The sequence below is a fragment of the Mercenaria mercenaria genome, chromosome 6, assembly GCF_021730395.1.
Source record: "Mercenaria mercenaria strain notata chromosome 6, MADL_Memer_1, whole genome shotgun sequence".
Lineage (NCBI taxonomy): Eukaryota > Metazoa > Mollusca > Bivalvia > Venerida > Veneridae > Mercenaria > Mercenaria mercenaria.
In genome coordinates, this window is record NC_069366.1 from 21116296 (window position 1) to 21241462 (window position 125167).

The window sequence follows — 125167 nt, forward strand, 5'->3', positions numbered from 1 at the left end:
ACAGCAGAATATTCATACAGAACATTCTGGCACTTGGATTTGATTGTAGGGATAATGCATGTTTTTTCATGTTATAACGTCTGCAGAATCCCAATGGATTCTGAAGATGTTATAACACGAAATTAAAATGCGTTCACGCTGTTCTAGCATATAACGCGAAAAAACAAATAAATGAATACATAATCCCTCAACATCATTAAATTTCCATGAAATGCGCGGGAATATCCAAGTTGTTTTTTCACGCAGACGTCATTTTCATTTGAATTATCCGTTTTGTGGCCGTAATATGTTTACGTTCTGCAACGGAACGCGCATATATAAAAAGGTGTTTTAACAGCACGTGAGCGCAAGAATCTCTCTGTTAACACACGTTTTCTCTCCTGTTAAAACACCCCCAAAAAGTGACAAGAACAGCAGTTTTATGCTAGAATGGGGCTTATCACCATTTTTCAACAGTATTTCAATTATGTAATGACATTTAGTTAACCTTACCAATGTTCCTGGATTCTGTACCAGTACCAACTTCTTCTCCACACGTAATGTATTACTTCACTGCACATATCCAAAGTGGAGAGCATGATTTCAGACACGCTGTTTCCTGTAAAATAATCACCCCTGGCCTGGAGATCAAACAATCTTTCTATACAGAGTCTTGGTCTCAAACTTTTGTCCTAAATGGACAGGCCTTTTCCTTGCGTAGTTTCTTTTGTAACATAGCATTTTCATCTCTCCATTTTTCCAACTTTTCCTTATTTCTTCTGCCCATGAATGTAAGATAAAATTTTCACTAGCTTCCTTGAATTTCTATTTGAGCCACGCCATGAGAAAACCAACATAGTGGGTTTGCGTCCAGCATGGATCCAGACCAGCCTGCCCATCCGCGCAGTCTGGTCAGAATCCATGCTGTTTGCTAACAGTTTCTCCAATTCCAATAGGCTTTAAAAGCGAACAGCATGGATCCTGCCCAGACTGCATGGATGTGCAGGCTGGTCTGGATCCATGCTGGTCCCAAACCCACTATGTTGGTTTTCTCATGGCAAGGCTCAATTTTTAAGCAATTTTGACTGAGGTCCCTTTCCCTAAAGTAAATAAGCAAATAACTCTCTTACCAGAAACAGCAGTATTTTTGACAAGGTATAACAGAAGACTGTACAAAACTCGAAATCCTTCCACAATCGGAGGACTAAAAAATAATACATGTATTGTTTAATACTGCGTATTTTAAAAAAAAAAAAAAAACTTTCGCCAGGAAGCCTCTTTAATCAAGAGGAAAAATATCTTGTTTTTTTATAACTAATCTGTGAACACAAATTTATTGAGCAAAATATACTATTTTGTTAATTCACTGGCAAATAAAACTTTCATTTATCTGTATTGAGGCAACTGCCATATATTTTTGCAGAAAACAAACAACACAACAAATAAACATAAGAAATTTACATGGCTACTGATTTCTTACGGGGACTTTCAAATTTCTTTTAATAGTGAAAGAAAACTTTTAAGTACAGCTCCATACATTATTTCAGCAACTGGAGAAGTGCCTTGGCTGGTCTCTTAATACTCCACAAGAAATAATGATGGCTTCTGTGTATGAAAAGGACAAGACTGTATGAGAACTCTTTTTTTAAAATTAAGTCTGCTATATTATGAACAATAATTCATGCAATTATTTTTTGTAATTATCTGAAAAAAAAAATTAAATAATGTAAAACAAAAATCTGATTTGGAATCAAACCTGGGTTGCCTTGATGTAAAAACTTTCCTACAATCTTGACTAATACACCACTGCAGAATTTTTACTTTAAAACTGTTTATATAAACTTTTATTATTAATACAGTTTATTATCTACCTGTGGCAAATGCTTTTCAAGAAAAATTTTGAAGGAAAAAAGTAGTATAAACAATACTTCTCATATCTTTCCATAACATTAATTGAGCCATGCTGTCCGCTAACGGTTAGCAAACAGCATGGTCCCAGACCAGCCTGCGCATCTGCGCAGTCTGGTCAGGATCCATGCTGTTTGCTTTCAAAGCCTATTGCTGTTAGAGAAACCGTTAGCGAACAGCATGGATCCTGACCAGACTGCGCGGAAGTGCAGGCTGGTCTGGATCCATGCTGGTCGCAAAGCCACTATATTGGTTTTCTCATGGCGCAGTTCTTATATTTTGCCAGTAACTAAGTTTCAAAGCCTTCTTAAGAAACATCAAAATAACTTGCTAATATCTTTTTTCTTTGTTTTCGTACCATCTAGAGGTCAGTCCCTTGAAGACCTGTGTGAATCTCAAGCCTACAGAGGTAAGTGGCATCTAAATTAAAGTCAGCTGCCATAAGCATGCACAAAACTGATAAATCAAACAACATTTCCAGGCATGTAAAACCTTACTGTGAAATCATTAATATTCATGAGGACTAATTTCTGTGGTTGCATCAATCCATAAATTTTAAATCTAACTGGAGATGCAAAGTTCCCATAGAACAGAAATTTTGCACAAAACAACAAAAGTCTATGACCGTGAAATTAATGATTATCACAATTTTGCTAAATGCTTCAAAGGATTCTGGTTTTTTTTTTACATACATGTATCTAGTACTAATATCTAGAGTGTGTACTGAAAATGCCATCTATGTTGGGTATCCAACCATCCAGACATCCATCTAGACTGATAGAAAAAACAACAACATTAAAATCGATCAACTTCCCAGAAGACCAGATATTCATTGATTGTCAAAAGATTAAACCATCAATAATGATTGAGAACACTGATTAAGTGTTTAACAATTCTCTCATATTCATTTATACTAGTTCTACCTTTGCTAACGTATTTTATACAAAAATACATTTAATAGATAATTTTTGATTGAAAAAGTTCAATGAAATTTCCTCGTGTGTAATTCATGTTTCTGACAAAAAATTCCTAATTTCCAACACAATTTAATGAACGCACTTAGTCTGCCAAAATGTCTGAAAATTTAGTGTGTCTTCACAGTGAGTATTATAACTTTAAAACGTGATGAAAATTTCAGAGGAAGTTTTCGTAAAGAGGATCGTCCCTGTCTTCTTCATTCTCAAGACTGTCCGAAGTGCTTGTGTCACTTTCTCTGTCTGCCAGCTCACGTCTCTCTGGTGGCTTCCCACTCCCTCTGAATCCCTTTGCTCCCCTTTGCTTTTCTGAAAATACACCTTCACATTCTAAACATTCTGGTACATATTATCATAAATTAATTACTTGTAGAGAGCTTTGACCATCATGTGTTACAGTGACCTTGGATCTAGTGACCGAGTCATACATGCATCTCATCATAGTATCATGTTTAACATTTGAGCCGCGCCACAAGAAAACCAACATAGTGGGTTTGTAACCAGCATGGATCCAGACCAGCCTGCGCATCCATGCAGTCTGGTCAGGATCCATGCTGTTCACTAACAGTTTCTTTAATTGCAATAGACTTTGAAAGCGAACAGCATGGATTCTGACCAGACTGCGTAGATGCGCAGGTTGGTCTGGATCCATGCTGGTCACAAACCCACTAAGTTGGTTTTGTCATGGCACGGCTCATTTGTGTGGTGATTTGAAAATCCATTGAAAAGTTTTGAAGATATACCTTCTGACAAATGGAATGACTGACAGAAGTGCCTGACTCCGGTACTTCATATCTTGTGGCATAACTACAAGTCTTACTTACTGCATTTATGTATATACAACTTACTTTTCAGTACAAATGGTTGTTCATCATCACAGACTTCAGAATCAGATGAGCTGTCCACCCAGTTCTCAAAGTCAACAAACAGGTTTGATGGCTGAAATTTCACACAACAGTGAAGTAATAATACATCCACATAGGTTTATAATAATTTACAATCAAGACCACCTGTGAATAGAGACCACCTGGCTCTAAGGACCACATGTTTTGTTTCATTTTAACATTTACAGTGTATTTTAACCTGTGAATAAGGACCACCTCCCAATAAAGACCACATTTTGGCTCTCCCAAGGGTGGTCTTTATAGACAGGTTTGCATATAAGTAACCACAAATTCTTTTTTTTTGTCAGACAAGCTTTGTAATAAACAAGACAGCCGTGTATCAACCATCTGATCCAGTTATAAACTAGTATCTACCCTGGCACAGAACTGATTTCATTACAACAAATATTCTGATCAAATTTTATGTAAATCTGGTAGATCATTCACCAAGTTTTTCATTGATGTGACCTAGTTTTTGATCAAAGTGACCCAGTTAAAAATTTGCCCTACATATTAAACTTACATTCTGACTAAATCTCAATGAAAATCAGGTAGAGAAAGTGATCCCTTGAGTTATAACCAGGTTTCTATATGATTTGACCTAGTGACCCAGTTTTTTACCTCTGGTAACCTAGTTTTGACTTTGATCCAGATTTAGTAGACAAAAAAGAAAATAAGGCTTCTACAGTTTCAACGATGTCTTTCTATGACCTACTGACCTAGATGAAGACCTCAGGCAGCCAGCTTTTAGTCTTGACCTGGATTTCATTGAGACATACATTCTGACCAAGTTCTAAGAAGATAAACTATAAAATATGGCATCTGCAGTTTTAACAAGGTATTTCTATAATAGCAATTTACTTTAACTTTGTCATGCAACAACCTACTCCACTTTCCCTCTTTGGATTTCTTCATGGAAACAGCAACAACATTTGTACTAATTTCTACTGTACTCTTCTCCACAATTATACCATCAAAAAGCTTATACTTGAAGGCATAACATAAGCCATCCACTGTTGCTCTGAAAGTAGTAAGAAGACATACGACCTTGTTCCATTCCTTATTTCCTAAAAGAAAGCAGTCTATTTTAAGCTTACTGGGAATTATTGGCGAGACAAAATCCGTAACAGAATAAATGTTGGTGATCTAGCTTTGCCGATCTTATTGCACACTGTGTATTAATTTCTATTTCACTGAAAACAGGATGAAAATTGTTGGTGCACTTGGTTCTTTATACTATATTTTTCAATTCAAATAACATCATTTAACAAGAATTTCATAGAGTTATGCTGCAAATGATAAAACGAAATGGAATTTTATGTTGTGTGCCTCCTCGTACCACACCTGGAAGTGGGACAATTTTCACTTGCATTCTGGCTTATCAAAAGATATAAACTGTCTCATACTTGGAAAAATATATTCTGTATTAAATTTTCCCAAAAACAAATAAATATCCACTATATAGCACTTAAATACAAGTTAAAAGATCATAATGTCTCTTGAATCTACCTCAGCAATCTTTTATGCAAATATCTAATGACATTTTCTTTACCATTGTAAGATACATACGAAAAATTACACTATTTCTTATTCAGTTGTTTTGTCTATCTGTATCAATATTGAATAAAATTTACCTAAATTTCACCGAGTTATTTGTAAAGCTAACAATCTCCTGTGGGGATGCAGTCACATTACTAACTGTCACCTTCAGTACAACACGGAATGTATTCTGTGACCATTTCACTTCTGGTGGAATACTGTGACAATATATAAATGTATATTACATTTTTAGTTAAATTTTTCAATTTTAACATCAAACATATGATAAGTAAATGTAACTAGTAAAGACTAGTCTTCAACAAATAGAAAACAAACCTTGGCATAAATGGCACATGAAGGTTATATTAAGGCATTACTGTGTCATGACTGTATGAAAAACATGAAAATGTGTCTTTTAACAAGAGCACTGCCATGCAGGTGCAGATGCTCGTCTAATTTTTTTTGTCTCTGTATAATAGAAATATTGTCCTACCCATGATTTTCTAAGTCCAAAAGGGGCCATAATTTTTGCAAAAAGCAATGAAGAGTTATGGTACTTGATGTGCAGAGTAAGCTTTTAATGGCAAATAAGTGCACCAAGAATTAAAGCAATAGCTTTGACCTTTAAGGAGAAAAGCTGACCTAAACACAAAACTTAACCAAGGAATCTGATATTTTCTAATTCAAAAAGAGGCCATAATGCTTGCAAAAAGCGGGATGGAGTTATGTTTCTTGCTGTACAGAGTCAGCTACTGATGGTGAACAAGTGTTGCAAGTTTTAAAGCAATAGCTTTGATAGTTTAGGAGAAAAGCTGACCTAAACATAAAACTTAACCAAGAAATCTGATTTTCTAAGTCCAAAAGGAGCCATAATTCTTGCAAAAAGCAGGATGGAGTTATGTGTCTTGCTGTACAGAGTCAGCTACTGATGGTGAATAAGTATTGTAAGTTTTAAAGCAATAGCTTTGATAGTTTAGGAGTAAAGTTGACCTAAACATAAAACTTAACCAAGAAATCTGATATTTTCTAAGTTCAAAAGGGGCCATAATTCTTGCAAAAAGCAGGATGGAGTTATGTTTCTTGCTGTACAGAGTCAGCTATTGATGATGCACAAGTCTTGTAAGTTTTAAAGCAATAGCTTTGATAGTTTAGGAGAAAAGCTGACATAAACATAAAACTTGACCAGGCAATGCCGACGCCGATCAAGTGATAACAATAACTCATTTTTTTCTTCAAAAAATCAGATGAGCTAAAAATGATCTTATTAAAAAAAAAAAAGAACATAAAGTAATCTCTATAGAACTGGGATGACGACCTATGTTTGTTGTACAGAGTACAAATACTTACAGGTCTATCAAAAGAAATAGGTAAGCGCGTCAGTTACTTACCTATCTAAGGCAGCAAACAAGTTACCGGTAAGTAGGTCAAAACTTACCTATCAGAGGAAATAGGTAAGTGGGTCAGTTACTTACCTATCTAAGGCAGCAAACAAGATACTGGAAAGCAGGTCAAACCTTACCTATCAGAGGAAATAGGTAAGCGGGTCAGTTATTTACCTATCTAAGGCGGCAAACAAGGTAAGCAGGTCAAACCTTACCTATCAGAGGAAATAGGTAAGCGGGTCAGTTACTTACCTATCTAAGGCGGCAAACAAGGTAAGCAGGTCAAACCTTACCTATCAGAGGAAATAGGTAATCGGGTCAGTTATTTACCTATCTAAGGCGGCAAACAAGGTAAGCAGGTCAAACATAGGTAAGAGGGTCAGTTACTTACCTATCTAAGGCGGCAAATAAGGTAAGCAGGTCAAACCTTACCTATCAGAGGAAATAGGTAAGCGGGTCAGTTACTTACCTATCTAAGGCAGCAAACAAGGTAAGCAGGTCAAACCTTACCTATCAGAGGAAATAGGTAAGCAGGTCAGTTACTTACCTATCTAAGGCGGCAAACAAGGTAAGCAGGTCAAACCTTACCTATCAGAGGAAATAGGTAAGCGGGTCAGTTACTTACCTATCAGAGGCAGCACTGAGGTTATCAGGTCGGAATGCTGTACCAGTGAGTGGTTCTGAAGGCACTTTGATAACAAGTGATGTTAGAAGGTCCTTACACAACTGTTTTGTGGCTGATTGTAAGTCAAGTTGTAATATCCTACAATAAAATATTACGCCAAATTCAACTGAATAAATATTTCATGAATACATTAAAAGTGTATGATGTCCTCATGCTTAATTTCACTCAGGAGGATATAGTAGTTACCCCTTAAAAATAAAAACGATTTATATGGCTTCTGTGAAATATTAGTTGAAATACCATTTTGATCAAGAACACAAAATTTCCTGCCCATGCAATTAAAAGATTTCACAGTAGCAAAAAAAAATGACACCAGGTTCCCTCTAGGCATTATCTAAGACATGGCATGCACCAGAACCACAGAACTTCCACAAGCCAGCCAGATAACTCCTTCATATGCTTATCAAATTTAGACTCAAGTAGACAGTGAAGAGAGACAAGTGTTTCAATGTCATAAAGTTCATACATTCAGCCCACTGAGGTCCTTGTCCAGTACATCAATGTTTATTAATTATTATGATATATACACTGGTATTACAATCATGTATTTGTGGTAACTTTTACCTGGTGAGTATAGGTACCATCTGTTGTTCTAACAGGAACGTTTTGTGTTTTCGTCTCGTTGATGAGAAATAATCACACTGCTGTACAGAGTACTGGATACACTGTGAAGAAGAATGATAAAATATATAATTTTGAAGTTTTAACTGATCCTAATTACAAATGAGTGAAAAAACTGACAACAGAGCATAAACTTAAACAGTCCTATTCAATGGCATATTAATATGAGTTTCTGTTCTTACGATAAGCACCATACTTAATATCATGCCACACCAAATTTCAGTTTCCTAAGATATGACTGTTTTATGAAAGGTGGAAGTACATTAAGTCACTGAAAACATTTCTTGCCAGAACTTTTTTTTGGCATCAGAATGTACTGCCCCATTAACAGGAAAAGGTACCAAGTGTTGATAATTAAAGAAGGTTATAGTACCTTCTTGCATAAATGGGATGATATAATATGATTTTGATTTTGTTTTTGTATCACACTGACGCAATTATAGGTCATAAGGCGACTTTCCTGAATTTATGGTGGATGAAGACCCCAGGTGCCCCTCTGTGCATTATTTCATCATAGGTGGGAACCCGGGTAGAACCACCCAGCTCCTGTAAGCCAGCTGGATGGCTTCCTCACATGAAGAATTCAATGCCGCGAGTGAGGCTCGAACCCACATCAGTGAGGGGCAAGTGATTCAAAGTCAGTAACCTTAACAACTCGGCCACGGAGGCCTCTGGTATAATATGAATGGGCAAGCACTATTTGTGTTACCTTATCACAGTTGGTTTTACAGAGATTCTTCACTATAGCTTCTATAAGAGATTCCTTCTTCAAGTCTTCATGTCCACTGTCAATGTAATATATACAGTTTTAACAGTAATACTGAACAAACTATTACTATTTGAAACACCTTTTCTGTAACAAAGTTTTTCCTTCATTTTATATCTTTATATTTCCAAAATATCTTAATGAGTTCTGGATTTATCATCAAGAAACAATTTTAATGTGGTGTTTCAGCCATTTTTGACACCATTTTTTTTTTTTTAATTATATTCAAATTTGTTTGTCAGTAGATTGTTATGAAACTTTCAGTATCAACTTAGTTAGCATAAAAACATTTTCATGTAAAAAACTTCACAAAATTAAAAATAACAAATTACCCACTTTCACAAAGAGAAAAACACATTTTCGATCAAAAACTGACATGTTTAAAGGTATCTTAAAAAAGATCCTACTACCATCCTTGGAGAACTCTGCAATGATTTATCATTTATACCTTGATCTCGCAAAACAAAGTAAAACAGTCATGAAACTAGAGCTATCATTGAAGGTGATGAATGTACCCCCCGTACACACTGACACAGTACATTGCAATTTGATGCACACAAGATTGCATAATTATGTGGACTGTATGTATATAGACTCCATGTATATAGTATAGTAACAAAAAACAAAGTCCCATAACTGTGCAGAATTTTTTTCTGAAAGAACCTAACATGTACCATGCACAACTAGGGTTACTACTGATCACTTGCGTGAAGTTTCATTAAATTGTGTGCATGGGTTCAGGAGATTAAGTGTGCACAAGACTGCATATGCAGACTCTATCTATATAGTATAGTAACAAAAAACAAAGTCCCATAACTCTGCAAAAAAAAATCTGAAAGAACCTAACATGCACCATGCACAACTACTTTTGTTATTGATCACTTGTGTGAAGTTTCATTAAATTGTGTCAAGGGGATGAGGAGAGTTGGTGCGCACAAGATTGTGTCTACAGACAGACAGACAGACAGACGGACAGACAACCTGAAACCGTATACCCCCCTTTTTGTCAGTATTTAAGGCAATCTTTTCGAGATTAATACATAATTACATGAAAAAAACTTATTCCTACATTACTATAAAACTTCTATATGACATTCTCACATTAATTAACAGTGAAAAACAGCTCATTCAAGCATCAGTATCTCAAGTACCCAATTTCTCTCAGGCACTGACTGTGGTCCACTGCCATTTTACTGTTATTTCTTGTCTGGATTGCTCAAAATCCTGGATCACTCGAGCATTTTGCTCCCCTCTATGAGACCTCAAGCCATCAATTTTTTACTTTAACGTAATACAATCTTCATCAAGCTTTCAGGCCACTTTACATCTCATGAATAGACCCAATTCAAAGGATTTTCTTACAGATTTTATTGATTAACCTTAAAGAGAGTCCCTTCATTCCAAAGTATCAGCAGTTTAAAAAAGTCAAGATAATTATCAAGAGCTGAAAAAAAGCAATTTTCTAAGAATGGAAGTGTTATACCTGTCATGTTCTGCCAGCTCTGCAATCAATGTAAGAACACCTTCAGCTACATTGTGTTCAGCTGTATGTAACAAGCACTTCACAAGTTTCTGACATATTGACTTGTCCGTAAGGTATGTGCATACTCTGAAATATAATATAAACAAAAATTGTGTTCAGCTGTCTGTAACATTTTTTTTTTTTTTGTTGGGTTTAAATCACATCAATACAATTATAGGTGATATGTCAACTTTCAAGCTTTTGATGGTGGAAGAAGATATCAGGTGCCCCTCATGGCATAATTTAACCACCAGCAGGCACCTGGGTAGAACCACCCACCTTCTGTAAGCCAGCTGGATGGCTTCCTCACATGAAGAATTCTATGCTCCAAGTGAGCCTCAAACTCACATTGGTCAGTGACAAGTGATTCAAAGTCGGCGACCTTAACCACTCAGCCGCTGAAACCGCTTGTCTGTAAAAAACATTTCATAACTTTCTGACATATTGACTTCTTCATAAGGTATGCGTTTACCTTGAAATATAAGCAAAAACCATGTTCAGTTGTGTGTAATAAACATTTCGCAAGTTTCTGACATATCGACTTGTTCATAAGGTAAATGTATACCCTGAAACAAAAACTGGTATTCAGCTCTATAGGACTTTTCATAAGTTTCTAATATACTGAATGCATATCCAGAAAACACAATAGAACATTCAACCCACCCGTTACTTTATCATTATCATAAAGTAAAAACACTTTAAGGCTACAATACCAAATTTTGAAAAATGCAGTTAATTTTCATTATCACAGTACAAAACTAGATGTCTGTCCATAGAACAGGTGCCCCCACTCCTGTCACTGTACATGGTTTTATGACTCAAGGTTTGGCTCTTTTTACACGTATTTTTGACTAAGTCAAGGGCCATAACTCTGGTCTGACTGTGTGAGATCCAAATTAAAACACCTGGTGCACTGCTTCCCATGCTGAATAAGAATCCTGTGAGATTTGATGACTCTATCTAGGTCAAATACTTTTTGAAATATGAACAACACAAATTGGGACGGATGGACGGATGTAAGGAAGGACAGACGGATGGATCAACGGCCAGACAAGTGCAACTCTAAGTGGCCCCCCTCCCCAAATTTTGGTAGGCACAAAAAGTGGTTAAAAATGATGGAACTGTGAAGCTTTGTGACAAGTTTTGTAGGTATATTATGATGACAAGTAATAATTACCCTTCTGAGCCTTTACATAGTGCTGCAAATGCTCTACACACAGCTCCCTGTACCTGCAATAATAATAATATATAATATACTAAATGGTTCATGTGTTGCATCAGTATGTACAAAACCGCATTCAGTAAGTTCTGTGTTAGGGACATTTTTCTTGTTTAATTTTAGTTGCTGTTTTAGGGTTTTTTGTAGGGATGGGAACGAATATTCGAATATTCGAAAATCGGTCGAATATTCGAATATGAAAATCAAATTCGAATATTCGTAAATTATTGTTTTTTGTTTTTTTTTCAAAATAAGTATCACTGATTTTGGGCAATATGAGCATGCTAATTCTACAGAATAAAACCATGTCATGTTTGTTTATCGCGTATCAAAAGATGTCCAATTAACAAGAAAATAGCAATGCATAATTGGTAGGGGGCCATCGTTACGGATTAACAGTTTGCAACAGGCGTCAATGTGTCAGATGCATGTCAAAAGATGTCCAATTAACAAGAAAATTGCAATGCATAATTACCTGGGGTCATCGCTACGGATTAACAGTTTGTATTAGGCGTAAATGTGATATCTTTTTATCTTTTGTTCATTTTTATTGGCGCCCGTTTTATGTAACAAGTTGTAGATTTTTTTTTTTCGAAAACAATACCAAATTTGTAGATATGGTCGATCTTTTCACAATATTTTGTAAGACGTTTCAGACCATCCGCAGAATCGGTTTTCATCCGCCATCGGCCGTATTCGAATTAAATTTTGAAGTACTTTATAGTAAAATCAAGAAATAACATATGATTGATGCATAAGTTCATGTTGAAGGAGGTTTAAGTCTGCCTTACTTGCTTTTTACACGATGATTTTTACACGCTGATTGAAAATTTTCAAAATGGCGGCGGTAATAAAACAGCGCGTCACGTGTTTAAATGGGACAACCTGCTATTTCTAGATAAAATTGCGATGGTCTAAATTATAATCGTTTTGATTTTTTGTATCATTTTGAAGCTAAAACACAGAATTAGTTAAATCTGTTCATGATTATACTGATAGAATCGTGAAATAAAACGCTAGGATCGGCGGGTTTTGCTAGGTAGGATGTACGATGATCCACGCTTTAAACACATGAATACGTTGTGTATATGCCAATCACTTAATACGATTTTAAAGCTTCCATAAAAACAAACCGAATATTCGAATATATTCGAATATGGCAAACCGAATATTTGAATATTGATTTCAGTATTCGTTCCCATCCCTAGTTTTTTGCAATGGAGCCCATCAATGACTAACCATACAACCTTAGGTTGACTCCTTTTGAAGGGGTAAAAATTTTGCAAAAGAAGACCCAATGATGGAGTAGAATCACACCAAATTGTTTTCAACCTTTTCCTCTGAGATTATGACACTGCTAATGTTGTTAGCCCTGATACGATATTCAACATCCAAATTCAACAGGCTCCAGCCAGCAGATAGACATTCCCTTCAATACCGAGTTTTTATTTCCTTTGTTGGATCTAATGTCATGCAAACTCAATAACAGGTCTTGTTGTGACCTTCTAGATTTTCAAGGTGGAGGAAGACCTCAAGTGCCCATCCAGAAATTATTTCAGGCACTGGCCAGCACTTGGGTAGAACCACAGACCTTCCACAAGCCAGCTGGTGGGTTTCCTTAACCCTTAGCCTGCAGGCAGCAAGTGATTCTGCCTTTGCAACCAGTGCAGACCAACATCAGCCTGCACATCTGTGCAGTCTGATCATGGTCTGCACTGTTCACCATTCAGTCAGTATCTTTTTTTGTTAAGTACCCCTTTTAACAGTTAATGGTACTGTCCAAATTGAAAGATGGACTAGTTCATTACAGAAATTTAGCAGGTTAAGGGTTAAATGAAAGAATACTACACTCCACGCAAGCTTCTGAATCCACATTGGTGAGGTGTCAATACTGCATTATGTCACCCCCAGCAATTAAGTTCATTTGTTATCAGTGTGTAACCTAGCAGCAAATGGGATTTAACAAAATCAGCAACAGATACATACCAGATCTATCTCTGTATTTGATATCAGCTCAAACAATACTTGTATATTCCCCTTCAGTTGAAAATATGTCTTTATTCTGAAAAAAAGAAGCACAACATTTCTCTAATCATGTTGAGAAAAACAGTCTGGTATATATCATAGTTTTAGCAAATTTCACAGCAACATTAATTTGTGGATTTCATGTTTAAACCATAAAATGAATGGGCTTTTGTTAGTTGCAACAAGATTAATCCCTTATGAATATTAAAGATAACATAGTATCATACAGCACTTCTAGAGGGTAGCAATTCTAGGTAAATAGCCCCTTTTAAACAGAGGCCAGTAGCAATTCTAGGAAAATAGCCCCTTTTAAATAGAGGCCAGTAGCAATTCTAGGAAAATAGCCCCTTTTAAACAGAGGCCAGTAGCAATTCTAGGTAAACAGCCCCTTTTAAACAGAGGCCAGTAGCAATTCTAGGTAAACAGCCCCTTTTAAACAAAGGCCAGTAGCAATTCTAGGTAAACAGCCCCTTTTAAACAAAGGCCAGTAGCAATTCTAGGTAAACAGCCCTTTTTAAACAAAGGTCAGTAGCAATTCTAGGTAAATAGCCCCTTTTAAACAAAGGCCAGTAGCAATTCTAGGTAAATAGCCCCTTTTAAACAAAGGCCAGTAGCAATTCTAGGTAAATAGCCCCTTTTAAACAAAGGTCAGTAGCAATTCTAGGTAAATAGCCCCTTTTAAACAAAGGCCAGTAGCAATTCTAGGTAAATAGCCCCTTTAAAACAAAGTCCAGAAGCAATTCTAGGTAAATAACTCTTTTTAAACACAAGAGATCACAGAGTGATCTTGGCACCCACCATTGAGCCATTTTTGAATGTTCCAAATTTCAAGACTAGCTGAAAATCCTAAAAGTAGGTAACAACTAGGGTACCAATACATCATTCTGACACAGTTTGGTCAAAATCACTCCTCCCCCCCCCCCATCCCCCTCCCCCACCAGTAGTTTCTGAGGAAATGCGATAACGAGAAATTGTTAATGGACGGAAGGACCACGGACGCAGAGTGATTTGAATAGCCCACCATCTGATGATGGTGGGCTAAAAAGCCAATGTAAATTCTTTTTTCCCCTAGCATACTTACTATTTGATATGGTATTTATGTTGAAGTCTTGTTGTTAACATATTAATATTTATAAATGTTCTCAATGTCAGTTCCTAAACTTTGTATCAGTAATAGAAGTTGCAGGAAACACATATAATATAACAGAAAGTTGTCTTTTTCAACAATTTTTTAGTCATATAAACAATACAGAAAGAAACAAGAGCACATCGAACACAAAATGCCCCCCTTGATGCATTCAGTAATTGCACAAGGAACAGAAATTATTTGCTCACTGTAAACAAAAATTCTACTGTTCTGGTTCAATGTGACATTGACCTTTGACCTATTGACCTCAAAATCAACACAGGTCATCTGCTGGTCATGATCAACCTCCCTATTAAGTTTAGTGATCCTAGGTCCAAGCGTTCTCAAGGTATCGTCCGAAAAGGGTTTAACTATTCCGGGTCAATGTGACCTTGACCTTTAGCTGACAGACTTCAAAATCTATAGAGGCCATCTACAGGTCATGACAAACCTCCCTGTCATGTCTCATGATCCTAGGCCCAAGCGTTCTCAAGTTATTGTCTGGAAACAGTTTAAATGTTCCGGGTCATTGTAACCTTGACCTTTGACCTACTGACCTCAAAATCAATAGGGGTCATCTGCTGGTCATGACCAACCTCCCTATCAACTTTCATGATCCTAGGCCCAATCATTCTTGAGTTATCATCCGGAACTGTTCAACTGTTCAGGGTCACTGTGACCTTGACCTTTGACATACAGATCTCAAAGTCAATAGGGGTCATCTGCAGGTGATGACCAACCTTCCTATCAACTTTCATGATCCTAGGCCCAAGCGTTCTTGAGTTATCATCCGGAACCGCTTAACTGTTCAGGGTCACTGTGACCTTGACCTTTGACATACAGATCTCAAAGTCAATAGGGGTCATCTGCAGGTGATGACCAACCTTCCTATCAACTTTCATGATCCTAGGGCCAAGCGTTCTTGAGTTATCATCCGGAAATGGATTGGTCTACATAGAGACCGACCAACAGACAGACAGACCGACATCTGCAAAACAATATACCCCTCCTTCTTCGAAGGGGCATAATTATCAGAAAGTAATGTACAGAAAATAATTAATTAACAGAAAGTAATTATCAGAAAGTAAGTAACAGAAAGTTATTAGCAGAAAGTAATTAACAGAAAAAAAATTAATTAACTGAAAGTAACTAGAAAATGCTTTTGTAAAAAAGTGCATGTCTCCCCCAATGCAAAGTCCTATAGGCAAGAAGTCAATAGGGGTCAGGAGCGGAAGTCAAAGAGACACTGATGGTTGGCTGCAATAGGGATCATCTACTTGGCATGTCCAGTCATCCCGCTAAATTTCAACACTCTTGGCCTAGTGGTTCTCAAGTCACTGTTCAGGCTCCTGTGACCTTGACCTTTGATCAAGTGACCTCAAAATAAATAGGGGTCATCTACTCTGCATGTCCAATCATCCTATTAAGTTTCAACACTCTAGGTCAAGTGGTTCTCAAGTTATTGCCAAAAAATGATTTTACATGAACAGGCCACTGTGACCTTGAACTTTAATAGACTGACCCCAAAATCAATAGGGTTCATCTACTCTGCATGTTCAATCATCCTATGAAGTTTCAACATTCTGGGTCAAGTGGTTCTGAAGTTATTGATCAGAACTGGTTATCAATGTTCAGACCCCTGTGACCTTGACCTTTAACGGAGTGACCCCATGAACAATAGGGGTCATTTACTCTGCATGAACAATCATCCTATGAAGTTCCAACATTCTGGGTCAAGAGGTTCTCAAGTTATTGATTGGAAACGGTTTTCCATGTTCAGGCCCCTGTGACCTTGACCTTTAAAAGAGTGACCCCAAAAAAAAATAGGGATCATCTACTCTGCATGATCAATCATCCTATGAAGTTTCATCATTCTGGGTCAAGTGGTTCTAAAGTTACTGACCTGAAATGGTTTTCAATGTTCGGGCCCCTGTGACCTTGACCTTTAACTGAGTGACCCAAAAATCAATAGGGGTCATCTACTCTTCATGACCAATCATCCTATGCAGTTTCAACATTCTGGGTCAAGTGGTTCTCTAGTTATTGATCGGAAATGGTTTTCAATGTTCAGGCCCCTGTGACCTTGACCTTTGACAGAGTGATCCCAAAATCAATAGGGGTCATCTACTCTTCATGTCCAATCATCCTATGAAGTTTCAACATTCTGGGTCAAGTGGTTCTCTAGTTATTGATCGGAAATGGTTTTAAATGTTCAGGCCCCTGTGTCCTTGACCTTTGACAGAGTGACCCCGAAATTAATAGGGGTCATCTACTCTTCATGATCAATCATCCTATGAAGTTTCAACATTCTGGGTCAAGTGGTTCTCTAGTTATTGATTGGAAATGGTTTTCAATATTCAGGCCCCTGTGACCTTGACCTTTGACGGAGTGACCCCAAAAACAATAGGGGTCGTCTACTCCAGCAGCCCTACAACCCTATGAAGTTTGAAGGTTCTAGGTCAAATGGTTCTCCAGTTATTGCTCGGAAATGAAGTGTGACGTACGGACGGACGGGCGGACGGACAGGGCAAAAACAATATGTCTCCCCCAGGGGCGGGAGACATAATTATCAGAAAGTAAGTAACAGAAAGTTATTAGCAGAAAGTAATTAACAGAGAAAAATTAATTAACAGAAAGTAATTATCAGAAAGTAATTACTTAACAGAAAGTAATTAACAGAAAGTAATTAGCAGAAAGTAATTAAAACAATACCTGGAAGATATGTCTGATATTTTGGCAATAAAGTCTGCTGCTTGTTGCTGTAATACTGGATTAGAGTTCTGTGAAAGGAAATTACATCGTAACAATTTTTAAACAACTTTTGAATTATCTGTAACTATAAGAACACAAGCAATACTTTTTAATATGTCTTTTTTACTTTGATATTTGACAAGAGACATACCGGTATATGGGTTGTTAACTATTTGCACTTCCTGTAATCACAAGACAAATTGTTTATTTTAGTAAATACTACTCTCCTTATGGACATTTAATCAATTTAACCTTTAGCCTGCTGGTGGCAAGTGATTCTGCCTTTGCGACCAGTGCAGACCTATCCGTGTAGGCTGATCATGGTCTGCACTGTTCGCTATTCAGTCAGTAAATTTTCAGTGAACAACCTTTCGAATAATAAATGGTACTGCCCAAATTGAATGATGGACCAGCCCATTTTAGAAATTTAGCAGGGTAAAGGTTAAAGTGAACACACTGACTTAAGTGTAATTAAGAATCATTTTAGGGGAAAACTGTTCCTGTTTTGTAATGGCATGCAAGTAGGTTTACTTCAGCTACTTTTTACGGAAGTAAGTCCTGTATTGTAATGTAACATCTAATGTTTACCATTTCTAGACATCTGATCACACCTGGAACACACATTTCATCTATCAGTTCATCACACATCCTGAAAGTAAATAACCACAGTTAAGTAATTTCCACCTGGATATGAAATACATGGTTGTATTTCAAGAATGTGTGAAGGCCACAACAGTTACTGTGACTTACAACTTATATCTATAGTTTTGATCACTGAAATAACAAAATCAACAAACTAGTGGCTTCGCAAGCAAAATAAAGTCGCATTACAACACAGTCATGTTTTCCTTGCACTAGACTGGTAAAATGTACAGTGTTGTTACCTCTGCAAAATTTCACCTTTCGGGTCAACAGATTTTCTGATAAATTGGACTGCAACAGTTGTGTACAGCTTCATCCAATCAGTTGCAAAATTAATCTTATTTTATTTTGTTGGGTTTAACATTGCACCGACACAATTATTGGTCATATGGTGATTTTCCAGCTTTGATGGTGGAAGAAGACCCCAGATGCCCCTCTGTGCATTATTTCATCACGAGCGGGCACCTGGGTAGAACCACCGACCTTTCGTAAGCCAGCTGGATGGCTTCCTCACATGAAGAATTCAACGCCCCGAGTGAGGCTCTAACCAACATCGATGAGGGGCAAGTGACTTGAAATCAGCAACCTTAACCACTCCACCACGGAGGCCCCCTGCAAAATTAAGAACATATCCCTCGGAGGTATTAAAACCTCTTATAATATCAGACTAAGTTTTATATGCTTTTTTTTTCTCTCAGTAATTAATGCATCCAGATATATCAGAAATCATGGTACTAAATACATGAAAGTAGTCATGATATAACACTGCCATACATCTACATATAGATATGTGAACAACTCTATATAACTTACATTTCGCCTACTTGAGCAATGCACAATATACAGTAGAGGATGTCCTCATGAACACTGTCCCATTTGATACGACCAAGTAATTTCACCAAACAGGCAACACATGGTAATGTTGAAGACTCGACTGAACTGGGGAAAAAAAATATATTGGTGTAATATCATTTTTCACGAGTATTTCAGTTAATCAACAGCTGAGAGATCATTTCATCCATGACAAATTCCTAGGTTTCATAGTCTGTCCTCCACAAGTAACTATCAACTTCTCCACATGCATCAGAGTTAGAGAAGGAATGACTTTAAATGTAGTGTTTTGTCAAATCTTGAGAGAAAATATTCTGTGGACCATACCAACGACCTTTGTCTAGTATCGCACTTTAATTCTCTCTCTAATGGGCTCTTAGATTATTAAAATATACTTTCGAAACTTGTCTCTGAATGCATTCTTGACATTAATCTATATTTAAATATTTGCTCTGAAACAGACTGGTCTCCAAACTTATGTCTTTTAAATATAGAGATTTTTAACAGGAATTTTTCTATATGATATTATTATCACGACATTATGTTTGATATAATTAACTTTGCATTCTGATGTAGTGGGAGAAGAAAATGTTGATCAGAATTTCTAGAATATGATAATATAAAGAAGATATGATTGTAGATTGTGTTACTTCCAACAGAAGAAATCATGGAAAGCATCATTTAAATAAAGATTGCTTTCAGTAAAAGACATATTATGTCTCCTCATACCACTTCATCTGAATCCATATACAATAACTGGCCATAGCTCACAGTCATATGTGGCAAATAGAAATGTTAAACGATACAATGTTTGAGGTACAAATTTACTTTTAGGAAAACAGACAGGGAGATAACCAAAATCATGGAAGAAATTGTACACAGCAATAGCAATTGACAAGGAATAAATTTCAGCCTATAGATCACTGTGACTTTCATCTTCACCTTGATCTATTACCACAAGAATTTTAAAGGTAATCAATTGAACACAGGCAATCATTTTATAGACTGTTTAAAGACTGTAGGTCCTTGTGTGCTCAAGTTTCTGACCAGGTAAATTTTCAGTCTTAAGGTCGGTGTGTCTTTGCTGAGCTGACCCTTTCAACAAAAAGGGACCATCAATTAACCATAGCCTGTCAAGAAGTGTGTAAGATAATAGTTTTCAATTTCCAGGTAAGTGTACATTGATCTTTAATATATTGATCCATACTAACTATAGGCAATCATCAAATAAAAGTCTGGTAGCCATATGACCAAACATTCTCCATCTAAAAACTGGAAACCATTTGCAGTCTAAAGGTCTATGTTACCTTGACATTTGACATACTGACTCCCACAGCAATATAGGTAAATGACTGACATCAGACTGATGGCCAAGACAAAATCAATATATCATCTGGGGAGACATCCCTTTATCAAAGTGCACACCACTACCTCTTACCTATTAACTGATTTAGAAATTATTTCACATATTTCCTCACATAATTTCATTGCTTTATCTTCATCCTGCAAAGTAAACAATCCATGTTGACAGTTGCTTTTGTTCTATTTGGTTTTATGCCATAACAACATAATTTAAGTTGTTTTATGACATTGCAGACTTGAATAGTGGAAAGGGACCCCAGGTACCACTCAAAAGACATAGTTTTCACTGTCAGTAGGCAGACATTCCATAAGCCAGCTGGAAAGTTTCTTCACAAGGTAAATTTTACATCCAAAAAATGGGTTTAAAACCAACAACAGGCGTGACTGGGAAATGTTATTGTTGGTTTGAATACTGTCACAATTATAGGTCATACTGCAATTTTCCAGCTTTTAATGGTGGCGAAAAACCCCAGGTGCCTTTCCTGGCATTATTTTATTGTTGGTGGGGACCTAGGCAGAACCACCATGTTTCTGTAAACCAGCTGGATGGATTTCTCATATGAAGCATTTTACACCAAAAGCAAGGCTCAAACCCAAATTGGGATAGGGCAAGTAATCTGAAGTCTGTGGTCTTAACCACACAGCCACAGAAGCCTCTACAGGAAAGTTTTTTGAGTCTGTGATCTTGACCACACTGCTGCAATCACTTTACATGACTGCCCTCTCCATAACCTCCCTCCAAGTTGAAAAGGAGACTACAAAGATCTAACTAAGAAAAAGGAGCAAGTACTGAAATTTTGCTGTATAATTTCTATTCGATATAAACCATTTCTGCACATGCTAGTACCCCAGCAAACATGTAATGCAGCAAAATATATGACATAATTTCAAGGGCTGAGTCCGAAACTATTTTATCTTGTTCTTTATTTAAATACAGTTACAATGTTTCGCACTCAGCACAATAAACAGAAAAGCTTACCAGCAAATTAAACTTAAAAAATTTATCTGATTACAGGTGTAATATCCAGTAATAAGAGGGTCATGATGACCCTGGATCGCTCACCTGAGTAATATAAGTCACCTGTTACAAATGGCAAACTGATGCTGAAATATTAAGAATGTAGGTCAGTAGGTCACATTCATGTATAACTGAAAGTCAGTTTTAAGATCAGTGTGCAAAACTGTACATGTCATCCAATTTTCAAGGCTGTATCTTAAAAAACAGGAAAGTAGGTCAGTAGGTCAAGGTCACAGTCAAGTGATCCCTAATCACTTGGGATCATCAGGTAATTATAAATAAACAGTCTTGGAAATATGATCTGATAATTTTTGAAGTACTATTTCCTATATAACTCATAATTATAACAAGTGACCCCCAGGGCGGGGCCTCTTTTCACCCAAGGAGCATAATCTGAACAAACTTGTTTGAGATCCACCAGCCAATGCTACATACCAAATATAAAAGGCCAAGGCCTTGAACTTTCAGACAAGAAGATCTTTTTTTCCCTATACAAGTCTATGTTAAACTTGGTACCCCCAGGGCATGGCCTCTTTTCCCCCTAGGGACATAATTTAAACATTTTTTGCAGAGAAAGACTAGGAAAGGCAATATACTTAATATCAAAAGCCTAGGCCTTGCAATTTCAGGCAAGAAGATTTTTAAAGTTTTTTCCTATATAAATCTATGTAAAACCTGAGACCCCACGGGGCAGGGCCTCTTTTCATGCCACGGGGTAAAGTTTGAACAATTTTGGTAGAGGACCACAAGGCAATGCTACACACAAAATATCAAAGGCCTAGGTCTTGTGGTTTTAGATCAGAAGATTTTTAAATTTTTTTACTATATAAGTCTATGTAAAACTTGTGACCCCCGGGGCGGGCCTCTTTTCACCCCAGGGGCACAATTTGAACACTCTTGATAGAGGATCATAAGATGATGTCACATGCCAAATATCAAGCCTCTAGGCCTTGCGGTTTTGAACAAGAAGACTTTTAAATATTTCCTTTCTGTTGCCATGGCAACCAGAGTTCGATATGGAATTAAATTCTTTAAACAATTTTTAAAGGGGAAGACCCAAGGATCATTCCTGCGAAGTTTGGTGTAATTCTGCCTGGCGATTTTCAAGAAGAAGATTTTTTTTAGAAAATGTTGACGACACACAACGGACGACTGACGACGGACATCGAGCGGTCACAAAAGCTCACCATGAGCCTTTGGCTCAGGTGAGCTAAAAAGTAAAATCTGTAAAACTGAGATATTATTGTCAATCAAAAGTAATACTAAAATGATTGTCAGGTTAAGGCAGCTAGGTAGAAATTACTTAAATAAACAGGTGTGTAAAGACTGCACCATATAAACAAATGCACGTAAAGTTTGTAAAGTATGTAAAATATGTAGAAAAGTTACCTACTGGGTTAGTCGCGTAGCAAAATTTTTTGGAAAAACAGTAGGAATTTAGTTCTATTCTTAATACATAAATCTAATAAACACAGCTTTTTTGAAAATGTTGACATTCTGATATCACTGGTAGTTGTATGCTCTTTCAATCTGACTAAAGTACTTGATCTTCTAAACGAAGATCTGAGAACGACCCATTCACATTCGTCTTCTGTATATTTTGGATTTCCATTATTGCTATTTTTATGTTATCCAATCAGGCGACTTGTTCGATTGTCAAAGAGTAAGAAAAATATGCAGTTATTCCAGGACTCGAACCCGGGACCCCTCGCTTACAAAGCAAGTGGCCTACCGACTGAGCTAACCGGCTATCTGATACATTACGACATAAGAATTGTAAATATCAAGTCAATGCTAGAGGTAGATTTGCAAGATGTTGTAAGCTAGGCTCTGATTGGCTAGTGAAAGGGCCGTCAGAACGAGGCAATGAATAGGTCGTTTTCAGATCCCATGCGTAGCGTAATAGGAGATGTACTTTAGTCAGATTGATGCTCTTTTTAAAGAAGTGGCCTCATGTTACAAAAACATTATAAACCTCAGGTAAGTATGATAAAGAAACTTCATTTTGTTATTCATACAAAAATTGCATGTTGAAAATTACTGGTAAAAGTTAAGTCAAGTAACTATTCAGTCAGTCTCACAATTTAATCTTGAAGATGTAATAAAATTTGCTTCCAAAATTTCAATCTCAAACTCAGCTGAGACCAACCTATGTTTTTGTAAATATGGGGCCAATACAGTTATGAAATGCAAATCAAAACTTGACTTACTGTTTCCCAGTAAAGTGAGGAACACAAGTCTGGTACTTTATCCACCGGAGAACGATACATCTTCAGTTTTAATCTGGACGGTTTGGGAAACAATGGCTAAAAGAGAAACAGCAATGAAAATTTGCATTTTGTTATCAAATATTCTCGAATTTCAGAAAATTCTGACATCTGCATATAAGAGCAGCAGGTCTATCCAAACTAAAGATATTGAGCTGAAACTATTATCTGTTTTTCCGTTAAAATAACCTTGTCCTCTATAAGATGCACATAAAAACCATTTTCCTTCTTTTAGTAACAGTGACCCCAAACACAATCCAAAGCCAGATTTTCATACCAGCTTGCTATACACCAAGTTTGGCAACAGAATGTGAATCCTAACTAAAGTGATAAATGGAAAACCATGTTTTTGATGATAACAGCGATTTCTTTTCTATTTTTAAGTGAATATTTTTCCTTTCATTCCCATGCTACCCGTAAATATGCAAGTACTAATATAGCAATGATAACAACCCAAATATCTAACAGTGCAAAAATATGTACTTCTTAGCTCATTAAATACACATAATAGCTACAACGCCGTATAAGCGTCTCTATAACGTCCAGGTCACGTAAACGCTTGAATTACGTCAATAAAGTCACGTTGCTTGACGTCAACGTCATAACAACGCCGCAACGGTCAAAACACAATGTATACTTGCATCAGCTGTGACAAAACATACAAACACGGGCTCCTACCACAGGCACAAAAGAACAGCATATTTTAACATTCGATTCGAATGCCCCAAGTGCCAGCATCTTTATATAAGGAACAAAGACCTGAATAAACATGTTCCTAACTGTGAAACTGGCCAGATCAAACTCATAATCAAATATACACCTGAAGAACAATCTCAACCAGAGATGATCACAGGAGATGCATTCGACATCATTGATGAACTCCTGCAAGACATCAGGAACAATATTAATGTAGCAAATACATTCATAAATCCAGAAGATGGACTAGACTTACCAGATGTAAATATCCGTAAGCAATTTGAAACGCCAGAAGAAAAAGTAGACACACCCTATAATATTCTAGCAGTACTCTGTTATGCAAACATAAAACGTAGCATATACTACTGCAAATTACAAAACAAGAGCTGTCCGTAAGACAGCCAAGCTCGACTATTCGAAATATTGTCACAGAAGCAGGAAATTATTACCCAAAATGTTAAATATCAAAAGAGTTTTAAGTTCGAAAGGGGACATAATTTGACCAAAATGCATATCAGAGTTATGGGACTTGATGCTATCAACTAGTTTTATAACCCCGAAGAAACATGTTAAGTTTCAATTCAATATCTGCATTAGTTTTGGGGATAGTAACTTGCATGTAAAACTTTAACCAGAATTTTCTAAGTCCAAAAGGTGGCATAATTTGCTCAAAATACATGTTAAGAGTTATGGAACTTGACCCAGTGAGGTTGGTAATTGACCTAGAAAAAGAATAAATAGTTTCAAAGCTATATGCCTTTTGGTAAAAGCTGTATGTACTTGCACGCAAAACTTTAACCAGGATTTTCTAAGTCCAAAAGGTGGCATAATTTGCCCAAAATACATGTCAGAGTTATGGGACTTGATTCTATCAAGTAGTTTTATAACCCCTAAGACACATGTGAAGTTTCAATTTAATATCTGTAGTAGTTTTGGAGATAGTAACTTGCATGTAAAACTTTAACCAGGATTTTCTAAGTCCAAAAGGGGGCATAATTTGCCCAAAATACATGTCAGAGTTATGGGACTTGACCCAGTGAGATAGGTAATTGATCTAGAAAAAGAAAAAATAAGTTTCAATTCTATATGCCTTTTAGTAATAGCTGTATGTACTTGCAGCAAAACTTTTAACCAGAATTTTCTAAGTCCAAATTGGAGCATAATTTGCCCAAAATAGATGTCAGAGTTATGGGACTTGACCCAGTGAGGTTGGTAATTGATCTAGAAAAAGAAAAAATAAGTTTCAAATCTATATGCCTTTTAGTAATAGTTGTATGTACTTGCATGCAAAACTTTAACCAGAATTTTCTAAGTCCAAAAGGAGGCATAATTTGGCCAAAATGAAGGTCAGAGTTATGGGACTTGGTGCTATCAACTAGTTTTATAACCCCGAAGACACATGTGAAGTTTCAATTCAATATCTGCATTAGTTTTGGAGATAGTAACTTGCATGTAAAACTTTAACCAGAATTTTCTAAGTCCAAAAGGGGGCATAATTTGCTCAAAATACATGTTAGAGTTATGGAACTTGACCCAGTGAGGTTGGTAATTGACCTAGAAAAAGAATAAATAAGTTTCAAAGCTATATGCCTTTAAATGATAGCTGTATGTACTTGCATGCAAAAACTTAACCAAGGTGTGACGCCGATGCCGACGCCGACGCCAGGGTGAGTAGAATAGCTAGACTATTCTTTGAATAGTTGAGCTGATAAAAGCTAAGCAAAGATATGTGTTCTTTTTGCATTAAATACTCTATGTTTTAATCTCCTATTCACTCTTGAGTCAATGGCCGAAACATGAACCATAATATTTCCATTTTACAAGAAAACAAATCCTCCACTGGCACCCATCTAATAATAGATCAACAGGCACCAAACTGGCACCAATCTAATAATAGATCCACCGGCACCAGTCTAATAATAGACACACTGGCACCAATCCAATAATAGAGCAAACCGGCACCAAGAGTTTCCAATCTAGCCAATCAAAAGCCAAGAACCGGCTTCAAACCAGCTCCGGCACCAGCACCGGCAATAGAGTATATAAGCGACACGCAGGAACATGCTGCACATATGCAAACCAAACTTGCCCTATCCATACGGTCAAGTCCTCTGAAGAGTTCACAACTGCTGAACGAAACCTGTCAGTGATTATGTCAAATCAACAACAGAGCACTTCCTCCAAGGCTCATACTCAGCCAAATCACACTTTTTTCTATTTTTAGTAACTGTGATCTTGACTTTGACCCTATGACTTTTTTAAATACAAAAAAAAAATTTAGGCCTGGGATTTAAACCTCTACCCATCTTTTGCCTTCCAGAATTTCTACATTACAAAGAAGTACAGTAGATCAACGCTTTACAGTGGAATTTTCAAAGTATACACATTAATAAGGTTATTCTGACCTTGAACTAGCCCCACTGACCTCATATACAATCCCAACCCTGCTTTTTCATTAAGCTGTCAATAGGCAAGGTTTAATTTCATCAATCCAAACTCAAGTTATTGAGCAGAAATGGTTCTTTTCTATTTTTAGTCAAACTGACCTTGACGTTGATTCCACTGAACCCAAATGACATCCCAGCCTTGGTCTTACAATACGCAACCTATAGGCCTAGTTTCATTTCAATATCTCTACCTATACTAAAGTTATTGAACAAAAACAATCGTTCTGAAGCCTCCTGCCTGCTAAGACAATGACATACCCCATTTCAAAAACCAGATTTTTCTTTCAAAATTATGAAAGTATTCTTGGAAGTTTTTATAAAGTTATAAGCCCTATGAGCTTCACAAGATGGCCATATATCACACAAGCTCTACCTTGTGAACCAATTCCTATTTTAATCACAGCAAATTTAACATTATGAAAATATACGATTTTACAATAACGCATGGCTTTTTTATCAGAGAGCCATACAAGTTTGAATCTTTCAAAATTATTCTGGCATATTTTCTCTGATTAGCGCCCAGTCTGAGTACACATGTTATATAACCTTAGATAACTACTACTAGAGACAATGGTTTTACATTCTATGCATTACCTCCATTTCACTGCCCTCAGTCGGTACAGCAAGCTGTTGCCAAGACAACTCCTCAGCTATGTTCAAGTCACATGACCTTGATGTGGTTCTCAGCTCCACAACAAACTTGTGTCTTCCTGCAAACTTGGCTGGTTCCTTGCCCTTCACAACAGCATTCAGTACACGGAGGTCAAAATTAACATAATGAGTGAGGTCCCATAACACATCACCAATAGTTTCACTCCATTCTTCTTCTGAAATACAGATTGTTTACTATAAATCTTTAAACAAGTGGGCCATGATGGCCCTATATTGCTCACCTGGTTAAATGGTTGCTATGAAGATTTGCATTTAAGCTTGACCCCGGGGTCATGATTTGAACAAACTTGGTAGAGATCATAGATTTCTATAGGAAAATCTTCAAAAAATTTCTAAAAATAAACCAGAAGGCCTAGAAGGCCATGGGGTTACTTGATTGTTCAAGATTTGAACAAATTTTGTAGAGGTCCACTAGGCAATGCTACTTGTCAATATCTAAGCTCTAGGCCTTCTGGTTTATTTTTAGAAAATTTTGAAGATTTTTCCATGTACAATCAAGTAACCCCATGGGGCGGGGTCAATTTAACCCCGGGGGTCATGATTTGAATAAATTTTGTAGAAGTCTACTAGGCAATGCTACAGGTCAAATATCTTAGATCTAGGCCTTCTGGTTTATTTTTAGAAAATTTTTGAAGATTTTCCTATGTAAAATCAAGTGACCCCCTGGGTCATGATTTGAATAAATTTTGTAGAGGTCCACTAGGCAATGCTACATGTCAAATATCTAAGGTCTAGGCCTTCTGGTTTATTTTTAGAAATTTTTTGAAGATTTTCCTATAGAAATCTATGTAAAATCAAGTAACCCCTGGGGCGGGGCCAATTTGATGCCGGGGGTCATGATTTGAATAAATTTTGTAGAGGTCCTCTAGGCAATGCTACATGTCAAATATCTAAGCTCTAGGCCTTCTGTTTTTTTTTTTTAGAAATTTTTTGAAGATTTTCTGATGTACAATTAAGTTACCACCGGGCTGGGGTCAATTTTACCCTGGGGGTCATGATCTGAAAAAAGTTTGTAGAAGTCTACTAGGCAATGTTAAATATCAAATATCTAAGATCTAGGCCTTCTGGTTCATTTTAGCATATTTATGAAGATTTCCCTATGTACAATCAAGTAACCCCTGGGGCTGGGTCAATCTGACCCTTGGGAGGGGGGGGGGTGGGGGTGGGGGGTTCAAGATTTGAACAAATTTTGTAGAGGTCCACTAGGCAATGCTACATGTCAATATCTAAGCTCTAGGCCTTTTGGTTTATTTTTAGAAAATTTTGAAGATTTTTCCATGTACAATCAAGTAACCCCATGGGGCGGGGTCAATTTAACCCCGGGGGTCATGATTTGAATAAATTTTGTAGAAGTCTACTAGGCAATGCTACAGGTCAAATATCTTAGATCTAGGCCTTCTGGTTTATTTTTAGAAAATTTTTGAAGATTTTCCTATGTAAAATCAAGTGACCCCCGGGGTCATGATTTGAATAAATTTTGTAGAGGTCCACTAGGCAATGCTACATGTCAAATATCTAAGGTCTAGGCCTTCTGGTTTATTTTTAGAAATTTTTTGAAGATTTTCCTATAGAAATCTATGTAAAATCAAGTGACCCCTGGGGCGGGGTCAATTTTGACCCCAGGGTCATGATTTGAACAACTTTAGTAGAGGTCCTCTAGGCAATGCTACATGTCAAATATCTAAGCTCTAGGGCTTCTGGTTTTAGAGAAGAAGATTTTTTAAGATTTTCCTATGTAAAATCATATGACCCCTCAGGCGGGGGTCATGATTTGAACAAACTTAGTAGAGGTAGAGGTCACTAGGCAATGCTTCACACCAAATATCTAAGCTCTAGAGCTTCTGGTTTTTGAGAAGAAATTTTTTCCTTTCGGTTGCCATGGCAACCAGAGTTCTGCATGGAATTCAGTTCTTTGAACAATGTTTGTAGAGCTTCACCCAAGGAACATTCCTGTGAAGTTTGGATGAAATTGGTCTAGCGGTTCATGAGGAGATGTTGTTTAAAGTAAAAGTTTACAGATTCCAGACGGTTAGCGATCACAATAGCTCACCCTGAGCCTTTGGCTCAGGTGAGCTTAAAAGGTCATTTGGTCTGTAGGTTTAGGTTTAAGTCTCAAATCCAGGTCTTAAAACATACTGACAATGCAATGTAAATAATAAAAGAATTGTAAAAGAACTAGAAGTCTCAAGACAAGAAAAATGAAAAATGTTTTTTATCTCCAAGTGTGGCTTGACTTTTCAACTGGGGGTCTTGGCATCTTTTTATTTTGCAAGTTTCAGCAAAATTATTTGAATATTCATGAATAAAAATTTATAGAACAGACAAGAAAAATTACCTTAAGACTTTTACTCTTCTATTGAGACCTTGACCTCTGAGGTAGGGAACTGGGTTTTACATGAAACTTGAACTCATTTGTGCCAAGTTATTTCAAAATCTAACCACTATCATACATACCTATAGGCCTGATACCATATAATTTACACTCTATAGCCTGGAGAGGTAGTTCATGAAATCTGTCAACAGGTATTTCCCGAACTTTGTCTTTAGGAACATGGTCACTGTCTCCATAATCTGCGAAGAAAACCTTGAACTGACTGGCACCAACCTCAAGAATCTGACCACGATACCATCTAAAATATAAATATTTCACAAGTCATTTCTCACTTCACTCAAAACATTCAGACATAGGGACAGTTGGTATCTTTTAAATTATCACCCACATCCAAACACAATCTGCAATTTTATGTACTGTGAAATAAATTCAATTTGCCTGACATACAGTTCTATGGTTCAGTAAAAATATTGTCTTCTTGCGGACCCACATTCACAACTTTACAAGTTGAAATAAAACATACTTTTCTTTGTTTGTAAGGTTTGAACTCCATGATCAGACACAACCATGAAACCCACAAAATGATTTACTGTTAACCCTTACCCTGCTAAATTTCTAAAATGAACTGTTCCATCATTCAATTTGGGCAATACTATTTACTATTCGAAGGGATGATTACTGAAAATTTACTGACTGAATAGAGTGCAGACCATGATTAGCCTGCACAGATGTGCAGGCTGATCTTGGTCTGCACTGGTAGCAAAGGCAGAATCACTTGCCGCCAGTAGGCTAATGGTTAAATATCAAGATTCCCCAGTATTGTAATAAAAAATGTTAAACTCCACCTATTTCATGTGTTCTTAGTATCAAGAAACTTGCCTTAATTTCTTGTGTTTCACAGAATTTCAAGCTAATGACTTTTACTAAAAACTACTAAACTTCTTCAGTATCTTTTCATGTAGAGCTGACTCTTTATGTATATGATAAAATAGTCTGTATCTCTGATCGAAGTTAGCGTACTGTGCAAGGCAGTATTTTCCATGAGTTTGTCTCTAGCACATATCAACATATAAACACCTCTGGTCAGCGTTAGAGTACTGTCCAAGGCAATATTTGCCAAAAATAAGTTCCTGGCCTGTATCAACATACACATACCTCTGATCAAAGTTGGTGTACTGTGCTAGGCAATATTTGCCACAAGTTAGTTCCTGACCTATATCAACATATATATCATTCCGGTCCACAAAAATATTTATTTCTGTCATCAAGTCCTCCAACCTAAAATAATAACAAGAGCTGTCCTTCAATGCAATTAAAAGTTATAGGGCAGAAACAAACTTTTACTGACCTTAAACAGTGACCTTGACCTTTAACTGACAAGCCTAGATCATGTGTTGACACATTGTCTCATTATGGGGAATGTTTGTGTATACCACTAAGCTAATTCATCAATGCATGTAACACATGGAACAGAAACAATTTTTACTTGACCTTCAATAGTGACCTTGACCTTTGACCTACAAGCACAAATCATGTCTGTGCACACTCTACATATTGCCCTCTATTCACATACTAAGTTTTATTAACCTAGCTTGAATGCTTTTTGAGTAATTGCAGGATCTAGATTTGCAGACGGACAGACAGACGGAGGGCATTCCTATAGTGCCCTCCAGACTAAAAACACTAAGAAGTTAAAAATGTCAAAAAACTAGAAGATGCTTTTGTAAAAAAGCGCATGTCTCCCCCACTGCATAGTCGTATATGCAAGAAGTCAATAGGGGAGAAGAGCGAAAGTCAAAGAGACACTGACGGTTGGCTGCAATTGGGATCACCTATTTGGCATGTCCAATCATCCCATTAAGTTTCAACATTCTGGGCCTAGTGGTTCTCAAGTTATGAATTGGATACGGTTTTCCATGCTCGGGCTGCTGTGACCTTGACCTTTGATCAAGTGACCCCAAAATCATTTGGGGTCATTTACTCTGCATGTCTAATTATCCTATTAAGTTTCAACATTCTGGGTCAAGTGGTTCTCAAGTTATTGATCGGAAATGATTTTCCATGTTCAGGCCCCTGTGACCTTGACCTTAAATAGAGTGACCCCAAAATCAATAGGGGTCATCTACTCTGCATGACCAATCATCCTTGGAAGTTTCAACATTCTGGGTCAAGTGTTTCTCAAGTTACTGACCGGAAATGGTTTTCCTTGTTTGGGCCCCCGTGACCTTGATCTTTAACGCAGTGACCCCAAAATCAATAGGGGTAATCTACTCTGCATGACCAATCATCCTATGAAGTTCCAACATTCTGGGTCAAGTGGTTCTCAAGTTATTGATCGGAAATGATTTTCCATGTTCAGGCCCCTGTGACCTTGACCTTTGACGGAGTGACCCCAAAAACAATAGGGGTCGTCTACTCCATAAGTCCTGCCATCCTATGAAGTTTGAAGGTTCTATGTCAAATGGTTCTCCAGTTATTGATCAGAAATGAAGTGTGACGTACGGACGGACAGACAGACAGATGGACAGGGCAAAAATAATGTCTCCCCCAGAGGTGGGGGGGGGGAGAGACATAATGAAGAATTCATGCATGTGTTAATACAGAAAATAAAGGCATTTATTCATTATCAAGAACACATTTTCTTTAAATGTTTTGTATAAATATGTTCCTAACATGAACGTTTTTGCCATGGCAACATGTATTCTATAACAAGATGTAATTTGGGAAAGTCATTTTTGTTGGGAATAGAGTCACCCTGACATAATTAAAGGCCATATGGTGACTTTTCTAGCTTGCGACGGTGGAGAAGACTCTCCAGGTGCCTCCAGGCATTATTTCATCACTGGCGGGCACCTAGGTAGAACCACTGACCTTCCATAATTATGCTGGAAGATTTTCTCACATGAAGAATTCTACACACTAAGCAAATTTTCAAACCAACATCAGCAAGGGGCATGTAATTTGAAGTCAGCGATCTTCAGCACTTGGTTTTCTTGGGGAAGGTATGGGTATATTTTAAATGAAACTATTCTGAGTAATTTGCTGAACATTTCATCTTATCTTTTACAATATGATTTTACGACTTCATTACAATCTATTATATAAACGAACATTTGCATGCAGTCTAATTTCTCCTGGAAGTGTATGAAAGTGCATGACATAGTGTTTGTAAATAATGTCAATCACATTACAAGCACATACCAGAAGCATGGCGGAAGTAAAGTGTTTAAGTTTTGAAATTTCAAAGAAATATTCTTTCTTGATTTCCATGTTGTTTTTTTAAATTTTGTTCTACCGACGCTTTTCCGAGTCTCCAGCCCATAAATTATATACAAATTTAACTTCCACTCTGAAACTTGCTGGTTTACATCACTTATCTCTTTTAATTACATGCAGTAACTTACTCCTCAAGTTTTTCTTTCCGCTGCACAAAGAAGAGATCTGGTGAGAGGACGGAGGATACATGTACATCATGACTTGTCCTCGAGGCACATGCCGGTAAAACATCTGTGTCTAATATTGGACTCATTCTGAAAATATATCCATACCTAAAGATTCCCGTTACTGTATGAATTTGTGTTCTGAATGTCTGAAACTATTTCCTTAAACAAATCAGACAAACATCATGGGTACTTACAAATACTGTAGACACTCTTATCTTAATGTCACATTTTTTGATTTGATAGGACAACATACACATTCACTTTAAAAATTTTGATAATAAGCGGTTGATTATCTTCCCTGAATTTATGCTTCTAACTATTCTAGTGTTTTAACTTGAGCTATACTTGCGAGGAAAGTTAGAGATAATAAATCATGTAAATATCACACAATCTGCAGTATCTTAAATCAGTTTTCACTTCAAACACTGAGAATATGAGGTTAACGATGGTTTTATCTTGAAAATCAGCCTTACATCCCTATGTATTACAACATAATATATATTTACTTGGTTTTCTTCAGTAGAGCCTTGGGTATGGTGATCTTTCCCTCACACAACTTGTACAACTTCTGAAGATGCTATGAGGCAAAATTGCATTTAGAGTTAGTTTAAAATGCTATACATACAGGCAAGTAATGTGTACAACTGACATGATTGGCCTCTAAAAATATCAAGTTGTTGTTACAAACTAAGGGGCATAACTCTAGGAAATAAATCTGTTAATAATGAAAAGGGGGTTCTGAGAACCATGATTTCTAGGGTAACAATAGTCTGATCAACAGATCGACAAGAACTCTCAACCCCTTTCACACATTTTGTAACACAGATTTTCCAAAGACTAACATTATTTAAATGAAATGGCTGGAATTTTTTAACCAGAGTTGTGACTGTAATAAAAGCAAACCACACTTGTTAAACTGTTATTTCAAGGCCTAAACATAACATTGTCACAGTTTAAACAACTTACAACAGCCTTAAATTTCTAGGAGAAAATGGTATTAATTATGGTACCTACATTTTTATTTTCATCAGCAAATCCATTCCTTGTCAGTTCTTCATGTACATAAAACTGATGAGAGACAGTCTGTGTGACAGGCAGATATTTACGTGACAGCAGTGGATCTAGCCATAGAATATATCCAATACGTAATAATACATTTCCAACCAGCTCCTTGCCTATCACTGATTCACTGATAAACATATTAGCCTGAAATTGTGGAAATTACAAATGCATGGATAAACATACTGGCCTGTTATTGTGGAAATCACAGATTCATGGATAAACATATTGGTCTGAAATTGTGGTAATCACAGATTCATGGACAAACATTTTGGCCTGTAACTGTGGAAATCACAGATTCATGGATAAACATTTTGGCCTGTAATTGTGGAAATCACAGATTCATGGATAAACATTTTGGCCTGTAATTGTGGAAATCACAGATTCATAGATAAAGATTTTGGCTTGTAATTTTGGAAATCACAGATTCTTTTTTTTTTTTGTTGCTGTTGGGATGAACGTCGCACCAACAGAATTATAGGTCATATGCGACTTTCCAGCTTTGATGGTGGAGGAAGACCCTGTGTGCCCCTCTGTGCATTTATTTTATCACGAGCGGGCACCTGGGTTGAACCTGTGACCTTTAAGTCTGCTGGATGGCTTCCTCGCATGAAGAATTCAAGATCCCAAGTCAGGCTCGAACCCACATCTGTAAGGTGCAAGTGATTTGAAGTCAGCGCCTAAACCACCCCGGAAATCACAGATTCCCTGATAATCTTACTGGCCTGTAATTGTGGAAATCACAGATTCACTTGATAGACCTATTGGCCTACAATTGTGCCAAGTCACACTTTGTACAGCAAGAGTAAATATAAGATAGTCAGTAAAAAAATATTTAAACAAGTACAGCAAAGTACTTGTGAAATCTACTACCCAAAAAAGCATTGCCGAGGTCAAAATGCTAGGTCACATTTGTTCAAATAAGTCATATTATCATACAAGATACAACTACATTAACTACATGTTGCCCAGGGAAAATGTGCACTGAGATGCAATGTTCCCATGGTAAATGAGCACTGAGATGTTAGAATGTTTGCCATTCCAACAATCACTGTTAGTGGACTATTTCACACTTTCAGAGAATTATTACTTCAAAAACATGTAACACTGTAGCAGTTAAATCAATGTGAATGAAACAGAAAAAAATATAACTAAACATATATGATAATGATGGGAGGGGTTCCTATTTGAGTTGTCTGTATTATTTTAGCAAGAAAGCTCTGTACGTATCTAACCTAATATGATATTATAACAAGTAAAACAGTTACCTTTTGTGTCCACTCAATATCTTTATCCACAGGTCGTACTTTGCATACAAATACTTCTACAGCCTAGAAAAATAGATCTTAACATTTAGCAGCGTATTTCAAAATTATTCATACTTCACTTCTCAACAGTGTCAATTACTTTACCATAACTACCTGCAGATTTTTTTGAGGGCCAATTCTTCCAATTCCTAAAGTTAACATATGAGCCGTGCCATGAGAAAACCAACATAATGGCTTTGCGACCAGCATGGATCCAGACCAGCCTGCGCATCCGCGCAGTCTGTTCAGGATCCATGCTGTTCACTAATGGTTTCTGTAATTAATATAGACTTTGAAAGCGAACAGCATGGATCCTGACCAGACTGCGAGGATGCGCAGGCTGGTCTAGGTCCATGCTGGTCGCAAAGCCATTATGTTGGTTTTCTCATGGCATGGCTCATTTAACTTTTTGCTCAGATCTATTCACTTAATACTGATCTAACATCTTAAATTCTCAATCAGTAATAAGAATCTACTAATACTGCAAAAAAGTTTCACCGAGTAAAACTGTCCAGTCTTATTCAACCCACATGCTCAACCAATCACGGAAAAATGAAAAGTTCCCCCATTGAGCAAACTCTATGTGACTTAAAACCTGCTTAAACAGAAAAAGGGTTTACCTGGAACGGCAGATCTCTGAGATGACGAGGTAACACATACAGTTTGTAAGCAGGTATTTTCTTCATTCTCCCACTGTCTACAAACTTCACCTGTAGTTGCAAGAGAATATACTGTAAAATTTATATTTTCTTCAAATACCTAATACTAATATTTCTGTTTTAACAAAATTCAAACCACCATTTCTTTTAAGATGTCATTTTAAACTTTAAAGCCACATTAATTTATGTGTTACAAAATATATGGATACAATTAAACCTATTTACTGCCAGACTCTGTGACTCCCTTGGCTAGATGCTTAACCCTTACCTTGCTAAATTTCGATAATGAATTTGCCCTTCTTTCATTCTGGACAGTACCATTATCTGTCAAAAGGGGTACTTACCAAAAGAAAGTGGCTGAATAGTGGACAGTACAGATCATGATCTACATTGGCCACAAAGGCAGAACCAATTGTGCAGCATGGTAAGGGTTAATACAGGTTCAACTATCGTTCATTTAAAACAGATTTTAAGTTGACACTAGTACAATTAGGTTTTACATACAGAGATCATAACCTCAATTTCATGTATATCTTACTTGTTATATACAGTCAAACTCGCTTTATATGAACTCATCCGGACCTAAGAAATATGTTCGTATCAAACGAAATTTGTATTAATGAATGTATGACCAGATAATTTGTCCGAGCAAGTTGGGCAGTATCACCGGTATCATCGGTGAATAGAAATCGATATATGAAAGTAGTTTATAGTTTTAAACTGATTAAGTTAATTTACTCAGATAACATTGAAATTACTCAACAAACGTCATACTTAAACATGTAAAACTTATTAATTTAAATTTTAATGTGCGGTCGAGGTCCAGAGCGCCAAATTATATCCACAACCAACATTGAAGCTTGTACTATATAACAATCATTCTAAGAGGGATAAAAATTGTATATTTTGTAAGACACAGCCTACCTGTATCTACACTGGAACGTCAATAATTTGTTTACAATTATTTACACCTCTTTAAATGTTGACCTGTCAATTGATTAAATTGTTTTACATTGAAATGATACACAAAGGACCAAGTGTTTGTTTGTGAATAAGTGTGAACTAATCCTTTGTCCAATTACCACGCGGCACAAGGTTGACCATATTATTATTTTCAACACATTTTATAACGGCCCCAACTTCTAAAATTAATTCGTATCAAAAGATGGAAAAGTATAATATTTAAGCTTACTGGGATTCCAAAATGTGTTCGTATCTACCGATTATTCGTATGAAGCGAGTTCGCTATTACCGAAATAATTTTACAAAGAAAATAGAAGGACTCGGCCGGGGCATTTGGACTTTGTTTGTTTAATCCGAAAATTTGTATCAAGCGAGTTCGTATTAAGTGGACTCAACTGTATTCCTTTTGATATTTACTCCTGTGTAACCTGCGACACTAATAATTCCAGACATGAAAACAACATGCACAGAGAAAAGAAGACAAGACAAAGACCCATTAACCAGATTTCTTTAACCCTTACGCTGCTAAATTTTCTGTAATGAACTTGTCTATCTTTCAATTTAAACAGTATCATTAACTGTTAACAGGTGTGCTTACTAAAAAGATGTTGATTGAATGGCAAACAGTGCAGACCATGATTAGACCACATGGATGTGCAGGCTGATCTTGGTCTGTACTGGTCGCAAATACAGAATAACTTGCTGCCAGCAGGGTAAGGGTAAATTGTTGGTCTGATAACAAACATGTTCTTTAAATAATAAAACAACTAACCAAAGCATATATCACAGGGACGGCTTCATTTTCAAGACTCTTCTCTACAGTAAATATCTGTACTCTGAAAAATATAGGGTATGGATTAGAAACAAGAATATGCATGTTTTTCTTTTAAATAAGAGCTGTCCATAAGACAGCCAATGCTCATCTATTCAAATTGTTGTCCCAGAAGCAGGAATATTACCCTTAATGTCTATAGAGTTTCAATCCAGTATCTGCATTAATACTGAGACTGAACATAATATATAAATAAAAAACTTTAACCAGGATGTTCTTATTTCAAAAGGGAGCAAAATTTGGCCAAATTGCATGTCACAGCTATGGGACTTGATGCTACCACTAACATTGATAACCATGAATACACCTCTGAAGCTTCAATTCAATATCTGTATACTTAAGTTTTGGAGATAGAAACCTGCAAGCAAAATTTTAGCCAGGATTTTCTAAGTCAAAAAGGGGGCATAATTTGCCCAAAATATACATGTCACAGTTATGGGACTTGACACAGTGAGGTTGCTAATTGACCTAGAAATAAAACAAGAGCTGTCTGATGACAGCGCGCTCGACTATTCGAAGAACTGATTGAAGAATGGGGTCAAAATATTTCCACGGATATTCAGACAAAAGAAATAAATAGATTAGACAAACAATGTTCCTGTATTACTTTGATTTCGATAAGTCTTGCACTAAATGGCAATATATAAGGCAATTTCAAAGTCCAAAAAGGGCCATAATTCAGTCAAAATAGTTACGTACTCTTGCCTACAGATGGAAATCATAATGATAAACAAGAGTTCAAAGTTTAAAAGCCATATGTCAAATAGTTTTGACGAAACATGGACTTGTATGAAAACAGAACCAATTTTAAAGTCCAAAAAGGGCCATAATTCAGCCAAAACAGATGACAGAGTTATTTTCTCTTTCCTACAGATAGAGACTATTATACTAAACAAGTGATAAAAGTTTCAAAGCTATATGTCAAACACTTTACAAAAAATATGAACTGGTACGAAAAACTTAACCAAGATTTCTAAGTCAAAAGGGGCCATAATTCAGCCAAAATCCTTGATGGAGTTATGTACTCTTCCCTATAACTGGACATGGTGATGGTAAACAGGTGCTGAAAGTTTCAAAGCTTTATCTCAAAAGACTTTGTCAAAATATGAACTGGTACAAAAAATTAACCAAGATTTCTAAGTCAAAAGGGGCCATAATTCAGCCAAAATCCCTGATGGAGTTATGTACTCTTGCCTATAACTGGCCATGGTGATGGTAAACAAGTGTTGAAAGTTTCAAAGCTTTACCTTAAAAGACTTTGTCAAAATATGAACTGGTACGAAAAACTTAACCATGATTTCTAAGTCAAAAGGGGCCATAATTCAGCCAAAATCCTTGATGGAGTTATGTGCTCTTGCCTATAACTGGCCATCATGATGGTAAACAAGTGTTGAAAGTTTCAAAGCTTTATCTCAAAAGACTTTGTCAAAATGTGGACTGGTATGAAAAACTTAACCAAGGTGTGCTCTTGCCTATAACTGGCCATCATGATGGTAAACAAGTGTTGAAAGTTTCAAAGCTTTATCTCAAAAGACTTTGTCAAAATATGAACTGGTACGAAAAACTTAACCATGATTTCTAAGTCAAAAGGGGCCATAATTCAGCCAAAATCCTTGATGGAGTTATGTACTCTTGCCTATAACTGGACATGGTGATGGTAAACAGGTGTTGAAAGTTTCAAAGCTTTATCTCAAAAGACTTTGTCAAAATATGAACTGGTACGAAATATTAACCAAGATTTCTAAGTCAAAAGGGGCCATAATTCAGCCAAAATCCCTGATGGAGTTATGTACTCTTGCCTATAACTGGCCATGGTGATGGTTAACAAGTGTTGAAAGTTTCAAAGCTTTATCTTAAAAGACTTTGTCAAAATATGAACTGGTACGAAAAACTTAACCATGATTTCTAAGTCAAAAGGGGCCATAATTCAGCCAAAATCCTTGATGGAGTTATGTGCTCTTGCCTATAACTGGCCATCATGATGGTAAACAAGTGTTGAAAGTTTCAAAGCTTTATCTCAAAAGACTTTGTCAAAATGTGGACTGATACGAAAAACTTAACCAAGGTGTGACGCTGACGCCGACACCGACGCCGTGGTGAGTAGAATAGCTCTACTTATTCTTCGAATAGTCAAGCTAAAAAGTCTCAAACTATATTCCTTTAAGTAATAGCTGTATGTACTTGCATGTAAAACTTTAACCAGGATTTTCTAAGTCCAAAACTGGGCATAATTTGGCCAAAATACATGTCAAAGTTATGGGACTTCATCTAGTGAGGTTGGTAATTGACTTAAAGAAAAAATAGGTTTCAAAGCTATATACCGTTAAAATATAAAAGAAAGCCATATGCACTTGCATGCAAAACTTTAACCAAGGTGTGATGCTGATGCCGATACCAGGGTGAGCAGAATTAGCAAGACTATTCTTTTGAATAGTTGAGTTAAAAAGCAATACAGAGCATTATAATATATAAACAACAACTGTATGCTATAAGACACACTAGTCTGACAGATTTCTTTATTTACACAAGATGCAGTATTTTGGCATATAGCATAGCCAAGGGTGTAAATGTAAAACCTTGTTGACAGAGCAGAAGACATGTTTGTTTTTTTATATTAATATGTCCTTTCAATGGGTATAAATTTTACCCACTTTGCAAAATGGTGAAAAATATGCATGTTCTTCTTACTCTGAAATAACAGATATTATTTCACCCTAAAAGTTCAATAAATCACCAAAAAATAAGTAACACCACTTATAATAGGTATTTTACAGTGTACATACAGTAATCAAACGATAATTTGATATTTGTAAACAAATGCAGTCGACCGTATTTTTTACCAGTTTAGGTAAATCACACATAGACAAAATGGATTAGTATCTCAAACTGAGACTCCATGAACGAAGTACTGTATTAGCGCAATGCATTAGGCAGCTAGGCATGACACCTGAGGTCCGGAGTTCGATACTGGGTTGAAGTAAACTTATATTTTTTTACTTTTTTCAGCATAGATGCAATACCTTTTTTTCCACTGGCTTTGAAAATAATACGGTAATACAGCATACACTGGTTTTTCGTGAACATCCATTTATAACACATTGTGCCAAAAAGATATTATTCCAGAAGAGTACCATAGTTACTATACATCACTGACAACAAACAGCAAGCAAAAAGACTATGGAGTCAGATGAAGATGACATTGACTTATGAAAAACAAGAGCTGTCTCCATAGGATGACACATGCCCCCGATGGCACTTTGAATGAATAGTTATGGCCGATGTTAGAGTTTAGGACCTTTGACCTACAGACCTGGGTCTTGCGCACGACACGTCGTCTTACTGTGGTACACATTCATGCCCAATAATTTTAAAATCCATGCATGAATGACAAAGATATGGACCGGACACCCCCATCAATGCACTATCATGAAAAATGACCTTTAACGTCTAAGTGTGACCTTGACCTTTGAGCTACGGACCTGGGTCTTGGGCGCGACACGTTGTCTTACTGTGGTACACATTCATGCCAAGTTATTTGAAAATCCATCCATTGATGACAAAGATATGGACCGGACACGAAAATTGCGGACAGACTGACAGACCGACAGACTGACAGACCAACAGACTGACAGACCGACAGACAGACAGTTCAAAAACTATATGCCTCCCTTCGGGGGCATAAAAATACCTTTTTGATGTGACAGACAATTTGGTATACATAGATCATACGTTTCAGCTGTTGAAAGTGTTAAAAACATGTAAAAGTATCATATGACTAATCAAAATTCGAATCTCAAGCTTCTTAAATAATCTAGCTTTCATTCATTCCATAGTATTTCTTTGGTGCAAAAAGGCACCATCTGTCCCTTGGTACCATATTGTTCCTTTCTTGACTAAACCTTTAAGAAACAAGAGGACCATGAAAGCCATGTATCGCTCACCTGACCTATTGACCTAAAGATCATCAAGATTAACATTCTGACCAAGTTTCATAAAGATATGGTCATAAATATGGTTTCTAAAGGGTTAACTAGCTTTTCCTTTGATTTGGCCTAGTGACCTAGTTTTTGACCACACATGACCCAGATTCAATCTTGACCTAAAGATCATCAAGATTAGCATTCTGACTACTTTCATGAAGATACAGTAACATTAATGTGGCCTCTCGAATGTTAACAAGCTTTTCTTTTGATTTGACCTGGTGACCTAGTAGTCGAACCCAGATGACCCAATAACTCGTCCAAGATTTAGAGTAACATTCTGACCAAGTTTCACAAAGATAGACCAAAATTATGACCTCTAGAGTGTTAACAAGCCTTTCCTTCGATTTCACCTGGTGACCTAGTTTTTGACCCTAGATGACCCAATATCGACCTCGTCCAAGATTCTATTGAGAGTAACATTCTGGCCAAATTTCATTAAGACTGGGCCGAAATTGTGACCTCTAGAGTGTAAACAAGCTTTTCCTTTGATTTGACCTGGTGACCTAGTTTCTAACCCCAGATGACCCAATATCGAACTTGCCCAAGATTTTATTGAGGAAAACATTCCGACCAAGTTTCAGTAAGATTGGGCCGAAATTGTGACCTCTACAGTGTTAACAAGCTTTTCCTTTTATTTAACCTGGTGACCTAGTTTTTGACCCAAGTTGACCCAATTTAAAACTCAACTAAGATTTCATTGAAAGTAACATTCTGGCCAAATTTCATTAAGACAGGGCCGAAATTGTGACCTCTAGAGTGTTAACAAGCTTTTCCTTTGATCTGACTTGGTGACCTAGTTTTTGGCCCCAGATGACCCAATATCAAACTCGTTCAAGATTTCATTGAGAGTAACGTTCTGACCAAGTTTCATAAAGATTGGGCAAAAATTGTGATTTTCTAGAGTGTTAACAAGCTTTTCCTTTGATTTGACCCAGTGACCTAGTTTTTGACCCCAGATTACCCAATATCAAACTCGTTCAAGATTTCATTTAGGGTAACATTCTGACCCAGTTTCATTAAGATTGGGCCAAAATTGTGACCCCTAGATTGTTAACAAGCTTTTCCTTTGATTTGACCTGGTGACCTAGTTTTTGACCCCAGATGACCAAACATCAAACTCATCCAAGATTTTATTGAGGGTAACATTCTGACCAAGTTTCATTACGACTGGGCCAAAAATGTGACCTCCAGAGTGTTAACAGTCAAATTGTTGACGACGAACAACGTACACAGGGTGATCACAAAAGCTCAACTTCGAGCACTTCGTGCTCAGGTGAGCTAAAAATGTCATATGGTACCTTTTTGCTATAATCGGGGTGAATTATAACAATTACCTGTAAAAAACTTCATTTTCTTCAAAACCACACACCTCTCCTATTGTGTACCCTGATTCCTCTGTAATATCTGGTGCTAAAATGACACAGTTCCATTGCTTACATTTCATTCCAATATCATGACATCATTTCTTAATGCAAAGGAGACACACAAAATTAAAATCCCAAAGATTATTTGAGCCGTGCCATGAGAAAACCAACAAAGTGCATTTGCGACCAGCATGGATCAGACCAGCCTGCGCATCCATGCAGTCTGGTCAGGATCCATGCTGTTTGCTTTCAAAGCCTATTACAATTAGAGAAACCGTTAGCAAACAGCATGGATCCTGACCAGACTGCGCAGGTGCACAGGCTCGTCTGGATCCATGTTGGTCGCAAACACACTATGTTTTCTCATGGCGCAGCTCAACTATTTGAGTGACTGCTAGGTAACTATCTTTCTCACTTCCGCACAGAACAAAATCATACATATGTCACCTCTGTATGAACCTCATGTCTTAAACTGATAATCTAAAAGATGATCAACATCTTCAAATATTGTTTTTATAACAAAAGCTGTCCGTAAAACAGCACACTCAACTTTTCTTAGTGCTTGGCTCTGAATAAAAGCTTTGCCAATAAAAACTTTATAAAACTTTAACCAAAACATTCTAAGTTAAAAAGGGGCATAACTCTGTCAAAATTCAAATCAGAGTTAAGCAGAGTGATTCTCAAAGCACAATTTTACACTACTCAAATAATGATACACAACCAATTATGGCTTATAATTTTCTTTTCCTTATTTAAATTCTGTTTACATGTTATAAATAAAACACAGCATGGGACCAACCGTATCTTTTCTTATTCCTGAGATTGCCATACCACATAGCCAAGTCCATCTGCATCTGTGTAAACCGCAGAGATAAATCCTCATACCCAGTTTGGGCTTCATGTTTCACTGCTAACAAACGTACATAGAAATGACTAGCATCTTCTACATGGGTTACCAGCACCTGTAACAAGTAATATTCAGTACATGGTCAGAAAATACATAACCAGCCACCAGCAAAATGTAAGCAGTAACGAGTCACCAGAAAATACATTTACCATTGTGCCTTATATACCATTCTGTTAATATCACAAGAAAAAGATTCTTATAAACTAGACACTAAAACTAAAAATCATTTTGTTCCTTTCATTAGAAGACAGGGTCTGCAACACTTACTGTATTTGTAGGTATTCAATTTAAATGCAATTACTTATCTTTGATTTGATTCGGGTTTTACTGTGCACCAACACAGTATATGTTATATGGCGCCAAATAGGACTACAAATTTTGGTTTCACATCTCATTTACATCGAAATAAAAACATGAGGTATGGAATCAAAATTTGTATACCTGCTGGAATCACAGAGTTACAGCAAAAACCAAGGGTTAAGACCCTATTAGTCGCCTCTTATGATCATGCAATGGTAAGACAGTGGTTCCAATTCTTTTCATACATAGATCATCCCAGAAACACTATTTATCTACAGTAAACTGCGACCTTGACCTTGAAACAAGTCATCCAAAACATGTGCACTGCACGTCGTCTCGATGTGGTGAACATTTAAGCCAAGTGTCTTTGAAATCCCTCAAGGCTTTCAAGAGTTATAGAGCGGACGTATAAAAGATTGTCAGTTGATCCATCAGTATTCCCTGGCTCCTATGCAAACAATCTTGTGACAAGTAACTAACATTTCCCCTCATAAATGAAAGGTAAATAAACAGTAAATTTACCAAAATGTCTATCAGACTCTCCACTGCAGAGCTAAGGCAGATTAGCATGCTTTTGGACAAAAAAGGTCCATATCAAAGTACATAATTATCAATGTCTCAAAAATGGAATAAAGGAGTTAAGTGATAAACCCAACAGAGTTACCTCCTATCGTTGTTAAAGTAGTTTCATTACCTTCACTTCACCTTCTCTAGGTATCCAATCAGATTCTTCCATATTGTCATATTCTGGAATGATTCTATGTCTGTAGCTACACCTGGTTGTATCTCTACAAATACAGATGTTACAAATCTCAGTTTGAAATATATCAAATACATAAATCAGATGAAGGGCTGTAACTCTTGGAAACAGAACCACCTTCAAGAATTTCCTTTCTTCAAAAATATCTATGTACCACAGATAATCTAAGAAATTTTGAACCAGTAAGGTGCTACAGATAGAACGCTGGTTCAAGCCTAAAATAAATAATTAATGTAATCTATAAACCTATTATCACAACTTTTAACAAGAGGGCCATGAAGGCCCTGTATCGCTCACCTGACCTTTTGACTTAAAGATCATCAAGATTTGACCCGGTGACCTAGTTTTTGATCTCACATGACCCATATTCGATCTTGACCTAAAGATCATCAAGATAAACATTCTGACTAAGTTTCATGAAGATACAGTCATAAATGTGGCCTCTACAGTGTTAACAAGCTTTTCCTTTGATTTGACCTGGTGACCTAGTTTTTGACTCCACCTGACCCAGATTTGAACCTGACCTATAGATCATCAAGATTAACATTCTGACCAAGTATCATTAAGATATGATCATACATGTGGCCTACAGAGTGTTAACTAGCTTTTCCTTAGATTTGACCTGATGACCTACATGACCCAGATTCAAACTGGACTTTGAGATCATCATGATTAACATTCTGACCAAGTTTCATGAAGATATGTCATAAATGTGGCCTCTACAGTGTTAACAAGCTTCTCCTTTAATTTGACCTGGTGACCTAGTTTTTGATCCCAGATGACCCAATATCAAACTCGTCCAAGATTTTATTCAGGGTAACATTCTGACCAAGTTTCATTAAGATTGGGCCAAAATTGTGACCTCTAGAGTGTTAACAAGCTTTTCTTTTGATTTGACCTGGTGACCTAGTTTTTAACCCCAGATGACCCAATATCGAACTTGTCCAAGATTTTATTGAGGGTAACATTCTGACCAAGTTTCATTAAGATTGGGTCAAAATTGTGACCTCTAGAGTGATAACAAGCTTTTCCTTTGATTTGACCCAGTGACCTAGTTTTTGAACCCACATGACCCAATATCAAACTCATATAAGATTTTATTGAGGGCAACATTCTGGCCAAGTTTCATTAAGATTAGGCCAAAATTGTGACCTCTAGGGTGTTAACAAGCTTTTCCTGTGATTTGACCTAGTGATCTAGTTTCTGACCCCAGATGACCCAATATCAAACTCGTCCAAGATTTTATTGAGGGTAACATTCTGACCAAGTTTCATTAAGATTGGGTCAAAATTGTGACCTCTAGAGTGTTAACAGTCTAATTGTTGACGACAGACGACTGACGACGGCAGACACAGGGCGATCACAAAAGTTCGTGCTCAGGTGAGCTAAAAATCAAATACAGTAGTGTCTGGACATAGCAATGCTATACAAGGTGTGCAACCCATCATATTGTGCAGCTCTACTTTTTAAAACAGATTCATTGAAGCAAGTGTCTTCATATAAAGGGAAGCATTTTCTTTTGAACAGGAGAAGTTTGCTGGTATGTTAGTATGAATCCCCCAAAGTAACAAACTGTAACCAGCAATGTTGGTCAATATAGGTTATACTATAAACTCGCAGTGTTTCTCCACATAGCTTATTCTGTAAACTGGCAATGTTCCATTCAAGTTACACTGTACACTGGCAGTGTTCCTCAAGACAGGTTACACTGTAAGCTGGCAGTATTCCTCTTGACAGGTTACACTGTAAACCAACATTGTTCCTCTCAACAGGTTACACTGTAAACTGGCAGTGTCCCTCTAGAAAGGTAACACTGTAAACCTGCAGTGTTCCTCTCGACAAGTTACACTGTAAACTGGCAGTGGGTTACACTGTAAACAGGCAGTGTCCCTCTACACAGGTTACACTGTAAACAAGCAGTATTCCTCTAGACAGGTTACACTGTAAACCGGCAATGTCCCTCTAGACAGGTTACACTGTAAACCGGCAGTGTTCCTCTACACAGGTTACACTGTCAACTGGCAATGTTCCTCTACATAGGTTACACTGTATACTGGCAGTGTTCCTCTACACAGGTTATACTGTAAACAAGCAGGCCCTCTAGACAGGTTACACTGTAAACTGGCAGTGTCCCTCTAGACAGGTTACACTGTAAACTGGCAATGTTCCCGCTACACAGGTTACACTGTAAACTGGCAGTGTTCCTCTACACAGGTTACACTGTAAACAGGCAATGTTCCCGCTACACAGGTTACACTGTAAACTGGCAGTGTTCCTCTACACAGGTTACACTGTAAACAGGCAATGTCCCTTTAGACAGGTTACACTGTAAACTGGCAGTGTTCCTCTACACAGGTTACTCTGTAAACTAGCAGTGTCCCTCTAAACAGGTTACACTGTAAACTGGCAGTGTTCCTCTAGACAGGTTACACTGTAAACTGGCAGTGTCCCTCTAGACAGGTTACACTGTAAACTGGCAGTGTTCCTCTAGACAGGTTACACTGTAAAGTGGCAGTGTCCCTCTACACAGGTTACTCTGTAAACTAGCAGTGTCCCTCTTAACAGGTTACACTGTAAAGTGGTCCTCCATACAGATTAAACTGTAAATCGGCACTGTGACTCTAGACAGGTTACACTGTAAACAGGCAGTGTTCCTCCAGACAGGTTACACTGTAAACAAGCAGGGCTTCTCTACACTGATAACTGACAAAGGTGGTTTATATAGGTTATACTGTCTACCAGTTGTGTTCCATTGTAAATCACACATAAATAGCTATGTCAACAAACTGTTCCCTACCTGCAAGTGCCAAAAGCTAGTGTCTGTGTGCATAATTCACGTCCCTCATCTTCTTCTTTATGCTAAAAATAATATCAAATGTCTCCTGATAAATCAAATTTAACTGGAGATGCTTTTGAGAAAAGTGCATGTCTCCCACAACTGCCCCTATGAAAAATGTCTAGTGTCTCTAGATGGCTTAGATGAGTGGATCCAATTAGATGGTCTGGACGAGTGGATCCAATCAGTAATTCAAGGGCCATAAATCAAAAAAGCCTGGGCGGATTTGGCTAGTTATCGAACTTGGCTAAGGTCTTATGGCCAAACATATTTTGTTCAAGTTTGGTGAAGTTCGGATGAGAAATGTTCGACTTAGAGAGCGGACAAGAGTAAAAATGCAGATTTTTCAGTAATTCAAGGGCCGTAACTCCAAAATGCCTGGACCGATTTGGCTAGTTATTGTACTTGGCCGAGGTCTCATGGTCAAACACATTTTGTTCAAGTTTGGTGAGGATTGGATGAGAAATGTTTGAATTAGAGTGCGGACAAGAGTAAAAAGGCCGATTTTTGGTAATTCAAGGGCCATAACTCCAAGACGCCTGGACCGATTTGGCTAGTTATAGAACTTGGCCGAGGTCTCATGGTCAAACACATTTTGTTCAAGTTTGGTGAAAATCGGATGAGAAATGTTCGACTTAGAGTGCGGACAAGCTTTGTGACAGACACACACACACACAGACACACACACACAGACTGGAGTATATCAATATGTCTCCCACACCACTGTGTGGTAGGAGACATAATAATCTAGTTATTATTTCTTAATAAATACATTGTACATATAGCAAAAGCTATCAAAGCAATGCAACTCTATATAAGTATCTCACTGACATCTTGTCAAAATAAATTTGTATGCAAGACAGGTGTTTTTTTTTATTGAAACACTTATACCTTTTAAAATTGTTATTTCTTTTCTGTTTCATGGGGAAATGAACAGGCCCTCCCTTAATGCTTCATTTCTTTTGTACCTGTTTTTGTTAAAAATAAAATCATTTACTGGGCAAAAAAATTGAACAAACCTACCTCTAACAATCCAGCCATGAAGGCTTTCAACTCAGCAGGCCGTTCACAATCTAGTCTTATCAGTAAATCATTTAAGCTCCTCAACTGTCGATCACAGTCCTCCGTGATTATCATGTGGGATGTTGGCTTAATGGACGACTGAAATACAGAAATGATAATAACTATAGAATATAGAATAAACCTTGTAATAGACCATACCATAACATGCCCATTTCTAAAAAAACTAGAAATGTGTCCATGGGACACAGATGCCCCCACTACATGACATTAAAATGACAATTTTTTCCCAGGTCAGGGGCCATAACTGCTACAATACTGAAATAATCCGGACGCAAAACCCCAGGTGCACAACTGCACATGCTGACCAACATTCCTGTAAACTTTGGTAACTCTAGGTCAAATACTTTTGGAGCTACGCACAACACAACATTAAAATGACCAATTTTTAACTAAGTCAGGGGCCATAACTCCTACACGACTGAATGAATCCGGACGCGAAACCCCAGGTGCACAACTGCACATGCTGACCAACTTTCCTGTAAACTTTAGTGACTCTAGGTCAAATACTTTTGGAGCTACCATGAGTTTAACTAAGTCAGGGGCTATAACTCCTACAAGACTGAATGAATCCGGACGTGAAACCCCAGGTGCACAACTGCACATGCTGACCAACATTCCTGTAATTTTTGGTGACTCTAGGTCAAATATTTTTGGAGCTATGCACGACACAACATTAAAATGACCAATTTTTTACTAAGTCAGAGGCCATAACTCCTACACGACTGGATGAATCCGGACGCGAAACCCCAGGTGCACAACTACACATGCTGACCAACATTCCTGTAAAGTTTTGTGACTCTAAGTCATATACTTTTGGAGCTAGGCGTGACACAACACTAAAATGACCAATTTTTACAAAGTCAGGGGGCATAACTTCTACATGACTGAATGAATCCTGACGCGAAACCCCAGGTGCACAACTACACATGCTGACCAACATTCCTGTAAAGTTTTGTGACTCTACGTCAAATACTTTTGGAGCTAGGCGTGACACAACATTCTCGGACGGACGGAAGGACGGACAAGGGCAAATCTATATGCCCCCCCCAAAGTGGGGGCATAAAAATGGCACATAAAAAGTTAATTATTAAGTGTGTAAGAGTAGATATTTTTCAAAAATGTTCACGAAAATGGGTTTTAATCCTATTTACTTTTATCTACTGCCATCTTTCTATGTATCATTAAATTTTCTTCAGTAGAGTCAGTTTTAATCAACACTTCACCTTCTATGCTTGAAAATGGTAACTTATGTTGCAATCCTATCTCTGGAGCTCTTTTAAGTAAGACGAATTTAAGGTAGGTGAGAGAAACAAGATGAAAAGATTTACTATCACCTAGGATCTTTCTCGAAATGAGTTTAAAAATTGTAAGCACCAAGTGACTAAGGGCCTGACAATTTGACTGATGGCATAAAATAATTCCAGCAAAGCCACCCCAAAAACCTCCTTTTGTTTGCGTGATTGGTGAGAAAAAAATCTTTCACTTTTACCTGTTCCGACTTAGAGAAGTCATGGAAGTATTGTCGCATACAGCACAATCTGTTACTAAACTTTGTCTTAGATGGAGGCATATCATAGTGTATTACAGCTGTAGCATTTGTGATTCTCAGTTTTGCTGTATGTTCATCCCAGCACACTGAAACACAAGATGGCAATGTTGATTTACTACACAGTCAACTATATGACTTTCAAACCTTTAATACAGGTATTTTACTATACAGCCAAACTTGTGCTAAAGAAAGTCTGTGTACAGAAACCACCTCATTTTAAACATTTACAGTGTACAGAAACCACCTCATTTTAAACACCCCTAGTTTAGTATCAAAGTTAAACATTTTAAGTTAATAAAGACCACACCTCACCCTAAACTTTGCTAGTTATATTTGCTTTTGTAGAAAAGCACATGTCTCCCCCCAAAGCATAGTAGTAATAGGCAAGAAGTCAACTGGGGACAGGAGCAAAAGAGACACTGACGTTTGGGCTTAGTGGCTGAAATGCAATAGGGATCATCTACTCAGCATGTCCAATCATCCCATGAAGTTTCAACAGTCTGTGTCAAGTAATTCTCAAGTTATGGCTCGGAAATGGTTTTCCATGATATAGTTTTCCATTTTCTGGCCCCTGTGACCTTGACATTTGGCCGAGTAACCCCCCAAAAAATAAGAGTAATCTACTCTGTAAGTCCTATCACCCTATGCAGTTTGAAGGTTCTGGGTCAAATGTTTCTCAAGTTATTTATCGGAAATGGTTTTCCATGTTCTGGCCCCTGTGACCTTGACCTTTGATTGATTGACCCAAAAATCAATATGGGTCATCTACTCTGCATGTTTAATCATCCTACGAAATTTCAATATTCTGCGTCAAGTGGTTCTCAAGTTACTGTGACCTTTGACTGAATGACCAAAAAAAAAAAAAAAATTACGAGTCATCTACACTATGAAGTTTGAAGGTTCTTTATTTGTTTGTTTTGGGTTTAATGCCATTTTTCAACAGTATTTCAGTCATGTAACAGAGGGCAGTTAACCTAACCAGTGTTCCTGGATTCTGTACCAGTACAGACCTGTTCTCCACAAGTAACTGCCAACTTCCCCACATGGAGGACAAATGCTTTCAGACACAATGTCTTTTATAAAATTGTCACAGAGAACATACACCCCGCCCGGGGATCCAACTCGTGACCCCACAATCCGTAGACCAACGCTCTCCCTACTTAGCTAAGCAGTCGGACTTTGAAGGTTCTAGGTCAAATAAGGGACAGACAGACAGGGCAAAAACAATATGTCTCTTCCAGTGGGGGGAGATGTGATAAAGATTACTATGAACACCTCATATTTGCTATATTATGCTAATCATCTAGAGATGTTGTGAAAAGATATAAACAAGAGCTGTCTGATGACAGCGCGCTCGACTATTCGAAGAATTGATTGAAGAATGGTGTCAAAATATTTCCACGGATATTCAGACAAAAGAAATAAATAGATTAGACAAACAATGTTCCTGTATTACTTTGATTTCAATAAGTCTTGCACTAAACGGCAATATATGAGCCAATTTCAAAGTCCAAAAAGGGCCATAATTCAGTCAAAATAGTTATGTACTCTTGCCTACAGATGGAAATCATAATGATAAACAAGTGTTCAAAGTTTAAAAGCCATATGTCAAATAGTTTTGACAAAACATGGACTTGTATGGAAACAGAACCAATTTCAAAGTCCAAAATGGGCCATAATTCAGCCAAAATAGATGACAGAGTTATGTTCTCTTTCCTACAGATAGAGACTATTATACTAAACAAGTGATAAAAGTTTCAAAGCCATATGTCAAACACTTTACAATAAATATGAACTGGTACGAAAAACTTAACCAAGATTTCTCAGTCAAAAAGGGCCATAATTCAGCCAAAATCCTTGATGGAGTTATGTACTCTTGCCTATAACTGGACATGGTGATGGTAAACAGATGTTGAAAGTTTCAAAGCTTTATCTCAAAAGACTTTTGTCAAAATATGAACTGGTACGAAATATTAACCCTGATTTCTAAGTCAAAAAGGGCCATAATTCAGCCAAAATCCTTGATTGAGTTATGTACTCTTGCCTATAACTGGACATGGTGATGGTAACCAAGTGTTGAAAGTTTCAAAGCTTTATCTCAAAAGGCTTTGTCAAAATATGAACTGGTACGAAAAACTTAACCATGATTTCTAAGTCAAAAGGGGCCATAATTCAGTCAAAATCCTTGATGGAGTTATGTGCTCTTGCCTATAACTGGACATGGTGATGGTAAACAAGTGTTGAAAGTTTCAAAGCTTTATCTCAAAAGACTTTGTCAAGATGTAGACTGGTACGAAATATTAACCCAGATTTCTAAGTCAAAAAGGGCCATAATTCAGCCAAAATCCTTGATGGAGTTATGTGCTCTTGCCTATAACTGGACATGGTGATGGTAAACAAGTGTTGAAAGTTTCAAAGCTTTATCTCAAAAGACTTTGTCAAAATATGAACTGGTACGAAAATCTTAACCATGATTTCTAAGTCAAAAGGGGCCATAATTCAGCCAAAATCCTTGATGGAGTTATGTGCTCTTGCCTATAACTGGCCATGATGATGGTAAACAAGTGTTGAAAGTTTCAAAGCTTTATCTCAAAAGACTTTGTCAAAATGTGGACTGGTACGAAAAACTTAACCCAAGGTGTGACGCCGACGCTGACGCCGTGGTGAGTAGGATAGCTCTACTTATTCTTCGAATAGTCGAGCTAAAAAGTATAAAGAAATAATGGGGCACATTTTTTCTCCCTAGGCAAGAATGTGTGGAATGTCAGTAAAGTAAAATGTTTTTTTTTATACCGTTGTTTGTTTCACCCTTCGTACTTACCCAGTAGTGGTACAGGCCATTGCTCAGCAATCCTGTCTACTTCAAATGTATCCATGTCTTCATGTACCATCAGACAGAAGCGGGAACTAGTGTTTAGAGTCTGGAAGAAATTAATAAACATTCTGTTAAAACACTCTTACGCTAGAATGATGTCACGCTAACGTGCGGTGACGTCAATGTTTTTGTTGCGACCAAGAAAGAGCTATTGTTTTTGATTAAGGGCATATTAGAATCAAAGTAATTTATAGCACAAGCGTGTTTTAATACTATTTATACACTCGGGTGGTAATACGTCGTTCAAATAATTTCACTCGGGCTGTGCCGTGAAATTATTACGCCCGATGTATTACCACCCATTGTGCATAAACAGTGTTAAAGCACTCTTTTGCTATAAATTATTTCTTACCTAAGAAGCCTTAGGTCAATCCTGAGTGCAGTTGAGCAGAACCATTTGAATTAATTAAGAATGTACAAGACTGGTACATACATAAACTTGTCTGCAAGAAGAATTTACTTTTTGCTTCTGCTTTTGTGGGGTTAAGAGTCACACCAACTCAAGTTACGCCTATGAAAACTTTTCCAGCTTTGAGGGTGGAGGAAAACATGCCCCAATAGACTCTGTTTTAAGCATGGGAAGGTACTTAGGTAGAGCCAAGGCCCTTCTGTAAGCCAGCTGGATAGCTTCCCTCACATGAAGAATTCTACATGAAAAACAAGGTTCCATGGGAGGCAAAAGATATGGAGTAAGCAACTAACTGGGAAGTAGAACCATCCAAACATGCAAAGATGTTACAGATAAAGAAGCTGTTTAAGGATATACTACTTTTTGCTCCAGCAGCATCTGAGAAGTTTTGATGATAGTACTGTGAAATCATGATTATCCGTGGGGGACTAATTTTTTGTGGATTTCGTGGTTGACTCAATCCACGAAATTTAACCACAACGAACAAGTAAAATTCCCATTCATTTTATGTTCTAAAGTTGAAATTCACACATTCTTATCCACATGAAATTGCTGTTTCGACCAAAACCACAAAATTTCATGCCCATGGAATTTAATGATTTTACAGTATGCTAAAAACCAATCTTTGTTAAGTCTGAACCTATTATGCAACAGATGACGGAACTAAACAGTTGATAATGGACAGACAACCCAATTATAAAATCTTGCCTTTGCAAATTTAATTCAAGAGATCTATAAATGTAATGTAGTTACATTATTCAAAATTATGTTATTTTAAGTCAGTTTAAACCAAGTTATTTCTACCTTGTACAACATCAGGATGTCCTTTATATGTGAGGCAAAAATAATCACTGGATGGCACGAGTCGTCCGGCAGGTTTTCTAATATACCCAATACTTCTTTCAACCTGTCTGCTTTCTTACACATGTGTGTTACCTGTAAAAACATAGCAATGTATACTGAATTATTTGATAAAAGCTGAAACATCTAGTAAATAGTACGGTACATTATAATTTATTAAAAAACTGTCAATTGTGAAATGTCAAAATTTATACGAATCGGGAAATCTCATGCAACTATACCATGTCACTAAAGTATAATACTTTGGGGATCCTGCCAACTCCAATCACACACAGAAACACCAATGACTTGAACAAACAGAAGTCACCACTTGGTGTATCCAACAGTACAAAATAACCTAGATAAATGCTGAAAAGTGCCGACACAAACACTACCTGCTTCACTTGACCATAAATGGCAGCCTCAAACGGTGATGTAATGATCAACACAGGTTCAATCAGGTTACTCTGCATAAATGCATTGGTTGCAGCATTCCACTGGGCTCCGAAACATAGGATCTGTCTGGGGCAGCCTAAATGTTTCATCTCATTCTTAATAACTAGGTCATAAGTTTTTATCAAATTGCCGATGTCTCGGCTGAAATTTTTTAATGTCTGGTCAGCATCATCCACCACCTGAAAAATAATCAAAAGAAATTAACATGCTGTATAGCAATAGTAACATATTTAAGAGTTATGATGAAGTATTACAGGTTAACAAACTGGAAACTAATTCATACAGTAGATGCCCTTACAAATTTATATGGCTCATGCAAAATAAAATTCATCATTTGTTTCTTTCAAAGATGGGATATGACTTCTAGTCACAATCCGAAGAGTCAAGCAAATATATGCTTACCAGATGGCACAGTCTTCGTAGGTCTGTATAACCTGCCTCCAATATCCTTGACAAGCTTGGAGGTGTGGCCACCAATATTTCACAACCATTTATAATTTCACACTGAAATAATATAAGTACATGTATTGAAATATAATATACACCATAATCTATCTACGCATACAGTACAAGTGGTTCAGAAAATGTATAAACTTTTAATTGCTGGATATAACTGTGCACTTTGCATTTTCAAATATATGCATAGGATGACTGTTGATTAAATATTGTTGTTACCATATATTTTCGCTTATAAGACGCACTTGCTTGTAAAATGCAAACTGACATTGGACATGCAATCTGGGATTTCTTTTTCTTTTAATTTCCATGTAGTACACACTTGTAAGATACTCCCCACTGTTTGAACTTAAAAGATGACTCCTAATAATGTGTCTTATAAGCAAAAATATATGGTAACAGTTTTAAAATGAATATATATGATTTGTTTGTTTATAAGGTTATCTATAGTCAACATATGGGCGTCAGTTAGAAAAAAGTAATGTTAGTAGGAGCATAGTGCAAGTTACAGAAGACACTCCAATTCAAACTTCCCTGGTTCTTAAGCATGCTTGGTGTAAAGCACCCATAAACAGGATTCTTTATCAGTCTTTTTAGATGCAGGAATGGGGCTCGAAGTCTTGACCACATGAAATTTCATGATCCTCGACCTAAACGTTCTCAAGTTATTGTATGGAAACGGTTTAAATGTTCCGGGTCACTATGACCTTTGACCTTTTCAACTCGGAATCAATAGGGGTCATCTGCTGGTCATTACCAACCTCCCTATTAAGTTTCGTGATCCTAGGCCCAAGCATTCTGAAGTTATTGTCCGAAAACCCTTTAAATTTTTCCGGGTCACTGTGACCTTAACCTGTGACATACTGACCTCAAAATCATTAGGGGTCATCTGTTGGTCATGACCAACCTCCCTATCCATTTTCATGATCCTAGGCCCAAGCGTTCTCAAGTTATTATCCGGAAACCGTTTACCTGTCCCAGGTCACTTTGACCTTGGCCTTTGACCTTCTGACCTCAAAGTCGAACTTGACCTTTATTTTGTGATGTAACACCTGTGTACCAAAATTTATGATCACAGGCCCAAGCGTTCTCAAGTTATCATCCGGAAACCGTTAAACTGTTCAGAGTCATTGTTACCTTGACCTTTGACCTACTGATCTCAAAGTCAACCTTGACCTGTATTTCATGATGTTACACCTGTGTACCAAAATTATGATCCCAGGCCCAAGCATTCTCAAGTTATCATCTGGAAACCGTTAAACTGTTCAGGGTCACTGTGACCTTGACCTTTGATCTACTGACCTCAAAGTCAAACTTGACCTGTATCTTCTGATGTTACACCTGTGTACCAAAAATTATTAAAATCTATCAAGCCTTTCACCAGTTATTGTCCGGAAACCATGAAAACCAATGGACCGACAGACCGACAACCTCACTCCTATATACCACTCAACCCCCAAACTTTGTTTTGTGGGGGTATAATTAGAAATTACTGCAACAGAATTATAGCATACTAAGAACAAGAGCACCATCTGCGGGTGCCATGGCTTGTCTGCAAGTGCTGGACAATACATAAAGAAAGAGTTATAGTTCTTGGCTTTCTTACTCAAAGCTATCCTGGTGTAGACTTTGATAATAATTAACTATTTTAAGTTTCAAGTCAATAGCTTTAATAGTAAGAGAGATATTTGAATTAATCAAAACCTTAAACCAAAAAATCTATGTTAAAAAGGGTAATAACTCTGTCAAAATTCAAACCAGAGTTATAGGGATTGTTTCTCCTGGTGTAGACTTTTATAGTAAATATTTATTTTAAGTTTCAAGTCAATAGCTTTGATAGTAACAGAGATATTTGACTTAATCAAAAAACTTTAACCAATTTATTTATTTATTTGGGTTTTACGGCGCACCAACACAGTATAGGTTATATGGCGCCAAACAGGAATACAAATTTTGGTTCCAGATCTCATTTACATCAAAATAAAAACATGAGGTATGGAATCAAAATTTGCATACCTGCTGGAATCACAGAGTTACAGCAAAACCAAGTGTTAAGACCCTATTAGTCGCCTCTTACGATCATGCAAGGGTAAGGCAGTGGTTCCAATTCTTTTCATACACATATCATCCCAGAACCACATGGGGCAAATTTCTAAGTTAAAAAGGGGCAGAACTTTGTCAAAATTTAAACAAAGTTATGGGGACTGTTTCTCCTAATGTAGACTTTGATAGTAAATAACTATTTTAATATTTTAAGTTTTAAGTCAATAGCTTTGATAGTAACAGATATATTTAACTTAAAGTTTATCAAAAACTTTAACCAAAGGCAACGCTGATGCCAGGGCAAATGCAATAGCTCTACTTTTTCTTCAAAAAGTTGAGCTAAAAACTTAATCAACGCCAACGCCGACACTCGTAGATTGTTTTCAAAAATAAGAGGAGCTAAAAATGGTGAGCAGATAAATGTATGTTTAAAACTAGAATGTACATTGTCTGTAGTACACTGGGTGTGCCCCTACTGGTACATTTGTCACAAATAAGGGGCAATAATTCAAACTAGAACTGTCACAGGAGTGACTCATACCCCCACCATACGGTCTTGTCACAGAAGAATGGCAACCATAAGGAATCTTAAAAATACTTTGGAGTTTTCCATCCTGGGCTTCCACATATAAGTAATACTAGTATAATACTAGTATAGTAATACTAGTAAATATATTAAATCTCTAATATTAGAGATACACTAAAAGTGAATACAAAAAAGTGTCTTACCGACCCATGTTACCACGGAAAAATGTTTTTACTTTTTACATAGGACTTATAATAAAAAAGTTAGAAAAATACCTAAAATATTGAAAATCTAAAAATAGGATTTCTAAAAATAGACTAATTCCTGGAATTTAAGGGGAAGAAACTCAGTACAAAGGTTAAAAAAAGGTTACTTCCCTTTGGCTCTAAGCCAATCAGAATGAGATATAGTGAAAATACATCAAAATTAACCTTAAATTCTAGGTAAAAGGGGACACAATTCAAGAAAAATAGTGTCAGAGTTATGCACCTTGTGTCACATGATGTGGGTGATGAGATGGAACATCTATTTTAAGTCTGAATCAAATCCATTTAGTAGTAATTGAGATATAGTGAAAATACATCAAAATTAACCTTAAATTCTAAGTAAAAAGGGGCATAATCCATGAAAAATTGGTGTCAGAGTTATGCACCTTGTGTCACATGATGTGGGTGATGAGGTGGAACATCTATTTTAAGTTTGAATCAAATCCATTTTGTAATAATTGAGATATAGTGAAAATACATCAAAATCAACCTTAAATTTTAAGTAAAAGGGGACATAATTCATAAAAAATTTATGTCAGAGTTAAACACCTTATGTCAAATCATCTGGGTGATGAGGTGGAACAACTATTTTAAGTTTGAATCAAATCCATTTAGTAATAACTGAGATATAGTGAAAATACAACAAAATTAACCTTAAATTCTAAGTAAAAGAGGACATAATTCATGAAAACTTGGTGTCAGAGTTATGCACCTTGTGTCACATGATGTGGGCACATGATGTGGGTGATGAGGTGGAACATCTATTTTAAGTTTGAATCAAATCCATTCAGTAGTAACTGAGATAAAGTGAAAATACATCAAAATCAACCTTAAATTCTAAGTAAAAGGGGCATAATTCATAAAAAAATGGTGTCAGAGTTATGCACCTTATGTCACATGATGTGGGTGATGAGGTGGAACATCTATTTTAAGTTTGAATCAAATCCATTTAGTAATAACTGAGATATAGTGAAAATACAACAAAATTAACCTTAAATTCTAAGTAAAAGGGGGCATAATTCATGAAAACTTGGTGTCAAGAGTTATGCACCTTGTGTCACATGATGTGGGTGATAAGGTGGAACATGTATTTTAAGTCTGAATCAAATCCATTTGGTAATAACTGAGATAATAGATTTCGGGACGGGACGGGACGGGACGGGACGGGACGCGACAAAACTGACTCCTATATACCCCCCTCAAACATGTTTGGTGGGGGTATAATGATTGCAGTCTTAAGGTGGTATATGGTAGCCTCAATAAACATTTTATATAAAGGATTCATTATTCTAGGCCATATACTTTTTGAGCTATGAGCATCACAAACAAAAAATCCACTATTTTGGCTATTTCAAGGGTGGTAATAAGTGTTAAAATCTCAAGAAAAATGCCAAGTGTGCATGGTCACATCATGATAAAGACTCATGCAAGGTTTCATGAATTTACATCAAGGCACATCATTAGGTGAAAATGTGCATTTTTTACTATTTCAGGGGTCATAACTTTGGAAATATATGGTGGAACCAGACGAAAAATAGGTTCTGCATAAGTTTATATCATGATAAAGATTCAAGCAAATTTTAATCAATTTATATCAAATACTTCTTGAGCTTGGTACGTCACAAGGTGAAAATATGCATTTTTTACTATTTCAGAGGCCATAACTCTGGAAATAGGATGCAGAGGCAGATGAACAAGAGCTGTTGGATGACAGCGAGCTCGACTATTCGAAGAATTTATTGAAGAATGGGGTAAAAATATTTCCATAGATTTTCAGACAAAAGAAAAAAATGGATTAAACAAAAAATGTTCCTGTATTTGTGGATTTCGATTAGTCTTGCACTAAATGGCAATGTGTGACCATGATGGCAAATATGTTAAGTTATCTGTTAGGCAAAATATGGACTTGTATGAAAAATTTAACTAATTTCCAAGTCCAAAAAAGGTCATAATTCAGCCAAAATAGTTGTCAGAGTTATGTACTCTTGCCTACAGATGGAAATCATAATGATAAACATGTATTTAAAGTTTAAAAGCCGTATGTCAAATAGTCTTGACAAAACATGGACAAATACGAAAACAGAACCAATTTTCAAGTTCAAAAAGGGCCATAATTCAGCCAAAAAAGATGACAAAGTTATGTACTCTTGCCTATTGATAGAGACTATAATACTGAACAAGATATAAAAGTTTCAAAGCCATATGTCAAACACTTTACACAAAATATAAACTGGTACGAAAAACTTAAGCAAGATTTCTAAGTCAGAAGGGGCCATAATTCAACCAAAATGCTTGATGGAGTTATGTACTCTTACCTACAACTGTACATGGTGATGGTAAACAAGTGTTGAAAGTTTCAAAGCTTTATCTCAAAAGACTTTGTCAAAATGTGGACTGGTACGAAAAACTTAACCAGGGTGTGACGCCGACACAGACGCCGTGGTGAGTAGGATAGCTCTACTTATTCTTCGAATAGTCCAGCTAAAAATAGGATGTGCACAAGTTCATATCATGATTAAGACTCATGCAAGGTTTCATCAATTTTTATCACATACTTTTTGAACTAGGTGCATCACAAGGTGAAAATGTGCATTTTTGACTATTTCAGGGGCCATAACTCTGTAAACAGGAGGCGAAACCTGATGAGAAATAGAATGTGCACAAGTTCATATCATGGTAAAGACTCATTCAAGGTTTCATCAATTTATATCGAATGCTTTTTGAGCTAGGCGCGTCACAAACTTTTTTCGAACACACAGAATCCAGGATGGATGCACACACGGACAATACCAAAGCTATATGCCCCCTCCACTGGGGCACAAAAAAATTGGTATACAAACGCTTTATCTGTTTCTATATTTTAACTTACAGCTTTCTTGTCCTCTAGCTCTGCTCCACCATGAACAAGAATAACCTTCATGTCACGACGTCCTCCTATCAAGCTACATGCCTCAGAATACACATACTTTGCTCGTCGCCATGTGAAGGATAACACAATAACAAATGGCTGAAACAAAACAATACATATATTCATTGTGGAAAGACTAGAGCTATCACTAAAGGTGATGAATGTACCCCCCCCCCCCCCACCTGCATGCACTGACACAGTACTTTGGCATACACAAGATTGCATAATTATGTGGAATGTATGTATACAGACTGTATGTATACAGTATAGTAACAAAAAACAAAGTCCAATAACTATGCAGAATATTTATCTAAAAGAACGTAACATGCACCATGCACAACTAGAGTTGGTACTGATCACTTGTGTGAAGTTTCATTAAATTGTGTGCAAGGGTTCGGAAGATTAGGCGCCCACAAGACTGCATATGCAGACTGTATGTACATAGTATGTTAACAAGAAACAAAGTCCCATAACTCTGCAATTTTTGTTGTTGAAGAACCTAACATGCCTCATGCACAACTACTGTTGTTACTGATCACTTGTGTGAAGTTTCATTAAACTGTGTCAAGGGGATGAGGAGAGATGGTGCACACAAGATTGTGTCTATTTATATAGTATAGTAACAAAAAACAAAGTCCCATAACTCTGCAATTTTTTTTTCTGAAAGAACCTAACATGCCCCATGTACAACTACTGTTGTTACTGATCACTTGTGTGAAGTTTCATTAAATTGTGTCAAGTGGATGAGGAGAGATGGTGCGCACAAGATTGTGTCTATGTATATAGTTTAGTAACAAAAAACTAAGTCCCGTAACTCTGCATTTTTTTTTCTGAAAGAACCTAACATGCCCCATGCACAACTACTGTTTTTACTGATCACTTGTGTGAAGTTTTATTAAATTGTGTCAAGTGGATGAGGAGAGATGGTGCGCACAAGATTGTGTCTATGTATATAGTATAGTAACAAAAAACAAAGTCCCATAACTCTGCAATTTTTTTTTCTGAAAGAACCTAACATGCCCCATGTACAACTACTGTTGTTACTGATCACTTGTGTGAAGTTTCATTAAATTGTGTCAAGTGGATGAGGAGAGATGGTGCGCACAAGATTGTGTCTATGTATATAGTATAGTAACAAAAACAAAGTCCCATAACTCTGCAAGTTTTTTTTTTCTGAAAGAGCCTAACATGCCCCATGCACAACTACTGTTGTTACTGATCACTTGTGTGAAGTTTCATTAAATTGTGTCAAGGGAATGAGGAGAGATGGTGTGCACAAGATTGTGTCTACGGACAAACAGACAGACGGACAGACAGACAGACGGACAGACAGATGGACAGACAGACAACCTGAAACCAGTATACCCCCCCTTACAACTTTGTTGTCGGGGGTGGAGGGGGGGGGGGTACAATAATAGCAAAAGGTTAACTTTTAGCCTGCAAAATTTCTAAAATGGACTGGCCTATCATTCAATTTGGGCAATACCATTTATTATTCAAAGGTGTGTTCACTGAAAATTTACTGACTTAAAAGCAAACAATGCAGACCATGATCAGCCTACACGGACCACCATCTGTTTACAGACATTGATGATTATGGTCCATAGCTCAAAGGTTATTAAGGTCAAAAATGATATTTTTTGATGAATTTATTCTGGCTGAAAAATCTTACCCCTTTTCCATTCCTGTTCACCTGATGATACACTTTGGCATCTGACAGGGCTGAGATTAGTGGACACAAGTACGCTAATGTCTTTCCACCACCAGGAGGTGACACTGTTATCACATGTTGACCTCGAGTGATTGCTGGCCATGAGTAGGCTTGTGATAACTTCAGCTCTGGAAATCTCCTTGCATTAAATGCCTGTATGTGTAAAAACAAAATCCTTGCATTTAATATTTCAGAGTGTCAAAATTAAGCATTTTGTATACATGTACTAACAAAGATTTATGAAATATCCATGTCTGAAACTCTCACTGAAATGAAGAGCAAAATCTTTGTTGCTATTATTTCTTAGATACTAAACAATACAAAACTAGAGCTGCTTTTGAGAAGAGCACATTTCTCCCACAACCGCCTAATCATCTAAATAGTAAATCAGTTTTTACATACTGTTTACTCACTACAACTGTACCTTTGAAGAATAAAAAGGCCATTCTTGGGTAATTCAAGGGCCATAATTCCGAAGTGCCTAGGCCGATATGGCTAGTAATCGAACTGGGCCAAGGACTTATTGGCAAACACAATTTGTTCAAGTTTGGTGAAGATCGGATGAGAAATGCTTGACTAACAAGAGCTGTCAGTAAGACTGCAAATGCTCCACTATTCGAAATATTGTCCCAGAAGCAGGAAAATATTACCCAAATTGTTAAAATATCAAAAGAGTTTTAAGTTCAAACGGGACATAATTTGACCGAAATGCATATCAGAGTTATGGGACTTGATACTATTAACTTGTTTTATAACCCCGAAGGCACATGTGAAGTTTCAATTCAATATCTGCATTTAAAAATTTAACCAGAATTTTTAAGTCCAAAAGGGGCATAACTTGCACAAAATACATGTCAGAGTTATGGGCTTTGAACCAGAGATGTTGATAATTGATCTAGAAAAGGAAAAATAAGTTTCAAATCCATATGCCTATAAGTAATAGCTGTATGTACTTGCACACAAAACTTTAACCAGGACTTTCTAAGTCCAAAGGGGGCATAATTTGGCTCCGCAGCGCCTTGACCTTTAACCTGGTGACCCTAATGCCAATAGTCCTTGTGTACTCAATAAGTACTATCAGCATGTGAAGTTTGAAGGTACTGGGTGCAGTGGTTCACGAGTAAAGTGCCTTCATGCAAAAAGTTAACGTTGGCCCATGTGACCCTGACCTTTGACCTGGTGACCCCAAAGTCAGTAGAGGTCGTGTTCTCAATAAGTACTATCAACATGTGAAGTTTGAAGGACCTGGGTGCAATGGTTCGCAAGTAAAGAGCCTTCATGCAAAAAGTTAACATTGGCCCCTGTGACCTTGACCTTTGACCTGGTGACCCCAAAGTCAGTAGGGGTCGTGCACTCAATAAGTACTATCAGCATGTTAAGTTTGAAGGTCCTGGGTGCAGTGGTTTGCCAGTAAAGTGCCTTCCTGCAAGAAGTTAACGTTAAAAGGTTAACGTTGTGACGAACTAACAGACGGACAGTTGAAGACTAAGTCAGGGGGCATAAAAAATAAGTTTCAAATTTATAAACCTTTTAGTAATAATTGAATGTACTTGCACGCAAAACTTTAACCAGGATTTTTTAAGTCCAAAATGGGGCATAATTTGGCCAAATTGCAGGTCACAGTGATGACTCGATGCTATCAACTAGTTTTATAACCCTGAAGACACAGGTGAAGTTTAAATTCAATATCTGCATTAGTTTTGGAGATAGTTACTTGCATGTAAAACTTTAACCAGTCCAAAAGGGGGCATAATTTGCTCAAAATACACGTCAGAGTTATGGAACTTGACCCAGTGAGGTTGGTAAGTGACCTAGAAAAAGAACAAAAGGGCCATGAAGGCCCTGTATCGCTCACCTCACCTATTGACCTAAAGATCATCAAGATTAACATTCTGACCAAGTTTCATTAAGATATGATCATAAATGTGGCCGCTAAGAGTGTTAACTATTTTTTCCTTTCATTTGACCTAGTGACTAAGTTGCTGACCCCACATGAACTAGATTCGAACTTGATCTAAAGATCATCAAGATTAACAAGCTGACCAAGTTTCATGAAGATACAGTCATAAATGTAGCTTCTAGATTGTTAACAAGCTTTACTTTTGATTTGACCTGGTGACCTAGCTTTTGACCTTACAAGACCCAGATTCATACTTGACCTATAGATCATCAAGATTAATATTCTGACTGAGTTTCATGAAGATACAGTCATAAATGTGGCGTCTAGAGTGTTAACAAGCTTTTCCTTTGATTTGACCTGATGACCTAATTTTTGATCCCACATGACCCAGATTCGTACTTGACCTAAAGATCATCAAGAATAACATTCTGTCCAAGTTTCATGAAAATAAAGTCTTAAATGTGGCCTCTAGAGTGTTAACAAGCTTTTCCTTTGATTTGACCTGGTGACCTAGTTTTTGACCCCAGATGACCTTATATCAAACACGTCCAAGATTTTATTCAGATTAACATTCTGACCAAGTTTCATTAAGATTGGACCAAAATTGTGACCTCTAGACTGTTAACAAGCTTTATCTTTGATTTGACCTGGTGACCTATTCTAGATTTGAACTTGACCTATAGATCACCAAGATCAACATACTGACCAAGTTTCATTAAGAAACGGCCATGAATGTGGCCTCTAGAGTGTTAAGTAGCTTTTCCTTTGATTTGACCTGGTGACCTAGTTTTTGACCCAACCTGACCACGATTAAAACTTTACCTAAAGATCATCAAGATTAACATTCTGACTAAGATATGATCATAAATGTGGCCTCTAGAGTGTTAACTAGCTTTTCCTTTGATTTGACCTGGTGACCTAGTTTTTGAACCCACAGGACCCAGATTCATACCAGACTTAAAGATCATCAACATTAACGTTCTGACTCAGTTTCATGAAGATATAGTCATAAATGTGGCGTCTAGAGTGTTAACAAGCTTTTCCTCTGATTTGACCTGGTGACCTAGCTTTTGTCCCCAAATGACCCAGATTCGTACTTCACCTAAAGATCATCAAGAATAACATTCTGACCAAGTTTCATGAAGATATAGTCTTAAATGTGGTCTCTCGAGTGTTAACAAGCTTTTCCTTTGATTTGACCTGGTGACCTAGTTTTTTACCCCAGATAACCCAATATCAAACTTGTCCCAGATTTTATTCAGATTAACATTCTGACCAAGTTTCATTAAGATTGGGCCAAAATTGTGACCTCTAGAGTGTTAACAGTCAAATTGTTGATGACGCCGACGATGGACGGACGACGGACACAGGGCGATCATAAAAGCTCACCTTGAGCTAAAAAAAAGCATGGACAAGATAAAAAGGCTGTTTTTCAGTAATTCAAGGGCCATAATTTCCAAGTGCCTGCATGAGCCAATTTGGCTAGATATCGACCTTGGCCAAGGACTTAATGTCAAACACATTTTGTTCAAGTCTGATGAAGATCGGATGAGCATTGGAGTGCAGGCGAGAGTAGAGAGGCCAATGTTCAGTAATTTCGAAAAGCCTGGGCCGATTTGGCTAGTTATCAACTTGGCCGAGGTATTATGGTCAAACACATTTTGTTTAAGTTTGGTGAAGATTGGATGAGAAGTGTTCGACTTAAAAGAGTGCGGACAAGATTTGTGACTGACAGACAGACAGACAGACAGACACATACATACATACATACATACATACACTGTGTAACACAGACAGGAGTACATCAATATGTCTCCCACACTGCTGTGTGGTGGGAGACATAATGACAAAAGTAGAGAGCATCTCCTTTACTTCTGAACAAGCATCTCCTTTTCTTCTGAACTAACGGGTGTGTTAGTTATGAAAAGTAATCTTCTATGAAGATGCTTTTGTAGAAAAGCACATGTCTCCCCCAATGCAAAGTTGTATAGGCAAGAAGTTAATAGGGGACAGGAGCGAAAGTCAAAGAGACACTGATGGTTGGCTGCAATAGAGATCATCTACTTGACATGTCTAATCATCCCACTAAGTTTCAACATTCTGGGCCTAGTGGTTCTCAAGTTATGAATTGGAAATGGTTTTCTATGTTCAAACCTCTGTGAACTTGACCTTTGATCAAGTGAACCTAAAATCAGTAGGGATCATCTACTCTGCATGTCCAATCATCCTATTAAGTTTCAACATTCTGGGCCCAGTGGTTCTCAAGTTACGAAATGGAAATGGTTTTCTATGTTCAGGCTTCTGTGAACTTGACCTTTGATCAAGTGAACCCAAAATAAACAGGGGGCATCTACTCTGCATGTCCAATTATCCTATTAAGTTTCAACATTCTGGGTCAAGTGGTTCTGAAGTTATTGATTGGAAAAAGTTTTCCATGTTCAGGCCCCTGTGACCTTTATCTTTGATAGAGTGACCCCAAAAACAATAGGGGTCATCTACTCCATATGCCCTACCACCCTACAGATAATTTTTATAAAGTTCTGACATTTATTATAACTTAAAAGATAAGTCTCCAATGTCGATGAAACACTTAACATATACATCAGTATTTATCAAAGATACATGATGTCATATTATGCAGAAACTCTTTACCATCTGGACATGCTCTGTGAATCGGGCATTTTGTAATTTATAGACTGGTTTTGGCGGACGACTTCCATGTACCAAAACTTCATAGCACAAGGTAGCAAATCCTGTTTCCTGAAAATACAACAAATCCATTCAATGTGCTGTGTGTGCTTGTACAAACAAAAGAACACAAAGAAATGTAACAATTCTAAATTTCACCAACTTTAAGTAACTAATCCTGTAAGAGTATTAATGTTCACCTCTAAAAATTATTGAATTTTTTTCATTTAATTTTACCCTTCTATGATATGATCCCATTTTTTAGAAAATGCCATTCTGAAGTGTCTGGTATTTCCATGAAATAGTCTACTTTCTGTTTGTATGTAGGTCAAGATTCTATAAATAAACTTTAAGTCAGTCAAGATTCTATAAATAGACTATAAGTCTTAAAATAGTAAAAAGTACAATTTAAACAAATCAGAGGTTAGATCCATATCAAAATTCAATGAATAACAGAATGCTAGTTAAAAACAACAACAGTATCATAAAGTCATCACTAATATAATGAAGTCTTTGTGTGATGTTTTTATGCAAGAAAAGCAACCTTCGGTCTCAGTCATCAACAACCCCTGGGGCTTCTGCGGACATTAGTACACAAAATGAAAACATGTATTATTCTTATTAAATAATTATATTCTTGAATTATTCTATAATGTTTGAGCTGACTGATGGCAATAGACACTATAAGAACATGGACAATACCAGAGTATGTATGCAAATTAAGTCGAAACCATCATTCTGTTCCAGAACAGATGTTTACAAGGTCATTTGGTTCAGTTGTAGTGAGTTTGCAAAGCTATTTTGCTAGAAACTAATTTCCTTCAATTTTGTGGTTTTACAGAATCATGTAATCAAAGGGTGAATAAATGCTAAAATGAACTTTACTTAGGTTTTATTTTAACCTTTAGCCTGCAAGTGATTCTGCCTTTGCAACCACTTGCCTACTAGTGCAGACCAAGATCAGCCTGCATGTCCGTGCAGGATGATCATGATTGAACTGTTCGCTATTCAGTCAGTAAATTTTCAGTGAACACCCCCTCAAATGACAAATGGTATTGCCCAAATTGAATGATGGATCAGTCCATTTTAGAAAGGTTAAAAAAATAACCAACAAATTTATTTGCCACTAAAAGGCAATGTAGGGAATAAAGCAAAATTTTATGTTGGATATCATGTTAATGAACTACAAGAAAAAAATATACCTGTGTAGTAGGTCTCGTTAGACTTCTTGTTGAGCTCTGGGCAAGGTTAGACAGCATTCTGGAAAATGATGTAAATAAAACATGCTTTAATTGCGGATAGTTTTTTATTTCTGAATAAATATAAAAACTGTTTAATGACATCTGGGTCAACTATCTGAAAAGATTATCACACCTTCCAAATGATACAGAGTACTAGCTTACAATTATACAGTTGAACTCAATGGCTCGAACTCAGATCTTTCGAACACCTGGGATCGCTTAAACTCTTCACCCGGTCCCGAATTTATTCCTTCTTTATTCTATATAGTTCTACCTCAGATCGCTCGAACTTCAAAAATTGGAACTCTCGAACTCATTTGGTGGTCCCCTCGGCTCAATTACAGTGATAATTACACCTATTCATGCTGACGCCGATGCCGGGGCGAGTAGGATAGCTTCTCTATTCTTGGAATAGTCGAGCTAAAAAAAACCTTTCATATTCTGAAAAGACTTAATATATATATTATATAATGCCAATATTAATATCTGTGGAAATTCTTTATGACCAACTATAGGAGAAAATATTTTCATTTCAGACCGGAATTCTCTCCTTGTCTATCAAAATGTTAGCAAAGAGAGATATTTTAGGACTTGTGTGAATTCTCTGCACATAGTTATGGAGTGTTGTCAGTACTCACCGTTTCCCTGCCATCTCTCCTATCATTTGGGATTTAGCTTCTGTAAAAACAGCTGTATGCGTAGGACCATTCTCAAGTCTGAAACATTTATGTACATATTACTGAACATTATAGCCAAATATTAATATCCATTTTTCAAAATGGTGGGTTTAAGTCACCTTAACACAATTATAGGTCACATGACAACTTTCATGCCTTTATGATCAAGGAAGACCTCAGGTGCCCCTCTATGCAGTATTTCAACACAGATCAGCACAAGAAAAACTGGACCCTCGAGCAAAGCTCGAACCCACATAGATGAGAGGCAAGTGAATGGAAGTCAACAACATTAACCACCTAGTCACAGAGGCCCAACATTAATATTTAATCTTGTCATTTATTTCCAGTTGGATAAGCGGCTTTGTTGTACAACGCAAGTGCTATTCCGGACACCTTAAGAGAGCAAACACCTAATAATTAGTATCTAAAAGTCTAATATTTTTTTAATTTTCTTTCTAATTTGATGAAATCATTAATATTTGTGGGAGGTTAATTTTCTTGGATTTAACCTTTAGCCCGAACCATATAATTTCATGTCCACAATATTAAATGGCTGAATCACAACATTATTAAACAAGCTAGTGTGACTGACCAAACGTTTTTAAAAAAGATTTTCTGATTTCATAATGATATAGCATCATTCATCCTGTCATACACACCAAATTCTTTCTACAGTACTGTATCAAAATCATGACGTAAGTAAACAAACACAACATTACCTCTTGGAAACTATTACACCATCGTAAGGCACTGACTGTCTTGATTCCTTTAATGACAATTGGCCTGTCATCCTTTCCATTGACTGGTTCTTATAATTTCCTGTAGATGTGTCAGACATTAACATCTGCAGTTTACTTGGACTGGTTGCTTTCTGTATAAACTTTTCATCACTGGAAGCCTCAGAACCAGTCGGGTCAGAGGTTATGGGACGTCTGGTTTGAGACTGGCTGACCAAACCTGATCTAGAACCTGTCAAGTCAGTGGTCAATTGAATTCTGGTTTGGGACTGGTTAGGTAGATTTGATCCAGGAGCGGTGGCTGGAGAAATTTTGGTTTCAGACTGGTTTACTGGGCTGGAACTTTCTGCTGCCTTCATCTGCTGGATTCTTAATGAGAAATCACTACTGTCTGACCTGAAAGGTTTTATAAATAACTATTCATAGCAAGTATTTCGGTACAAATGCTTCCAAACATAAATTGAATTAAGACAGGGACTTCCGTATTTTAACACAGATGACCCATACCCTTGGTTATAGGGGTTTTAGCAGCATTTCGGTTAAAATTGAGACCATTTTCTAAATTATAAACTATCAGACAGATGCCCTTTTCTTTACAATGATTTAAATTTTAGATGATCTTCATAATCAATGTTGCTTTCCTCATCATTGTTCATACACAGACTCAACAAGCTTTTTTAACAACTTTTTTTTAAAAGTGAATTCTTGTCTCAAATTTGGGAGGGGGTGGGGAATGATACTTTCTTCTACTTGGAACATGACCTAATAACAGCTATTAACCCTTAGCCTGCTAAATTTCTAAAATGGACTGTTCCATCATTCAGTTTGGGCAATACCATTTATTATTCGAAGGGGTGTTCACTGAAAATTTACTAACTGAATAGCGAACAGTGCAGACCACGGATGTGCAGGCTGATCTTGGTCTGCACTGGTCGCAAAGGCAAAACCAATCGCCGCCAGCAGGCTAAGGGTTAAATCAGCCAAAAACAACCCCTGCATATATGACTTCACTCAATTCATAACTAGAAATGTAAGTGTATTAAAATTTTAAATACATATAGATCTATCCTTATGCTCTGTTAGAAAACATTGTTATATATGCCTCTCTAAAAATACTGCTCTGTGTCCTCTACCTGAAAATCTCATTGTACTCTTACACTTGTAATGTTTATAGAAACACCTGACTAGTGGTAAGAGACTAAGATCATGGTCTGCACTGTTCGTTTTTCAGTCAGCAGATTTTCAGTGAACACCCCTTCAAATAATAAGTGGTACAGCCCCAATGGAGTGATGAACCAGTCCATTTTAATAATTAGGCAGGCTAAACAAATACAAGAATCTCCATGGCACACTACATCTGAAAATGACATCCACACCTAATGTTGCATTTTTGAAACATTTTAGCACATTAACAACAATTTACATCTATCACCTACCTTCTGTCTGGATTTCCTTTAGCTCTAGTACCTCTTGGGAGACGACCTCCTCTGAATTCACCCTGTCCCCTCATTGATGCTGCAACAATACTAATTTCCGAAGATGCAGATTCATTTCCTGACAAATAACCCTGTGTTGTGCTACGACTAGTCCGGGAGCTAGATGCTTTACCTGCACTGTTCATTACGGAATTTGAAGATTGGCTAACAACTGTGTCTATATTTGATTGCACTAATTGTTTGGTTTTACTAATTGCACTTTGGTCGGAGTCACTATATATATCATTATAAACTGAACTTAACTTTGCTTGTCGTCGTCTTTCATTTCTTGACAAAGCACCGGCTTCACTTTCTGTACAAGAATCCATATCACTGATTGATTTAATCCGATTTGATAATGATTCTCTTCGAGATCTGATTCCATAACTGCTTTCATTATCACTGTTCTCTCTTGTTTCACACTGAGATACACTGTCTATTTGTGTAGAGTATTGACTAGAAATTTTATTTAATAGAATTGCACCTCTTCCTTTTGGAAGCAAATCTTTTGATGAGGTATCTGAACACATACTGGCACTTGGTGGAGATTTTAATTTGTTTGCAAGATCAGAGGTCAAAACAGCACCTCTCCCATAAGTGGGAGAACCTCTTCCTTTAAAGAACAAACAACCATTTTCATTTATGTTCTCTTTTGGTGGAGTAGTTATTTTCCGTCTTGCTCCAATGGCATCGATTAACATTTTGTCGTTTTCCAAGGTATTTCCATAGTACTGATTGCGTATAATTTGACGTCTTTGGTCAATTCTATGTCTAACATTTTCATCACCGGAGGAGTAACTTCCCAATACTCCTCTCATTCTCTGACGATTTGATGTACAGTCACTTTGAATGTCTTCCTCATTAGCAGAACTATACAGCTGACCTCTACCCACTGATTTAGGCTTCTCTTCCTTAAATAACCAAATAGTAACAAATAATTTGAGCCGTGCCATGAGAAAACCAACATAGTGCGTTTGCGACTAGCATGGATCCAGACCAGACTATGCATCTGCCCAGTCTGGTCAGGATCCATGCTGTTCACTTTTAAAGCCTATTGGAATTAAAGAAACTGTTAGCGAACAACATGACCCTGACCAGACTACGCTAATGGTTTCTCTAATTGCAATAGGCTTTAAAAGTGAACAGCATGGATCCTGACCAGACTTCGTGGATGCACAGGCTGGTCTGGATCCATGCTGGTCCCAAAGCCACTATGTTGGTTTTCTCATAGCAAGGCTCAAATAGTAACAAATAATTTATCTATGATTTTTACAGGAAGCCGACTCAAGAGTGGTTCAAATAAACTTGAAGCTTTCATCAAAATTGAGTTTAAACAAGGGTTGTCACTTGACGTTTGACAAATGACCCCGCAGCGCCTTGACCTCTGACCTGGTGACCTTGACGTTTGACCTGGTGACCCCAAAGTCAATAGGGGTCGTGTACTCAATAAGTACTATCAGCATGTGAAGTTTGAAGGTCCTGGGTGCAGTGGTTCGCGAGTAAAGTGCCTTCATGCAAAAAATTAACGTGACGAACGAACAAACTAAGGACGGACAGTTTAACCTAATATGCCCCTGAAAGTATTAACTAAACTAAGAAACCATTTTGAATGAAATTCATTCATAATGGTATCTCTTCTAATTTGCAAGTTACAATGAGAAATGCCTCTCAAAATCTCCAAAAATGTTGTAATTAACACCCATCAAACATCACCAAAGGGCCACTCTTCACCAAAAGACAGAAAAAAACAATCTTTTCTAATGAGGTCAAATTCTGTCGAACAGTTTTGGTGAAAAACTGTTAGCATCATTAATGAATATAAGGTACAACTGAACTTCATTTGCTCGACTTCAGGTAAGTCATCATTTGCTCTAAACCATCATCCAGTCCCTTTAAAATCTCTATATAACGTATAAAGTATTAGTTTGACAAGAAAACTTCAAACCCCAATAACTCAAACTCACACCCTCAATCTACAGTTCCGACAGATGCTTTATTGTGCATTCAAATCCTTTTCCCTTGAGAGACACGTAAAAAATATTTGCATCTATAGACATGTGTCAAAAAGTCACCTTTAGTTAACTAAACAAAACTGACTGACAGGTATTTATCATTGTGTATTTTTTACAAAGATGGTGTTGTTTTCAGCAATTATTTAATCTTCTGCTTACATTACTGATTTGGTCTTCATTCAGTGTGGTATTCTTTATCATGAATGATAATTGATGATTGCAGAAAATGAAAGTTTTAATTAAAACACTTCAAAAAACATTTGTAAAAGTTGAGGTTAATTCTGTCAATTTTTATCTGTAAAACTTCAGAAGGTAAACAAACCACTATCAGTGACTTTTAAAGAGTGCCTGAGCAACCACAGCACAACACAATAATGTTAAGATGGATAGATCAGTTTGAGTAAAATTATGCAAAGTATTTCGTCATATGGATATCCAATGATTCATGTCCTAAAAAACTGTACTGATTACTGCATACATGTAGGATAAACTATACTTGTAATAAAAATACTAGTAGCTATTTTCGCTGAATTAATTTCATTGCTGAAAAACATTTACCATTAACTATTTTGATCTGTAGGAGGCGTCAAACATATGGTTTACCTATGCCGGTAGCTAAGTAATCAGGTGTACATTTAGTGTAAAGATCCAAAACCTTGATGACTTGCACTACAATAACCAGAACAAATTGTGCCACTCCCACTGAATTCGAGCGAACGCCTTTTGTGTTTGATAGACATGATATAAACATATTAACCCTTATAATGCTGGACACGATTGATTCTGCCTTTGCAACCAGTGTAGATCACGATCAGCCTGCACATCCATGCAGTCTGATCAAGATCTGCACTGTTCGCCATTCATTCAGTATATTTTTGGTAAGCACCCCTTTTAACAGTTAATGGTACTTTCCAATTTGGAAGATGGACAAGTTCATTGCAGAAATTTAGCAGGGTAAGGGTTAAGTTAACTACAGTTCCTACCTGAACTGTTTTCACGCTTTCCTGCATATCACCATTTTTCTCTATATCCACATGACTATTTGAATATCCATTCAAACCACTCCGATTTTTCGTTGATTCTAACTTTCTTAATTCACTCTCCTGGTAAATATCTGTCAAAGTTTTGGGTGGTGTACGGTGAAACCTCCGGTGTGATATTGCCGAAATACCCTGATTGTCAGTTAAGTAACCAAATCTATCACTAAAATCCCCTCTCTCATCCGGCATGGAGGGTCTACTGTAATATTCTGTGTCTGATTTAACAGTTGATTCTGCAGTACTTTGTTTATTTGAACCATGTCTTTTTCTGAACACTCTTTGTATACCTGCAGTCAGACTTTCAGACATTTTTGGGCTGATGCTCATTCTCTCTGAAATGTTGATAAACAGAAAAATTGCATCTGTTTCTTTAATTATTCATGGAAAATTTCTAAATAAAAAACTTCTATTGTCATGGCCCAATGATTCCAAAACAGAGGTTACCTAGTGGCTACACACAAACATTCTATGAAGTTTGAATATTGTAGGCAAAGTGAATGTGATGCTGATTTTTGACTTACTCTCTCCCAAAAGACAACAGCAGCCATCTACCTACCACAGGTAATTATCCTACGAAGTTTGACCCCTTTATGCCAAATCATTCCCAACATAATGTTTAAACTTACTAAAACATCATACATACAGTTTTAAATAAGAAGAGAAACCTCTAACACAGCTATGGTAATGCTTTTTTTGTGCTAGTATTAATATATAGAGGTTATTTTGTGATACCTGACTATTACATGAATTTACTCATACAGAAAAAAAGCAAGCAAAATATTCCTTGGCAAGTAAATAACAACTACTTGTTATTTGCGAGTAAACACCAACTACTTTTATCTGCAAGTAAACACAACTACTTGCTCTTTGCAAGTAAATGACAACTACTTGTCCTTTGCAAGTAAATGTCAACTACTTGTTCTTTGCAAGTGAACGCCAACTAGTGGTTCTTTGCAAGTAAACATCAACTACTTGTTCTTTGCAAGTAACATCAACTACTTGTTATTTGCAAGTAAACATAAACTACTTGTTCTTTGCAAGTAAACATCAACTATGCCAACCACTGGTTCTTTGCAAGTAAATGACAACTTCTTGTTCTTTGCAAGTTAATCTCAAATACTTGTTATTTGCAAGTAAATGACAACTTCTTGTTCTTTGCAAGTAAATGACAACTACTTGCTCTTTGCAAGTACACACCTACTACTTGTTATTTGTAAGTAAACACCAACTACTTGTTCTTTGCTAACTGTTCTTTGCAAGTAAATGACAAGTACTTGCTCTTTGGAAGTAAACGACAACTACTAGTTCTTTGCAAGTAAACACCAACTACTTGCTATTTGGAAGTTAACAACAACTATTTGTTCTTTGCTACCCATTCTTTGCAAGTGAATGACAACTACTTGTTCTTTGCAAGTAAATGACAACTACTTGTTCTTCCTAAGTAAACAGAAACTGCTGGTACTAACTCTATGCAAAAAAATGACAACTACTTATTCTTTGCAAATAAATTTCCATTCAAAAATATTTGTTCTTTGCTACCCGTTCTTTGCAAGTGAATGACAACTACTTGTTCTTTGCAAGTAAATGACAACTACTTGTTCTTCCCAAGTAAACAGAAACTACTGGTACTAACTCTATGCAAATAAATGATAACTACTTATTATAATAAATTTCCATTCAGAAATAGACTTCAAGGAAGAATGACTTCAAATGTGACAATTTCTATATAGCTATCACCATGACAAAGACCATGCACCTTGCCTGGCCGGGGGTCAATCCCACAACCTCTAGATAAAGTCTTGTGCTCTCCCTACTGAACTAAGTTGATGGGCCGAGAGCAAGATCCAAATTATTTTGTGTCTACCTTCAAGTCTATCTGTTCCTGTAGCATAGTTTTCCATCACAAGTAATTCATTCAGGCAGATCAGTCCTCCCCGTCTTGTTCCAAGGAACATACGTACAGATATAGTGCCATCTGCATATGTCTCCATTACAATACATCTGACCTCCGTAGCAGCTAGCAGGATAAAAATGGTATGTAAGAAGTTTTATTTCTGTATCGATGTAATTTAATTGATACCCATTTGCTTAATATTTGACAGGGATTTGATTTTAATACTCTTACTGTACATGTACATGCAGTAAATATCCATGTTTTTGTTAAAAAATATTTCAAAAATTGAATCAAGTCGGTCACTATAGAAGAGTCTACAAATTTAAAATTTTTACTTTTAGTTTCAGAACAGTTAAACAAGTACTACAATATAATGCCAACAAGTTGAAATGTTCTAAATTCTAACACCGCTGAGTCTTTTTTATTATTGACAATAAAGAAACAAGAGTGCCAGACTGTCACAAAATACGCCCGTCATAGAACATGGCCTAATTTAAGAGGCACAATCCAGAGTACTCGTTTGGCCGTTTTTGGGGCTGAATATGGGCCCCTTTCCCCTCATAAAATAGTGTTTTTTCCCCCTTTCTCAGAAGAAAATTCCCCTGATAATAGGTTGTTTGACACAACTAGAGATGAACTCTCTTTCAAGTTATATTATAGTGCCTCTAAGGAAGGTTACTGCTGCAATATAGTTAATTAGTTACAAATGATTGAAAACAGTATTAAGAAGTGTGAAAAGTAGTAATGTAAATGAGATGTGAAACCAAAATTTGTAGTCCTGTTTGGCGCGATATAACCTATACTGTGTTGGTGCACCGTAAAACCCAAATAAAAAAAAGTAACATATATATGGCTAAAAACTTCCCCTTCTTGTCTTAAAACGACGAAAAATTCCCCTTCCTGAGGGTATGGGTATCTGTCCCCAAAAGTTGTCTAGTGTCCTGCAATCCAAGAGTGCTTGAGGTGATTAGGGTGGTTATCGTATTTGGCCGAGATATAATACCAACAAACATTATCAGCAAGTTTGGTGAAGATCAGATGAAAACTGTACGACAGTGCAGACAAGGCTACATTCGCAGATTTTTTTAGTATTTCAAGGGCCATAATCCTAGAGTGCCTGGGACGATTAGATCGAACTTGGCTGAGATATTATACCCACAATCATTGTCAGCAAGTTTGGTGAAGATCAGATGAAAACTGTTGGATTTATTAGAGACTGGACAAGGCTAAATTTGCAGTTTTTCAAGTAATTCAAGGGCCATAATCCAAGAGTGCCTTGTGTGATTTGGCTGGCTTTCCAACTTGGCAGAGATATTATGCCCACAAGCATTATCAGCAAGTTTGGTGAAGATCTAATGAAAACTGTTTGAATTAGAGAGCGGACATGCTTTGAACGCCACCCGCCACAGGTGTTCACATAATACATGTACAAGACGGGCATATAAAAACCCCATAAAAGTATGAAACCAAAATCTCTCTATTGTCAAAAACAAACAAAACATTTCTTCTCTTATTTTACAAAATTGTTGCAAAATGTTCAATACTGATATATTATGGCCATGCCTAGGGGTTAGAAAAAGTAAAAGACAGTCAGGTTTCTTAGGCGTTTCAGTCCACCTAGTGCTTTCTGACTGTTGTGATAAAAAAGATGCAAAAACCTAACAGTTGCACCTTAAACCCCATAACTGAAAACATGTTCACAGGGTAAACATTTAAAAGTTTAATATAGTTTTACTTAAATTCTTTTCAGATTTGTTTTTAAGTTATGTCTTAATGGTAAATATTTTAGCTAAAATTGTCGCATCTTGGTAGGGATAAGGGAGCTGATCCCTAGAATTTTAACTTTTATTCGAATAATACTCCATCTTTATGTTGCTAAATATTCTTTGCTTAATAACACCACCATAAACATAGTAAGATGGCTGGTGTTTCAGAAAACATAAGCCGCTATGCACCAGTGTTACCTGTAATGTTATCATCAATATACTTCACTGCTGCTTCGTCCCACAGTCTCTTTGGCCTGAAAACATGCAAACATGTTTCCTAAATACTGCATTTCTACATAATATTCTCAGCCTCTGTAATGTGTAATATTTGTTTGTTTTGTAAGGTTTAACTCATTTTTACAGCTGAAGATATTAGCTGGTTAACCTAACAAGTGTTTCTGGATTCCAGTATTAACCTCTCTGCATGCAAGCAACAAGATTCCCTATATAAAATAAGAGGTGGTGTATAAATATCTTCAAACATACTTTAGCTGGGACTCTAGCCTACAACCTCATTTTGGTATGATGGAAAGTTGATCCACGCTAATGGTTCGTAAGAAGCCATTAAAACATTTTTTCTATGTTCAGCTATCATAATCCTTGTAAACAAAATTAATCTAAATTTTTAGGAGATCTATCGATGGATTAGACAGTTCAAGGAATTGATGAAGAACAATAAAACAATTTGAAAGAAGAAAATGTTTAATGATGGTCTATGAAACCCCAGTAATTAAACTGCTCACCCCATGGCTTTAATGGACGTACAGATGGAAGTATAGCTACCTTACAATGTCTGAAACAGCTTACACCTGCTATATTCATATCTTCTGAAGGTATTTAGAGTATAACTTGATTCCATTTACTTACCCCTGATACACATTGAGATCTTCTGGTGATATCTTCATAGAGTATGGCTGGATTCCATGTAGATGAACATTCTTTACTTGGAATGGCAGCTCAGAGAACTTTGGAGGCAGGTGCTTCAGCCTGAGTAAATTGTAAAACCAAGTTAGTATGTTGCAATAACCTGGACCTGTTCTAAAATATTTCTTCCTTTCTATTTTTTTAAATAATTTCCTCTTTACATGGTGAAATGCTCTGATATCACCATGTTATGAAGTTGAGTATTATTAAGCGATTAGATCTAGATCACATGTTCCCAATAAATCATTTAACAGAAACTGTTGGTATTGAAAACAATGAAACTTTGTAACTTTAAAATTTACGATCCCTCTTAACATTCACTCATTCCACTTAGTAACTGTTAAATAATTAATTTGATCAGTATAAAATTTTTATGGTCTGTTCCAAAATGACTACTTTGTAGATAGGTAATTACTAAATGAGTCACGCCATGAGAAAACCAACATAGTGCATTTGCGACCAGCTTGCACATCCGCGCAGTCTGGTCAGGATCCGTGTTCACTTTCAAAGCCTATTGCAATTAAAGAAACCGTAAGCAAACAGCATGGATCCTGACCAGACTGCGCAAATGCGCAGACTGATCTGGATCCATGTTGGTCGCAAATGCACTATGTTCGTTTTCTCATGGTGCAGCTCAAATTCATTTTAAATACATGTAAATGAGAAATTTGTTTATTAACTGGATTTTGACCACATGAATCAATGCAGCCTTGAAATCCATGATAATTAGTCATCCAAGAATAATGATTTTGAACACAGTGTCAAATTTTCAAACTAGTTAAGAATAGATTTTGACACAACATTAGCATTTCCAGTAAATGAGATAAGTAAGCATAATATATATTTACCCTGAAATTGGAATTGTCTTTTCCAGTCCTTCATCCACAAAACTGCATCTACAATAGAGAAGAATATCTGCTTATCTTGTATAAAATTCAACAAAAGTTAACAAATTCTTGAACAGAATCAGTTACATTGGTAGAATCTCCTTTGTAATTTGAATACAGGGGTCAGCCAAGATATGAAAAATTCACATACAACTGAAGGAAAAGTCCGACATTGTAAAATAGTTCTCTCCTGTTAATCAAACTATATTTATAACACTTTGAGCCAGTCAAGCCCATGTAAAAAATAGGTATTTTCAAATTAATATATCAATTTCTAAAATTAAAGCACCAAAGTAGTTAAACTATGCATTGTTGAAATGTATCAGGGGATATATGTATAAGAATATGCTGCACAGAGTCTGATACTGTGAAATCATTAATATTCGTAGGGGACTAATTTTTGTGGATTTCGTGGTTGAGTCAATCCACGAAATTTAATCCCAACCAGGAAGTAAAATTCCCATTCATTTTATGTTCAAAAATTAAAATCCATGAATTCATATTCCCACGAAATTCCCGTTTTGACCAAAACCACGAAATTTCATGCCCACGAAATTAAATGATTTTACAGTACATTACAGATTTTTTGCACTCTACTAGTGTACATTATACGTTACAAAATACCAAATTACTGCCTGTATATAACATCTGTGTCATTCATTCTATTTAGATACTTATGATGTTTTGTATCCTGTTATGGATCCAGTGTACCATAATTGAAAGGCATTTTGCAGATTCAAAGCTTATTCTCAACTTATTCTTTACACTGTATTTACCACTGTACAATGTAAAAACTATAACTAAAGAACCATGACACTTGTAAAGATATCTTTTAAAAGTAACCTGCAGGCTTACACATTCGTTTTCAATTATTAAATATTGGAATGATTATGTAATTGATACCGCCTCAACTGCTCAATTCTAGAGTGTCTGCTTTGAGTGCAGGATGTCAGGAGTTCAATCCCTGGCTACTTTATACAAGAAATATATATTAAAAAGGTTCTGGTAGAACTCTTGATTGGAACTCAGATTTTAAGGAGTTGTACAAGTAGGTAAAATAAGCTGGTAAGTATATGTGACTGGATACCTAGTTTGTCGTACAACTTGTGAGGCAAGGCACAAGAGCTTTGTAGCTCGTGTTGTATGCTGATACTGTGCAATGTTAAATTTAAATAAAGCTTATCTTTACCTTTTAGAGTTTGATCTTGTAAGTAGCAAACAAGACAATTTAGTGCCTGTTTAATGCGTTTTCTTTCATTAATTTGTTCTTGTGACCCTTCAGAAATGAAACAGTTTTCTAGTAATGCTGCATCAATAAATTACTTACGTAACAATATATCCTGTCCTTCCACCACTCAATTTGTTGATAACTTTCACTCTGTACCAATGGTTCTGCCAAGCACCTGCACACAACTCACCCTGCATATATCAGTTCAAAGTTTCTCATCATTAAAGGCAATATTTGAATAAAACTGCTCAGTTTTTACAGTATCTAAAATCTTGTAATGCTTCACTGAGTCATTTAACATGCCCTTGTGCAATCACACTAAAAAAAAACTAGCGGTGTCAACATTTATTTGTTTAAATGTTATAATGTAGTGAAACTGGTAATTTTCCTTTCTCAAAATTTCATAAAACAAGAGGACCATGATGGTCCTGAATCGCTCACCTCTTCCCACATGACCCAGTTTTGAGTATGACATCGTTCTATTACTTGACATAGTGACTTAGTTTTTGAGCTCATGTGACCCAGTTTTGAACTTGACCTAGATATATCAAGATAAAAATTCTGACCAATTTTCATGAAGATCCATTGAAAAATATGGTCTCTAGAGAGGTCACAAGGTTTTTCTATTATTTGACCTATTGACCTAGTTTTCGAAGGTATGTGACCCTGTTTTGAATTTTACCTAGATATCATCAAGGTGAACATTCTCATTAATTTTCATGAAGATCTCATGAAAAATATGGCCTCTAGAGAGGTCACAAGGTTTTTCTATTTTTATACCTACTGGCCTAGTTTTTGACCGCACGTGACCAAGTTTTGAAATTGACCTAGATATTATCAAGGTGAATATTCAGGTCAATTTTCATGAAGATCCATTGAAAAATATGGCCTCTAGAGAGGTCAAAAGATTTTAATAATTTTAGACCTACTGACCTAGTTTTTGACCACAGTTGACCCAGTTTCAAACCTGACCTAGATATCATCAAGATGAACATTCAGACCAACTTTCATAGAGATCCCATGAAAAGTATGGCCTCTAGAGAGGTCACAAGGTTTTTTTTATTATTTGACCTACTGACCTAGTTTTTAAAGGCACGTGACCCAGTTTCAAACTTGACCTAGATATCATCAAGGTGAACATTCTGACCAATTTTTATGGAGATCCATTCACAAGTATGGCCTTAGAGAGGTCACAAGGTTTTTCTATTTTTAGACCTACTGACCTAGTTTTTGACCGCACGTGACCCAGTTTCGAACTTGACCTAGATATCATCAAGATGAACATTCAGATCACCTTTCATACAGATCCCATGAAAAATATGGCCTTTAGAGAGGTCACAAGGTTTTTCTATTATTTGAGCTTCTGACCTAGATTATGATGGCACGTGACCTAGTTTCGAACTTGACCTAGATATCATCAAGGTGAACGTTCTGACCAATTTTCATGAAGATCTTGTAATATATATGGCCTCTAGAGAGGTCACAAGGTTTTTCTATTTTTAGACCTACTGACCTAGTTTTTGACCGCACGTGACCCAGTTTTGAACTCAATCTAGATATCATCAAGATGAACATTCAGACCAACTTTCATACAGATCCCATGAAAAATATGGCCTTTAGAGAGGTCACAAGGTTTTTCTATTATTTGACCTACTGACCTAGTTTTTGATGGCACGTGACCCAGTTTCGAACTTGACCTAGATATCATCAAGGTGAACGCTCTGACCAATTTTCATGAAGATCTTGTGAAATATATGGCCTCTAGAGAGGTCACAAGGTTTTTCTATTTTTAGACCTACTGACCTAGTTTTTGAAGGCACGTGACCCAGTTTCGAACTTGACCTAGATATCATCAAGGTGAACATTCTGACCAATTTTCATGAAGATCTTGTGAAATATATGGCCTCTAGAGAGGTCACAAGGTTTTTCTATTTTAAGACCTACTGACCTAGTTTTTGAAGGCACGTGACCCAGTTTCGAACTTGACCTAGATATCATCAAGGTGAACATTCTGACCAACTTTCATGAAGATCTTGTGAAATATATGGCCTCTAGAGAGGTCACAAGGTTTTTCTATTTTTAGACCTACTGACCTAGTTTTTGATGGCACGTGACCCAGTTTCGAACTTGACCTAGATATCATCAAGATGAACATTCTGACCAATTTTCATAAAGATCCCATGAAAAATGTGACCTCTAGAGTGGTCACAAGCAAAAGTTTACGGACGGACGCACGCACGCACGGACGACGGACGACGGACACCGCGCGATCACAAAAGCTCACCTTGTCACTTTGTGACAGGTGAGCTAAAAATGGTCTTCTTTCAAATTGTTATTGTGACTAAAGCAGCTCTTAGGAAATATTTGACAGATGTCAATCATTACAATGCCCTGTGGGTCTGAAAGTCTCTAATCTAAACTCCACAGTACAGTAGTAATGGGTTTGTATTTCTCACTGAATTAAATTTATGTTGTATTTGAAACTGCTAATTTCTCATCGAGTACATGTGTTTGATGATCAAAATCATTTTACGTTTTTGGACATTCTTATCTATTTTCGATATATGAGACAATTTTGCTAAACCATTTGCCAATGGAAGCTCCTGTTTAAGTTTCAAAGTTGCATATTCAATTGAAGAAGAAAATAGTTACAATTAGTATCACCTACCACTCTGGGACTGTAAGAAATAACTGAAACCATCTGATCATTGGCAAAATGCTCTTGCATTTCTGCCAGCAGTATATCATAGGCATCATCCTCAGCCTGGACCTTCCCTGAAATATTCCCATGGCAATCAACCTAAAACAGACAGAAAATCTTCTTCAGTGGCATGGTCTGATTGTGTTATTTGGTTAAGCCTTAACTGCTAAAGAAAACCTTTTTAACAAGAGGGCCAAGATGGCCCTAGGTCACTCACCTGTGTAACACACCATAACAGTGTAAATAGTGTAATAGTCAGTCTAGCTGACACTGGTAAATAAGTATACAATCACAAAATAACTGGGTGAGGAACTATTTCAGACCAAACCAAACATGTACAGTACCATGCATAAATCATCTTAATAGACCAGTAACTAGTGTGAATTGGTACACAAATGGCAAAGACATGAATTCCATCAAGATTTGTTATGATTGCAGAAATGCGTTACAATTGCAAATTATGTTTCAACAAACAAACTTACGGCAGCTATTCATAGTCATAGATATTTACCATCATCAATAGAGTTCATGCCAATAACAATCTTGTTCAATAATGTTGACAAACGTATAAACTCTGGATTGCTTACATTTACTCGCCAAACTTTTAACGGAAGCTAGTTCCTTCCATGCCAGACGCTGTGAGAAATTACCAACAAGCAGCATAACTACCGTTAGTAAATATTAAATCCCCTAAGACTGCCAATTACAAAGCTGTAACCCTTTTAGGGATCCGTTCTGTGTGGACCTTGTAATTGTGCTTTTACTGGACCTCTGACGGATCTATCTCGCATGACGGCGATTTGATACAGACGATGATCGTGATGCGTAACGATTTCATTGGCTAACTGGAGCCGCTGTGCGCGCTGATTGGACAGCCCTATGTTTGACTATTCACCCTGGGGATATTAGTATGGGGATATTAGTATGCAAAAGGCTATAAATAAAGCGAATGCCGTCAAGTTTTCAGCTTTTCCACCGTCAAAGCGGGTAAATGGTTGAAACCCGTAGGTCATCAGAGATAGGTCTATAGTCCGTCAAACTTTACTGGTTCCGTCAACCGTCAAGGTATACCGTCAAAAGAACATTCATAATATTGATTTCTACATGACAATACTAAACGCCGTCAATTTCGCGAATGCTGTCAAAAGGTGGTTGCCGACAAAACTGTAAAATCCGTCGAAACCTGTGGACGCCGTCAAAATAATGAATTCCGTCAAAATAACACAAAAACAGCAAAAACTTGTACATCTCCTTTGCCAAAGTGACATTTTCATAACATTTTAACAATCAAGAACATTGAAATACAGAAGTTTACAGCTACAGTGACACTACCAAGGGTTATGAAATATAAAACAGAACACAATAACGTATTAATTACATGATTTAATTCAACATCGTTATAATAATATAGCAAATATTTCAACATCATTAAAAGTAATTGAAACGAATAAATCTTTCTATTGAATTACGTCTCTACCATCAGATATACGTACAGGTTACAAGGTAGTAAATGCCATCCAATGATATAATTCAGAGATCAGGTTTGTAAAGTAGTAAATTCTAAGAGCCATCCAGTAAACTGTTATAGCGTCATCCATGACAAAGACCGGGTACGATTACAATATGTTTTGCCTAGTGATTACATGAAAACAAATATTCTGACCAATTTTCAGTAAGGTTGGACTAAAAAACGTGGCATCTTGAGTGTAAACAAACATTTTCTTTGATTTGACCTAGTGACCTAGTTTTTGTTTCATGCAGACAAACATTCTGACCAAGTTTCATGCACATCAAATGAACAATAGTGTTAACATGCTTTTCCTTTGATTTGACTGGGTGACCTAGTTTCTGACCCCATTTGACCCAGTTTCAAACTTGGCCTAGGAACAATCAAGATAAACATTCTGACCAAATTTCATGAAGATAGGGTCATAAATGGGGTGTCTAGGTTGTTTACAAGCTTTTCCTTTGATTTGACCTGATGACCTAGTTTTTGATCAGACATGACCTAGTTCCGATCCAGGCCTAGAGATCATCAAGATAATCATTCTGTGCAAGTTTGTACTAAATCAAAGCATAAATGAAACCTCTATATGGCTGAAAAGGCCAAAATAGAAAATGTTGCCCCTTTCAAGGGCAGTAACTCTAGAACCCATGATGGAATCTAGCCGGTTTTCGAAAGGAACCAAGATCTTACTGTGACTGAAGTTGTGTGTAAGTGTGGTTAAATTCAAATATAGAATGTCACTTCTATCCTGTTCACAAGGTAAAAATTACCAACTTTTGGCTCTTTTAGGGGTCAATCAGGGGCCGTAACTCTAGAACCTATGACTGGATCTGATAGATTCACCATGGAATCCAAGATTTATTGTTGTTGAAGACATTTTGCAAGTTTGTATCAAATCAAATCATAAATAAAGTCACTATTTTGCTGCAAAAGCCAAAATAGTATATTTTGGACCTTTAAGGGGCCATAACTCTGGAACTCATGACAGGATCTGGCCAGTTTTCGAAAGTAACCAAATATTATGCCAATACAGGTTGTGTGCAAGTTCGATTAAAGTTGATTGCAAAATGTTGTCTCTACAGTGTTCACAAGCCAAAAATAGCATATTCTGGCCCTTTAAGGGGCAATAACTCTGGAACCCATGATGGGATCTGGCCAGTTTTCGAAAGCAACCAAGATATTATGCCAATTATGCCAATACAAGTTGTGTGTTAGTTTGATTAAAGTTGATTGCAAAATGTGGTATCAATTGTGTTCACAAGCAAAAAAATAGCAAATTTTGGCCCTTTAAGGTAGTAGATGTGTAATAGAGTACCACCTTTTTGAAGAGTATTCAATTCCTACCATAAACCCACATTTACTGCAATTCTCAGGGGGGCGTAGGTTCAAGCCCTACTGGGACCAAATTTTTTCCCCCTTATTTTCGATTTTTTCTAGTAAGTTTTTACTTCTTTCAAGACTTATGATAGATTTATTGTACAAAAATGAAAAAAAAAAAAACATTTGCTAAGCGATTTCTTGCTGTTCAAAGTGAATTTACTACTTAAACAGAAGGGGTAGAGTTACACATCTGTAAAAATATTGAGTTACATGTGGTAAAAGTTCTCTATTTTGCTTCCATTCTTTAGATTACATATTGTGGAAGAAATTTAGGTAGGTTTTACATCTGTCCCAAGGTAATTTTTGAATGAAGTAAGCAAAATTCAAAACAGAAACAAGGATTCGACCTTATTTTTTCAACGTTGAAATAAGAATTCTGTATCATTAAATCCGTTTACTTGAGGAACACTATATAAAATGATATCCACATTTTTATTTTGTGTTTAATAATTGTTTAACAATAGTTTGATGATTCTTTTATTAAAATTAATGGTAAAATGAGTTCTCTGCAAACATTTTATATAGCGGCCATCACTTTGAAATTTTTCTCTACTTGAGCTAGAGGAGATACCACAAGTTATACAAAATTTAGAAAAAACGGCATGGTAAAAGTTGTTTAAAATTTGCAATACAGTGCAAAACACGGTCATCTTTAAGAATATACCATGCAAATGCCATTTTGTAAACATTGCTATTACACCTCTACTACCTTAAGGGGCCATGCATGTAACTCTGGAACCCATGATGGGATCTGGCCAGTTTTCGAAAGGAACCAAGATATTATGCCCATACAAGTTGTGTGCAAGTTTTTTTTTAAAGTTGATTGCAAAATGTGGTCTCTATCATGTTCTCAAGCCAATTATGGCAAATTTTGGCCCTTAAGGGGCCATAACTCTGGAACCCATGATGCGATCTGGCCAGTTTTCCAAAGGAACCGAGATATTATGCCCATACAAGTTGTATGCAAGTTTGGTTAAAATCAAATTATACAAAATGTGGTCTCTATCTTGTTCACAAGGAAATTGTGAACAGACGGACGACTAACGGACGGACGACGGGTGATCACAAAAGCTCACCCTGTCACTATGTGACAGGTGAGCTAAAAAGGTTACAAAAAAGATTTATCTTTTAAAGAGCCTACGGAAGTCAATATATTTTGCTAAATATAGATAAAACTAATAGTAATACAATATTTTTATATAACATAGAACAGAAAAGCATTTGTCACTCATAAGTCATTCTTTTTCTTAAAAAAAAAGTCTAAACTAGAACTGCCACAGGACTGAGGAGTGACAAATAATACCCCTTCAATATCGCACAGAATTTAAGTTGTCTAATTTAATAACTTGAAGGCGAAAAAACTGAAATAAGTGTTTGTGAAAGAGCCTAGTATTATAATTAGACAATGATTTCAGTTATTATACAGTTAATTATGTAAATGTTTTGTTTTAATAGCATACAAAATATTCATACTTGAAAAATACAGATTACTTGGCAAATTTTAAGTTGGAAAGGGGCCATAACTACATTAAATAAGAGCATCGCCTTGCAGGTGCAGACGCTCATCTGATATTTTTGTCTCTGTATAACAGAAATATTGTCATACCCATGATTTTCTAAGTCCAAAAGGGGCCATAATTTTTGTAAAAAGCAAAATGGAGTTATGTCTCTTGCTGTACAGAGTCAGCTGTTGATGGTGAGCAAGTGTTGCAAGTTTTAAAGCAATAGCTTTGATAGTTTCAGAGAAAAGTTTACCTAAACATAAAATTTAACCAAGAAATATGATATTTTCTAAGTCCAAAAGGGGCCATAACTCTTCAAAAAAGCAGAATGGAGTTGTGTTTCTTGCTGCACTTAGTCAGCTTTAGATGGTGAACAAGCGTTGCAAGTTTTAAAGCAATAGCTTTGATAATTTAGTAGAAAAGTTGACCTGAACATAAAACTTAACCAAGAAATCTAATATTTTCTAAGTCCAAAAGGGACCATAATTCTTGCAAAAAGCAGAATGGAGTTATGTTTCTTGCTTACAGAGTCAGCTTTTGATGGTAAACAAGTGTTGCAAGTTTTAAAGCAATAGCTTTGACAGTTTGATAGTTCAGGAGAAAAGCTGACCTAAACATAAAACTTAACCAGGCAATGCCGACACAGACGCCGATCAAGTGATGACAATAACTCTTTTTTTTCTCAAAAAATTCAGACGAGCTAAAAATGGTGGTTTGTAGGCAAAGTTGAACTTGACCTATATTTTATAATGTTACACTACACCAGTGTACCAAAATTTATTTAAATCTGTCAAGCTTTTCAGGAGTTACTGTCCGAAAACCATGAAAACCAATGTACAACCAACTGACAGAATAACCAACAAGCTCACTTCTATATACACCCCCATTTAACTTCGTCTGTGGGGGTATAAAAAAACTGAGTATATATGTAATATCATCAAAGTTCTAATTCAAGTCAAGGAAATTGGAAACAGAACTTTCACAAGGCTTTAATAATTTGTGTGTCTCCAGTAACATTTTTAAAAACTTAACCTCTTTAAAATACCATAATATATATCAATATATTTTGAATTAAAACATAAAATACAGATAAACCCTCTTTTTTTACATATTATAATAACAACATCATAAACAACATTATTTTACACATGTTTCTACAAATTTTACAGACTACAAAAGGCCTATTGTTTCTATAGATAAACACTGCTTACTGACTTGCATCTACAGTTAACAAATAGACAAAGAACTTTCTAAATTAAAAAAATATCGAGCACTGGAGTTGAGCCCCTCTAAAGCATGCCTGGTATAACCATGGAGGTAGTATAGAGATGGAGTGTGGATGAGATAAGTGTCGCTATTATTTATTATATAACATGTACTTCCAGGGCACTTGTTCGGCCGTTTTTGGGGCCGAATATGGACCCCATTCTGCTCATAAAATAGTATGTTTTTTCCCTTTTTCCCCTTTCTCAGAAAGAAAATTCCCGTCGAAAAAAAAAAAGAACAATTTTTCAAGTGGTTATATTATAGTGCCTCTATCACGTCTATGGAAGGTTACTGCTACAATATACTTACATTTGTTAGAAATGACTGAACACTTCAAAACAGTATTAATAAGTGTGAAAAGTAGTAACACATATATGGCTAAAATTCCCCTTTTTGTCTTAAAACGACAAACAATTCCCCTTCATGAGGGTATGGGTACCTGTCCCCAAAAGTTGTCTAGTGCCCTGACTTCCTTGCTGAGCCCCTTTCAGAATACTATGAGAGACTTCACCAAAGACACCTAATTATCATTATTGCACACAATCCTTTGAACACACTGTGCAGCACTGCAGTTTTATCAAAAATCAGTTGATACATCAAAATTTCGACAAAACTGAAGCAGTGGGTGACATATGCTCATGTGTCATAGTTTTAAACTAGTTGATACAAACAATGCGCACTGTGGGGAATTCATCAGGAGAAATATTACTTAAAACACCAGTTTCTGTGATTTTGTAACTCTAACTCTTCAAACATTTGTTACTCAGTAAAGTAAGTGCTTACTATTTTTAGTGGTTCGTTTTTAACTTAATTCTTCCGAATTTCCTTACAAATTTAGACACATAAAAGTAGTCGAGATATCAAATTTTCATTTACTGGATGTAAAAGACGTGAGCAATTGTGATCATTTTAATTATAGACAATTTCTTCAACTGTTTATTTTTAGTTATTAGCCCTGATAAACAGTGTTAAATAATATGCTCGGATCAACTATATAATATTTAAGTTAGTTTTTCAGTTACCAATCCCCATGTTTATTTATCAATTTATTTATTTATTAAGGAGGTAGGTTACCTTCATATTTGTATGTGCGCATGTCCAACCGGAAGCTAATGTGACGATTTACGACGGCGCTTACAACAAACTAAATGTGTCTGTATATTCATTCTTCTGAAAATTAATCATGAACCCGTCTTCGATCTGATGCTTTATGGTTTAATAATGCAGAAATAATTAATAAATTGCCGCAGAAACGCTTCAAAACAATGTTGTCTTAAAATGACGTCATTGACATCATGACGTTACGTGTCAGTTACCGCGCAAAATTAATAGCTTTTATCTTAAAGGTATGTAATTCTGTGCATTTTCTTTACTTTAACTATTTTCAAATAACCATTATTTGCTGAAATATTTTTTATGAGTCTTTTGCTCTGAATAATAATCAATATTTTGCTTCTTTTATGTAGATATATTGAAATGTTATTCGGAATGTAAGATAATGGATGATGATAAGCAATGTTATTTGGAATATAGTTGGGTGAAAGGTTACTTGTTACGGCCATTTTCAAATAAAAAATCTAGTAGTTTGATTTCTAATACCTATTTTTCAGGTTCCGTTGATAATTTGTTACTTATGTACTAAAACTAAGATCTAAAATTGTTGCAATTTCAGTAGAAATTTTGGTTTCTTGAATTTAATTGATGTTACCATGGAAACGAAGCCCATGACCTATGTATCTAAATGTAAAATTTAACAGCGTTGACACTGGTCTATTTAAGAAACACAGCTTCGGCTTTTTATTTTCATTTCAATAATATCCATGAGAATAAAAGCAGCATGCTGAACGATTTTTCCATGAAAAATTCCAGACGAGGGGTACTGCTGTAAGTATTCTAAGCTGTGAAATTTGTTTGAATAAATGCAAATAATACGAAAATATTACTTACGTTAGAAATAATATGTTTTAAAGCTACATCAACTAGAAAGATAATCTTATTCAATACTTTTTATAAAAAATTAGGACAAAAAGCAAGATATAAGCTATTTTAAACATCTCTGTTGCCATGGTTACTTTAAACTTTAAGAAAAATAGGGTACCATGTAAAGTGCTTAGTATTTTGCTAATAATATTACCCAAATATTCCATGTTGGTCATCAACAGAATGGCACTGAGGCCGTCGAAAACCCCTATTTTTATACAAAGTTGTTTAAAAATGAGAGAAAATGCGTTACCATGGAAACACGAGCCCTGCGACATATACATTTTAAGCTTATATTAGAAAGCTAACGTGCATATTAGTAAAATTATCAATTAAGCAGACTTCTATGGATATGGATATCTAAAATACACGTGTTAAATATCCATATTTTCCTTCTTCTTTCAATATGAAATACCTTTGGAGTGTCATGTTCTTCAAACCTGGATATAAATTTAACTTGAAGGGACAGAGACAAACGAAATTGCGATTGTAGCAGTTAAAACTTCATATTACACAAAATACAAAAGAATGCTGCGGTTCAACTAATTTGAATTTACCCTTGTAACAAGGTAACCTACCTCCTTAAACAGAGTTGAAGCCGATATGAAAGTCCTCCGTTACATTTGAACATCAAATTATAACCACAATCTGGACCTTAGAAATGAGCGATTCTGCACTTTTGCTGTGCCAACTGTGCAAAGAAACTTTGACTGACATTCTAGATATATCCAGAGATCTTCTGGTATAGTTTCAGTGGTCAAACACCATATTCTGGGGCATATAGGTTGCACTTTTTTTACTTATTTTGCTGCCTGAAAAGTTCCTGCGACTTATACGACAGAACATTGCCAGTAGAATTTTTTTCAGGTTAATTTTCCGGTTGTGGCACTCGCAAAATTAAAAACAAAGCAGCGGTGCCACATAGTGTACATTTGAAGTGCCTTTGTCCACACTCCATCTCTGTACTACCTCCGTTGAATAACTTTTAAAATTAAAATTACCTTCACCCTCTCTAAAATAAGTTCATCATTCATCTTCACTAACTACCTGAAAAAAAAAGAAACTTTAAATTAACCAAACATTTCCTACAGTAAACAAGAATACAACCTACATAATATGACTAAGTTTTAGTTGCTTAGAAAAATGAACCAAAGAAAGGAAGTCATTAATGATCAATCAATCATTTATTGCCCCTGATGTTTAGTCATGTATAATTGTACACTATATACCCTGAACTGTCAGGGCTTTTTCCACCTGTCTCTCGGGGCCAAATATCAGCCCCATTTCCCATGCAAAATTTGCTTCATGTTTCCCAATTTGTGAATATCTGCAGCAAAACAAGAGCTGTCCATAAGACAGCCAGTGCTTGACTATTCAAATTGTTGTCCCAGAAGCAGAAATATTCCAAAATGTTAAAATATCTATAGAGTTTCAATTCATTATCTGCATTAGTTTTGGAGATAGTAACTTGCATGCAAAACATTAATCAGAAGTTTTAAGTTCAAAAAGGGACATAATTTGGCCAAAATGCATGTCAGAGTTATATGTCAGAGTTATGGGACTTAATGCAATCAACTAGTTTTATATCCCCAAAGACACGTGAAGTTTCAATTTAATATCGGCATTTGTTTTGCTGATCGTAACTTGCAGAAAAACTAATTTAACCAGAATTTTCAAAGTCCAAAAGGGGGCATAATATGTCCAAAATACATACACTTCAGAGTTATGGGTCTTGACCCAGTGAGGTTGGTAATTGATCTAGAAAAAGAAAAAAATGAGTTTCAAATCTATATGCATTTAAGTAATGGCTTAATAGGGTTGGATATCGTTAAGGACGAAGCGGTCTGATACCGATACAAACGAAACAATACAGTATTTTTAACGATACCGATACCAAGCTTTGAAGTACATCACAAAGGCAATGTTTGGTTAGAAATAAATACACCCATTTAAGTAGTTATACAGGAAAATTTGCTGTGATATACAAACATTTTAAGTCTGTTAATTGGATGTTGTATTAGAACTTTGAAAGAGTAAAAAAGATAAATATATCTTACAAACTAGTTCTCCAAAAAAAAAAACAACACTAGAGTAGATACGTCGCTCACTGTGCAATTTAAATCTACGACTACACTGACCGTGGTAATGCTTGCTCTGCACTTACGAGACCTGTTAAATTCAACACTTAATAGCTTTCAAATTAACCCATTTAACAAGCCAGACTCATTGTAACTCATGATAAATCTTCAACCAGATTAACTAGTAATATTTTTAAAGTGCAACATTTTTTTCAACATATTTTCATTGAAAACTAACACTCAAAACGCTTGAAACAACCAAAAATAACATATTTCTATTAATTCGCGAAAACCGATTACTTGTTTACGTAGGTTACAGCTTAGTTTCGTAACTTTTTATTTAAATCGTTTTTTTTATTTGTTTTGATAGAATATGATAAAGAGCAAAAAAGTGTCGTATATTTTGCAATTAAGTATGATTTACGTAGTTTAAAACGAAGGGAAAAGAAGTTTTTATAATAATATTTAGCATACAAAATTATTCGAAAGGCCAGCTCTCCATGTTAATACAAGAGAGGTTACTCGGAGCGGTGTCACAGTAAACAATGTCAATCGCGTTATTACTGTATTTCAAATACTATTTGCTTATTTTCTGCTTTCTTTTGCCGCGGATTTGGTAATTATTTTATTTATTTACTTTTATGGAAATATCAAAATCAGAACCGGTTCTTTACGTTAAAGGTATATACCGGTACTTTTAAATATTTTATTTGTAATTCTTTATACAACAGACATATAAGAAGAAAGTGATATTCATTTTCTAAAGAATTAAGATTACAAAATTTACATTTTATATCATTTTGATCCATGTTGTTACGTCTACCTCTTTCTATTTCAAAATTATGTGATGATAATCTTAATCTACTAAGAGCAATTTGAAATTTTTTATCTTCAATTATATTTAAGTATTTTTCATGATTAAAGGAATGTTTAAATCTACTATAAGAGATCTTGAGTAATCGATGAAAATTGTTAATGTTAGCATATCAAGTTTGATAATAACTTAATTGTCCAATATTCTCTGTAGATAAAGAATTACTGTTACTATCATGACTTATTCATATGTCTGACAATCCCAGGTTTTCTAACAGCATTTTTATTTGAAATGCCCAGTTTGAATTATTATATGTACAGTAATGTTATTGTTTGCATCGTTACGCAGCAGGGGCCTGAACATGGAAAACCGTTTCCAATCAATAACTAAACAACCACTTGACCCAGAATGTTGAAACTTTGTAGGATGACTGGACATGCAGAACAGATGACCCTAGAACAGATTTTGGGGTCACTCTATTAAAGGTCAAGGTTACAGGGGTCAGAATCTGTTACACTTCATTACTGATCAATAACTGGATAACCATTTAATGTCACCCAGAACCTAAAATTTTTTGTAGGATGACTGGACATGTAGAGTAGATGACCCCTATTGATTTTAGAGTCACTCCATCTAAGGTCAAGGTCACAGGGGCCTGAACATGGAAAACTGTTTCCACTCAATAACACGAGAACCACTGGTCCCAGAATGTTGGAACTTTGTAGCATGACCAAACATGCAGAGCAGATGCCCCCTGTTGATTTTGGGGTCACTCAATCAAAGATCAAAGTCAGAACAAAGAGCTATAAAATAAACAGATCGGCAACTTGAAAGGCATATAGAGCAAATCTCGCCAACATCCCGTGACAACTGAATGAGATCTCGTTGTAAGCGTTTGTTGATCATGATTGATCAAGTCAGCAAACGCTTTGAAACAAGGTTACTTTCAGATCATTTGTTTATCATGATAATGGTGCATTTTTAATATTATTAGTATTTTCTACATGGGGAAGGAATGAATTTATAATTGAAAGTCTGAGAAATCAACAGTTTTTGTTTGAAAAAGGACTCAAATTGGTTTATTACATGCCGGGCGTACCACCAGTTTTATTCTTCAGTAAGCGTCTGTTGATTTGATCATGATTGATCAAGTCGGCAAACGCTCTGAAATAAGAAAACACGCTAACACGAGATGATGCGGGATTATCCCAAGTTGCCATTCTGTGTATTGTTCTTTGGTCAGAGGAACCATAACATGGAAAATTGTTTCCTATCAATTACTTGAGAACCACATGACCTAGAATGTTGAAACTTCATAGGATGATTGGACATGCAGAGTAGATGACCCCTATTGATTTTGGGGTCCCTCCATAACCTTGTAAATAACTTATGTTTAAAATGTATGGTCATCTCTACTAGTTAACAAACTTCAAAAAATATTTTTTTTAATGTACTAACCGAATTATAATACATACGAAATTATTCATAACTATACAGCCCCCCTCCCCCCAAAAAACATTATAATCATATTTAATAATAAAAACATATAGGGGGTGAAAAGTCTTCATATGCTATAAAACACCAGACTTTTCACCCCCAAATTGGGGGTGAAAAGCCTTGGGAGGAACAGTCTTGGGGGTGAAACGTCTGACACCTGTACTTTTCGAAGTGATTATTTGGTACGCTTCCAATACCTGGAACCGGTATCCAACCCTAAATTGCTATATGTACTTGCATGCAAAACTTAACCAGAACTTTCTTAGTCCAAAAAGGGACATAATTTGGCCAAAATAAATGTCAAGAGTTATGGGTCTTGATACTATGATTTAGTTTTATTAACCCAAAAGAAATTAACATGTGAAATTTTAATTCAACATCTGCATTATAGTTTTTGAGATAGTAACTTGCACACAAAATTTTAACCAGAATTTTCTAAGTCCAAATGGGGGCATAATTTGCCCAAAATACATGTCAAATTTATGAGAATTGACCTAGTGAGATTGATAATTGTAATAGAAAAAGAAAAAATAGCTATATGCCTTCACAGCTATATGCCTTTAAATGTTAGCCATAATTTATGTACCTGCACGCAAAACTTTTAACAATTAACTTTTTTTAAAAAAGAAATATTATTTTCAATATGTCACTCTGAAAGATGATTGAAATGTGTTGTAATGGTGTTCCTTGTAATTATGTGCTTTACACAGCTAACTAGTAACAACTACAAAATTGTGCATTTATTTGACTATACATTAGTTTAATTATCCATTCCAATTTATCTGTAGTTCAATTTTGAAAAACTTTATTCAGTAAATGAACCTGTCTTAAAGGACAACCACACCGAAAATCATTTTTTATAAAACATACAAAACAGGAGGGGAAATTATGCTTGAGCCTTGTTCCTATCCGAATTTCCATTTATCCGAAGACAGAGTTACAAATGTACGTTCTTCAATTCCAAAACAAAAACATGCAACACTTATCATTTTTCAGCCATATCATCAGAAACAAAATGAAGCAATGAAATGAAAGACTATCCAATAAAATCACGATATTAAACACTATAAAATTACCAATATCTGCTCTGGTTTTCCACATTTTCCTTTTATAGGGATCTGCCATTTACAGCTTCACTAAAGTACCGAGGCAGTGCAAGCTTTAAAGCCAATGTTCATAAGTGAATTTAATATCATTTTAGAAACATTCATACTATCAATTTTAGTATCTGTTAGATTCAATTTTAAGTGAAATTCAACATTTAAAAACAATTACTTATCCCGTTCAGACGGTGAGGACACTAGAAGTATCTCCTAAAAATTGTCCGACCACGTTATCTTGGAATATTAGGCTGACAGGTACAGAAATGGCAGGGGGTGAATCAAAGTCAAGTTTATCAAGCAATGTTTTACAGATGAAGGTAAATTTTGGTCTCTTTCTTGGTCTCGAAATGCATTTTTAGCTCATCTGATTTTTTGAAAAAAAATGATGAGTTATTGTCATCACTTGAGCGGTTGTCGGCGTCGGCGTCGGCGTCTGCGTCGGCGTTGCCTGGTTAAGTTTTATGTTTAGGTCAGCTTTTCTCCTAAACTATCAAAGCTATTGCTTTGAAACTTGGAATACTTGTTCACCATCATAAGCTGACCCTGTATAGCAAGAAACATAACTCCATCTTGCTTTTTGAAAGATTTATGGCCCCTTTTGTACTTAGAAAATATCAGATTTCTTGGTTAAGTTTTATGTTTAGGTCAACTTTTCTCCTAAACTATCAAAGCTATTGCTTTGAAACTTGGAATACTTGTTCACCATCATAAGCTGACCCTGTACATCAAGAAACATAACTCCATCTTGCTTTTTGCAAGATTTATTGCCCCTTTTGGACTTAGAAAATCAGTTTTCTTGGTTAAGTTTTATGTTTAGGTCAGCTTTAATCCTAAACTATCAAAGCTATTGCTTTAAAACTTGCAACACTTGTTCACCATCATAAGTTGACCCTGTACAGCAAGAAACATAACTCCGTCCTGCTTTTTGCAAGATTTATGGCCCCTTTTGGACTTAGAAAATATCAGATTTCTTGGTTAAGTTTTATGTTTAGGTCAACTTTTTCTCTTAAACTATCAAAGCTATTGCTTTGAAACTTGCAACACTTGTTCACCATCATAAGCTGACCCTGTACAGCAAGCAACATAACTCCATCCTGCTTTTTGCAAATAATTATTGCCCCTTTTGGACTTAGAAAATCATTTTCTTGGTTGAGTATTATGTTTAAGTCAACTTTTCTCATAAACTATCAAAGCTATTGCTTTAAAACTTGCAACAGTTTTTCACCATCATAAGTGGACACTGTACATCAAGAAACATAACTCTATCCTGCTTTTTGCAAGAATGATGGCCCTTTTTAGACTTAGAAAATCATGGGTAGGACAATATTTCTATTACACTAAAAAAAATCAGATGAGCGTCAGCACCCGCAAGGCGGTGCTCTTGTTTATTTCTTCCATAATTTGAAAAGAGCCATGATCCCATTTCAGTCAACACTAGGTGTGCTCAATGGATAGGTCACATGATCTGTACACTGAAATGTGCCATGATGTTTCAATCAGGCTATCTAAAATGTCCCGCATGTATATATCGAATTGATGTGCATGCAACTGGCCTGACCGAAAGGAGTAAAAATGGGTGAAATTGGTGTACGGTACCAGGCTATACAGGGTGCAGTGGAGCCTGCCAAATGGGTATCCCGAACACATGATCGGTACACCTAATGCGCCGTGGCACATGGTGTTTCAATAGGTTTATTTTGCATGTCCTGCAGGTGTACTGAAGCGATGTGTGTGCAGCTAGCTCAGCGGAAATTAATTCAAATTGAGTGAAATCAGTGTTCATGGCTAAAACAAGGTACACAGTCAATTAAGCCCACATATAAATGGGTCTTCCTGACATAAGACAGAATCGTAATAGTAACAAGCAATTCAAATTTCATTGTATAGACCTTGTTTACTGAAAGAGGGAGAACTTGTGTAGGCAGCCATTTGGTTCAGTCGTTAGTGCACTCACCCTGTAAGTGGGAGGTCTGTCAGGGCTCAGGCCCCAGACTGACTGCACATTTCTTTCACTATGTGACATTTGGCGCTCAAGGTGGGACCATGACTGTATATAATCCGAGATCATGTTCACCATGTTCTCTGTCCCATTAGAAATTTGAGGACAAATTTCATATAGCAGGGGAGTAATAATTGTTATAATATAGAACTTGATTACTAAAAAGTGGAGAATTTGTGTAGATAGCTGCTTAGTTACATTGGCAGAGCACTCATCCTGTAAGATAGGGTTCGCGGGGTGAGCCTTGGACTGACAGCAATTTTTTTCACCGTTTCACTGTAATCAGGTCCTTTAACTGAGAAACAAATCATAACACACCATAACAGTGTAAACATATTTGACCTAGTGATTTCATGGAAATAAATATTCTGACAAATGATTATTAAAATTGGAGCAAAAATCTTGAGTATAAACAAGTATTTTCTTTGATTTGACCTAGTGACCTAGTTTTTGATCACAGATGACCCATATTCGAACTCGACCTAGATTTCATCAAGGCTATCATTCATACGAAATATTATGAAAATCAATTAAAGATACCTCGGAGTGACCTTTGACAAACGGCTAACCTGGAAGCCCCACATTAGTCAAGCAGAAGGGAAGGCCCGTAGGAAGCTTGCCATGATGCGCAAAACTTGCTGGAACAATGTGGGGAGCAAATGAGCAAATACTCAAGACAGTATATCAGGGAACAGTGAGACCCCATTTGGAGTATAGCTCAACTGCCTGGTCCGCTACTGCCAAAACTAACCAACAGGCTTTAGACAAGGTTCAGAACCAAGCATTGTGGATCATGACAGTTGCTACAAAGTCTACACCAATCTCCTTCATGGAGAAGCTAACAGGCACACAGCCGTTACAAGACAAAAGACATGCAAAGGTTCTGCTTCAAGCAGAGAAGTTCAGGTCTTTTCAAGACCATCCCATGAAAGCCAAGCTAGATGGCTACACAAAGAATCGGCTCAAACGTAGCAACTTCATACATGAGGCAAAGAAACTCAACCGAGAGTTCAAAACTGAGCTGAGCATACCAACGACTCCCCTAGGTAGTGAAGACATTATAAAACCACTAGCGAATGATCTGTCCTCAGTAACTGTGAGACTTGCTGTTCCTCGTCTTGACTGCGGGAAGCAAGAGGATGAAGGCATTCGGAAGAGCCTCACACTTGCTATGATCAATGAAGACTATCCTCCGGAATCATGGACTCATGTCTTTACAGATGGATCAGCCACATATGCCGTCAAATATGGAGGAGCAGGAGTTTTCATTCAATACCCATCCGGCAAGAGAGAAACACTACATGCAGCCACAGGAAAACACTGCAGCAATTACAAGGCAGAGACTGAAGCACTCATGAAGGCCGTCTCAATGGTTGAAGACTCGGCAGAAGAAAGCTCCTCAGTCGTCTTTCTCACAGATGCACTGTCTGTCATGGAAGCGCTGATCAACAATAAAGCTCCGCAGCTAGCCAGGAGAATGCAGAGCCTGAGTATAACCTGCAAAGTAGCACTTCAGTGGATTCCATCCCATTGTGGACATGCAGGCAATGAAGAGGCAGACAAACTGGCTAAGCTAGGAGCTCAAGTCAGAACAGCCAACAGAACCTGTGAGTTACAAGGAGAAAGTCACTATCATCAAGGCACTAACGAGACCAAGGATGGAGGAAGATGCTTTGCATCTCCTTGATCGGTCTGAATAAATGATGATGGTCAGGCTCCACTCAGGGCATAACAAGCTCAATGCTCACATGTACAAGAAATACAGACTGACATCATCACCAACTTGTCCATGTGGTGAAGAAGATCAGACTGCGGAGCATATACTTCAGAGATGTAAAAGGCATGACCAGGAGCGAGCTGCGACTTAGCCGATAGATACCTCAATCCACCAGAAACTGTATGGAGGCATTGAGGATCTGCGGCAAACCACAAGTTTCATCGAGGCTACTGGTCTGACAGTGTAGTCGCGAACGACAAGAAGAAGAAGAAGAGAATTGAAAAATACAGCCTCTACCGCATACACAAGGTTTTTCTTTGATTTGACCTAGTGACCTAGTTTTTGACCCCAGACTACCCATATTTGAACTTGACCTAGATTTCATCAAGGCAACCAATCTGACCAATTTTATGAAAATCAAGTGTAAAATGTAGCCCCTATTGCAAACACAAGGTTTTTATTTTATTTGACCTAGTGACCTAGTTTTTGAACCCAGATGACCCATATTCGAACTTTACTTAGATTTCATCAATGCTATCATTCTGACAAAATTTCATGAAGATCAGTTGAAAAATACAGCCTGTATCGCACACACGAGGTTTTTCTTTGATTTAACCTAGTGACCTACTTTTTGACCCTAGATGACCCATATTCCAATTCTATCTAGATTTCATCAAGGCAATCATTCTGACTTAATTTCATGATGATCATTTGAAAAATACAGCCTTTATCGCATACGCAAGGTTTTTCTTTGCTTTGACCTAGTTACCTACTTTTTGACCTCAGATGACCCATTTTCAAACTCGGCCTAGATTTCATCAAGGTTATCATTCTGACTTAATTTCATGAAGATCAATTGAAAAATACAGTCTCTATCGCATACAGAAGGTTTTCCTTTGATTTGACCTGGTGATCTACTTTTTGACCTCAGATGACCCATATTCGAACTTGACCTAAATTTCATCAAGGCATTCATTCTGACCAAAATTCATGAAGATTGATTGAAAAATACACCCTCTATTACATATACAAAGTTTTTCTTGGATTTGACCTAGTGACCTAGTTTTTGACCCACGATGACCCATTTCCAATCTCGGCCTAGATTTCATCAAGGAATCATTCTGACCAAAATTCATGAAGACTAATTGAAAAATACAGCCTCTATCACATACACAAGGTTTTTCTTTGTTTTGACCTAGTGACCTAGTTTTTGACCCCAGATGACCCATTTTCGAACTTTGCCTAGATTTCATCAAGGTTATCATTCTGACCAAAATTCATGAGGACTAATTGAAAAATACAGCTTCTATCTCATACACAAAGTTTTTCTTTGATCTGACCTAGTGACCTAGTTTTTGAACCCAGATGACCCATTTTCGAACTCGGCCTAGTTTTCATCAAAGTAATCATTCTGACCAAATTTCATAAAGATCAGTTGAAAAATACAGCCTCTATCTCATACACAAGCTAAATGTTGACAGACGACAGACAGACAGAAGCTGGACGCTGGACATCGAGCGATCACAAAAACTCACCTGAGCAATGCTCAGGTGAGCTAAAAAGTTAACATATATGAATGTCAGGTATAAATTCATCACCTTCATGACATCAGCACAACATCACAGTGTCACAATGTTGATGTAGAATGGCTAACTTAAGCAGCTGTCAGAAATTAATGTTCACTTCAGTTTAAGTCCCCGTCCATGCTTGGTTATTGATACGGGCTAGACTGGAAGGAAATTGTATATTTTGTGGACAGCAATTATACATTATGCAAAAATGTGTTTGAAAACAAAGGTTATGAAAATGCTATTGAGTAAGTTAACATAATAGTGAAATAGTTACCTGTTTATAAAATCAGCATGCGGCACTTTAAATGTAAAAATCCTCGATCACGGAGAGACAGATAGAGAACGGAAATAAATCTGCTAGATGTCTTAGTTATATTTGTCGTTGAATAAATTCATTTTTAGCTCACCTGTCACATAGTGACAAGGTGAGCTTTTGTGATCGCGCAGCGTCCATGCATCCGTGCATAAACTTTTGCTTGTGACCACTCTAGAGGTCACATTTTTTGTGGAATCTTTATGAAAGTTGGTCTGAATGTTCATCTTGATGATATCTAGGTCAAGTTCGAACTGGGTCAACTGTGGTCAAAAACTAGGTCAGTAGGTCTAAAAATAGGAAAACCTTGTGACCTCTCAAAGGGGCCATACTTTTAAATGATTTTCATGAAAGTTGATCAGAATGTTCACCTGATGATAAGGTCGGTTAAAACGGGGTCAGGGCCCTTCATTACTACCCAAAGGTCAAATAACAAAAAACCTTGTGACCTCTCTAGAGGCCAAATATTTTTCAGGGGATCTGTAAAAAAAGTTGGGTCAAAATTTTCTCTTATGATATCTAGGCAAGTGCAAACGGGGTCAACTGCATAAAAAACTACAGTGGGTCAAAATAGAAAAACTTTGGACCCCTAGGGGCCATACTTTTGAATGGATCTTGATGAAAATTGGTCGACTGTTCATCTTGATGAAATCAGGTCAAGTTTGAAACTGGTCACTCCTAAATAATGGGTATAGTCAATTAACAAAAAAACCTTTGTACCTCTGTAGGGCCGTTTTTTCAGGATCTGTAAAAGTGGTCGATGTTCATCTTGATGTACTAGGTCGTTTTTAAAAACGGTCAAGTACGTCAAAAACTATGTCATGGGTCAAAAAATAAAAAACCCTGTGACCCCCTAGAGGCCATATTTTTCAAGGGACTTCTTGAAAGAAAGTCGAATTTTCCCTGAGATATATCAGGCAATTCGAAACTTGAAAAATATGGCCTCTAGAGAGTCAAAAGGTTTTTTTAGCTCACCTTCACAAGTGAAAAGGTGATTTTTTGTGATCGCGGGGCCCCTTCCGTCCTGTCGTCCCCGTGCCATTCCGGCATCAGCGCCCGTCCGTAAACTTTGCTTTTGACCACTCTAGGGTCACTTTTTTTCAGGGGGTTTTTTTAAAATTTGGTCAAATTTTTCCCTTGATATTCTGGTCAATTTAAAACTGGTCACGTGCCTTCAAAACTAGGTCTAGGTCTAAAATAAAAAAACCTTTGTGACCTCTCTAGAGGCCATATATTTCACAAGATCTTCATGAAAATTGTCAAATGTTCATCTTGATGTATCTAGGTCAAGTCGAAGCTGGGTCCGTGAGGTCAAAACTATTAGAAAGTTAAAAATGGGAAAAACCTTGTTATAATCAGCTAGCGGCCTTAAATAAAATTTCACAAGACTGATGAAAAATTCTGTCAGAATGTACTTAGTGATATTTGGTCGTTGAAAACGGGTTTAGTCCGTCACAAACAAGTCATAGGTAAAAATGCATCCTGCAAAACCTTATGACCCTCCAAAGAGCCATATTTTTTTTGGAACTTTATGAAAGTTGGTCTGAATGTTCATCTGATGATATCTAGGTCAAGTTCAAAACTGGGTCACTGGGTCAAAAACTAGGTCAGTAGGTCTAAAAATGGGAAAACCTTGTGACCTCTCTAGAGGCCATAATTTTAAAGATCTTCATGAAAGTTGATCAGAATGTTCACCTTGATGATATCTAGGTCAGATTTGAAATGGGTCACGTGCCTTCATAAACTGGGCCCAGTAAGTCAAAGTAATAAAAAAACCTTGTGACCTCTGTAGAGGCCATATTTTTAATGGATCTGCATGAAAATTGGTCAGAATGTTCATCTTGATGATATCTGGGCAAGTTCGAAACTGGGTCAACTGCGTCCAAAACTAGGTCAGTAGGTCTAAAAATAGAAAATCCTTGTGACCACTCTAAGGCCATACTTTTGCAATTGATCTTGATGAAATTGGTCAACTGTTCACCTTGAGATATCTAGATCAATTTGAAACTGGTCACGTGCGGTCCATTAACTAGGTCATTAGGTCAATAATAGAAAAACCTTGTGACCTCTGTAGAGGCCATACTTGTGAATGGATCTTATGAAATTGGTCTGAATGTTCATCTTGATGATATCTAGGTCAAGTTTGAAATGGGTCAAGTCCGTCAAAAAGTATGTCAGTAGGTCTAAAAATAAAAAACCCGTTGTGACCTCTCTAGAGGCCATACTTTAAATGGATCTTTTGAAAGTTGGTCAGAATGTTCATCTTGATGATATATCAGGTCAAGTTGAAACTGGGTCAAGCGATCAAAAACTACCGTACAGAAAGGTGTTTTTGAATAAGTCCTTGTGACCTCCTCGTCAGTCCGGCATACCCTTGAATGGATCTTTTCATGAAAATTTGGGTCAGAATGTTCACCTTGATGATATCTAGGTCAAGTTTGAAACTGGGTCACTGCCTTTAAAAACTAGGTCAGTAGGTCTAAATAAAAAAAAACCTTGTGACCTCTCTAGAGGCCATAATTTCACAGTCTTCATGAAAATTGGTCTGAATGTTCATCTTGATGGTATCTAGTCAAGTTCAAAAGCTGGGTCACTGCGGTCAAAAACTAGGTCAGTAGGTCTAAAAATAGAAAAATCTTTGACCTCTCTAGAGGCCATATATTTCACAAGATCTTCATGAAAATTGGTCAGAACGTTCACCTTGATGATATCTAGGTCAAGTTCGAAACTGGGTTACGTGCCGTCAAAAACTAGGTCAGTAGGTCAAATAATAGAAAAACCTTATGACCTCTCTAAACGCCATATTTTTCATTCGAACTGTATGAAAGTTGGTCTCAATGTTCATCTTGATGATATCTAGGTCAGGTTCGAAACTGGGTCACGTGCGGTCAAAAACTGGGTCAGTAGGTCTAAAAATAGAAAACCCTTGTGACCTCTCTAGAGGCCATATATTTCATGAGATCTTCATGAAAATTGGTCAGAATGTTCACCTTGATGATATCTAGGTCAGATTTGAAAGTGGGTCACATGCCTTCAAAAACTAGGTCAGTAAGTCAAGTAATAGAAAAACCTTGTGACCTCTGTAGAGGCCATATTTTTAATGTGATCTGCATGAAAATTGGTCAGAATGTTCATCTTGATGATATCTAGGTCAAGTTCGAAACTGGGTCAACTGCAGTCCAAAACTAGGTCAGTAGGTCTAAAAATAGAAAATCCTTGTGACCACTCTAGAGGCCATATTTTTCAATTGATCTTCATGAAAATTGGTCTGAATGTTCACCTTGATGATATCTAAATCAAATTTGAAACTGGGTCACGTGCGGTCCAAAACTAGGTCATTAGGTCAAATAATAGAAAAACCTTGTGACCTCTCTAGAGGCCATACTTGTGAATGGATCTCCATAAAAATTGGTCAGAATGTTCATCTTGATGATATCTAGGTCAAGTTCGAAAGTGGGTCACGTGCCATCAAAAGTAGGTCATAGGTCAAATATGAAAAAACGTTGACCTCTCTAGAGGCCATATTTTTCAGGGGATCTGTATGAAAGTTGGTCTGAATGTTTATCTTGATGATATATAGGTCAAGTTTGAAACTGGGTCAACTGCGATCAAAAACTAGGTCAGAAGGTCTTGAAATAAAAAAACCTTGTGACCTCTCTAGAGGCCATACCCTTGAATGGATCTTCATGAAAATTTGTCAGAATGTTCACCTTGATGATATCTAGGTCAAGTTTGAAACTGGGTCACTCGCCTTTAAAAACTAGGTCAGTAGGTCAAATAATAAAAAAACCTTGTGACCTCTCTAGAGGCCATACTTTTCATTGGCTCTGTATGAAAGTTGGTCTGAATGTTCATCTTGATGACATCTAGGTCAAGTTTGAAACTGGGTCAACTGCGGTCAAAAACTAGGTCAGTAGGTCTAAAATTAGAAAAATCTTTTGACCTCTCTAGAGGCCATATTTTTCAATGGATCTTCATGAAAATTGATCTGAATGTTCACCTTGATGATATGTAGGTCAGTTTAGAAACTGGGTCACGTGCGGTCAAAAACTAGGCCAGTAGGTATAAAAATAGAAAAACGTTGTGACCTCTCTAGAGACCATATTTTTCAATGGATCTTCATGAAAATTGGTCAGAATTTTTATCTTGATAATATCTAGGTCAAGTTCAAAACTGGGTCACATGAGCTCAAAAACTAGGTCACTATGTCAAATAATAGAAAAACAACCTCATACTCAAAACTGGGTCATGTGGGAAGAGGTGAGCGATTCAGGACCATCATGGTCCTCTTGTTATTATTTGACTTACTGACCTAGTTTTTGAAGGCACATGACCCAGCTTCGAACTTGACCTAGATATCACAAGGTTTTTCTATTTTTAGACCTACTGACCTAGTTTTGGACCGCACGTGACCCAGTTTCGAACTTGACCTAGATATCATCAAGATGAACATTCTGGCCAACTTTCATAAAGATCCCATGAAAAATGTGACCTCTAGAGTGGTCACAAGCAAAAGGTTATGCACGCACGGACGCCACGCGATCACAAAAGCTCACCTTGTCACTTTGTGACAGGTGAGCTAAAAACATTGTGTCCTCTCTAGAGGCCATATTTGAAAATCATGAAAATTAGTCAGAATGTTCACCTGGATGATATCTAGGTCTAGTTCGAAACTGGGTCACGTGTTGTCAATAACTAGGTCAGTAGGTCAAATAATAAAAAACCTTGTGACCTCTCTAGAGGCCATATTTTTCAATGGATCTTCATGAAAATTGGTCAGAATTTTTATCTTGATGATATCTAGGTCAGGTTCAAAACTGGGTCACATGAGCTCAAAAACTAGGTCACTGTGTGAAATAATAGAAAAAAACAACATCATACTTGAATCAAAACTGGGTCATGTGGGGACAGGTGAGCGATTCAGGACCATCATGGTCCTCTTGTTTGGGAGTTCAAATGCGAAGGAATTATATCGTAAGAAGTCAGCTCAGTTATTCTAGGCCAAGTGCAGGCTTTGAGATCAAAGGTTTACAGATGTGTATTGTGTTGGTTCAAGACTGTATCATCAATAAGGGAATATTACTCTCTGAAATGATTTCCATAGTGAGATGAAGTGTCACACAAGTGATGACCCAGGCACTTAAGTGCTAGGTCAAAGTTTTCCACAAGTGTTGTTGTGTTTCATCTTTCATTCAAGGGTGTTTTTTCTCTACTAGAGAAAAGGGCTTGCACTTGCTATTTGTTGGGAGCGGGCAATAGTTTGATATTTGGACAAATTGGAAAAGTGTTAGGAGTTAATTTTGGGGGAAAACTGCTTGCTTTTTAGCTCGACTATTCAAAGAATAGTCTAGCTATTCTACTCACCCTGGCGTCGGCGTCGGCGTCGGTGTCACACCTTGGTTAAGTTTTTGCATGCAAGTACATACATGCCCCCTTTTGGACTTAGAAAATTTTGGTTAAAGTTTTACATGCAAGTTACTATCTCCAAAACTAATGCAGATATTGGTTTGAAACTTCACATGTGTCTTCGGGGTTATAAAACTAGTTGATAGCAGCAAGTCCCATAACTCCGACTTTCATTTTGGCCAAATTATGCCCCCTTTTGGACTTAGAAAATTCTGGTTAAAGTTTTGCATGCAAGTACATACAACTATTTCTAAAAGGCATATAGATTTGAAACTTATTTTTTCTTTTTCTAGATCAATTACCAACCTCACTGGGTCAAGACCCATAACTCTGACATGTATTTTGAGCAAATTATGCCCCCTTTTAGACTTAGAAAATTTTGGTTAAAGTTTAACCAAAATTTTCTATCTCCAAAACTAATGCAGATATGATTTGAAACTTCACATGTGTCTTCGGGTTATAAAACTAGTTGATAGCAGCAAGTCCCATAACTCTGACTTCATTTTGGGCCAAATTATGCCCCCTTTGGACTTAGAAAATTCTGGTTAAAGTTTTGCGTGCAAGTACATACAACTATTTCTAAAAGGCATATAATTTTAAAACTTTTTTTTTTCTAGATCAATGACCAACCTCACTGGGTTCAAGTCCCATAACTCTGACATGTTTTTTGAGCAAATTATGCCCCCTTTTAGATTTAGAAAATTTTGGTTAAAGTTTTACATGCAAATTATTATCTCCAAAACTAATGCAGATATTGATTTGAAACTTCACATGTGTCTCGGGGTTATAAAACTTTGATAGGATCAAGTCCCATAACTCTGACCTTCATTTTGGCCAATTATCCCCCTTTTGGACTTAGCAAATTCTGGTTAAGTTTTGCGTGCAAGTACATACAGCTATTACAAAAGCATATAGATTTGAACTTATTTTTTCTTTTTCTAGATCAATACTTACCTCACTGGATCAAGTCCCATAACTCTGGCATGTATTTTTGCAAATTATGCCCCCTTTTGGACTTTGTAAATTCTGGTTAAAGTTTTACATGCAAGTTTCTATCTCCAAAACTAATGCAGATATTGAATTGAAACTTCTCATGTGCCTTTGGGGTTATAAAACTAGTTGATAGCAGCAAGTCCCATAACTGATATGCATTTTGGTCAAATTATTCCCCCTTTTGAACTTAAAACTCTTTTGATATTTAACTTTTTTGGGTAATATTTTCCTGTTTCTGGGTCAATATTTCAAATAGTCGAGCTTGGCTGTCTTACGGACAGCTCTTGTTATAAGAAAATTCTTTGCCTGTAAACAGCTTCTGTTTAATATAGAAGGGGAAAATGCCTTGGCAGCCTTGTACATACTATGAAATCATTTATATTGGTTGGGAACTAATTTTCTTGGATTTCATGGTTGAGTCAATCCATGAAGTTTGTTCCCAAGACCAAGTAAAATTCCAATTTGTTTTATGTTCAAAATTTGAAATCCGCACATTCACATCCTGGTGAAATAGTTGTTTTCACCAATGCCAGGAAATGTCTTGCCTGTGAAAGTAAATACACTTCATATAACAGGTTTGCATATTTCACAACATTTCCAGAATACGTATCAAAATGTATGGTCACACTGACATACCAACAACAATCACACCTATTGGCTATGCAAACAAGTAAAGAAAATGTCAGAAGTTTGCAAATACACTGTATCTGTATCTCAGCTAAATTTATGTATAAACGGAAAAAGCCCAGTTTGATAGAGGCATCTCTAGGAAATCACATCACAGTTTCAAAGTGATCTACACAAAGCTAATCATGTGTCAGTGTATGTTTTTAAATTTGAAAAATCTTCATTTAAATGCCATTTATTTAGCATCCCATTTGCAATATTCTTTTGCAGTTTATGAAAAGGAGTGCACTTCGGATAGAAAAAGAAAAAAGTGAAGAAGAAAGAAAGCACGAGATAGATGATGAACATTGGGTTTTGGACTTGCCACCCATTGAACAAAAAGAGTAAGCTTTGCTTAATTTGTAGCCAGTTTCTCCTGCATGAAACGAATTTTTAGTTTGGACAAAGATGGTCTTTTGATCAGGTCATAATATTATGTCATTCATCTGTTTACTACCAATAATTACGGGTGGATTGTACATGGCTTAAAAACCTCCTGCTTTATGTTGCTACGATTTTTCTTATGTGGCTAAAAAAAGAGAGTTTGTTTGTTTGTTTTGGGTTTAAGGCCGTTTTTCGACAGTATTTCAGTCATGTAATGGCGGGCAGTTTACCTAACCGATGTTCCTGGATTCTGTACCAGTACGAACCTGTTCTCTGCAAGTAACTGCCAACTTCCCCACATGAATCAGAGGTGGAGGACTAATGATTTCAGACACAATGTTGTTTATCAAATAGTCACGGAGAACATACGCCCCACCCAAGGATCAAACTCACGACCCCGCGATCCGTAGACCAACGCTCTACCTATTGAGCTAAGCGGGCGGGCTCTAAAAAAAAAGTACGTAAGAATAGTCACATAAGCACAACTATGTATAAACGTCTGTGTATAAACATTTTCCTTTAAATGTTATCATTTTATCAACTGTTTGATAGATTTTCTCTACACCCAGTCTTTAGCATCTGTACCTGAACTTTTCTCATCCTACTTTGCTGTACACATATGCAGTACTTGACATAGCTAAAAAAAAAAAAAGAAAATCTCTAAGTAACTGCTTGATTGGTCTATATTAGTCTGTGTAATCATTGCTTTACACACATTTGACTGGTGTATCACTTGCAAGACCGTTAGTTAGTTAGTTAGCATAGCACGAGTGATTTAATTATTCGCATCCAAACGACTGCCCATGTTTTATTAATTGATAAAATTATTGGAACATATTTATTATTTCGATTCTAACAACGCAAATAATTCGCATTTTACAGTACTACATTTTCAGCGTAATACGTCATTCGGGTCATATGCTGTTACAATTTACCCCCTATGGTTAGAAAGTGTTGCATAGCCAATGGAACGTATAGATATTTGTTTCTTTTTTATCTGAATTTTGAGAAGTATTTATAAATTAGTAATCTAACAACTCGCAAACTAATTATGAACAAAATCATCAAATTAGGCGAGCTGACCCTGTGTTACGAGTTACGAGCTTAACTTTTATATGACGTCACATCAATATGACATCATACTTTATGTCATACATTTATGACATCACCGCTAAATCATAATTGAGCTAATTGAATTCGCTCGTAGAGATCAAAACGTGTTTTACGGTTCTAACATAAGTCAGTATGACTTTTTATCATATTTATGTCTTCTGAAATGCTGTTTTCAACCGTTTGGCCCTGAAATAATTCGTATGTAATGGAACTGAAGTTGATTCTCTTATGTCACAATCATAGGGGAGTGAAATGTAACAACCATCCATATTTTATCGAAGATTCATGTATAGGCGATTTCGCTATATGTTTATATAGCAATTGCTGCGGATCGTGTTAGAATTGACAGATAACACGCTAGACATTGTAACCCTTTGGGCATCTAGATGTTTTTAATCAAGTATATACAAAATATAGTAGTCATTTAAGCCCCATTCTCCTCTCTTTTATTTGCTGTAATAATAATTATGAAGAGAAGCTTGTTACATATATGAGCCATGCCATGGGAAAACCAACATAGTGGCTTTGCGACCAGCATGGATCCAGACCAGCCTGCGCATCCGCGCAGTCTGGTCAGGATCCATGCTGTTCGCCAACAGTTTCTTTAATTGCAAAAGGCTTTGAAAGCGAACAGCATGGATCCTGACCAGACTGCGCAGGCTGGTCTGGATCCATGCTGGTCGCAAAGCCACTATGTTGGTTTTCTCATGGTGCGGCTCATATTCTTAACCGTTATACTGCAGGTGAACACCTGTATTAAGTGACCACTTGAATTTAACAGTCACTCAACTTCCTAAATTTTTTGTTTTTATTTCAACCGCCTGCCTGAAGCAGCCAGACAGTATTAGTCCTTTATCTGGCTGGTTAATATGGGTTTCATTGTATTGTCTTTTTCAGAAGTAAATATATTTTTGAACCCAGCTATCAGAGATGTGAAAGTCTAATGTATGGAAGGATGTCTTTTAAAGGGTTCAACCAAGAGGTAGAGGTGAGTATTGTTTGAATTTTTTTGAAGGTTGGAGGTGCGGAGATGTCTGTTCAAACTATTTTTGTGTTCATATAGGAATATAAGATTATATTTTTGCCTAGAAGGCTGATTGCATATAGGGCACGGTTCAAAATTAGCACCGTACGTGTACTTTACTAAGACTCTTTTATAATTATGTTACACATATGATTTATTGACCAATGTTTTGCTAGATATTTTATGCCTGGTGATTGACCCTGCATCTTGTTTCTTGTATTATAGAAGTTGATGGCTCAGAACAATGAAAGGCTTCAATTAGAGGATGCAGAAAGAAGGGAAAATGAAACAAGTGTTAATGATGAGGAAATGGCACAGAGGTATTCCTTTCTCTGCTTATTATACGCCCGAAGGGACATATTATGTTATGACGCCAGTGTCCGTCCGTTAGCAATTTCGTGTCCGCTCTGTAACTCTTGAACCCCTTGAAGGATTTCAAAGAAACTTGACAGAAATGTTCACCACACGGAGACGATGTGCAGAGCGCTTGTTTCGGATGACTAGCTTCAAGGTCAAGGTCACACTTAGGGGTCAAAGGTCATATGAGTGTGTTTCGTGTCCGCTCTGTAACTCTTGAACTGCTTGAAGGATTTCAAAGAAACTTGGCACAAATGTTCACCACACTGAGACGATGTGCAGAGCGCTTGTTTCAGATAACTAGCTTCAAGGTCAAGGTCACACTTAGGAGTGAAAGGTCATATATGACTTTGCTGTGTCCGCTCTGTAACTCTTGAACTGCTTGAAGGATTACAAAGAAACTTGGCACAAATGTTCACCACACTGAGGCGACATGCAGAGCGCATGTTTTGGATGACTCGCTTCAAGGTCAAGGTCACACTTAGGGGTCAAAGGTCATATATCACTTTGCTTTGTGTATATTGCTCTACATTGCAGTGCTCTTGTTTTTATTTGGCAGATCCCTTTTTTGTTCTCTTACAGTATTTTTTTTTTTTGTATTACTTCCCTTTTTTGTTACTTTAAATAGCTTATTTTGAAACTTTTTTATTATTGGCCGTAGGGAAAAACCGAGACTACTTTTCTGTGGTACAGCATGGATGGTACATCCAATTTTTAGATGTATTTTGACATAACTTTACCTGGTAAGATTTTTTTTGTGGACTTAGAATTTTTTTTGGAATTTCTTCTTTTTGTTGTTCCTGTCCTTTGGGCTTCAACAGTCAAGTTCTTTAAATTTTGCTCCCATCCTCTGGTGTAACCCTTCGGGCGTATATTGCCCCGCTTGGAGGCGCTCTTGTTCTAAGATTCTAATGATCTTATGTGCCAGCCTGTATAAGAAGGGGTTTCCCACTGCAAGGGCAGCAGGGCATTGGAAACTTAGCATTTGTGAGGTTTCTTAACCCCAGTGTTCACGGGTTGCGGAAATAGCAGACATGTTAGATCATTTTTACCTGCCAGCAACTTTTGATTTCTATTGTGATATAGGTAGATGGCTTTTACTTACCAGTGAACATCTGTTTTCTAAGGGTTGGGAAAACTGGCAGACACGTTAGCTCATGCCTTGTCTACCAGCAAGATTTGTTATAAACAGGTCAATGGTTTTTAAGTGAACATTTCCTCTGAACCTGCTGGTCAGAATAAATTCAATTACACAAAACTTGATCAGAATCACCATGGTACAGACCTCTCTCTCAAGTTGAATGTAAAATGGTTAAAAGATGTCAACTTGACCCCTTTCAGTGGCTGCCTGTTAAAAATATTTAAAAGTAAAGAAAAGAACTTTAAACAACTTCTCTTTATGAACCATTGAATGTATTTTCACTTTACATGGTCTGTAGCAATGTGGCAAGGATTTCTCTCAAGTTTTGCTTCACTTCTTTGAGGAGCCACCAGAGTTAAAATAGAAAATCCTACGAACAACTTCTAGTTATGAGCCACTTGATAGACCTTCACAATTTTAGTCTATAACATCCTTGTATGAACTTTTAATTTTTTTTTTAATTGGTTCAGCTTGACAGCTTTAGAGGGCCACCAATGCTAAAAGAGAAAAACCTCTAGGCACCTTTTTCTCATAATGGAACTTGACCAAACTTTGCTTATATCATCCCTGTACAGAGTATGGTTCAGCTTGACCCCTTTTAATAGCTTTTAGAGCTAGAAATAGAAAAACTTTTAAAAAAATTCTTCTCATGAACAGGGGCCTCCGTGGCCGAGTGGTTAAGGTCGCTGACTTCAAATCACTTGCCCCTCATCGATGTGGGTTGGAGCCTCAGTCGTGGTGTTGAATTCTTCATGTGAGGAAGCCATCGAGCTGGCTTACGGAAGGTCGGTGGTTCTACCCAGGTGCCCGCTCGTGATGAAATAATGCACGGAGGGGCACCTGGGGTCTTCCTCCACCATCAAAGATGGAAAGTCGCCATATGACCTATAATTGTGTCGGTGCGACGCTAAACCCAACAAAACAAAAAAAAATCTTCTCCTGAACAACCTGATGGGTCTTCACCAAACTTGGTCTGTAGCATCCTGGTATAGACCTGTCACATGTTTGTTCAAATGGTTCCACTTAACATGTTTTAGGGGCCACCAGAGCTGAAAATATAAAAACCCTTTAAATTACTTCTTCTCAAGAACAACATGTTTCATCTTCACCAAACATGGCCTGTAGAAGCCTTGTATGAACCTTTCTAAAATTCAGTTATATAGTTCCAATTGGCCCCTTTTAAGTCACCACCAGAGTTAAAAGAAAGAAGGAGTATTACTAGTTTAATAGTTAATGTTATTGCATTCATGCATGCGTAGTCGAGCCTTGCTCTCCTCTGATAGCTCTTCATGTCTGTATTTACAGTGGCCCGATATTCACTGCTTTCTCCATTTATTGAAAACTGGCAATAGTGCTATACTCCAAGATGATAAAGACAGTAATCTTAATGACCTTTTAATATATTGTAGGTTTCAGAGTTTGAGTGATACAATAAACAAAAGATTTCTAACAAAACGGCAAAGACAGTCAGAGCCAAAAGAAAAATCGAAAAGTTCCAGCAAAAAAGTGAAAAAACAGTTCATTAAACCAACAGATGACTGATGTCTGGTCACAATTTAGTAATTACTTTGAGTGGACCTTCACAAAGTATCAACTGAGGAGGTGTAAGAATATGGCCACAGCACCATTACCAAAAAGTTGTGATATGTAATGAGTTAACATTGCTGCAGATGATCTGTTTACAGTTACATTTTACACGCTATTTTAAGGCATTATGACATGACGATGTGTCACATTCTAAAACCATATATCTACCCAGCTTACTTTTTTCAATTATCTCCCTTTATTGAATGTCCATTCCAATTTCGTGTCCGGTCTGTAACTTACTTGATTTTGGATGGATTTCAGAATTTTTTTTTGCACCAAGCAGAATTCTTGAAAGTTAAAAAAGTTGTATAGCAGTTGTAACATTATAAATATATTAGAAGTAGCTGAGGATAGTATTAAATTTAGAACACCCCTGTTTGTACATACTGTATCATATTTTCATGATTCATGAGTTCTGATTGGCCCACAGTTAAACAGGGTGGCCAACACACTTGACATTGGATACCGTACACATGGAGAAAATGTCCCGATTCAGGTAACATTTTGCTTATATTTTCCTTATTGACAGATTTTCATAAAATAAAGAGTGTCAAAGACAGCAAAATGAGTGCTTTCTTCCACACAACATCTGCAATTATTTCTTAGTATTTTTCTCAAATACTTCGCCCAATTGCGGAAGTGTATACTCTATCTACACAGTCCATGAAAAGCAGTTGGGCCAAGTGTTTGAGAAAAATTATGAGAACTGATGGCAGACGCTCTTTGTGGAGGAAAGCACTCATTTGCCGTCTTCAAAACTCTTCATTTTATGAAAATCCAACAAGTAATAAATAAATTATTGGCAAATTCAGATGATTTCTCTGTGTATACGATATCCAAAAGTCCCATAGGTTGGCCATGCTGTAAAGATCACCGATGCTTTACTCTCTATACTTCCACAATGTTTTATAGCTAGTTTGTAGTTCTGAGTAAGCTAAGCATAAAACATATATATATTATATATATATATCAGGGCTCCGGAAATTTTGATAACTCAATCGGTCCGAAACGAAAATCCTGACATCGGCGCTACCCCACCCACTGCATTCCCAATATTACATATTTTGTAAAACGTGATAGAGTAAAGATATAATCATGTCATGCATTAAAACTGAGTTACCGTCGCCGCGTGTTTCCATACAATGAAGACAGTTATTCAGTGTTATGTGTGATTGTTACTTTGTTTAAATTTCGATTTTTTTCCGAGAAAATACTTGTAAGGATAAAATTACCGAGGCATTGACACCGTGTGCGTAACTAGTCTAAAAGCCAACGCACGTACCCGGTACCGTATACACGGCAGATACTTTGTGATGTTTCCTCATTCTTTGACGGAATTCTATAAAATACAATTACATGACACATATTCTCTGCTAAACAGTCTCGGTATTTTAAGAATACTCTGCCGCGGACCGAATGTGTACGTTATATGAACGCTGAGATCGAATTTCCCGCATGTATAGTACCAAAAGGTCACGCGTGTTGGCCACGGATATTTCATTTCACTTATGTTGTACTTCAATAAGCAGCTACATTTTAAAAGTTATATGTTCTCTTCTGATGTAAACAAAATTTCATTTTGAAACGTTTTTTAAAAGACCGATTTGATAAACAGCACCACTCCGGTTTTCTTTATCATTCGTGTTTGCCAGTCCATTTTTTTTTCTTTTTCTTTTTTGCACCGTCGGGTTGCAAAGACGATTTTCTGCACTTGTTTCAACTGGAGCCCCAACAAATGAATCTTGTAATTTTTTCAAATCAAGTAATTATAAAAAATATTTTGATTGGTTTTCCGTGTGATGTCTCATTAAATCAAAGACCTATAATGTACAATTATAGCTCTTTGATTAAATGCAGTGACCATTTGTTTTTTACCATGATGAAACATAGCCTTTTGAAATAAACCAACCGTCGGATTTTAAATAAAAGAAGTGGATCTCAGTCGAAATGATTTGGATCCAGTCAGACATATTTGGAAACCAGTCAAAAATGTTTAATACATTGCAGTCGGCTGTCTGCAAACATTCAAGGATGTGCCACGCTAGTACTGACTGCGTCACGTGCTAGTTACGGACCGATTATCAAAGTGACAGTCAGACTGTTTGACACGTTTATTGATTATCTGAGGGTGCGACCAACAATTTCCTGCTTGGCAGTAGATGGTGTATTGAGATATCAGACAGAAATTTATACTTTTCTCCATTTTTACGGGACCGATTTTTTTTGTTTTTTTCACTTTATGAATCGGTCTGAAAAGTAAAAAATCGGTCCAAAACCGACAAACCGGCAAATTTCCGAAGCCCTGATATATATATATATATATAATTGTTAACATTTAAAATGTTTAGAATGAGACATGAAGAACAAGTAAAACCTTTATTTAAGCATTCAATGAATTTATTCTGCACAGTATTTATTGTAATAATTATACAACATTTACAGAATTTTTAAGTTATACAATATTTATTTAACTTAATCATTTGCATGTTGTGTTAATATATGACATCAGCTTTGATGAATATGCATGAAATATCTATTTATACAGTTTCATTGTAATTTTTCTTCAGTAGTTTGTAATCATATTGAACATAAATATTTTATTAAACATAGTAAAGTTGCTATGTAAAGGTCCAAAGTATAGTTTGCCAGTCATATGGCAAAGTCGTTTATATTTGATGCTAAAATGCATAACATATCTGATTGTTGTAAAAGTGTACTTGTCTGTTAAATAGTATAACATGCAGATGTGTAATGTCAAATTCATCTGTTTTTTTCTTTCTAGATAATCTCACAAGTGTCCTAAATGTATAGACAGAAATATATCTTCCTTACCATTTCTAATTTTTTCAAAAACCTCTCTGGAAACATGTCAATTTTATGTTTACATAGTTACTATGAAGTAATTGTTTACACTTCTAGCTAGGAATTTGGGACTAAAATATTTTTAACTTTTCCGTACACCCATTTGTAAAGAGCAGTACTCGATCCTGTTGGTTGTATAGGGCACTTATTGCTATGGAAGAATTTAATTTCATTTGCACAAAATATTGTTGTGGTCAAAACGGGTATTTCGCTGGGATATGAATATGTGGATTTTAACTTTTTAACACAAAGTGAATGGGAATTTTACTGGGCTTTAATTATATGCATAGACTCCAATATGAAGTCCACGAAAATTTAGTCTCCCATGAATTTTAATGATGTCACAGTATCTGTGTAGGACATCTTGTTGCATGATTTGTTTTGGTTTTTTTTTACTAAAATTTAAAATGTGAATACATACGAAATGAATTGTATTCAGTTGTATATGTTAAGGAAAATGAATAAAATTTAAACTGATAAATCTGAAGTTGGTTTTAAATTTGTGTATTGTTAGTGATTTTTATGTGTAGACAACAATGCCCCTGTACACTGTAACACTTTAAACATCTTTGGTCAGATTATATTTCCCTCAGATGTGAACACTGTCTTTTTACCACTTCATTTCATTTAATCCTAAGACCTCACCTTCATAAAAACAAGAGCTGTCCGTAAGACAGCCAGTGCTCGACTATTCGAATTGTCCCAGAAGCAGGAATATTACCCTAAATGTTAAAAATTTTCAATCCAGTATCTGCATTAGTTTTGGAGATAGTAACTTGCATGCAAAACTTTAACCATAAGCTTTTAAGTTCAAAAGGGAACATAATTTTGCAAAATACATGTCAGAGTTATGGGACTTGATGCTATGACCTAGTTTTATAAACCTGAACAAACGTGAAATTTCAATTCAATATTTGCATTAGTTTTTAGCTCACCTGTGACAAGGTGAGCTTTTGTGATCGCGCGGTGTCCGTCGTCCGTCCGTGCGTCTGTAAACTTTTGCTTGTGACCACTCTAGAGGTCACATTTTTCATGGGATCTTTATGAAAGTTGGTCAGAATGTTCATCTTGATGATATCTAGGTCAAGTTCGAAACTGGGTCACGTGCCATCAAAAACTAGGTCAGTAGGTCTAAAAATAGAAAAACCTTGTGACCTCTCTAGAGGCCATATATTTCATAAGATCTTCATGAAAATTGGTCAGAATGTTCACCTTGATGATATCTAGGTCAAATTCGAAACTGGGTTACGTGGGTTCAAAAACTAGGTCAGTAGGTCTAAAAATAGAAAATCCTTGTGACCTCTCTAGAGGCCATATTTTTCATGAGATCTTCATGAATATTGGTCAGAATGTTTACCTTGATGATATCTAGGTCAAGTTCGAAACTGGGTCACGTGGGGTTAAAAACTAGGTCATTAGGTCTAAAAATAGAAAAACCTTGTGACCTCTCTAGAGGCCATATTCTCAATGGATCTTCATGAAAATTGGTCAGAATGTTCACCTTGATGATATCTAGATCAAGTTCGAAACTGGGTCACCTGGGATTAAAAACTAGGTCAGTAGATCTAACAAGAGGACCATGATGGTCCTGAATCGCTCACCTCTTCCCACATGACCCAGTTTTGAGTATGACATTGTTTTTTCTATTATTTGACATAGTGACCTAGTTTTTGAGCTCATGTGACCCAGTTTTGAACTTGACCTAGATATTATCAAGATAAAAATTCTGACCAATTTTCATGAAGATCCATTGAAAAATATGGTCTCTAGAGAGGTCAAAAGATTTTAATAATTTTAGACCTACTGACCTAGTTTTTGACCGCAGTTGACCCAGTTTCGATATCATCAAGATGAACATTCAGACCAACTTTCATACAGATCCCATGAAAAGTATGGCCACTAGAGAGGTCACAAGGTTTTTTTATTATCTGACCTACTGACCTAGTTTTTTAAGGCACGTGACCCAGTTTCAAACTTGACCTAGATATCATCAAGGTGAACATTCTGACCAATTTTTATGGATATCCATTCACAAGTATGGTCTCTAGAGAGGTCACAAGGTTTTTCTATTTTTAGACCTAATGACCTAGTTTTTGACCGCACATGAACCTCTTTCGAACTTGACCTAGATATCATCAAGATGAACATTCAGACCAATTTTCATACAGATTCCATGAAAAATATGGCAGTTAGAGAGGTCACAAGGTTTTTCTATTATTTGACCTACTGACCTAGTTTTTGATGGCACGTGACCCACTTTTAAACTTGACCTAGATATCATCAAGATGAACATTCAGACCAATTTTCATACAGATCCCACGAAAAATATGGCCTTTAGAGAGGTCACAAGGTTTTTCTATTATTTGACCTACTGACCTAGTTTTTGATGGCACGTGACCCACTTTCAAACTTGACCTAGATATCATCAAGATGAACATTCAGACCAATTTTCATACAGATCCCATGAAAAATATGGCCTCTAGAGAGGTCACAAGGTTTTTCTATTATTTGACCTACTGACCTAGTTTTTGAAGGCACATGACCCACTTTCGAACTGGACCTAGATATCATCAAGTTGAACATTCTGACCAATTTTCATGAAGATCTCATGAAATATATGGCCTCTAGAGAGGTCACAAGGTTTTTCTATTTTTAGACCTACTGACCTAGTTTTTGACCGCACATGACCCAGTTTCGAACTTGACCTAGATATCATCAAGATGAACATTCAGACCAACTTTCATACAGATTCCATGAAAAATATGGCCTCAAAAGAGGTCACAAGGTTTTTCTATTATTTGACCTACTGACCTAGTTTTTGAAGGCATGTGACCCAGTTTCGAACTTGACCTAGATATTATCAAGGTGAACGTTCTGAGCAATTTTCATGAAGATCTTGTGAAATATATGGCCTCTAGAGAGGTCACAAGGTTTTTCTATTTTTAGACCTACTGACCTAGTTTTTGATGGCACGTGACCCAGTTTCGAACTTGACCTAGATATCATCAAGATGAACATTCTGACCAATTTTCATGAAGATCTTGTGAAATATATGGCCTCTAGAGAGGTCACAAGGTTTTTCTATTTTTAGACCTACTGACCTAGTTTTTGATGGCACGTGACCCAGTTTCGAACTTGACCTAGATATCATCAAGATGAACATTCTGACCAACTTTCATAAAGATCCCATGAAAAATGTGACCTCTAGAGTGGTCACAAGCAAAAGTTTACGGACGGACGGACGCACGCACGCACGCACGCACGGACGACGGACGACGGACACCGCGCGATTTGTCACTTTGTGACAGGTGAGCTAAAAATAGAAAAACCTTGTGACCTCTCTAGAGGCCATATTTTTCATGAGATCTTCATGAATATTGGTCAGAATGTTCACCTTGATGATATCTAGGTCAAGTTCGAAACTGGGTCATGTGGGGTCAAAAACTAGGTCAGTAGATCTAAAAATAGAAAAACCTTGTGACCTCTCTAGAGGCCATATTTCTCAATGGATCTTCATGAAAATTGGTCAGAATGTTCACCTTGATGATATCTAGGCCAAGTTCGAAACTGGGTCATGTGCTGTCAAAAACTAGGTCAGTAGGTCTAAAAATAGAAAAACCTTGTGACCTCTCTAGAGGCCATATTTTTCATGAGATCTTCATGAATATTGGTCAGAATGTTTACCTTGATGATATCTAGGTCAAGTTCGAAACTGGGTCACGTAGGGTCAAAAACTAGGTCATTAGGTCTAAAAATAGAAAAACCTTGTGACCTCTCTAGAGGCCATATTTCTCAATGGATCTTCATGAAAATTGGTCAGAATGTTCACCTTGATGATATCTAGGTCAAGTTCGAAACTGGGTCACGTGGGGTTAAAAACTAGGTCAGTAGATCTAAAAATAGAAAAACCTTGTGACCTCTCTAGAGGCCATATTTTTCATGAGATCTTCATGATTATTGGTCAGAATGTTCATCTTGATGATATCTAAGTCAAGTTCGAAACTGGGTCACGTGGGGTTAAAAACTAGGTCAGTAGGTCTAAAAATAGAAAAAACCTTATGACCTCTCTAGAGGCCATATTTCTCAACCGATCTTCATGAAAATTGGTGAGAATGTTTAGCTTGATGACATCTACTATATCTAGGTCAGGTTTGTTACTGGGTCATGTGCGGTCAAAAACTAGGTCAGTAGGTCGAAAAATAGAAAAACCTTGTGACCTCTCTAGAGGCCATATTTTTCACGAGATCTTTATGAAAATTGGTGAGAATGTTCACCTTGATGATATCTAGGTCAAGTTTAAAAGTGGGTCACATGCCTTCAAAAACTAGGCCATTAGGTCAAATAATAGAAAAACCTTGTGACCCCTCTAGAGGCCATATTTTTCAATGGATCTTCATGAAAACTGGTCAGAGTTTTTTATCTTGATGATATCTAGGTCACATGTGCTCAAAAACTAGGTCACTATGTCAAATAATAGAAATAATGACATCATACTCAGTTCAACACTGGGTCATGTGGGGATAGGTGAGCGATTCAGGACCATCATGGTCCTCTTGTTTAGATAGTTACAGTACTTGTATGCAATTTTCTAAGTTCAAAAGGGGGCATAATTTGGCCAACTAAATGTCAGAGTTATGAGACTAGATGCTGTCACTTAGTTTTATAACTCCAAAGACATATATGAAGCTTCAAATCAATATCTGCATTAGTTTTGGAGATGGTAACTTGCATGCAAAACTTTAACCAGGATTTAATTTGGCCAAAATACACGTCACGAGTTATGGGACTTGACCTAGTGAGGCTGGTATTTGACCTCAAACCCAAGATAACCTATAATCTAAATTGACCGAAATTACATTAAAACAAACATTCTAACCGTGTTTTGTCTAAAGCAAGTAGATAATTCAGATTCAAATCTGACCTAGATTTCACAGCGACAAACATTCTGACAAAGTTTTATGAAGATTAGGTACAAGATGTGGTATCCAGAGAGTTAACAATGTTTTTCTATAGCGACATGCTGTACTACTTTTTATACACCCGAAGGGACGTATTATGTTATGTCGCCGGTGTCTGTCTGTCCGTTAGCAATTTCGTGTCGCTCTCTTAACTCATGAACCTCTTAAAGGATTTTGAAGAAACTTGGCACAAATGTTCACCACATCGAGACGACATGCAGGGCACATGTTTCAGATGGATCGCTTCAAGGTCAATGTCACACTTAGGAGTCAAAGGTCATACCTTCGGGTGAATATTGCTCTGCATTGCGGTGCTCTTGTTGCCCTATATAATCCTAGCTGGTTCAAACTTTTCTTAGTCTTAATACAGACAAACAGTCTGACGGTTAGAAAATGTGGCCTCCAGAGTTAAAAACAAGGTTTTTCTATGATTTGACTTAGTAGTCTGGTGATCCAGTTCCAAATTTCATCTAGAGACAAACATTCTGGCGAAGAATTATTGATGATTAATCAGAAAATGTTGGCAACATTCTTCTATGATTTAACATAGTGTTCAAGTACTGAACTTGACCTAGATATGTGTTTACCAGATTTTCCTATGACTTTATCTAATGACCTAGTTTTTGGTCTCATGTGACCCAGTCCTGAATTTGACCTACACTTCATAAGCAAACATTCTAACAAGTGTATGGCAGAAAATGTGACATCTAGACTGTTATGTTTTTCCAGTTTTGTACCGGACATAGATTTGATAGAGACAAATATCTTAAGTTTTATGAAGATCAAGTAGAAAACACAGTTCTTAAGGTGTTGACAAAGTTTTTCTATGATTTAGCCTAGGGACCTAGTTTTTAAGCCCACACGACCATGAGAATATTCCGATCATGTTTCATTATTATCGGCAAAAATTGCAAACTCTTGGAGTGTTAACAGTAAAATTGTTGATAAATGACAAGAACATACACGGGTATGGCAGTAGCTCACCAACAGCAGTCCTTTGATACAGGCATGGTACCGAATGATTGGCATGATGCACTAGGCATTCCAGTCTTCAAGAAGGGCGAAAAACACCTGCCATCCACCGACCTGTCTCCTTTAGGTCAGTAGTGTGCAAGGTCCTAGAGCATAATGTGTACAGCTTGGTGATGCGATTCTTTGACCAGCACCACATACAGTCACAGCATGGTTTTTGGGCCAGAGGATCCTGTGAATCCCAGCTGCTGTGGACAATCCAAACCATTGCCAGTAGACTCAAGGGGAGGGGCCAAGTTGATGTAATACTTCTTGACTTTGCAAAGGCGTTCGACAAGGTCCCCTATCAGCACCTTCTGCAAATGTTACAGTACTACGGAGTGAGAGGGAAGACATTGCGCTGGATAGAGGCTTTCCTCAGCAGCAACCGCAAGCAACAGGTCCTCCTAGAAGGCGAGAAATCAACTCTGGCTGATGTCGTCTCCGGTGTTCCCCACTACTTTTTCTCGCCTACATCAACAACCTACTAGAATGTGCAGCCCACTCCAAAACCCGTCTCTTCGCAGATGACAGTATCCTCTTCCGTTTCATTGGAAACCAGCATGATGCTGACCTCCACCAACA

The 125167-nt window shown here is 36.7% G+C and overlaps 2 protein-coding genes across 3 annotated transcripts; one reads left to right on the forward strand and one right to left on the reverse strand.

Moving 5' to 3' along the window:
- Positions 1–1226: 1226 nt before the first annotated feature.
- LOC123550627 (uncharacterized) lies at positions 1227–97556 on the reverse strand. Of its 2 annotated transcripts, XM_053545350.1 has the most exons (50): positions 97454–97555; positions 92990–93035; positions 84321–84452; positions 81752–81843; positions 80386–80433; positions 79481–79600; positions 78812–78867; positions 76818–76970; positions 74897–75285; positions 71863–72812; positions 70409–70822; positions 69651–69728; positions 68974–69031; positions 67736–67843; positions 63145–63336; positions 61434–61571; positions 55676–55777; positions 55213–55452; positions 54782–54913; positions 53515–53614; positions 50634–50779; positions 49085–49222; positions 48023–48084; positions 45160–45253; positions 44058–44220; positions 43229–43304; positions 37852–37915; positions 36078–36167; positions 35419–35481; positions 34106–34297; positions 33598–33668; positions 33053–33178; positions 30804–30926; positions 29771–29946; positions 27239–27471; positions 23445–23540; positions 20293–20357; positions 18837–18962; positions 17970–18030; positions 17343–17410; positions 13466–13541; positions 11438–11490; positions 10222–10347; positions 8682–8757; positions 7916–8016; positions 7292–7429; positions 5380–5502; positions 4607–4766; positions 3710–3800; positions 1227–3170 (listed from the first exon to the last, which is right to left on the reverse strand). In XM_053545350.1, exons 2-50 carry the CDS (start codon positions 93020–93022, stop codon positions 3022–3024), a joined length of 6861 nt encoding a protein of 2286 aa, XP_053401325.1. In that variant the 5' UTR covers positions 93023–93035; positions 97454–97555; the 3' UTR covers positions 1227–3021. The 2 variants fall into 2 exon arrangements, 1 of the variants encoding a protein (XP_053401325.1); XR_008371281.1 differs by lacking the exons at positions 1227–3170; positions 3710–3800; positions 4607–4766; ... (3 more) ...; positions 8682–8757; positions 17343–17410 and having other exon boundaries at positions 10261–10347; positions 97454–97556.
- A 90-nt stretch (positions 97557–97646) lies between these two features.
- On the forward strand, positions 97647–116014 carry LOC123549457 (M-phase phosphoprotein 6-like). The gene is made up of 5 exons (XM_045337568.2): positions 97647–97797; positions 110377–110489; positions 112540–112630; positions 112892–112986; positions 115574–116014. The coding sequence occupies exons 1-5, from the start codon at positions 97744–97746 to the stop codon at positions 115704–115706; spliced, it is 486 nt and encodes a 161-aa protein (XP_045193503.2). The 5' UTR covers positions 97647–97743; the 3' UTR covers positions 115707–116014.
- Positions 116015–125167: the final 9153 nt, after the last annotated feature.

Excerpts from the sequence above, each read along its gene's own strand:
- LOC123549457 (XM_045337568.2), top strand. The coding sequence starts at position 97,744 with ATGGCAGGGGGTGAATCAAAGTCAAGTTTATCAAGCAATGTTTTACAG. Across the intron at positions 97,798-110,376 it reads GCAATGTTTTACAGATGAAG|TTTATGAAAAGGAGTGCACT; the intron begins GTAAATTTTGGT and ends ATTCTTTTGCAG. Across the intron at positions 112,631-112,891 it reads GGTTCAACCAAGAGGTAGAG|AAGTTGATGGCTCAGAACAA; the intron begins GTGAGTATTGTT and ends CTTGTATTATAG.
- LOC123550627 (XM_053545350.1), bottom strand. The coding sequence starts at position 93,022 with ATGAATGATGAACTTATTTTAGAGAGGGTGAAG. Across the intron at positions 84,453-92,989 it reads TTATTTTAGAGAGGGTGAAG|GTTGATTGCCATGGGAATAT; the intron begins GTAATTTTAATT and ends TGTCTGTTTTAG. Across the intron at positions 55,453-55,675 it reads TACGAAGACTGTGCCATCTG|GTGGTGGATGATGCTGACCA; the intron begins GTAAGCATATAT and ends ATTATTTTTCAG.